General features: G+C 42.2%; 3 protein-coding genes and 1 pseudogene across 11 annotated transcripts in view; 2 read left to right on the top strand and 2 right to left on the bottom strand.

The window, feature by feature from the left end:
* The first annotated feature begins 3,451 nt into the window (after positions 1-3,451).
* DYRK1B (dual specificity tyrosine phosphorylation regulated kinase 1B) lies at positions 3,452-44,501 on the top strand. Of its 5 annotated transcripts, none has more exons than XM_078380231.1 (11): positions 3,452-3,589; positions 37,386-37,531; positions 38,437-38,556; positions 38,751-38,939; positions 39,696-39,843; positions 40,290-40,576; positions 40,855-41,001; positions 41,679-41,819; positions 42,719-43,022; positions 43,234-43,340; positions 43,501-44,501. In XM_078380231.1, the coding sequence occupies exons 2-11, from the start codon at positions 37,469-37,471 to the stop codon at positions 43,894-43,896; spliced, it is 1,902 nt and encodes a 633-aa protein (XP_078236357.1). In that variant the 5' UTR covers positions 3,452-3,589; positions 37,386-37,468; the 3' UTR covers positions 43,897-44,501. The 5 variants fall into 5 exon arrangements, with proteins under 5 accessions (XP_078236357.1, XP_072836170.1, XP_072836171.1 ...); XM_072980069.2 differs by having other exon boundaries at positions 38,434-38,556; XM_072980070.2 differs by lacking the exon at positions 3,452-3,589 and adding an exon at positions 4,100-4,368 and having other exon boundaries at positions 38,434-38,556.
* Positions 44,502-51,765: 7,264 nt separating this feature from the next.
* On the bottom strand, positions 51,766-74,058 carry LOC110089672 (beta-1,4-galactosyltransferase 3). Of its 5 annotated transcripts, none has more exons than XM_072980072.2 (8): positions 73,957-74,058; positions 65,362-65,484; positions 58,086-58,427; positions 57,083-57,318; positions 54,588-54,775; positions 53,968-54,090; positions 53,513-53,617; positions 51,766-52,310 (listed from the first exon to the last, which is right to left on the bottom strand). In XM_072980072.2, exons 3-8 carry the CDS (start codon positions 58,345-58,347, stop codon positions 52,160-52,162), a joined length of 1,065 nt encoding a protein of 354 aa, XP_072836173.2. In that variant the 5' UTR covers positions 58,348-58,427; positions 65,362-65,484; positions 73,957-74,058; the 3' UTR covers positions 51,766-52,159. The 5 variants fall into 5 exon arrangements, with proteins under 5 accessions (XP_072836173.2, XP_020668579.2, XP_020668581.2 ...); XM_020812920.3 differs by lacking the exon at positions 73,957-74,058 and adding an exon at positions 73,763-73,900; XM_020812922.3 differs by lacking the exon at positions 73,957-74,058 and adding an exon at positions 73,763-73,900 and having other exon boundaries at positions 58,086-58,389.
* Positions 74,059-90,194: 16,136 nt separating this feature from the next.
* On the top strand, positions 90,195-92,478 carry LOC140702046 (cytoplasmic tRNA 2-thiolation protein 1-like; annotated as a pseudogene).
* A 6,184-nt stretch (positions 92,479-98,662) lies between these two features.
* LOC110089676 (trypsin) overlaps positions 98,663-105,004 on the bottom strand; it is a 12,018-nt gene continuing 5,676 nt past the window's right edge. Inside the window, exons 2-5 of the mRNA XM_020812929.3 lie at positions 104,799-104,955; positions 102,735-102,988; positions 101,401-101,537; positions 98,663-100,162 (exon numbers count right to left, since the gene is read on the bottom strand). Coding sequence (XP_020668588.3) covers positions 100,010-100,162; positions 101,401-101,537; positions 102,735-102,988; positions 104,799-104,955 — 701 coding nt within the window. The 3' untranslated portion in view covers positions 98,663-100,009. The remainder of the gene's footprint in view (positions 100,163-101,400; positions 101,538-102,734; positions 102,989-104,798; positions 104,956-105,004) is intronic.

The raw sequence follows: 105,004 nt of genomic DNA, 5'->3' as shown, positions 1-105,004 counted from the left end.
AAGGATTTTGTCATCTGCTGCACTATTGGTCTTCAGATGATGGCTTGAGAGTCACAGGCAGTAGACAGTCTTAAAAGGAACCACATTTGTGACAGCATAAATGTGTGTCGTTGTGGGAAGAAAAGCAAACTGTAGAAAATAGAAGCTATAATGGGTATGGCTGGGGTAAAAGGAATAGATGTTTTGTTGGTTTCCGTAAAGTATTCATATCCCCATGAGAAAGAATCAAACAAAAAGACGTGGAATTTCTCTGGAAGAATGCAATATAAAAGCTTTGTGAAACAGGAAGTGTTTCAGAGCATACCTAAAATCTCTCTCTCTCCCTCTCACACACACACACACTCACACACACAATGGGCCTTGTGTCCCACAATTGTGTTGTCAGCACTGACAGTGCCCCAATTTAAAAAAAAAATTAAAAAGTTAAAGAAGTTTAATGGTGGGGGAGGCTAAGAGAAGCAGTTCCTGTAATTAGTCTTTGCAGATTTAAAACCTGTATTTTATACTGAGCCCGGAAACCAGTTATAATCCAACATACCAGGAAGGTGATGAATTGGAGGCGGCAATAAGGGTGGCAGGTGTTCAGTTCCTTTATGTGCTAGTTTGGTGCATTCTGGAGTCTTTCCATATTACTGGACTTCTGCCATTATGAACTAGTATAGGTATACCATAAATAGCACCCCTGACAGGGCTGTCACGGAATGGATGTGAAGCACCTGGAACACCTGTGAGTTGACCATGCTGAGCCTTTTTTTCACCCATATCTCTTCATTTTCCTTATGCTTCCCCAGCACACAATTTTTACTCCTATACTGTATTTGCAGTTCCGGGCAATTCATAAGCAGTGCCATTAGCACCTATGGTGCAGTATGTCCAAGCAACAAATGTACAGCATTGGTGTTTTATGTTGCTGTTTTAACCATCAGATTATAGGTTGTTTATGGGTTTTTAAAACAATTCTATTTTAATTTTTATTACATTTCAATTGTAAGTTACTTGAGAACTTTTTAGTTCTAAAAGACATGAAATCTCTTGAAACAAGTAAAATATATGTTCATCATGAAAAAATGTTATGCTTTCAGATGCCAGAAACAGGGTATATCTGCAATTTAATCCCCCCTATTGAATTTTATGGTGCTTCCTCATTTATCAGTATTTCCCCAAAGCAGATTTTTTTTAAAAAAAATTATAAAGCCTTCAGTTTATTGATTGTCCTTATGTTCTTTAGTACTGTTTATTTGACAGAGCTGTGTGCATGCACAGAGAAGGGCGATTTACCTATAGTTTAAAATTCTGTTGCTTAGCATAGTAAACTGCACTGGCCTGGACCCATTTACATCAGTGGAATTTACAGAGGACTTGATTCCTTAATTTTAATTTAGGCATCCTTCAGTCTCAAGAGACGATGGTAACATGCTCTGAATAGAGGTCTTGGAACAGCGTCTCGTGTGGCTGAGAAGGCCAATTCAAGAGTGACAATCCCTTCCACTCTGAAGACAAATACAATCTGTCCCCTGCCCAGCTACCTAATTTTGCTGGTTTCGGGACTGCCTCTTTGCCTCGGCCTGCTGGACAAGGGTCTCTTCAAATTGGGAGAGGCTGTGATGCACCGCCTGCCTCCAGGTTGAACACTCAGATGTTAAGGTTTCCTATCTGTTGAGGTCCATTCCCAAGGCCTTCAGATCCCACTTGCAGATATCCTTGTATCACAGCTGTGGTCTCCCTCTGGGGCGATTTCCCTGCACTAATTCTCCATACAGGAGATCTTTTGGAATCCGACCATCAGCCATTCTCATGACATGCCTGAGCCAACATAGACGTCGCTGTTTCAGCAATGTATACATGCTAAAAATTCCATCTTGTTCTAGGACTACTGCATTTGGAACTTTGTTCTGCCAGGTGATACTAAAAATGTGTTGGAGACAATGCATATGGAACGTGTTCAGCTTCTGCCGTGCACAAAGGGTCTAAGACTCACTGCAGTACAGGAGTGTGCTCAGGACACAGGCTCTATAGCAGGAGTGGGCAATTAATTTCTATTGGGGGGCCACATGAAAAATCAACTGTGTGGGGGGGCCGAACCAACTTTACTTAAAAATAAAATGAAACAGTGATGTTATGATTGTTTTTATTTCAAATGTGTTAATCTTCACAAATACTAAAGAGTTTTTTGTGGTATGTTAAAGATAAGCAACTGATCAAGTTTAGACAAAAAGCTATAAATGGTTTTGATGTTCAAAACTGTCCGCGGGCTGGACAGGAGTGGCTTGCGGGCCACATGTGGCCCTTGGGCCGCACTTTGCCGAGGTCTGCTCTATAGACTGGAATCTTGGTATACACCGTCAGCTTCTTATTAAGCCATACTCTATTGGTGAGTCTAGAGAACATGGTAGCTGCTTTGCCGATGCGTTTATCCAGGTCAACATCTAGAGAGTGTTTGTCAGAGATCGTTGAGCCAAGGTACACGAAATCATGAACAACCTCTAATTCTTGCATGGAGATGGTAATAGAGGGAGGTGAGTCCAGGCCCTGGCCCATGACTTGTGTTTTCTTCAGGCTGATTGTTAATCCAAAATCTTGGCAGGCCTTGCTAAAACGATTCATGAGTTGTTGGAGGTCTTCAGCAGAGTGGGCAACAACGGCTGCATCATCAGCGAACAGGAAGTCTCGCATGCATTTCAGCTGGGATTTCCTTAGCTCCCTATTGATTCAATGGGCCTACGGTAGAGTGCTTTACTATACCTAGGCAACAGGATTTTGGCTATGCTATTGTTTGTATTCACCAGAGGATTTTAGGTCCTGAAAAGGTAGTACAAAAATCTATAAATATATGTAAAACTAGAGTGCAAAATTAATTCAATTAAATGCTTTCAGCCCCTTTGCGACAGAGATGCCAGGGTGTGAACACAAGGTGGTTTTTTTTTCCAGTTTTGCATTGAAAAGCAAATGGTTTGCCACAGTACTGCCTTGCATCGCTACAAAGCGCACGTACAAATTCATCAAGCAGATGAAAGTACAGCATCCGAGTTCGCCAGTCGTCGAATACTCTGCATACGCGGATCCAAGGAAAGCCCCTCCGAGACATCGTGCTACAGCCCAGAATGCCACCTTCTCCCATGTCACGTACAAAGAACAGCTCCAACCTACGGAGAGGCGCTTCTGCAATGGGGAGGGGTGGAAAGGACGGAGCGGGGGGGGGGGAAGAGACGTACGGCGCGAAACCTGCAGGCTGGGGCGCATGCGCAGACCGCTCCCAGCGCTGCGAAGGCCAGAGGCACGCGTTCTTGCGAGAAGGGTACGAGTCCATTTCACCCCCCCCACCAACACCACCTCCCGCTCTCCGCTGCCTCACGTGGCCACGCCGGGCGAGGCGCATGCGCTCGGCGGCGGCCGCGGAGGCGGTTTGTTGTGGTCGCCATTTTTTGTTGCATTACTGGGAAATCCCGGCGCCGGAGCAGCCGCCCGGAGTACGCCCCTTGCGCTGGGGGTGGGGGCGCAACCCACCCGCCTGCCGCGCCCCGCCCCCAGCGCGCTTCTCCTCCTCAGCCTCAGCTTTGAAACACGCCGCGGGCCGCAGCCGCCTCCTCAGGTAAGAGACCCGCCCGACTGCCTGCCTGCCTGCCGCTCCCCATCGGAACGAGTCCCCGCCCGCCTCAGGGCCCTTCCCAGAATGAGGAGGAAAAGCGGCGGCGGCGGCCGATGCGGCGGCTGAGGGGGGGGAGAGAGGCAGGCGGCGAGAAAGGCGAGCGCGGTGGCGCCTTTTCCCCTCACGCCCCATCCTTCCCGCCTTTCTCTCCCGCTTATCTCGGCTGCTGGGGAGGGCAGAATTTGCCCAGGGAGCCGGACTCTCTCTCTCTCTCTCCGCCAGGCCCCGCCCCTGGCCGGCTCTTGGGCTTCGCCTCGGGCGCGGGACCCCGCTCGCTCCCTCGCCCTCCCGTCCGCGCCGCCCCGCCTCGCCTCCGCCCTTCTCCCCTCCCCGGCGCCCGACCCCACCCTGAGGTGTCTCCTCCGCCAGCGCCTTTTCTCCCTTTCTCTCCCCCCCACCCCAAAAAAAACTTCTGCCCTCCGCAGCAGCAGCAGCATCTGAGCACAGCCGCCCATCCATCTCATGCTTCGCCTCCTTAATATAGGCCTGGTCGGAGCTCGCCTCCTCCTCCTCCTCCTCTCCCTCATTGATGCTGCTGGTGCACGGATGGATCGTCTCTCTCTCTCCCCCCCCCGCTCTTCGCTCCCCGCCCTACACGTCCTTTTTTTCTTGCAACCGTGACAGTCTGTTACGGCCGAATAAATAAATAAATATGTAAAATCTCGGCCTTGTGGTACCGGAGACGACTAGATGAGTGGTGGCATCCGCCGTTTCTTCCAAAGGTGGTTCACAAATAATCCTCCATTAATATTTTTATCTCTTTGACGTTAAGTAGGCATTCTGATTTTAGATTAACAGATATCATAGTCTTTAAGGTACTATTGAACCGGAGTGGGGGGGGGGGAGGTTGCAGGCCTTTACGATATTTCTCTTGCAGCCCCTTCGATATGTAGGATGTGCAGATGTCTCTGATTGAAGGGATGGCCCTGCTTTGCGTTCTGCTAATCTCAGTTACATGTCTCTTCAGTGAGGATTCCTTAAGAGTCTCTATGTAGCTCTGTGACTGGTTCTTGTACATTTAGCATGGCTAAAGAAATAATTAATCCTCCTGATTTTGTATCAGGTACGATCTACAGCCCCCTTCCCCCCATTCCCCAGAATCAGTAAGTGAATGGTGCCTCACTGCATCATTTGTAGGAGATGGTTTGAATGAGGATATGTTGTGTAGATTGGAACCTTTAAAATATTAATTTTCACCTCTCATTTAGCATGGAGTATGATTTGATTCATCTGGGGTTTATCTCCCTGGAAGTGAATTTATTTATCTTCTATTTGATCATGTTTTGACTATTTAGATATTGTTAATAGGAATATGCCTGAATCTCCTTCATCTTCTTTTCTGGAGAAAGGGCTATTTGAAATGTATAACCTTCATAAATTGTCCTTGCTCTAGTTCGAATATGAGCCATAACTTAATTCTCCTTCATCCATGTGAGGCCAAATTAATCCACAGTAACAGCCACTTTTCAGTTAGCACTATTTATTTTAATATAATGTATTTCCTTATATTTTCTTTTTTAAAATCCCATCTTGTTTCTCTTTTTATAATAAACCTGTAAATAGCATCATAAATAATTTCAATGATAAGTTGAATTTTATCATTTGTTGCAGCTATGAATTGTGATTGTGGGTAGTAGAAAGGCCATTTGTTGTAAACTAGATTAGAGATTGTCTGCAAAACCCTTGCCTCACAATGGTACTTTAGTCAAGACTTTAGTAGCATCTGTAAAGGAAAGAAAGCATTGAAAACTTAGTAAAGTTTGCTTAGATATAAGTCACTGCATCCAATGAGCTATCCTGCTTAGCATCAGTGTCCTGCAGACTTTGGTGGAAGCTCTACTGAACCCCAGGGGTCTTAATTGTATATAATGCTGTATTAATAATAATGCTAGATAAATACCGTTTCTCCAGTTACCCTATTCTTTGTGATGGCATGTGTTTAATTTTCTAACCTAACTATTAGTTGCTTCTACAAGGCCTGTCTTTTATAATACAAATGCTTCAAGAGGTAGTGTGTCCACCAACTTGGTTCCTGACAGTCTTAAACTTCAGTGTAGTCTGAGATTCCATTTGATGTCCTGGATCAGTTTTGCAGTTGCCTGTGTGTAGTGTTGATTTCAGTTGCTATTTGCAAATGAGTACATCCTTTTAAAAGGGAAATGGTATTTAAAATATTTTTAGCTATTCTGAAAACTCTGGAATGGGTCTGTAGAACTTTAACAACAGATACAGATGTTTGTCATTTCAGAAATTGTAGTTATTGATGGCAATGATGAGTTGAATTTTTGGCATAACCCATTGTGCCTGACTAGGATATGATAATGTTTTGTGTTAAGTTGGATTGGGATAACCATATGCACATTTCTTTGCAGCTCTTGCCGTTCTCTATTAGTCTCTAATTTTGAAAATAGTTTTTTCCTGTCCTCCAGTTTTTCTACATGTTCTTTGTTTTTACAGGTAATGTTTGTTCCTGACTGTGTTGCTGTTTTTATATTTTTTTTAAAAAGTTTACTGCCCAGTTTAGTCAGTAAACACTTCTTTTGAACAAAAAATATGCCTAAGTACTTTTGAACAAAGTGTTGGTCCAGATTATTGAAAACTTGTACTGATAACAACTCACAATCTTGAGTTTATTATTTCCCTGTATAAAATGTATGATGAGGATTGCTCCAGGTTCCCAGTGCACCACTGATCAATCAGCAAAAGAGCAGCTGTTTTGTTTTTTACTACAGAGGTAATGAAATTATGGCAGGAGCTACAATTACTTAAAATTGAGCAGGCTTTTAAGTGGCTCCACTTGTCTACATTTATTCTGCTTGCCTACTGTTGGACAACATAAAGAAGGCCTCAGTATTTACGTAGGACTTAAGCGCAGTCTGTGTCTCATTTTTCTACTGCTGTTTTGAAGACATGAACATCTTCTCATAGCACACATTATAAGGGAGCATCATGAAATTTGTGAATTATGTTTTGCAAAATAAGTTAAGACCAGGAAAATCTGTGGCAGTCATTTGCAGAGGACAAGAGGCTCAAAAGTAGTACTCTATGGCAGTGGTCCCCAGCCTTGGGCCTCCAGATGTTCTTGGATTTCAACTCCCAGAAGCCTTCACCACCACCTCTGCTGGCCGGGATTTCTGGGAGTTGAAGTCCAAGAACATCTGGAAGCCCAAGGTTGGAGACCACTGCTCTACGGTCTTACTAGATCATTGGGAAGTTCAGTTCCCTGTTAGGATGCAGCATCAGTGGAGGAATAAATTTATTAGAGGAGGATGAGAGGATGGGTCTTTGCTCTCATTTGTCCAGAATGTCCACAAACAGGATTTCTCCAATACAGTATAGCATTTGTACATGTATTCTATGTAGTTATGGAGTCTTTTGTACTTTTGTTAAAAGTTCAGGAAACATTTGCACACTGAGAAGAGTGACACTGCCACAAGGAGCATGCAATGGGTACTATATTACAGGCATTTTCTGTAGCTGCAGAGTGATGATATTTGCTGATAATATATTGATAAACATGTCACTATAGATAAGTATGAGGAGTTGTTTTGTGATGGAATTGGATGATTTCATAATTCTGAGGAGATTACATGTTTTGGAACTGAAGGATCAAAAGGCCACCTCATTCCTCCATCACCAGATGGGGTAATATGTATACCAATGCAAGATCAGTCCATGCAGGCAGGATCACAGCATGTCACAAGCTGAGAGCAGGTGCACCACAGAAAATGCCCATAGGTATAATTAATCCAAGTGATTAAAACAAGCCTGTCAAGTCACATGCTGCAAATTATATTGATTCTGTGGCTTGCTTGAAATGAACCTATTGCAGTATGAAGTATTTACTTCTATTGAATAATCATTTATTATATTTATTTTTTAAATTTAGATACCGATTTCATCTGATGCAGCTTTGTTCAAGAATTCTGACACTTTTGCTGCAGCATGCAAATACGGTTCTTCTAGAAAGTAGAGCAAATACATAAAGTGAACTAAATCATGGTAGGTAGTCATAGTTGCACAGTGTGGCCATCAAAACACAGTTTCTTCCAAACCCATATGGAATAAAACTGAGTGTAGCCACCCATGTTGCTGTAACTAAATACAGGTTAGCTTATCACTATATAAGAATACAGATAACTTAGATGAGTAAAATGGGGTTGTCTGTGCCAAACATTTTTCATTTCAAGAGAGAAAGTGAAGTATAGTAGATCACATACACAAATAAACTCTTAAGTTTGGCCTCCTAAAGTTGTGTCTGACAGAAAGCCTGTCCATTTAATAAATTGTTGCAGAGATATAAACAGTATCATTATGATCTTGTATCAGCTCACACAGGAAGCTGTGGCTTGCCAGAAAGGAAATTTCCTGAAGATCATAAGACACTGGAAAATTTCTTTAAAAATTAGATAGAGACTGTACATCAAGAAATTGTTAAAGTGCTTTACTTTTTCTAAATGCTTATAAAACACAGGATTATTAAATGAGTAGCTTTGATCCTAATGTCATAAGGCTTATATTAGACCATCAAGTCTGACCTGACTTACAGAGACTTTAATACAATTATCAAAGAAAATGGGATATTTAAAGACTAGCTTTATTGTGAATTGAGGAGGGGGTTGGACTCGATGGCCTTATAGGCCCTTCCGATTCAGTTATTCTGTTAACCAATGATTCTATCACTTCCACCAGTATGCTACTGAATTTCCATAGGCAAGCAATGATTTGAGCCCCAATCTACTGAGTCCTAGTATGTTACACTCTCCACTATACCACACAGGGTAGCCATGCTTTTTTTTTTTTGTTAGTTTCACAAAAATGGTTGCAGAAAATACATAAAGGAGGAAAGCTGTGATATTATTGCTGTTTCTGTACATTTTTAAACTAAGTCAGTGTTATAGTACCTAAATTATATCATTGTGAATGCCATGACATAACTCATTTGGGACTTGACAGACTAGGAAGCATATTCATCTTTCTCTGGAGTGGAAGATGGAAATAGCAACAACAACAACAAAAACCCAGTAAAGAGAATAAGCATTATAGTTGGGATTATCCCATTTTATTCTTGCTTCTGGCTCTGTGAAGCAAGAGTCTACAAGATATTTGGGGAGCTCTGCCAATATTGAGGACATTGATATATAATCCGAATCACATCTGATCACTGTAATTAAAAATTTTGATTGGATTGTGTTAGGCTTTTAGGTTAAGATTTGGTGATTGTACTGGCAGTGAACCTCAAGGGCCAAATTATTATTTGGTGAATGGAATTGTTATTTGGTGAATGAGTTAATTAATGAAATCAAAAGGCTAGAATAGCATGATCCAAGCTTGTACATTGCACTCTTAGGTATTTTAGTGATCCTACAAGCATCTGCGTCATGTTAAAACTTTGACGAAATCATATTCTGAGCTGTTTCACAAATAATTCAAGCCATTAGAACTGGTTCTGAACTGCAAGAACTTCACTTTCATACCATTGTCACTATCCTGAAACATGTATAAGGAGAAGATTATTTTTTTCTTGTACTTGGAAAGCTGAGTGACATTAAATGGAATGTTGTTGGCACAGAGCTAGTGTAAGGACCTGGAAAAACATTATTAGCCTTCTTCAGAAATATGCTAGACCATATCACTCAGGTGTTAATCACGTTATGAAATGTTATCTCCCTTAATCAGTCCTCCTGGATAAGTCACTGCAGTTGTTATAGAATTGCCCAGTCTTCTGAACCAATTCAGATTTTCTGTCTCTCACACATCTAGTGTTTAATCCCAGTACTTTGCTTATGTTCTTGTATAATCTTTTCTTTATCTTTTGATTAAATTTTTCCTTCTGGTCATTTTCTTAAACTTGGAGTCATTTTAGAGTTGAGTGTTAAGAGGGCAAAAAAACCCAGGATGAGAACATTCACTTTCGTTGTGAGAAGAGTACATTTGTTAGTGGAGAGGGTAAAGGTCCTGTTTGGCTTGTTTTCATGGACACCAACACTTGAGTGGTTTGAGAACACAATCCCAGTCAATTGGGTTTTTTGTTGTTTGGCCTTCTTCATAATTATTCAGATCTTACATCCCAAACCAGAGGTAGATAGCTGTTAAATGGCTTTGACCATGATAGCATATGTGATTTCAGCACTGACCCAGAGGACAGAGAAAAATGAATATCCTAATATAGGAAGAGAATGAATGTAGTGTTATACAGTTCATTTTCTAAGCTTTAGAAGCCTAGTATAATCTTTGTGATCCACAATAATAAAATAACTCAATAAAATCCTTGTAGCTTAAAATTAATTTTACAATATTTTAGGTACAGGATATAGAAAATATGCAACTTAACTTCATATTAAAGAGGAAGCATTGAAACTTTGTAGTTTAGGTTCCCATTGCATACCATTTCCAGTCATTAGGCAGCATACACAGCAGAATCATGTTTTTGTTGTCCTTTTGCTTGTTATTTTGTTTATCTTGAATGAAGTAAAGGAACTGGGAAAGACCTGAAGGACATCCCTGAATGTGTCAACTGTACTTCTGTAACTGACAGGCGAACAGAAAACTAACAACTTCAGGAACAACTAGTAAAGATTTTTTTTAAAGTACAGTGCTCTCAGTATAACAGATATACCAGCAGCTTGAGTACCCTGTGCAGCCACGTCTCCATGTAAAATGGTATATGTATGGAGCATCTTTTATATGAGCAAAGGCTAAAAAGATTACAGTCTCCTGGTTAGGAAAAAGTTAGCAACAAGATTAGAAATGTGCCTAGAGAATGAGATATGTCTCTTCACATGATACGAACATCAAAAAAGATGGTTTCAACCATGAACTTATTTTGCCACAGCACTCAGTTGCAACAAATGTAGAAAAGGTCATTAGTACAACCAAATTTAAAAAGTGAACAAAGTGGTAAGTCAGATCATGACTAGTTTAACTGCTAAAGACTGCAGGAGTATTGCAAGGAATATAATAATTCATTATACTCCCAGGCTATTAAAATATATTGGCTGCATTTGGATGTTTATGATAAACTGTGGTTTATTGTGACCGAATCAAAGCTGTGTGTCCTCAGACTCATTCATGTCCTCTGGTGCATCTGGGAGGAGTTCGAATTCTTTGCTTTTATTTTAGATTGGACAGAGCTTATTAAATTAATAAGTTAGCAAAGTACTTAATCTTAATTGTGTTTTATTTAAAAGAATCCAACTTCAAATTATGTGAAGCTGGCTTGTTTCAACAACACATAATTCAGACTAACTATAGTTTAGAACTCAGAAATAATGCCACACTGTAATCAATCAATCAATCAGAAGCCTCTGATGTTGTATTTTCAGGTGAAAGGGGAGTAGCTAATTTGTGCTCTATGGGATTTGGTCCTTTAATAAGAAAACATGGTTTATCATGATGTTTGAATGCCAGCCAGTGTGATTTCAAAATCTGCTTGCTGTTGGAAACAGGGTCCCTGGCTAATAGATCTTCATTTTGACCCTGAGTGGTTTGTCTTCTCAAGATCTGTGCACTCAAAGTATCTTTCACACCAAACATGACCAGTAAGTTAATCCATGTCATCCTTATTATTACAGTCAAGTCTATTACATACTCTTTTGCCATAGTCTGATGCACATGATATGAGGGCTTTTCATATACATCATTCAGCAGGAAATCTAGCAATAATTACTTAAGTATTTTCATTTACTGTGGTTTTGGTGCCATATGATATTCCCCCATCCAGAAATGCAACATGTATCTTGATCCACAGAAAAACATGTATTCGGTTTTTGAACATAAGCCAGATCCTGAAGTCCATGATGATCATTTTACTCAGCAGTGTGTGTGACAGTGTCCTGAATCATCTTTGTATATTCTGTATTTTACTTTTACTTGGAAATGCATCTCCTAGACTTCCTGGAATCATGCTTCAAAGTAAGTGTGCTTAAGATAACATTAAGCCGTCTTGTCTTACTACTTTGTAGGTTCTTTCCAATAAAGCCTTGTTTTCTTTACCTTCGTCCTTCCATGTTGCTGTTCTGGCCATAATGTGATGCTGTCATGTGCTGGATTTTAAATATATTTCACTTTTCCTTCTGCCTCTCATGACTGATGTGTTATTTAGATTCCATGTGTTTTCATGACAGTGTCAATTTCTTATCAATATTGTTCTATAAATTTAAATATGAGGCCTCTGTGTTTGCTTTGTTAGCATGACTTTAGATTTATTTCAGTTTGAGTGATTATAAACTTAAAAGTTTTTTTTTTTTTAAAAAAAAAGCTGTAACAATGCTGGATGGAATTGGCTTGGATGTTGTAAAGTTATGACTATTGTCTCCTCTGATTGCCAGGTCTGATTTATCTTTCTAAGTTGTGTTGTAAGGCATGAAATAATTCTCTCCTTAAAGAAAATGTATCTTTTCCCTGTCAAAATATTTCTCAGTGTTCAATATGTAAAGTGAACATACAGTCTCAAAGCTAACAGGCTGGTAACAACGTATGTGGCATTTTAAATCATAATTTAGATTATTGGATTTTTGGCTATTTAAATCAAAAAATCAATTTGATTTAAATCAATTTGATTTTTAAAAATAATTAATTTTTATCTTGGATCATATACTTGGTCTTTCTTGACAGGCAGGCAAGTATTTGGCATTCTTTCATGTGAGATCATATGCATTTAGAATTTTCCATAGGGTATTGTGTGTTACCTTAAATTTTCTGATATTTCTGAGAAATGTGGTTAAGATTGCATTTATCTGACCTCCTTTGGTGTTTTCACACCTCTTTTGAGTTGGAAGACCAACATTTTTTTAGCCAAAATGCTTCTTTTACATCTATGAAAGCTTCTTGAATTGAATCTCTGGTTCAGCAGAACTGTGGCATTCCGTGTCTGCAGAAAAGGGTCCTGGATGTCTTTTAGCTGGCGCAAGAGAAGGGGGTGCACCTACGGTATTGTGGCTAAGCCAGGCAGCCTTTTTATGTTAGTCTTGCCGATTACACTGAAGGATGGTGGTGACAGATATGAAATGCAATTCAGGCACCTCTTGGGATTCTGGACAGGGGAAGAATTTTGTACCCAGCTGGCTCTGAGAGTCACCGAGCAGGAGAGATCACGGCTGCGGTGAGTGGCTGTGGCATTGTGCCAACACCATGAGCTCTGTTGTTGCTGGGTCTCCCTTTGCAGGTTATTTCTAGCCCCTGTTCCTGGAAGGAGAGCCAGTTCTTTACCGAGGTATATTTTTGGAGACTCTCGCCTTCTCCTCTTTCTTGCTTTGTTTGGGCATAATCAGCCCATTGCATCCCGGAGAACCTAGCAACACGACCTGGCTTCCCATTGGCTCCCTGGCAGCTCTAGTTCTCCAATGAGAAGCTTGTTGCCATGGCAGAAGAAGCACTGCACAGAAGCAAGTGAAGAGGCGGGGATTGAATTTGCTGCCTGGTGGAAATCTGCAGGGCAGAACAGGGACCAAGCAGAGGGTTAATGTGTAGCCTGTGGCCTGGAAGCGGAGTGCAGGCTTGGCCCTGTGCCAGTGACGTACAATGCCAGAGTGGTCTGGCAGAATGAAACTCCCCTAGGTAGCCCTGCATGCTTGGAAAATACAGCTTCTTGGCTAATTTCTTCTTTGCTGAGAAGATAACCAGTAACATGCTTCTCTTTCCCACACCGACCCTACCCCAACTCCCCACCCCTAGCCACTGCTGCCACCACACAGCAAGAAACTGCTTTGGCAGGAGACACATGCAGTCTCAAAAAGCGTGTTGTGCGTTCTCCTTGGATAGGGACCAGGTGGTGGTTACTGTACAGTTCCGTCGGAATCCATTGTAGCAGCAGAGTTGGCAATGCTAATGTTCAGAAATCATGGGGCAGCCCATGGAAGTCTGAAATTGTAAGCTGGCGGGTTATTTATTTATTTATGTATGCATGCTTTACTGGTTAGCATGCATTGCAATCATTTAGCTTATTTTGGCATCCACTCTTTGTTTCCTCAGGCCACTGTCTTGTGCTGCTGTTTTGTTTCTGCTTTTTTTTAAAGTAATCATTCTTTGAGTAATTTTTTATGGTTACTGATGATTGGAAGTACTGTAATTGCATTGATTACTAGCAGATTCCAAATGTTGTATCAGTGAATCCATGTCCTTTCCCTTGTTCACCATTGGAAGGCCTAGTTGAGAGACAAGGTTATAGCACATATAACAAACTGATCAGCTTCAAATTGCTTCATAGAATCTTCTCATGTCAGTCAGCAAGCCATAAGCTCTTCTGCTCATTCTCTTTCTTGAATTGCAGCAGATGGAACATCAACACAATATAGCATAGAAGGAGAATTTAATTGCCACCTGCCCATTGTGCTTCAATCTTAAGAGATACATGGCAGGGCATCAGCATGGGAATAAATCCTGGCCAGGGCTGCAAAGATGGGTGCCTGCCTGCCATAGCAACAGGCACCAGGATCCTACGTCATCTGATATGCAGTTAACAAGAATTATCCATCTGGGGTTAGTGGTCCTTGAAGGAGAAGATCAGCAAACCTGGGGTGTGGCAGGGACTTCTCCCCTCCTGTGTCTCGCTTTTGGGCTAAATCTAATTTTATCATTAAGTAGACTTAATGATATCAGTGGTACTTGAAATATTGTTAACTAATAAGTCCTTGTCATTCAGTGTATCTTTCTAGTTGGACAAAAATTGGATTTTGCCCTCTGTCTCTGGCAAGAAAAGGTGGCAACATTTTTATTCCTACTAAAGGAATGCAGATACCTTCTCTGTTGTAGCTGTTGAGTGCATAAGTCAGGGGAAAGGTACCACAACAAGAAAGTTCCCCCCCCCCCGCAAGAGAACACAGGACCGCAGCCTTTCACTGGCATTTCTTGTTTTTCCTGCAGCTTTGCACCACTTGCTTGAATCGTCTTGAACTTTTGAAGGTTTTCTCTACATTATACCAAATGTTGAAGGGAACTTGCACTTTGAAGAAGGAGAAATCAAACGAGAGTATTCAGCACTGATAGATGTAGCTGTTATGAGTGAAATATAATATTTTATTCTGCATTGAATATGATGGGAATTGGGAAGATTGTGTGTCCTCTGCATAAACTCTTTCTTGTCTGGGACACCACAGGGCCAGCTGAAATTGAGTTGCAGTAAGATAGGTCTGGAATGCTTCTTAAGGAGAACCAGCCCTTTCTGGTATCTTTTCGACCAATATCAGAATGGTATTTGATCTGGTGGCTCAAGAAATAAATTGCCATCCATGGAGATCTTGTCTTCCCTGAAAGGTTTTGCTTTGCTATCTACCAAGAGGCAGGGATGGACAAATATGTTTTTCTTCCTTCCAAGTCTGATTTTCAAAAAAACAAAACAAAAAAACACCTGATATAAAGAAAGTTATGAATTTAAAAAGTTATCACTAAAACTTAACAGAACAAATTTCTCAACCATCTGCTCTAACCAAATTTAGTAACTAAAACTATTCCTAGTATGGAAAAGCCAAAAGAACAGGAGCCTGTTGGAGAAAGTGGCAAGTATAATTCAGTAACGGAAGCTGCATAGAGTGGTATTGGCAGAGCAGAGTTTTAAGGGCCAGGCACTCAAAACGTCTTCCTAGAATGGATGAAATTGACATTTTTTTTAAAAAAAAATCACGTTATTTTTATCTTGGCTATAAAGGAATGTAAACATTTTGACAAGCTAATATAAAAAGATGAACTAAACAAACATCCCTCCCCCCACTATTTGAAACCCTCCTCAATATGATACAAAAAGTACTATATTCCCTCTGTAATATGACAGTGAATGTTTATGACTTGGAAACACTTCCCCTAAATGATATTGGGAGATTTGGCGAATATTCAGGCTGCTTTTGCAAAGGCACAGGTAGGGTGAATTTTTTGTGGATGATGGAGAAAATAGTTTCCCTGTCTAAAGGACTAAGAGGTCTATGAGATCTTTTAAGAAAGTTAAAACAGCAAAACAAAGATGAAGAAAGGCAGAAAATGAGAAGTTCTCTTTACTAAATCTTTCAGGTATGCTGTCCTGACCTTTCAAAGCCTTCTAGACTGACTTTTCTCTCAGATGGAGGAATGGCACTTCAGAAAGTTTTGAGGTGCATTGAGGTTAAACTGTTAGAAATATTTGACTTTATTTTGGTCTCTGAGAATGCTTTAGACTGAGCATTAATTAATACTGATGTAATCCAGCATCTCTGGTTTATTGGAGAAAAGTAAGGTTGTGCCAGCAAGGATAGCAGGCACCTGCATTGTATCAGGAATTAGCTGTATGATTTTCCTCAGTACTGATAAGATGTTATTCATGCAATTGTGCTCCAGCATCTTAGATTTTTTTAAAAAAGGTCGAACACACTCAAATTCACAGGGGGCTAGTAATGTGTGGAACAGTCAAAGTAATAAGAATATGTGCTATGGGTAGGGAAAGGTAGGAAGCTAAGGGACACACAAGTTTTTAAAGATGCTAGGAGGAAAACTGCAATACTTACTGGTAATTGGGTAAAAAGAACATTGAATTAAATTTAACAGAGTAAGGTGAGGAATGAAGTCTGACTATAAGTAAACTTTAGTACTGAAATAATCTTTCTGGAGAAACTATTTTGTTAGAAGTTTCTAAAAGAAAGGGCAAAGTGGTCATCTTCCTGGGATGATTGTGGTGTAGATCATCTTGCCATAAGCAGGAAATTCAGTTAGTGATCTCAGTGAATCCTATCCATGTCTGGTCCCCTTGGTTTTGTAATCATGACCAGTGCTCCTTTTGGACAGATCTTTCCCACCCACCTAACTTACTTATTTGCCTCAGCTGAATTTGTGGCAATGGTGATAATAGTTGTATGCACCATTTCTCTCTTTCACATGTGTGCCATGCCTGCTGTCTGATACCAGAATATAGTAGTATATGTATGCTTCCCATCTCTCAATGGGCCCTGCCCTGGAAAACCCTCTCAATTGAAAGCCCTACTTATTCTCCTCCTGATGGCTTTTCTTACAGACTTATCCTATAGGAACAGTGATGGGGCTGGATTAATTGCAGGATGAGACCAACTTAACAAGAGATGGGTTAGTAGAAAAAGGTATGGGAATATGCCTCAGCACTTGATTGTCCTGATGCATAACCTGAATTGTGGACAAGAAGCTACTGTTAGGACAGAATATGGATTGATAGAATGGTTTCCTATAGGCAAAGGTGTCAGATAAGAGTGCATTATATCTCCTTATCTGTTCAGTTTCTCTATAGAACATATCATATGGAAACCAAACTAGATTCGTATGAAAGAGGAATGAAAACTGGTGAAAGAAACATGAACAATTAAGATATGCAGATCACACCCTCTTACTGGCATAAAGTGGGAATGACTTGAAATCACTTTTACAGTACTGTGCTTTCCTGAAAATAAGACAGGGTCTTATATCAATTTTTGCTCCAGAAACACAATAGGACTTATTTTCAGGGGATGTTTTATGTTTTTCATGTACAACAATATACATTTATTTAAATACAGTTATGTCACCTTCTTCTGGTTGCTGAACAATGGTGGAGGGCGGGGTTTCACTGAGCTGGGGCTTATTTTGGGGGTAGGGCTTATATTATGAGCATCCTGAAAAATAATAGGGCTTATTTTCAGGTTATGTCTTATTTTTGGGGAAATGGTAGTGAAATTATTTGTGCTAATGCAGGACTGCAGTTGAACATGGAGAAGAAGAAAAAACATGACTACAGAACAGCTACACAACTTTAATGTTGAGAATGAAGAAATTGAAACAAGGAGAAATTCTGTATATCTTGGTTTAATCCAAATGGAGGCTGTGGCCAAGAAATCAGAAGAATGAGACTCAGAAGGGCAGCAGTGAAGGAACTAGAAAAGATCACCAAGTGTAAGGATATGTCACAAGAAGACCAAGATAATCTACATTGTTGTTTTATTGATCACCATGTATAGGTGTGAAAGTTGGACAGTAAAGAAAGCTGACAGGAAAAAAATTGAGTCTTTTGAAATATAGTGCTGGAGGAAAGCTTTCGGATACCCTGGACTGCCAGAAAGACAAACAAGTGGGTACTGGAGCAAATCTAGCCTGAACTACCTCTTGAGACCAAATGATGAAACTTTGAGTACATTATGAGATGACAGGATTCTCTGTAAAGGCTATAAAGCTGGGACAGGTTGAAGGCAGGAGTAGAAGAGGAAGACCAAATATGCGATGGATTGACTCCCCAAAGCACTGGTTCCCATCCCAACCTCTGAGTCATGATCCCTAAGGGGGTCACAGAGTGTTTTCTGGGGGGCTGCCACATCTCTGGCCATACAGTCCAACATGGCAAGGTGCAAGGTACGAGCGAAACCAAATGGTGTCACTCTGGAGGAGAGGGCATGGGGCTGGAGCCTTATGAGCTGGCTTAAAGGAGAACAGCCAGCATTTCTCCAAAGGGCCAATAATGACCTTCTCTGCTTTCTTATTCAAGTCTTCTTTTCCAGTCATACAACAAAAATAAATGTTTACGAATTTCCAAAATTTCAAATACTTCATCAAAACATTTAGCATTAAAAGACAATTTAAAATCTAATAACTGATTACTGTAGAATTTCTGAGACCTGAGTATCGCCATACAGAATCTGGCAAAGAAACTGAAGATCAGAGCTGTTTGTGGCTTACCCGTCTTAAACACTACCCAGGGCAGTAAAGTAATTCCTTGACCTGTCATCAGAGAGGTGGTGGTGGCAGCAGCCGTAGCAGTAACAGTCAGTTTGCTCTAAGAGGGCAGGTGGTACTAACTGCTACTGGAGAAGTCAGACTTGCAGGGATGGTCCCAAATTATTTGTATAAGGAGATGTGCCAAATCTACCAGAAAAAAACAACCAATGGTGGGATGGGGATGGGTTGTAGTGGAAGCACAGGTTACTTGGTAATTATAAAAAAGGGGCCCCAACTTGAAAGAGACTGGGAAACATTGCCCTAAAGGAAGCCGAAGGTCATTTACAAGAGCTGAGCAAGGCTGTTGAGGACAGGGCATGTTGGAGATCTCTCATCCATAAAGTCGGAAGTGACTTGATGGCACATAATAATACCAACAGGCAGTTATGGAAGGAAAGACTAGTTGATCTTTAGATTTGCCTTTGTCATTTCTTAATCTAAAGGTGTAAGGTACATTTAAGATGGCAATAGCTTTCTCTTTGCAAGCTGAACTGCAGTTTGTCATACAGTATACCCCAAGCTCTTGTACTGGATTCCCCTCTGTACATTTTGGTTGTTTATCAAGTTATGTTTGTACCTCAACTCCCTTTATATAAACTATTTTGAAAAAGGGTCCAGTAGTCCCTAGTATGGTATGGCACAGCCAGCCGACAAGGTTTGAAGGCAGACCTTGTGTTCTGAGCCAGAAAACATTATATGTGCAAGCAAAATATTTTAATTGCTGACTATGACAATTTTGAGGTCCACCAAGTCAGATTTCAGAACTTGTTGAGGCACAGCTTCAACCAAATTGACTGTTTACTGGATTGTTCTTCAAAAGTTATGGTATACATAATTTTGTAAGACTAGGATAACTCAGTGGGCTGGAGCACCTGACTGGAGTCAGAGGTTGGGAGTTTGATTGCCCATTATGCCTTGTAGAAGAAGAGCCAGTAGTGTGGCCTTGGGCAAGCTGCAGATTCCCAGGGTGTCCCCAGAAGAGAACAGTAAACAAATTCTGAGTACTTGATTCCTAGAAAACCCTGCAAGAGGTTGCTGCAAGTCATAATTACTTGATGGGATGTAATTATTAAATCATTAGTTAAGCTAGTAGCTATGTTTGTGGCCATATTTTGTCGGGCAGCTCACATGAAGGTTTTGCATAGTACTCTTAACAGATTGATCATATGTTAAAATTTAGAACTGGGAAAATAGAATCACTGTCTCACTGTGTTCCCAGAATTGTCTTTATGAAATAGAAAAGGAATATCTGTAATGACCAATGTATTATATATTGGCAGTTGCTTGAAATGTGTACTGCTATCTCTGGGTTTTGTTAATCTTCACATATAGCCAAAGCACAGTTTACTAAGTTGGGTATAATATCAAAATAATTTGTGGCAGAAAGGAAAGCATAGAAGGGTACAAAAAAGGGAGCTTACTCATTTAAAATCAACTATAGGTAAGTGATGTGTTTCACCTGGTCTTGTGAGACAAGCTCTTTATTGATCATGTAAGATGAGGCAGAAAATAGAAGTAGTCATAGAAGTTATATAATTACTTTTAAGGAAAGGTATACTCAAATGCAATTTGCATAGGCAAGCAGAAGATCTTGTTAGGTTTCAGTTAGGACCTTCATGTAGCTCTATTTGTAATTAGTCTCTCTTCCTCATGGCACAGCATTATCATTGAATAATGGAGTTGGAAGGCCATTGAGTTCAACCCTGTGCTCAATGCAGAAATCAGAATCAAAGTGCAGTGGTGCCCTGCTAGACGATTGCCTCGTGGGACCAAAAAACTGCAAGACGATTGGTTTTTGTGATCAGTATGATGCCTCGCAATATGTTTTTTTCTATGACCATGCTTCACAAGACTTTTTTTGGAGACCGATGCTTCGCAAGACTTTTTTTTAGACGGATGCTTCGCAAGACTTTGTTTTTTTGAGACCAATGCATAGGGAACCTCGCAAGACGATTTTTTCACAAGACGACGATCTTCGCGGAATGAATTAAAATTGTCTTGCGAGGCACCACTGTATTACCCACAGTATCTGGCTAAACTACCCAGGATCCCATAGAATGGAGCTACAGCAGTTAGTAAGATCAAACTGCTAATAACAGTATAATATAGAAACACTCTTAGTTAAAATACAAGTGACAGGAACCTATCTGAGCCTTTCCTTTTTATATATATCAGAGCATTGCACAATTTAAAATTATGAACTTATATGAAGTCCAAACAAATTTAAAATGTTAAAATGATTAGACTGTTTTTTACCAGAAGCAGGCTACTTCAGTAGTGTTATCTCAGCCATTTACTAGAACTTCTTTAGTACAGATGGTGGAATTGAGACCTAAAAGCTAGCATTCCCCCTCTGCCTCCCTATATAAAACCAAGTCAGTGCTCAAATGCTAAGTACCCTGAGGGCAGCTTACAGGATAAATATTTAGAGAGTGCAGCATCCAATCCAGCTAATCACTCCTGTTAAAACTTCAAGCAGCAATTCAAGATCAGATACATGCAACCATTGCAGAAGAAGGTTTCTCATAAGTACAGAAAATAAACCTGGGCTGCCAGGGTAGTCATATTCTTCCTGCAGAGGACGGAAGACTCAAATACATGGTTGAAGAAAACCCAAATGCTTGCTTCTGTAAAATGGTGAAGTTGCAAAGAAGTCAGCTATGGTGCCAGTAGACCAAGGGAGAGGTAGATTTCTAAAGCTGCATTAAGTAAAATGAATATGAGAGGGAGAGACAGTCCACCATGGTTGTTCTGGGTTTTTTGGGCTCTTTGGCCATGTTCTGAAGGTTGTTCTTCCTAACGTTTTGCCAGTCTCTGTGGCCAGCATCTTCAGAGGCCAGCAACCTCTGCTCTGGGTTTTGGATGATGTCCACCATCCTTGATATTCCTGTGCTGCATCACCTTTATTTGATAATGTAGGAAAGACAGAATGTAGGAAAGTTGGAAGGGGCTTAGAACAGAGGTCTCCAACCCCTGGTTCCCACCTGGTAGTGGTCCGCAACCTATCCAGGACCGGGCCGCAGACACAGATCTCCTACATCCTCCCATGAGCGCCCCTGTGAGCATGCTGTGTGCATGCGCTTGAGTGCCCCCAAGTGTGATGTATGCATGCGCGTGCATGAACTCCACCCCCTCGCAGGCATGCCCCCTGCAAATGGTCTATAGTTGGGAAAACGGTTGAGGACCACTGCTAGAAGACCGTTGAGTCCATCTCCCTGCTCAGTGCAGTAATACAAATCTAAGGATATCTGCCAGGTGTTTTGTCAGATTCCTCTTGAATGCCTCCAGAGTTTGGAGCACTCACCACCTCTTGAAGTAATTGCTTCCATTGCTGTAATGCTCTAACAGTTAGGATTTTTCCCCCCTGATATTCAGCTGAAATCTGGCTTCCTGTAACTTGAGCCCATTGTTGCATGTCCTGCACTCTGGGTTGATCAAGAACTGATCCTGTCCCTATTCTGTATGACAGCCTTTCAAGTACTGAAAAGTGCTATCTTATCTCCCTTCAGTCGTCTTTTCTCAAGACTAAACATGCCCAGTTCTTTCAGTCTTTCCTCAGAGGGCTTGGTTTCCAGCCCCTGATCATCCTTGTTGCTCTCCTCTGAACTTGTTCCAATTTGTCAAAATCCTTCTTGAAGTGCAGTGTCCAGAACTGGACACAATACTCAAGGTAAGGCCTAACAAGTGCCAAATAGAAGGGAACAAAGTACCTTGCAGGGTTTGGAGACTATATTTCTACTAATGCAGCCCAAAATAGCATTTGCCTTTTTTGTAGCCACATCACACTGTTGGCTCATATTCAGCTTGTGATCTACAATGATTCCATGATTCTCACTTATAGTATTGCTGAGCCATATATCCCTCATCTTGTAACTGTAGACCAATACTTTTCCTGGGTGCAGTATTTTGCATTTATCCCTGTTGACTTTCATTCTGTTATTTCTAGCCTTGTGCTCAAGCCTATCTAGATCAGTTTGAATTTTGTTTCTGTCTTTGAGATTACTAGCTATTCCACCCAGTTTTGTGTCATCCATATTTGATTAGCATTCCCTGCACCCCCTGATCCAGGTAATTAATAAAAATGTTAAAGAGCACTGGGCCCAGTGGTTAAAACGCTGTACTGCAGCTAAAAAAAACTGTGCTCACGACCTGGGGTTCAAATCCCAGGTAGCCGGCTCAAGGTTGACTCAGCCTTCCATCCTTCCGAGGTCGGTAAAATGAGTACCCAGCTTGCTGGGGGGGCAATGTGTAGCCTGTATAATTAAAAATTGTAAACCGCCCGGAGAGTGCTTGTAGCGCTATGGGGCGGTATATAAGTCCAATAAATAAATAAATAAAATAAAAATATCTGCAAAAGCCAGGTTTGCACCCCTCATATGGCCAGAGTTACAGCACTAGAAACACAGGAAGTTGCTTTATGTCAAGTCAGACCATCAAACCTTTATTGTCAGTTATACATAGTTGCTGCTGTCCAATGCATCCGGCAGGAACTTCTTTGCTTCTGAAGATGTGAAGCAGGCTTGTCCAACCTGTGGCCCGAGGGCCGCATGCGGCCCAGGTGAAGTCGTAATGCGGCCCAGTGTAATTTTTTTATTTTTAAAGAAATTCCAAAGTTTCAAGTTACACTGCCGGCGCTTGCGGCCAGAATGTGGCCGGGGCATGTCACAACAGTAAAGGGAGAGAGAGGGAAGGAAGGAAGGAGTGGGAGGGGAGGGGAGGGGACAGGGGGCTGCGTAACTGCATAGCACCGTCCCCGTCAATAGGCGGACCCCCTCCCAGCCCCATAAAGCCGCCGGAGTCGAAGCTGGCAGCCTCTGCTGTCTAAGTTCGCAGCTGCCGGTAAGCGCGCTTGGAGCGGGGCTGCGGAGGAAGGCTAGGGCTGCCCCCCCCATGTAGCCCAAACCAAATGTATGTGCAGCCCAAACCAAATTTTCATCTTCTAATGTGGCCCAGGGAAGGTGAAAGGTTGGACACCCCTGATGTGAAGGGTTGAGATTGCAACTTTTTGCATGTGGGCTAAAGCCAGACACAGATACATACAGTGGGGTCTCTACTTAAGAACGTCTCTACTTAAGAACAATCCAACTTAAGAACAGCTCCATTTGCTAAATTTTGCTTCTACTTGAGAACAGAAATCCAAGATAAGAACAGGAAAAAAAAACCTTTCCTGCTCTTTTTTTAACCTTAGGTCATCTTAGGTTAAAAAAAAATTCTCCCCCTAGTGGTAGAGTACATATTAACCAGCTTTGCATTAGTTCCTATGGGAACTAATGCTTCAATGTACGAACGCACCTCTACATAACAAAAAAACAGCCAGAACGGATTAATTGGTTTTCAGTCCATTCCTATGGGAAATTTTGCTTCAACTTAAGAACGTTTCAACTTAAGAACACCATTCCAAAATGGATTAAGTTCTTAAGTAGAGGTTCCACTGTAGTTTCTATGGACAGAAAAGAGCAGATACGGATTAAATGGTTTTCAATGCATTCCTATGGGAAATGCAGATTCAACATAAGAACTTTTCAACTTGAGAACCACCTTCCAATACGGATTAAGTTCTTAAGTAGAGACCCCATTGTACTTGGATCCTGCAACAAAATGTTGCACTGTGCTCCCACTTCCAAATTGAAGTGTTCTCCATCAGGGATTGTAACCAGCCCGGAGCAGGAAGCCTTGGAGTTCTGCTCAGGTAAATCTGATCTTTTTTGCCCTAAACCCAATTGCCATTTCCACTGAGTTAACTGCAGAATAAGTCAGTGCCTAAGTCAATCCCCGTCCATGGGGTCAGACACAACTTAACGACTGAACAACAAGTCAATCCCATTGATTTAGTGGATCTACACAAGTCAGAACTGGCAATTTTATTTAGACCATTATAGGTGGAAGTGAAGTGGATTTTCCTAGGAACAATATATTGTTAGAAACTCTTTGTAATACAAATTATTAATCCTTAGTGGGCAATTAAGAGCCATTTGCTTTACAAAATACATCCTCACATATTTCAGTGAACAGTTACAGTGGTACCTCTATTTACGAACGTAATCTGTATTGGAACGGTGTTCATACGTCGAAAAGTTCGTAAGTCGAGGCAAGATTTCCCATAGGAATGCATTGAAAACCATTTAATCTGTTCAGGCTATTTTTCGTTCGTACGTCGAGGTGCTGTTTGTAAGGTAATGCAAAGCTGGATATTTCGTACTCTTCCACTAGGGGGAGAATTCTTTATTTTTTTCTTCTTTTGACCTAAGATGAACTTAGGTCAAAAAAAGGGCAGGAAAGGGTTTTTTGTTCGTAAGTTGAGGCTCCGTTCACAAGTCAAAGCAACATTTTGCAAACGGAGCTGTTCGTAACTCGAAACATTCACAAGTGGAGACGTTCGTTAGTCGAGGTACCACTGTACTGCTGGTTGCAATTTTAACTCTCTTAAGGTGCCTCTGGCTAGAAGCCTTAAAAAGAAATCTCTCATTGGTTTTTAGTATTAGAGGATGAGTGCAAATTAACAGATTTCTTCATATGGGACAAGGGGCTCATTGTGTAAAACAGTTCTGAGCTTTTCACATAGGATGGGCTAGAGACAGAAATGACCCAAAAATAACTATGATATTATTAGTTCAGTTATATAATCTATGTACAGTTTCACACAATTCTAAGTTAAGCTTTTTAACCATCCCGAGTTTCAGTAGAAGATCACAGGCATGCCTCAGCCATTAACCATGTCCTTCATATTTCTACAAATCTTCCTTTACGTGTTCAAAGTATTTCTGTGTGACTGACAACCAGAAAGACAGGACCCCTGTTGATGGCCTGTTGCACCTCTCCCTGCGACGTGAAAATGCACAACCTCAAGCTCACTTGTTGATTGCAGCGAATCTCTTAATTGTTTGGGAGGAAATTACAGAAGACGGAGAAAAATGGGAAGGATACAGAGTGGGGGGGGGAGGAGAGAGCCAAAGGCAGCCCTTAGAGGAAGAAAGTCTGGGGAAGGATATAAAAGAGGAGGAAAAGGCGGGGAAAGGGTCAGAAAGGCTTGTTACGACGTGCAAATGTTGCCAGTGCTAAAAATCTTGGTTTCCCCCCTCTAAGTTAAAATAAGCAGCTCCCTGTGTGTTCAAATGAAACGTCAGCCACAGTTATTTAAATGAGTCTTCTTTTAGGGCGACCAGAACATATCATTTCCCTGGCTCATGCAGGGGACCTGTCCCTGTCCAAATGAGCCAGTCCTGCCTTTGTTCTGTTGCATCCTGGAATACCTGGCATTCCATCTTGATGTGTTAGCCCAAGAAATCCTGGCATGCCTGGAAAGCCTGATAGACCTGATGGTCATCTAATTCCTTTGAGTCAGAATAGAATCAGTTTCTTTTATGAAATAAATTCATTTGGCCCTAGCCATATGTTATGAGCAAACTACTAGTTGAGATTCTCTATTATGGGGGAAACTCTTAAAAGACAAAAATGTTCAAGAATTACGTTTATTTTTCCAGTTTTGCTTATAAATGTCTGGATTGTTTTCAGTTACTTGAATAAGTGTAAGTGTCTGTAGTAGTTTTTTTTTCTTTCTTGAGCTGCGCTCTGTTCCAGAAAGTGTGCAAAATAAACAGTAGACCTAAGGCTTTTATGAGCTTTGCTGTCAAGACTTAGTTTAGGACAACTCTATGAAAGGTTATACAGTATCTGTGAGGATTCTCAATAATCCATGTGAATTTATCTGGAAGTTGAGTCATGGCAACTGGACTTCTTTCTTTTTAGGCTGAAACGTTTCGCTACTCATCCAAGTAGCTTCTTGAGAATGAGGAGAGTCGGTAGGAGACCCCTGATATATCTTCCATGCTGGTTTCACCTTTCCCTGGTCTCCTTAGATGGACAAAGGAGGGGTGTGTGAAAATCCCACTTCTGCAGTCCTTCTCCGCCCATTGTTATGGGTCATTAACAGCAATTAGCAGTGGTCTTTCTGGTGGGGATAGATGAAAGGGCAGCATGATAAATAGGAGCCAGATTGTATCTATGAAAGGTTGTGACAAAGACATCCTCGTAATAGAGGCTCTTGATGAAGACCTGATATTAGGCTCCTAGTAAGAAAATGATATTTGCGTGTCTCCAAGGATCCATCAAAACACAGTTCACCCCATACTTTGACTGACATGTTCCCTGGTAATACTTTATATGCTTGAATTTTAATGGTGTTGGGAAGAGCGTGTGACCTATAAGGCAGCAGTCCCCAACGTTTTTGGGACCGCGGACTGGCTGAGCCTCTGAGGAAGGCGCCCCCACCCGCAGGTGCATGCGCGCTCTTGGGTGCATGCGCGAAGCAGTGGGGGAGACCCCGCCTACCAGCACCGGCGTGAGCGCTCCCCCACCCCTTTGCGCATGTGCAGGGGCACCTGCACGCCCGCCTGTGCGCCCACCCACCCCTTCACTCAGGCGCTCGGGCGCATGTGTGAAGGGGTGGGGGAGCGCTCACGCTGGCGCTGGCACGTGCGCAAAGCAGCTGTAGGGAGGGGAGTGCGTGCGGGGGGCAGGAAGTCTGTCTTTGTGGCCCAGTCCGTCTCAGGCCACGTACTGGCACTGGGCCGCAAAACGGAGGTTGATTACCTCTGCTATAAGGGACTAAAAGGATTGGGGTTGGATAATGCCTCTCAGTGGACGGGACAGTAGCTTGCATTGACTTGTGAAGGGTTTTGCCCCAAAATTGAATATTACTTCATTTAGGTATTTCACAATATTGATGCAAAATGCGATTTCTGCATACAGGTAGTATGCTTAATTTTTTCATCTGTGAGGTTATTTGTGATTCCCTTCCCCACCAAATTGAAACTCCCATTATTCCATCAGTGATTGCAAGATTCTTATCATTAGGAAAACAAAATGTAGAATTTTGTGCTCTCCTGAAAAGTGCTACCCAGATAAATTGGGTGCCTATTCATAAATATACTGAAAGTGTATGCTTTATTTTGACAGAAAGAAAAAATAGTAATTACTGCTGTAAACATTTCAGGACCTTTTCTAAACTTCTCTTGTCTCTTAGTGGTTTAACATAAAGAGTTCATTAAGAGACCATTCATATTTTTGGAACCCAGCATCAGTGTGTTTAATACCTGGCCTAGAGGTAGTACAGTATGAGAAAATGAGTTGGAAATTGGCACATTTCAGCCTTTTTTCTTAGTGTTTCTTTGGCCTGTGTTTTTTAGAAACTTTTCTCAGCTGTTCCTCTGATCACTTTCCACTTGGCCGTGGCATGTAAGCAGCACTTTGCTTTGATCCAGCCAAGAGAGCATTCCATGCCTGCTGACCTTCCATAGCCCCTGCAATGACAGCTGTGTAGCACTGCATTTTGGTTAGCTCACTGTGGCTTCAAGACTTGCTCTCTCAGGAACATAACGTGGGTGCATATCATCTAAGAAGTCTGGCTCTGGACTTGAGTGGATTGTGTGTGGTTGGATAGGAGTGGCCTTTTCCTGTGTTGATCTCTAGCACTGCAACCTGTCTTATACAATGCTGCTGACATTGCAGACACATTGGGCCCGGGAGGAGCCTTCATCCTTTTTGCCCTCAACCTGCTACAACAGAAAAATGGTCACAGGTAAGGGCTGCTATGATAAAGGGGAGAGTACTGCTTAGATATTGAATAAGATATTTGTCCTAAACTGTGGGACTCGGGTGGTGAAGAACAACAGTTTGTGGGAACTCTGAGAAACATGTTTTCGTCTTTGATCATGTAAAGGAGGAAGACTATTAACACAGGGGAAGTTATTTTTCTTTAGCATTATAATATATGGAGGAGAGACTATGATGTGAAGACACTCTCTGAGGTGTGTGTGTTTATTTAATCCTTTAATTTATATTCTGCCCCATTCTGGACGGTATACAAAGGTTTAAAACAAAGCTTCATGACAAAACAGTAAAATATTATACAAATGGCGGTACTGTGACAAGAACATTAGGAAAAACAGAAAAATCAGTGGCACCAACAAATTATCACAGAAAAGCAGAACTGGAGGTGAAATGTTCAACCAGGGTCAGATTGAAAAGCCTCCCTGAAAAGAAGTGTTTTAAACTGTCTCCTAAAAGAATATGGGGGGGCAGGGGGGGGCTTCTCCAGGATTTAGTTTCATAGCCTTGGTGCCACTGTGTTAAGAGGGATCATGGTGGAATCTGAAAGTATCCTGAGTAAGAAAGCCAAGAAGTCAAGAGTTTTACTTAAGATATGATTTTGGTTGAAGAAGATGAAGAATCCTAAGGATAGTTTGGCTTCATTAATAGGTGAGTAAGAACTGAATCGGGAGAGTCAGAGTTATATGAACAATTTGCCTGAATTGGGCATAAAATGGCTGATTTCTAATGGTACATATACTGTACACACTAACCTGTCACTGGTGCATCAGAAGAATCATGCTTTAATTATCAACATGGGGATTGTGTTTGGAGAGATTTGTGTTCTATTTATATACTTCTGGGAGAATTTTTAACCTATTTCCTTATGATTGCAGAACTGATTTTAGATTCTATGGACCCAGCAATTATCTTTGTGAATTAGAGAGTTGCACAGTACTAGATGATTTTTTGCTATGTACCGGTTAGCTGGTAAAAACAGATTTCTAGCATTTGTCTTGTTAAGATGACTTGAAGTACTGTACTTTTTAACTCACGTGGGTATCCAAAATAAACTGTTATATGAATCAGACCTTCTGAGATGCTAACTATGGGTGGAGGAACTTGTGTTTAAATGCATAGGCTCACTGTATCTATCTTTCTAAGTTAAGACACTTTGTTTTGCTGAAATAAAATGGCTTTAGATTGTGATAGACTATATTCCTTTTCTTAAAGGGGTATACTAGGCAAAAGCAGAATTGTGGCTAAAATCCTGTTGCTTTGCATAGTAAGTTGCAGTAGATAGTAAGTTGCAGTAGACTAGGTCCGCATGATCAGTGGCACAAATGGTGAGTGTACTTGTAATTGTGACTTAACTACACTAAAGAAAGTCTCAACTAGAGTAGACCAATTTGAATCAGTGGACCTTATGGAGGAATTGACTCACCAAATCCCATTAATTTGACAGGCCTACTCTAATGTGGCTTACTGTGCTAAGAAACAGGATTTCAGTTAATCAGTTGAGTATGAAACATGAAGTGAAAAAAAGTATTTTGTGATGGAAGACTTCTCATACTGGGCATTAAAATATAATGTGCCCTGGTCTAATTGTGTATGTTTTTGTTAACTTTATGTATAAGCACTTCACCCTCAATACAACAATTTGGCCAGAATTGTATTTATACTGAAGTAAAGGAAACAGTGTAAATCTTGGCAAGAAATTGCTTCTAATTTAACTCAGTGCTGGTTGTGGTCCTGGACATGTGCTCAGTTACACAGACATTTGTAGGAGTGTAACCAGCAGCTTATTAATGAGTGGCAATTTGGCTGCAAATCTTACAAGATTTTCTTTATGCTAGAATAAACCAACAGTGTAATTCTGGCCTGTCACATTTGTTCAGAATCAAATGTACAAGTGTTTGCATCATTCTGTTTGCAGGGCTTTCAGAAATATTTTTGTTTGTGTTTTTGTGTGCCTGTTTGTTTGCTCTTTTTTGTTTGCTTTGTTGTTGATGATAAAGTTTGATAAATGTTAAGTCTCGGGAATGGGACCAGTGGCTTTGGTGCGCATGAGAAGATAGATTATGTGACAAGGAAAGGGCTAATTTGTTGACAGAGTTTGCAGTAAAATGCTTATTGGAGTATCATGTTGGCAATTAAGATTTGGTTTTGGCTACAGTATTGTGCAAACAATTGACCCCAGGACCAAGTTGTCACTTGGCAAAATTGTTTAAGGCAGAGCACTGTTTTTTCTTTGTTATAATGTTTAATGGATACTGCCTGCATACTTTGAAGCATTATTCCATATCTATATTAGCAATTATTTGCCATCAAGTTGGTTTTGACTTACAGTGACCTTTTGCAGGACTATCTAGGTATGGCATATTCGGAACTGGTTCCTTCTTCTGGAATAGCCTAGGACGATGTAGTTTGCTCAGCACCACATAGGCTGACTCTTATCCTACAAGGCACAATGGGGAATTACAACTCTCAACCCCAACTGGTGTTCTGACTCACCAAGTTATCAGAATTTTAAAAATCTGTTTCTAAAGAATTCCACATTCAGCAACTTTGTACAGCAAACTGACATATATATGGATTGTGCCTAGTCTTTTTATTAATTAAGAGATGTTGATCCTAAAAACACAAGAGGTAGTTTAAAGACAGATCATGCAGTTCATTTTGATAAGAAGCTTATGATTAACCCTTAATTCAGGCGGAATTGCAAAGGATTTTTTATAACTTCCTTTTGAGTGAATTCTTACACTGTTATACTTTTCAGTCATATGGTATTGGTACACTTTTCCAGGTGAGAAGATAGAGAGCGAACTCTCTTTAATCCTTATTTAAACAAACTTACAAAAGATTACTTTCATCAGCCTTGCCCTACTCGGCCAGAAGCATGTACTCAACTAGTTTGTTTGTACAGAGCAGTACGACTTCAGAATCCTTTCATTAATTGACTGCTGCTGCTAACAAGTGCACAGGTGCAGCCAAGTTGGTACTGGAGAGATCCTGTACTGTCAGGAACTGGATGAGTAGTAGGAGTTCAAGCAGGTGTTCTTCCTGCCAAGTTGGGGCTGGGTTTTGTTCCTCAGTGTAGCAGGGCTAGGAATAGAAACAGTTAGCTCTTTCAGCATGTCTGCTGTTGTATCTCATTCCAGCCACACTTAACACGTCCTTTCCATATCTAAGAATAGCATTTAGTAGTTCAGATAATTGCTGAGACACTAGCAGTAATAATAAAATTATATTTTATGTCTAAAATCAGCACTAGCTAGGACAGCAATATCTATTTTTCTTAAAAGGCAAAATTTCCACTAGTGGAAAACAGTCAGAAACACAAGTAAGAGGGGGAAAGTAAGAATACAGCTGGTAACACCAATTTTGGAGGTTCCAAAGAGTCCCATTCTGAGTATTCTTGGCAAAAGTGCTTAAGATGAAAGCTTTTTTTGCGAGGTGGTGGTGGTGGTCTACGGTCTCTCCAAGTGTGGCGTGATGTGAAAGACCTGTGCAGTTTGATGATTAGATTGCTTGGTTGGCATGGGAACATGTGACTTGGGTCTGTTCAACCCTGGAGTTTATTTAAGATGGGGACCGGTCTCTGGCAAGGCAGTCTCTTTAGTTTAACCTGTTTCACAGATTTTGGCATGAGGATGAAAATATGATAGGTTTTCAGCACTTGATGATATGGCCGGTTATAACTTAAATAATATAAATTGGTTTTAAAATTTAATCTCAGGTCACTGCTATCTTCCAGCCAAAATACTGTAATCAGAATGGCAACCTGTTGGCGAGGGCTAAGTTCTTCATCTTTTTGCCCTGTTTGTAGTATGCTCTGAATCAATTACATCTGACTACCTAAATGGAAGTAATGATAGCAGTTCAGAGTAGTGCTGGAGTTGGCTTGAAACAGTGTGGGTGAGCAAAAAACCCTATTTTACCTGTATGTCAATAAAGAGGCTCTGGAAGATAGGAGCCTTCAAAATTAATTCTAAGCGAAATAGCAGGAATGAGGATTACAAACTGTGTTCCATATATACAGTGGGGTCTTGACTTGAGAACTTAATCCGTATTGGAAGGCGGTTCTCAAGTCAAAAAGTTCTCAAGTCAAATCTGCATTTCCCATAGGAATGCATTGAAAACCATTTGATCCTTATCTGCTCTTTTCCGTCCATAGAAACTAATGGGAAGCTGCTATTCCGCCTTCAACCACTAGAGGGGGATATTTTTTTTTTCCTTAGGTCAAGAAAGGTTCAGGGAAGGCAGGGAAAATACAGACCAGGCAGTACAGTACCAGGCAGTCTGAAGACTGTCGCCCAATCCACTCTCTAAACGCTGGGAGGAGTGAGGAAGCAGACAGGCACCCTTTTCACTGGCCAACAGTTAACTGAAAGTTCACATTTTGCACTTTCCCTGCCTCCCATGTGGTTATTTTTCAGTTCTTAACTCAAATCTAAGTACTTAAGTCAAGTCAATATTTTCCTATGAGAGCGGTTCTTAAGTCAAAATGTTCTTAACTCAAGCCGTTCTTAAGTCAAGACCCCACTGTATTGCTTAAAGCTGTTCCTAAAGGGCAGCAAATAAGATACAACATGTCATAAGGTACAGTCTTTTTTTATACATGGTGTGGAAAGCTGTATACACTTGAATAATAAATATGTAATTAAATGTCATCATAGCTCATTGCTCCACTACTCCACTATACTGTATGTAGAATCTTTACATGCTTTATAAGTATTTGAGCTATCCCCATCCATAATTCCAACTGCTGACCACTGTGACAGGGGTTGGCTTACTCTGCATGTTGGTATGTTTACAAAAAGGAATTTTCAGGCTGCAGTTTAAACTGGTATGTGTGTATTTTACATCCTACTATGGGAAACAGCAGTATAATTAGTGTAGACGTACATGGTCTAGGTATTCGTCTGATGCTAAAGCTAAGAAGGCACAAACCTGATCAGTTCCTTCAGTAGCAGACCATTGGGAAGGCCCATATAGGAGTGGAGCTGGATGTGCACACATTTAAATACTTTTACTGCTGCTACTTATCATTTGTTTGGCATTTTTATTTGAAAGCATTTTGTAATATATATGAGTGAAATTTCTTTTAGGATGGGCAACACATTGTGGGGATAGGAAGCTATATATTGTAGTGGTATCTAAGGTGTGCACTGGCCCTTTGTATACATCACAAGTCCTAATGGGATTGTTATCACTGGAAGCCTAGGGATGGAGAAATGCAAGGTTTCACTTTTCCATCATAAAATAGCCAGGAGCCATCACTCAGTGACACCTCACTTGCTATACATACCACACTCACAGGTTTGGTTTCAGGATTTTCCAGACAGCGTTGGGCAAACCCCTCTACTTGTGGCCTGGGAGAACTCTTGCCTGTTTGAGTAGACAGTAGAAGGTTAAAGGTGCTAACAGCTTCATGTGTGCAAACCTACATATGGGAAAGTGAGACTAATGAGGCTGGTAGTGCTCCAGGCCCCCAGTCAACACAGTGTCTGGGGCAGCTTCTGTCCCTCTCAACTGTGTTCTGTGTTGCAGTCTGTTTTCTTTGTCGTATGGAACACGCTGAGAGTTTTGAGAATCAATTCTCACCCAGAATTTATCATCTCTGCTGGGCAACCACTAGACATGAAGAACATCGGTGTGTGCGTATGGGGAGAGGAACATGCATATTGCAAAGATTTTTATAGCTGTATTAGTATGTGCTTTTATCTGTTAGAGAGAGGCTATGCAATAGGATTGATTTTTACAGAATTCTTAGCAATGCTATATATGTATTGGTGTCTGCAGAAAATTTTGTGCTTTGAAGCAAGTTTGTAGTCCTTATAGAGAAGTGCTTAAAATGAAAGGGTGACATTTCCAAAGTCGATGTTTCATTGTGAGCAGTCACAAATTTTTGCTTCTGCATCTTATCCTATCTCTTCCCATGCCTAGTAGAAGCAGAAGAAATTATATAAAGATGAATGGAGTTGTTGAAATCACAAGATTCAACTTTTATTGGTACACAGTTGGCTTACCATATTAGAGAATATTGAATTGTTTATTATAATCATACTGTACAGTATGTAACGTCCAGCTCATGAGTGGTAATATTAGAACTTTAGTTAGCAACTTTTTTGTGCTGGAGGGACACTTCAGAGAGAGAGAGAGAGTAGATTATTGTAGGCCACAGATTAAAATGATTTACTGCGAAATCCTTTTCTTACAAAAGTTTTTTATCCTTCTACCTCTAGGATTAGAAATTGTGTAGGCACTAATACACTTCAGTGGCAACTGATCTCTGTAATAGGAGGTAAAGTTTGTTTTTAATGGACATGAGTTCTACACAGTAATACCATGGACTTTGTTTTTAATATAACAATTTATTCTGATAGATACATAGGTACATATTCTGGGCAAAAGTTTCCATACAGTTAAAAATACACCCTGGAAGCTTAAAAGAGAGTTTTAAAGATCATTGACATGTATATACTTCACATTACTAGGCTTCTCTGTGCTTGAACAGTATTGGACTCTTATATATCACCTGTTCCTTTTAGTAGGGCCTGTCTTGTAGACAGAATTTGCAATGGTGTAGACATGCAGTTTATAATATGAATCTGTAAACAGCCAGGGCTGCTTCAGTGCATATAATCCCCTTCATTCAGATGTGGTGTTACCCTGCTACTCTAAATGGCTGACACAGATTAAATTTGGACTGACCACACAGCACAGTTTACAGTGAACATTGTGGAGCCGGCAAAGACAGAAACAGTTGTCTCTTTTCTTGTTAATGTCCTGCACTGGCCAACTTTGATTGCAATTGTGTGGGGTCAGTGAGGCCTAATGCTTGTTTCACTTTCCAGGAATTGGCTTAGCCTCTGCTGCTTAAAAATGTGCCAGCTTTGAAGGCTACATAACCATGGAGCAAGAAATAACACTCAGCCCTTTCCAGTTCTGCCAGGAAATAATGTTAAAATACTGCACATACACTGGAGCACCAGTCTACTGTAATTTGTGGGCCCAGGGCTATAAAAAGAGAGCATAAACAGCTATCCTGGACTGAGAGTTCAGGATTAGGTGCAGAAACATGTACCTGTGAGAAGGCCATATAAAATGAGACACTATCCCACAGCTCGTTAGAGGTTTTTGGTATGTATAATGACTGCTTGCTCAACCTGAATACAGCAGCTTTTCACCAGGTACATGTTTTGTAGTTTGGGAAGGAGCACTTCAGAGTCCTGTTGCGAGTATACCTCTGGGACCCATTGCAGTTTATCCAAGCTGTATACTGGAGGTTGGAATTAGGAATAGCACAGGAGAAGGAGAGATTCAATACTGCCAGACAGTCAGGTGAATCTGTACCTTTGTGTTGCTCCTCTGACCACACATCTCTAGTCCCCTTTATGCTTCCCCTCTTGCTCCAACATACTACCAACCTGGTCTTGCATGGGAAACCTTAATAATCTTATCAGCAGTTCTAGTTGGAATTTTCCACTAATAATTGTGCAGTGTGAGTAGTACTTTCTTAGAACATTGGTTTTCATGTGCCTGTAGTTAGTATCACCAGTAGAGACTTGTTTCTCGGGGGCAGAAGGCCTATTCCAGCCGTCTCAAGGTATGTCAGAAACAAGGGAAACATTAGATCACCAGACTAGCTCTATTAAAGAAAGTAGTCAAGTATGTCTGCCAAATAAGATTCCTGCTTCCTAGCTATACCTTGCCTAGCTTTTCCTTCAGTTTTGACAATCCTAGTCCCCTGTAGTGTTTCACATGTATACTTCTGCCTGTTTCCCGCTAGTTGCTTCCCATTACTCTCCTCCTGTCTTAAAGCTTCTCCCAACCCTAGTCTCTCCTTCTGCTGCTATTCCTTGCCCTTCTAGTTTTTGTCTTCAAAAATACTATTCACGAAGGGGATACATATAAAATAGGCATTTATTTATTTAAAATATTTTATTCCACCTTTCTGCATAAAAGGATCCATCATTAAAAGAGAGAGAGAAAACAATAAATTATTCAAATATTTAAAAAGAATTAAATATACATTATATTAAAAATGCTAAAGGGAACTATTATTAAAACAGCTTAAAATAACAAAAAACCCTAATCATCCTGATTTTAAAACCCCACTTAGACAACCAATTACTAAGGAAAAGCCTGCCTGAAGATCGGCAGCCAGAGGAGCTCCTGTAACAGGGAGTTTATTTGATCCCATAACCAGCCCATTAACAATCTGGCCACAGTGTTTTGGACTTCCTCAGATTTCCAAACACTTTCCCATAGCAGTCCCAAGTAGAGCATGTTACAATAATCCAGCCGAGATGTAACTAAGGTATGTGTCACCATGGCAGATCAAACATCTCAATGTATTCTTGCTCACACAAAATACAGTGATAATCCTTATACCTTCAAGTATCTGTGATTATGTTTTTATTCTGCTATTCTTCTATGGAGCTCAGGGTTGCGTATGGGTTCCCTCATGATATCCTCTGAGCAGTGCTGAGAGGTAGAACACATTGAGAGATAGTTGTTAGCCTGAGGTCGCTCTGTGATCATCAGGGTTAAGTAGGAATTTGAACTCACTTGAATCAATGAATGGTTTATCTGGTCCACATCCAAATACTCTTTTCTGCAGTACCACAGTGTTTAAAACTTGAGAGCCACACTTTTGATGTTATTGATTGAGGACTGATAAAATGGAGTGAGCCATTATACTGCCCCTTCTTCCTTGTCTTTTATGAACAACAGATTCCTAACTAGTTTTTGTCCTCCTTTCAAGTTTCATTCAGTGAAAACTGTAAGTTCCTTTATAAGTATTAAGTCCAGAGAAGATTATAAAAAACATTACACTTGTTTCCTAGCTGTGGAACTTTCTGACTATAGAATGAAATTTAGTCGACTATTGTTTAGCATATTGGAAGAATGAAAGCAAGTTAGAAGTAGTATAAAGAGCCAGTTGTGCTGCTTGAACTTTGTGATGTTGCAAATATGAGTCTGTTTGATAATTCTGTAAAGTGGAAACAGGTTCTGATTGTTTAAATTTGTATCACTGGTTTTGTTTTGTTTTTGTTTCATTTTGTTTTTTGTTCCAGTTGAGTAGATGAAGTTCTCTTTCCTGGCTTGTTTCAGGAAACTGGATCTGCTGTCATCCTCTATTCCCTCCCCCTCTCTTGAAAAGCTAGGAATAGAACTAGAATCTTGGCTGCATCTCATCCCTTCTGTATTTGAGATTCCTTACTCCCTTCTTGAAGTGAAGTGCATTCTGTGGTCAAATCAAGAAGCTGTTTGGGGGAAATGCTATTATCTATAGATAAAATATATTCAGTCTTATGTCTGGGGAAGTGGACCTGATCTACAGAAGCTCATATTATAGCAGTTAGTCTTTAATGTGCCACACTATTTTATCTCCTTTTAAATTTTTTGGTTTATTCTGTTTTGTTTCTTATCTGATGATGTTCACCAAAAATGTTTTTGCGTCCTCTAGGTGGCAGCAGCACCCCACAATGCCAGCTGCCGCCTTGCAGCCAGGTTGCCTCTCTTGGCTGCAATCTTCCTATTGAGACAATCATGTCGAGCCAGCACAGCCATGCACCCTTCTCCAGCATCCAGCCCATGGCTGAGCATCAGCAGGTAATTCCCATGGAATGTCTCCTCCCCTCTGGTTTAGCTGTCTTCTTTATGGAGTGCTTGCTTATAAATGCATGTAGCTCTGCTTTGCTCCATTCAAGGCTCTTAACCAGTGGCTATTCCAAGCATAATCTACGTGAGACTTAAAGCACTTAAACTATGTTTTTTTAGTTCACATTAGAAATTTTTGCTGTTAAAGCCAAGGCCACAAATTCAGTCTGCAGCCAGGGCATGTTGACAGAAACATCGTGGAATGAGGTAAATGCCTAGTGTAATTATCCCTAGAAATAGCCATGATAAATGGTGAGAACCACTTTGCATGAGTCCAAAGCAGATGGAAGCCTCTTTGGTACAACAGAAGGCGACAGGATTTGGGAAGCAGGCTGTATATACTGAGTTTAAAGATACCGTATTTTTCCGTGTATAAGACATAACTTTTATCTAAAATCTTTAGATTTAAAATTGAGGGTCGTCTTATACACGGAAGTAAGGGGAAGGCATCAAAGTGCTGCAGGATCGCAGCCCTTTGATCATGCAGCCCTTCCACGGCTGCTTTACCCCTCCATTTCCTAAACCCTGAATGGAGGGGGAAAGCATCGATAAAATTTTCTTATTTGGGGATGGAAAAGTGGGGGTTGTCTTATACATTAGGTCATCTTATGCATGGAAAAATACAGTGCACACTCTATACGTCACCCCAGGAGTTTTTGTTCTGCAGAGTGTCTCTTCCCTGCAAAGAAAGTGATATAAGAAAGAAAACAGATTTGCAATCGAACAGCATATAGGTTTCATGTATGTCTTCTGCCCATTGGCTGCTGCTCTGTATTCTTGTACCTTTAGAGACCAAGTTAAAATCAGAGTCCTCCTTTTCACTCTCCAGTGTGTGTCTTTTTCTTTTTGTCCAGCAGATCATGCCAGACCTGGCCATTCTGCAGAGAAGGATCCCGCTCACTTTCCGGGATTCTGCCACGGCCCCACTACGCAAGCTGTCTGTGGACCTTATTAAAACATACAAACATATCAATGAGGTAAGAGGACCCTCTTCATGGTGGCAGCAGTGAAAGCAGTGAGAATTCTGATGTTTTTAATGTAGTCACATTGTTTCTTTCCTTTATGTTGCACTAAGAAATTTAATTTTCTTCCTCTTGCTACCATGTCATCACCAGTTTTTAAATAAGGGGTTTATTTTATGGTGTACTTTGATACTGCTTTTCATTGTCAGGTCTATTATGCCAAGAAGAAGCGCCGAGCCCTGCAGGTGGCACCGGAAGACACCAGCACCAAGAAGGAGCGGAAGGTGCACAATGAGGGCTATGATGATGACAACTATGATTACATTGTCCGCAATGGCGAGCGCTGGCTGGAACGCTATGAAATAGACTCACTCATTGGCAAGGGATCTTTTGGACAGGTCAGAGAACAGATCTGAAGACAGGGGAGGGCAGATATACAGGCACTCCTCACTTAACAACCAAGTTCCATTCCTACAACTTGGTCGTTAAGCGAATTGCGCGATAAGCAATACAGGAGTAATAAGTCACATGCCTTTGAGAAAGGGCATAGCAGAGACACAAGCACACATTTATGAGGGGTTGAGATGGGTAAGTCCGAGCAGTCGTTAAACAGGTAGGTTGTTAAGTGAGGAATGCCTGTATTCTATATCTGTTTTTGTAATCACACAGCAAGTTGCACCCTGTCCTGTTGTCAACCTTGGTTGAAATGTTGCTTGTTGTCCATCTCAAGCAGATGTGTCTGTGATATAGCCAAAAAAGGAACAGCCATAACTCCCTGGTAGATGCCATGGTTCTTACTCTAAAAGGCGCCAGCTTCAGTCCATACATCTGTAGTTAAAAAGCAATTATGAAAGATCCCAGTGTGAAATTCTGAAGCTTTCTTCCAAACATTATAGCCAATACTGAGCTACAAGAGCTAGTAGTCTGATTCAGTAAAAACCAGTTACTTCTTTAGGTAGTTGTTTGAAGAGGATTTGAATGTTAATGCCATCCTAATCCAGGCATCTCTTTTGGATGACTAGCATGTGTGTATTCACTTGGCTTTTCCCCCTACCTCACACTGTTTTGGACTTGATAGTCCTTCCCAGTATGAGCTCATCAACATGGTGATAATAAGATGACCTTGATCTGACCTTTCTTCTTCTTCTTGCCAGGTGGTGAAGGCCTATGACCAACAGGCCCAGGAGTGGGTGGCCATTAAGATAATCAAGAACAAGAAGGCATTTCTGAGCCAGGCTCAGATTGAATTGCGGTTGCTGGAGCTCATGAACCAGCATGACACTGAGATGAAATACTATATAGGTGAGAGTTTGGCAGGAAGGGTATCTTTGATATGGGGGAGAGTTGATTTTTGGAATTAATTTGGAAGCTTGTGGGTAAGAGACCGCGGTGTAGAAATACCCTTGAAATGGAAGTCCCAGGGACTCCAGATGGATGTGCACTTTGCTCTTTGTGATACAGGGAGACTCGTTAAAAAGGTTGGCCCACTCGTTAAAAAGGTTGGAGCACAGATTAGAGTCAGGGTTTAGATTTTCACTCTAGAAACCTAAGACAAATATTTGTCTGTAGCTTGATATGTGTGCACCTAATGATTTATGGTCCAAGGCTATGGGGAAATTGTCATACTGGATGCCCTGAGATCTTAACTGCACGTTAAAGAGACTCAGAAGGGATTCTATCAGAGCATTAAGAGGGATTTGGAATGGGGATAGCTCTGCCAACATAATACATTTTCTGTTCTCCCTCAGTGCACTTGAAGCGGCATTTCATGTTCCGGAGCCATCTGTGCCTGGTGTTTGAGTTGCTGTCCTACAACCTCTATGACCTGCTTCGTAACACCAACTTCCGTGGTGTGTCTCTCAACCTCACACGCAAGTTTGCCCAGCAGCTGTGCACTGCACTGCTCTTCCTGGCAACACCTGAGCTCAGTATCATCCACTGTGACCTTAAGCCAGAGAATATCCTGCTCTGCAACCCCAAGCGCAGTGCCATCAAGATTGTGGACTTCGGCAGCTCCTGCCAGCTGGGCCAACGGGTGAGTGGTCCCTAGCCTGAACCTCTGGAGCTGTAAACAATTTCCCAGTGGCGGAACTGACACCCTCTCAGTAGTCAAGAGTACCATTAGAACCAGTTTTAGCAGCGTTGCTCATTTTCAGGAAATCTTCAGTTTCACCTTGCCTAGTGTAGAGCTTGAATTGCATTGGACCAGCAACTTGCCCCAGGCAGTATTTGACACAATCCATCTGAAACAAGTCTGTGCCTTCCGATTCTCTTGGATACCACTTGATGGTATCTTGCCTGTTGTCCCCACAGATCTACCAGTATATCCAGAGCCGATTTTACCGCTCACCTGAAGTGCTGCTAGGCATGCCTTATGATCTGGCAATTGACATGTGGTCTCTAGGTTGTATCCTGGTGGAGATGCACACAGGGGAGCCTCTCTTCAGTGGTGCCAATGAGGTAAGTGGAGAGGAGACTGGTACCAGGCTACTAAGCTCCAGAGTTGTTGTTTAGTCATGTCCGACTCTTCATGACCCCATGGACCAGAACACGCCAGGGCCCTCCTGTCTTCCACTACCTCCTGGAGAGTTAGCTCCAGAGAGTTAGTTGTAAAAATTGATATTTAATCAGGACAGCTGTTTGGCTTGATTTAAGGCTGGGAAACCTGTGGTCTGGTGAGATTTTTTTCCCATGTGCCATTCCATTTGAGATAGTAAACAGTATACAAGGGGATTTCCATTGTTCTCTCCAGTCACTAATCAAGATAACAGTGTAGAGGGCCGAGCAGCACATTAAGGGGAATTCCCATTCTCTCTGATCGATGTTAGGATTTGGCTAACTCTTGGTGCAAGACCTGGATTGTGCCAGCTAAATCCTTTTCTTTGGACAAAGAGAGGGAAAATAGGCATTTTGGGGGGGCCTTCCTGATAATGTCAGAATGCTACTACAGATGAGGGGGAAATGTCTCTTCAGTATAAGAAGTGGCTCTCTCTATATATATATAAGTTGCTTGAGTAGAGTTGTGATTGGGGGTGCTGTGGATGCAAGAAGCCTCAATGAAGGAAATAAAGAGTTTAGGCACGGGGAGCTCTGTGAACTAACCTTGGTACCCTTCATTCTGTGTCTTTCCTCTGCAGGCAGACCAGATGAGCCGGATTGTGGAAGTGCTGGGTCTGCCACCCCCTCACATGTTGGAGCAGGCTCCCAAGGCTCGAAAGTACTTTGAAAAGCTGCCTGAGGGGGGCTGGGTCCTCCGGCGGGGCAAAGACGGCAGGAAGGTAACACTTAGCCCAGTTTTCTGATGTCCATATAGTTCTCACACCATCCTATCACATTCTCTCTCTTTTGTTCAAAAAGCTTTAAAGCGGTGTTCTAGAAGCTAATTAGCCTTGCCAGTGCTCTTTGAATTTACCTAATAATGGTATTTGTAAGGCTGCTCAAGGTGATGTTACGCTACAACATTGTGAATAGTTGGTTCAGAGAGAGTTGTGTATCACTTTTAAAAACTAACATGTTTTATTAGCATGTTAATCTATACAACTTGTTAGGCTTTAAGTGTCACGACATTCCTTATGGAAGAGTAGGTGATACCTTTATCAATTTTAATTGGGTACTAACAAGTCAATTCTGACTTATAGCAATCCCTTTCAGGGTCTTCCAGGTAGAGAATACTCAGAAATGGTTTGCCATTCCCTTCTTCTGGGGACATCTTGGGACTGTACAGCTTGCCCATGACTACCTAGGCTGGCTCCCCTCCCTGGAGACACAGTGGAGAATCAAATTCACAACCTCTGGCTCTGCAGCCAGATACCTAAACCACTGAGCTATCCAGCCAGCTATTAAACCACTAAAATTGAGCAAACAATAAGCTTTTGTCAGTCAAGTAAATTTCACCCGACCATGTTGACTACATGAAGAAAGCAGTGGCAGAAGGAGTGAGGCTCAGTGTTCCCCTCTTAAGCTTGTTGAAGAAACAGGATTCCCTAACACCTGAAAATGTCTGTTGTTTTTGTTTGTCCAGTGCAAAACCACACTCTCTTCTTAGCACAGCTGATAGCCCTTCTGTTGACTACTTCAGGAGTAGTGCAACAATGCAACAATCTTGGTGATGCAAAGCTTTCTCCATCTTGCTGTAAGCAAAATCCAGCTAATTAGACTACTACTTGGTGTCTTTTAGGACTACAAGGTTCCAGGGACACGGCGGCTGCATGAAGTGCTGGGGGTTGAAAGTGGGGGCCCAGGCGGGCGCCGTGCAGGAGAACAGGGCCATTCACCTTCTGACTACCTGAAGTTCAAGGACTTGGTGTTACGCATGTTGGACTACGAACCCCGTAGCCGCATCACCCCCTTCTATGCCCTGCAGCACAACTTCTTCAAGAAAACTGCTGATGAGGGCACCAACACAAGCGCCAGCACCTCACCCAGCCTGGGCACAGAGCACAGCCACTCCACCAGCACCACCAGTTCTGTGTCCAGTTCTGGTATGTCCCTGTCATCCACTTTCCATTATCAGCTTCATCTTTAGCCATCACTTTTATGTACTGGAAGCTCCTCTTGCTGCTCCCAGAGGGAAGAGCACCTAACTATTCCTTTCCTCCATAGTCAACTTGGACCTTTGAAACTATGCTATACAGCAAATCTTCTTTTGGTTCTAGTCTGTTTCAGTGACTGTTCAATATTTTCTCCTGACAGGTGGTTCCAGTGGTTCTTCCAATGACAACCGTGGTTACCGTTACAGTAATCGTTACTACGGCAGCATGGGCACTGTGCATGCAGACTGCGAGATGCAAAGTCCCCAAGTATGTTGGCTTTTAGGTTCTAACCAATATGGTTTCTGTGTCATTTCTGTAAAAATCCAGTCTTCCCACTAACATTCTCCACGCATTGTTCCTTCTTAGTGTGTCTGTCCTACTACGAGTCTGCCACATGTGTCACGTTCTCCCCTTACTGTTCTTGCAGGCTCCCCCTCAGCAGCAGATGCGTCTCTGGGCCAGCGGTGACAACGAGAGTATTCCTCACATCTTACCTCATAAGCCCACACCAAGCCAGGCCATGCCATGTTTTCCCCCAAGTGGGCACCCTCCATACCAGCGCCCTCCGCTCCCATTGTCTCCCCCGCTCCCAGAGGCCATGGAGGTATCTCTGGGCCCTCGCCATCTGGACTGCAACCCTACTGTGCTGGGCTCATCAAACTTGCACTTGGGAGCCTCAGCTTTCCGGACTAGGACTGCAGGCGGCTCACGCCCTGAAGGACTTGGCCTCAATTATCCTCTCCGTGGGCGTGGGCACCGAGACACTGATGAGACTGCACTGATGGGTGTCTGTGTGCCCCAGGGCACAGCTGCCAGCTCCTGATGATGGACTGGCCCGGCAGGCTAGGAACCAGTGCCCAGCAAGAGCACTCCCTTGTTGCACCAGAGCCTGGACGGGCCAGGACTGACTGTAGGGCAGGGAATCAGTGCCCACAGAGCACTTCTCCATATGTGAGAATCTGAGTGGGCCAGGACTTGCGGTGGGATGGGGTCAGGTTGCCTGGCTGTGGCCAGTCTAGAGACCAGGTCCTGTTGTTATCCAGGACCCAGCTGCAAGTGGTAAGCATTGTTTGGGGGGAGAAGTGGGAGGGGAGGGGAGGGGAGGGGGAATAGGACAGGGGGAAGCATGTGGAGCCAGCATCCTATTGCCCTTGCAGCCTGGATGCCGTCTTCCCCCTATGGGTCAGTGCTTTTTCTGACTTGTGTGGTCCTACCTGGCCATGGCCCCTCATGAATCACTCAGCAGCATGTGGCCTGCCAGCCATTCCCTTCCCTGGTGCGAGATATTTCAACATTTTGTGCTTGGATGGACAGACTCCTGTGCACTACGTGGACTAATGGGCTTGGTGGCCTGTGTGGTCCCATGGGAATTGCTGCTAAAACTTCCCCCTGCTTGGAAATAAAGGGTTGCCCCAACCAGCGAATGTTTATGCCGACTCATATGCAGCCATCTTGGACCTGCCTCTTGTTATATGTGTACATGAGGGAAGACAGTGCCTAGGTCTCTGTTCTGGAATCAGCAGGAATAGAATCACACATGCCACACAATATTGTGAGAATGTGGCAGAGTGGGACCTGAGCTGGACCATGGCTGTGAACTTTTTAACTCTGCCTTATGTGAGCTCATGCACCTTTGCACAGGATTCAGTTGTCTGAGCTCAGGCTGTTTCCTTCAGATTCTGCTTTCTTAATTAGAAGTGTGGAAGCTGTGCAGAGAGTGAGGGTTGTGGCCTGTATCACTGTTCCTTGTCACTTGGGATTGGCCATTGAGACACAAACATGCATCAGTGTCAGTTTCATGTAACTGTTTTTGAAAAAGCTGTTGAATAGGCAAAACACCTACAGCTCCACAGCCAAACCCAAGTCTCCCATTCCACTTGCTGCTTGTTATTTTTTAGGTGCTTTATGGTGCCTGCCATACAGTCAGAGATGGGGGGCTTAGTAACTGACCAAGGGTAGCCAAGTTTGTATGTTAGTTTGTAGTCTAATTTTATCATTTTTCCTGTTGAGCAGTTCTGGCAGCATACTGTTCGTTCAGCAGTATGAGCGTTGGCTCGGCTTTACAAAAGGAGCCCTCGGAAAAAGACAACTGTTCACTACTTAGAGGCACTGCACCTTTGAGCTTGAGATAGGGACAACATTTAGGACAGATGAAGGCATGTTGCTCTGGAACAGTCTGGCCAATCACGCTACAACAGGGGACCTAAGTTCCAGGCCCAGCTGCTGTCAGGCAAAATGCAATAGCCCTATGGAAATGTTAAGTGGTTAGACGTGGCATGCTTTGGTGGTGCTAAGCCTTTTTTAAAGTCCAGTAATTTGTTCCACCATATGCTAGCTATGTGCTTAACCATCTTGTATACACGTAACTACACTCAAGCCTAAGCCTACTGTAAAATAGCATGGCAGTTAATACTGGGATTTATTACCCTAAGAATCTGCTGGGTTGGTTTTTTTTTAAAGAACATGTTGTATTTTCTTGGCTATAAAGTCCAGTTTTTAAAAGTGCAGGTAATTTCCACAAGTCATTGAGGAGGTTGCAGTTCTTAGTAATGCCCATTGTCCCATTCTCTCCCTCTTCTCTCTCAACAGTAGTGGGAAACACATTTGCAGTAACTTTATTGTAGATTACAAAATACTTCTCTCAATGCAGGTTTTTGTTCTTCATAACAGAACACGTGCAGTGTTGTATATGATAGTACCACTAAAAAGGTGAGTGGATGGGTTGAGATGATTGCTGTTTGGGCTAGTACATTGATGTCCAGCTAGGAGTCATACGTTATACAGACCATTGTGGTTGTACAGGGACTGCCCAAAAAGGGGGCCCTGAAACTGTGCTTAAGAGCAAACTTAGTAGTGGATGGAAAATTAAATGGAAAGTCAGGCTTATAAGAAAGAACTTCCTGCTGGACACAAAGAATCCTCAACCATGGCCACTTACAGCACACAAGTATCACAAAAGTTGCAAGCTCTGCAAATTTTGGTTGCTGCTATCTTTAATTAAAATAGTCTGTTATAGTTCATCCAAACAAGCATTTACAGCCAGCTGCTTAACTTGGGAATGTATCCGTTAGTTTTCTATCCCCATTTAAATGATAAATGTTTAGAAGTAATCATCAGAGGGTTCTGTGTCCTTGCTTCCCTAGTTACCTGTCCCACCACTACCACTGGCACATGGGATTCACATTTCCACATAACTGTCATTCATCCATATCCTTCAGAAACTGTTCACAGAGTGAAAATGAAAGATTCCTTTATCACCTCCAGCTTGTCTCCGATATGTTAAGTAATTGCCTGAATTGGTAAGGACGACTAAGCTTCAATAGCAGCTTGAACATAGTGCAAACAGTACCTGTGGTTATGACAGTAGTCATTATCTGATTATTTCACTCTGTATTTGAAATTACTTGATACAGACTTTTAAATCTTGAAATCAAATCTATAATGTACTAGTATGGAGTTCTGCAAGTGAACAAAAGAAGAAAAATCTCTGGTACTATGTTCAGTCATCGTCATCCTTAGAACCAGTTGTTCTCTCCAAAAGGGACGTGTCTACTCCTTTTGACTGCAGAGACAGTGCTGATTAATTTCAGCCTAATTGAAAGCCTTGAAACTACAGGCAGTTCTGATTTTTTGTCCCACTGCCACTAATGCTTACAACTTGCTTTTAATTGGTTGAAGGCCAAAGTGTTTCCCTACCTATGTACTAACTAGAGGACCTCACAAATAGGTAGGTTATAATTTGTAAAATATCCAAGGGAAGGGATGTAAGGGCATTGCAGAAATACGTAAAGTCAGCAAGACCAGCCAGAGTACATTTTGTAGTAGAAGGAAGCAGAAATGGCAACAGAGTTGCACAGCAGTGGGTTGAAAGAAAGTTGTTAATAACATTTTTTGTCTAGATAGTAGGTACAAAAAAAAGCTACCCATGCATACATCACTTTTGTGGAGCAAATAACAAAAAGCTATACTTTAATAACTACTGCTGGCTAAGAAGCCCACCTAAAGTGTCTAGATGCCCTTCGCTGGCAGCGTCTAGCATGAGAGAAAAAAAGGGACAGTATGTAAAATTTGCATAGCTTGTATAGGTCACAAACTCAACTTCTAAAGAAAGTATAACTAGTTTGGTGAGAATTACTACTTAATGTCTAACTTGTTAACCCCTTTATTTTATATCCACTATGTTGACTAGGGAATGGGTTACATCTCAGGTACTTCAGGCTTTGTGTTTTAGCCACCCTCCTGCTGGGGCCTGTACAGTTGAAATACAGAATACTGTATATCAGACTCTACTTCTATTAGGTAGTGACTGTAAGGTGTTTTTTTTTTTAAGTTTATGTGACATGCTGGAAGGGGGGAAGGACTTCACAGTTCAGTTACACTCAGGTTCTCTGGGGGTGGGGCAAATTAAATCTTAATGGATATAAAACACCATATTCATCCCCAAACCTTTATCAGGTTTTGTTGTCTTTCACCTATACATTATTTGAACTAGGATCTCTTTTGGCTCTGCAGGTCTATCATAAAAGTGATAACCTCCCCACCTATGTCTATTCTCCATTGCATAGATCATACACACAAAGCTACTGCTTTCATACCTGCCTTATGAGCTTATCAGGATGCACTGGGTTGGTCGCTGGAGAGCAGACCTTGGTTGAGTCATCAGCGTTCTTGCAGTCTGTTCATGTATCTAATACTACGCCTATATGCAAGTTTGAGGCTCACTCTTGTTCTGCAGTAAATCTAACGTGTATGTGTTGATGCAGAATAAAACTGAACAAACACTGAAGTCAAGGACACTTGTGAGCAGCACCAAAGATATATGAAATATGTGGAGGAAAACAGCCTGTTGCAGCAGGCCTGTTTGAGAACACTGTAGTTGTGTATGCTGCCATATCCCATTATTTCCAGCTCCTGCTGAAACTTTGGCATACTTTTCATATACATTTTTGGCCACCTCTGGCATGATTTTCTGTATGCAATTACTGATGATGGGAGATGCCTGGTCATATGTAGGCTCCATTAAGTGAACAAGCAACCTGATTTTCCAGTATTCCTCACATACGGTATGAGATGTGGACAGAGACCTCTCCTTTTCCAGCTCCATATACAGGACAAAGAAAACTGACCATGGAAAAAAGCAAGAATGCCTCAAATATTAACATGAATAAAGCAGGTACATTACTGTTCCAGTAGGACCCCAGTAAGCAAGTCATTAATCCAAAGGCATGCAACAACCCTTCTCCCGTTGCACATCTTGCTGGGCTTTTCTTAGGACCATCCTAAACACCCTTGCAGCAGTTGTAAAGACTTTCACAAACCAGAAACCAACTAAGCAGGGCTACAAATACGGTTTCAGGAAACAGGATTACCATATTCTGCCATGGAATATTGCACAGCAATGCAGATAGGAAGGCACAAGACCATAGCTGCTGTGGTTTTAATACTTTGCAGACCTTGGGACAATCATGTTCCTCTTACTCCCCAGCAAAAAGCTGAGGCAGCTAGTGGTAAGAAATTGTTTGCACTAAAGATTGCATGAAGTCTACCAGTTTTCTTTCTAGCCCAACTATATTGTAGTAGGAGGAAAGTGGTTTAAAATAAAATTGTCAGTGTAATCAAACTTTTACACAAATCTGTGTTGTGGTTAAGATGATCAAAATATGACACCTTACAATAAAGGAGTGCTGCTAGATCTGAGCAGGAAGTCCATATAGTTTTGCATGCTGTTTCCCACAGTGGCCATATGGGTGTCTGAAAAGCAGAAATGCAGACTTATGAAGGCCATAACCTTCCCCACCCTATGGCAACTTGCACCAAGAGGTGGTTTTACATAGTTGTTGTGATTAGTAACCACTGGTATTCTTATCCTGAATGAATGTGTTTAATTTCTTGTCATTCAGTGTCACTGCCTGATACCAAATTAAGATATGGTGAGGGCAAAAGAAACTGTTCCAGTCAGGTCTTCAAAACCATACTTTAATTTTTCCAACTTCTGCTAATTCTACAGACCATGCCAGTTTCTTTATTAAAAACAAAAACCTGGAAGCTGCTTTGTATTGATTGATAGTAATTCATCTAGTTCAGTACTAACTGACAGTGGCACTCCCAAGATTCCCAATATGCCTGCAGCGTCAATATATGTGAAGGTATTTCACCACTGGCAGTTTTATTTTCAATCCCTTTCCTTATCCCTACCTGGAAGTCATTTATCATCAGTGGGTGTGTGTGTGTGTCATAATTTCATATATCCACAAAAAGCCTAAGATTTCTAGTTGAATAGCAACGCATATGTGAAATCATTGTTTTCCTGACAGAGAATGAATCCATACTTTTAGTTGAACCTCATTTGCCACTCTGGAAAGAACTCTTCAAAACACTATAGTTTGCTTAGGTTATGATTATCCAGAACTTGATAATCCCTCATCAATTTTGGTTATGAAGGGATTAAAAACCATCCATCCTAGGAGAAATCCTGTGGGAATCCATTCCATGCTGACCTCTGTGGATGTAGTTCCCAACCTTAGGTAGCCCAGGTGTTCTGGGATGGCATCTCCCAGAAACCTTGACCATCACAGCTGGTGGTGAAAGCTTTTGGGAACTGCAGTCTAAGAACATCTGGGTTACCCAAGTTTGGGAACCAGTGCTCTGTGGTGAAATGTGTACACCTGCTTCTCCTTTCTGATGTTAAGAAAAGTCACTAATTCATTATACATGCCAATCAACACTTAGGAACGTTTCAAAAGAGATTTGGCAATCAGTAGAGACAGTGTGGAATAATCGACTGTCATGCCATCCACACATGCTATGCTACAAGAACTTCCAAAAAGCTGGGAAGCTAAAACCTTTTCCCAAGGAAGCCATGCTGATTCTTCTTAAGCAACTCTTTAAAGTTAATTGAAAAACATGACCTTAATTTCAATGTTGGAGTGGGTATCATCTGAATCTAGAGATTTCTTAAAAATTAATATGTATTCCAGTGTCACTTCATCAGTATTTGTCTAATTTTCCAAGATATTTCCCTGAATGTTCTGTTCAGAAATAGCAGTATATTTAATGCCCTCCCTTCATTCAGCTCTTTCTAATCTCCCTGTCTTCATTAATGCATCTTCTATTCAGTTGTCATTTAACATCTCTACTGTCTCTTGGATTACGTCTTTACAGAAGGTAGCAGTTACTCATAATGTTTCAGCAACCTACTGAATGTCTTCTCATTATCTCTTAGAAGAAAGCATTCTTGGCTTTATTGCTTCCTTGATTATGGTCATTAACCACACTGGTATTCCCTTCAACTTCCTAATGTGCAAATTTCCTAGACAAATTTCTATTGTGTTTTTAAGCCTCTATCCTGAAAGCTTGGGTTTGATGCCCTCAATGATCCCTCTCCAGCTTTCTTTTAACTAGTCCCTTCATTTTTTAAAAAAATCTTAAAACAGAATGCCAACTCTTGGGCTTTCTTGGCAGCTTGCTATGTCCGCATATGCTGAATTGGATAGCACTCTAGTAGAACTACTACGGAGTTCAGACTGCTGCTGTGGACTAACGACCATGCTGCTCCTTCAACCAGGGTGAGTCAGTTAATGCCACTTTTATCTTGTCATAGTGCCACTTATTTGCCCCCCACATTGCAGTTTCCTGGCTAGCTTTTGGAAGCAGAATACTTAATTAAATGGACCTTCAGTTTGTTCCAGCAGAGCTCTTAACAAGCTCCTAACATCTCAAACATTTCAATACAATTCTTCATATTATGTTTTCTGCCCCCGTTATCCACATTTCTGAGGAATGTTTAAAATACTTCTATTTACAAAAAGTACAGCTGCATCAAACAGTTGCACAACAGATCCCTTTAGTTGTTGGAGGAATTTGGAAGTTTAGTGAAGACTGACAGGGCATCCACTGAACAGCAAAAGACTTTATGACAGCTATCTTCACCTATTTTCTGATCAGTGCTAACTGGTTGACCCTTCTGGCTTCCAAGAATGACAGGGCTAATTTCCAAACGCAGAAACAAATCATGTGAGTTTATACATTATTTTTGTTTTACAAGTGCTTTCAGATAATTTCAACTTGAAATATCTATTACACCTGCTTCACCGTTTGTGATCGTTGCACATCCCACAGCATTACAGAAATCGGGCTGCATGGAAACATGGTTAGAGCAGCAATGAGGGACTTGTTCCTGGAGAAAACAGATATTGTTGTGGAAAGGATCGCTACATTTGCCTACTCAGATAACCAGCTGAACCCCCACAGGTCAAGAAGCAAACGACCTTAAAATTTATCCAAGGGCAAAAATCTCATCAGAATCCTTTTTTGCAGCAAGATTTCAACAGAATGGAAAGGGGGCTCTTCAAAGCAAATGCCCTTGCAAGATGGAAGAAGCAGAACATAGTCTGCCATTCCACCATGTCTTCCTAGAAACTCCTAACAATATGCATACAAGCCCACAATATCCTCCCATCATGATTTATTTCCTTGCTGAGACAAAACCATCCTGGTGCTACTGTGTTGACTTGCCAATCAGTGATAGAGAGACTGCACAGTCAGTGTTGACTCTCACCCAGCCTCTCGCTTTTCAGCCAAGCAGGTCCCGGCTCTTCTGTCCTGGCAAAAAGTGCAGCTTTAGCCAGAACTGGCCTCCAACAACTTCCTCTTAAGCTCTGGTGCAAGAAGAGAAACCGCCACTTAGCCAGGATTTTTAAAATAAATTGCACTTTAATAAGAAAGACAAACCATGGCACAGCAGCTGTGGAGATTCAGACTGCAAAGGACAGTCCTGCTCCTCTGGTCATGCTACTTTGCCACTTCTTCAACCAAGATATGAAAGGCATCCCACTAGCTGAGTCCCAAAAGAGCTGAACCCACCCACACCCCAAAATTAAAAACTGGGCAAGTGGGAGGGAATCTTGCGGTGAGTCTCTACTCTGTCTCCAGAACACACACCTAGCACCTTGCTGGACCCTACAGTCCGCACATGGCAGCCACACTGCTCGGGGCTGTATATCCCGCTGTGGATTCTTTGGTTTCCTCAGTCCTGGATCAGTGACAAGGTGAGATTCCTGTCTCCATGGCACTCTGTGACAAGTACATCACGTTGAACGGCGCATTCCCTTCTCAGTGCCAATGAAGACAGTGATGTTCGTGTAAAGGGGATGTAACTCTTTGGAGATCAGGAAATACTCCAGTGTATTCATGCCATCCTGTTTCCATGTTCTCCTTGTCTTAGCCAGCAAGTTAAATCTGTAGAAGAAAGCCATGGGGAAGATTTGATTCAGGAACTCACACTCTTTTGCAACCAAGAATAGCATAGCTTCCAGTATTCGTAGTTTAGGAGACAGGTATTACATTCTTTAGATTAAATTCTTTTAAAAATTGTGGGTTTTTATGGGGGAGGTGGGTTTGCAACACAACACTGTAAGCAAGAGAACAGTCATGTTTTTAGTAAAAGAAAATTTTAAAAATCCACATCTAAATCACCCCCAAATAATCAAAAAAAAAAAAAAACTACCAATAACAGATTGGGTACTCTGAACAAATTCATAAGATCAGGAGGGGACACAAAGGGAGGGCACACAAAGAAAAGTGTTGTTGATTAAGATATTGTGGCTTGAAGAAATTGCTTTGAGGTTAACAATATGTACAAGGACAGAGTTGAAGGAATGAGCTAGGAAGACCAGGGCAGGACTACCATTCTTCCTTCAGACAAGAGATAGGCATTAACAAAAAAAAACAATGGCCTGGACACTCTGGAGCAAGGTGATGCAAAGGAAAGCTTGGTCAGAGATTTCGACAATGTGGCTTATACTCTAATTATAGTTGAATGACATGGTGAGGACCAAGCAGCACTGGGTGATGCTGCAGGCTATTTCACTTAATAGGTTGAACTAGCCAGCCAAGCTTTCTGTGACAACTTCTAGCCCAAGTTATTTTGCACTGCAACTACAGTGCACTAGCAAAATCTGGCACCCCAGAGATGCACGAGGATCAGGGAAGGATCTCAATAGAAAAGCAAAGGGGCCTATCTAGCTCTAACTGCCCTGGACCCCCCATTCTTCCGTTTCTCTATATCTAAGGGCTTCTTTCAATATCTCAACATGTTTTAGATTGGGAATTTTCCCTTTCTTCCCAGAAGCTGAACTGCAGCTGGTTGAGCAACCTAACCTTAACTGCCATCACATCAGCTCAGTTAATGTTAGAGACTTCATTTACCACCACAAGCACAGACTGAAGGTTGTAACTCCTTATGTGCCACTCATTTGTAGTGCCATCTTCAATGGGTGTGCAACCTGTCCCAAAGGGTTCTGTTAATGCAGATGCAAGGGATAAATTATTTGGTGTTCTACAGATAAAACTGCATTTGGCCATCTAGTCTTACACAGAAGTGTGCTTATCTGATAAGCTCAGCCAGTTTTCCTCCCCAAATAGTCCTCTCTAGTACTCACCTCTTCGGATTCTGTTCATTTCCTTTGTCGTGTCCATGCTTGATCATACGATAGCGGCCATACTGAATAGATGGGCGAGAGATAACCATTCCACTCAGTGCTACCCTATAGGAAATGGGATAGATATGACAACATCAGTAGGGTCCAGCAAGCACATAGAAGTACCTTAGCAGTCATGCTAGTCCAATATAATGCATTGTTTCAGCACCACCAAACAATTACATTTTTGCCCAACAGCAAGAACAGAATACAATCTAATGTCCCTCTCAATGTTTCCCATGCTCTGAGACAAATTTTGGAGAAACAGAGAAATTCCAGAGGCCAGGACTCGAGGTTACATCCACTATCAACTCTGCACTGAAAGTTGACTGACCTCCATCTGAATGACAGGGTGCTGCATGTCTGAAAACTGATCTTCAAGCACCAAGGTCTACCTTTACCAGGAAGATCCTTACCGAACTGCAATGTCGTCATCTTCACCACCCCAGCCCCAGTAATTGTTAGGAAAGCCGTTCATCTTCATATATTGCTCTGGACTGAGTGCTGAAACACCTCCAAAGTAAGTCTTATAGGGAAGCCTGCCAAAATACGTAAGGACAGTAATATTTAGGGAAGCCTTGCAGGTAGCCCTGTGTTCATAGGATTTCCCAGATGTATAGAATCTCAGTTGGAAGATATACATGAATCTAAAATTTCCCATACAGAATTCATACAAGAAACCCTGCTTCAATAATCATGCCATTTAATGAACACAATACAAAAGAACAAAAGGGGAGGAAGAGGAAAATAAGATGATTCAGGTGCCAATTTGTACACAACCAAATGGAATAAGACTAGTGAAGACAATTATGAGAAAGAAAGAATTAATGAAAGTTGGTCTTGGAGAATTGGAATTTTAAGAATTAAAGAACCTACAGTCTCATAATTTAGTGGGAAAATCCCCAGCCGAATTATGGGGCTGGGAGTCCTCAAACTGGCAGGAGGTAGAGTAGCCCTCTTGCCTCCATGTCATTCACCTTTGTGAATCACAAGGAATTATTTGATGGAGCTCATTCCCCCATCACAATTAGCTTACTTGTAGCTAAACTTGTCCATGGCCACTGCCACATGCTTAGGAAATCGGTCACAGGTATACAAATTGCGATCATCCTCGGGGATAAGGTCCACATCATGGAAGAATATACAGTCCCAGTCCTCATCTTTCATAGCTTCCTTGAAGCCCACATTCAAGAGTTTGGCTCGGTTAAAAGTGTAGTTCTCAGCCTGCGATGGGCAACACTTACATTAGAGAAATACAGACATGTATTCATACATCCTATATTAAGTTTCCCTACAGAGCTTCTCTCTCATAGTCAGCCCTGTGGCACCTTTAACAAGATTGAGATGTGGGACGGAGGGGGGATGTTGTTCTAACTTTCATACATTGTGGCCTGCTTCTTTAGATGCACAGTGCGTAACTTCAGTCTCAGGTGAAAGCCATTGTAAGTAATTAACAGAGTGATGAACTAGGATTCGGGAGACCCAGGTTCAAATCCCCACTCAGCTATGGAAACTTTCCAAGGGCTGGCTCTGATGAAACCATCCCTTGAATATCTCACATACCTTGAAAACCCCATTAGGGTTGCTATAAGCTGGAGTCACATAAAGCTTAAAGTCACATAAAAACAACAGCTTCAGAGGACAAACATTTCTAGAATAATGGGGAAGGTAGACTCATGAAATATAATGGAAACCCAATAGGTCCAACATAGTCATGGTTAGTCAATAGCTATGCCATGCTGGACGTCTTCCATTTCATTCTCCTGCCCTCCCCATTACTCTATAAATTATCTGTCTGTTGAAGCTGTATGCTATTCATCTGACGAAGTGAGCTATGGTCTATGAAAGCTCAAGCTAAATGAAACTTGTTAGTCCTAAAGGTGCCACAGGACTCTGTTGTTTTCTCTGTAACAGCCTAACACAGCTATGTCTTTGACATTTCTCTCATACAGTGGTCATTCTGGCTAAAAGTTGCCAGTACAATACCCGAATCTAAAACCTAACAGTCAAATCTTAAATCCAACTGCATTTTGCAGCTATGATGATCAGCAGCATGATGGATATTCACATCTGGGGTAGCCAATACTAAGCAAAATAGCACCCCTTCTCCTATGCTACTCCTTTTTCATTCTTCTTTCTATCCTGTTCATCATGGGCTCTTCAGCTCAGTAAGTTCCAGGAGTAAGAAATTATTCTTCAACAACCAAGATTCCCCAGCTTATATCCTGCTAGTTAAGTACAGTGGTGCCTCACTTAACGATTGCTTCGTTTAACGAAAAATTCGCTTAACGATGGCTTTTTCGGAGCGATCTTGTGCTCCGTTTAATGATTTTCCCTATGGGCGATTTTCGCTTAGCGATTTTGGGACCATGTTTCACTTAACGTTTTTGGTTTTAGGTCCCCCGTTTCGCTTAACTTTTTTTTGACAGCCCCATTTTTTGCTATTTTAAAAATATTCTAAAATGTTTACAAAATGTTTTAAATGCTTGGAATCGTTAGTGCACCTAATAAAACCTTCGTTAAATTAATTTGGCTTTGTTCTGAGTCTTTTTAAATTTTTTGTGAATTTTTTTTCACCATTGAAATACATTGAATAGGTTTGAATGCATTTCAATTGGGGAACCATGTTCCGCTTAAAGATGTTTCCTATGGCGATTTTCACTTAAGGACGGCAATCCGTTCCCATTGGAACGGATTATCCAGTTTTCAATGCATCTGTATGGGAAAACGTGTTTCGCTTAACAATGTTTTCCCATAGCGATTTTTTTTAACCAATTAAAATCGTTAAGCGAGGCACCACTGTATTTTGTGCCAATGAATGCTGGTCACTCAGTCACTTCCAATATCCAATCCCATCTCTCCTTCTGCAGCACAATTGCTGGGATCTTTTGCCTTGCAGCCAGCTCTTCACCACCTCCCTAGAGCTGATGGCACAAAAAAGGTACAACTCACTGAAACACTTGGATGGAACAACTGCTCTGTGTCTGTTACTGTAGCAATTGAAGAACTACAACTGCCCTCTTTTGTTGTTGAACACACACACACACAGACAGAGAGAGAGAGAGAGAGAGAGAGAGAGAGAGAGAGAGAGAGAGAGAGAGACTTGCTTGGCCACATGCTACTAGTTTTCATTTCCAATACCTAAGTGGGTCTGTTAATAAGAGGACTCTTTGGAGGTCATTAAGTCACAGGATTTTTACAACTTGGAAAAGACTTAAGGGCACATAAGAACTACCAATAAATAAAGCTGAGTGCTGGGACTATTGCCTCTGCACCTTGCTCTCCTAAAAGAATTAAAATCACACACACATGAATGTAGAGGCTGAGAGAGAGTACTATGAACACTACCATAAACTCTCACAGAAAACCGTGGCTGGGCCATCTGCACTCTTTTCCTCTTGTCCCTAAAAAGAAGCAGCAGTCCCAGGTTTAATGTCACTATCTGACTCCTTCCTAGGATTGTGCTGGCAATACAGGAGGTACTCCCAGTTGCTCAAGATTCCTGCCTCATAAAGTGTTAGGGAAATGTACCTGGTGGATGATATAGATGCCATAGCTGAGTTGCTGCCGCTGCAGGAAAGGGTGAAGGTAGTACAGCAGGTACTTGAGGTGCTGCTCCCGGTTGCGGTGAGGAATAATGACAGCTGTTTTGTGGAGGGCATCACAATCAGGGGGACGGTAACGCCCCCCTTTGCTCACATAGGGATTCTTTCGGCTAATATCTTCCAGGGACAAGCCTGGGGGGAAGGTCACTCGAATGGGGCCTCCTGTAAATAAGTGAAGATGGTCTATCAACCTTTTTTTTTAACCAGGGTGTGTCAGCACAACTGGGGGTGATCCTCACAGTGCACCAAAATTCTAATGAACAACTCAAAACATTTTCATTGTAGACTAAAATAAGCTTTTACAATTAATTTCCTTATCTTTTCCAGTATTCTTTCCTTATTTGCTCTACCTCTCTTTTTTTCTGGTCATAGTCTCAAGCTTTTACGTGTCAAAACATTTTCAATAATTGTGCTAGGAAAAACTGAGGCAAAGCACAGAGAACCATCTGTGTCAGTTCACAAACTACTTAGTACTGTATTTTAATCAAGCTCATTTTCAGGATAAGTCCAGATCCCAAATATGTTTCCCATTATTATCTACACTTCTACTCACTAAGCAGAGCTCTTGTGATAAAAGCTGCAGCAACACACGATTCTGGGTCTCTTTGATCAGACTAGCCAGAAATGTAAAGCTGGTGCAAGCTCTCCAGTTCTATCAAACCCCAATCGAAGGATAGCAAATTATTAAGAAATAGAATAACTCCAAAAGCTTGTTCAGAGTTTACTCCACCTTCTCATGCTTACCTTCTCCCACAAAGTTAACTGATAATGCTTGGGTCACCTTCTACATACACCACTGACTGATTAAAGAGAAGGGTACCTTATGAATTCTGTTTTTCTACTCCTGAAGTCCTGCACCAACCAACACTACTGAAGTATTGAAACAAATGCCAGCAGGGCTGAAAATACACGAGACATGGCTCTCTTACCAAGGAAAGGAGAGATGTCTGGACAGTATGGAAGATTCTCCGGGGGCACTGGGGGGTGGGCAATCAGGCTGAGGTTGGCATAGACATCCCCTGCCAGTGAGGCATTGTGTAGGCTGGCCAGCATTGTCAATGTGCTCCCTTTGTAGAAAATGCCTAGGAAATAGGCAACACGCTTCCGGTAGCCCTCGCAGTACAGCAGTGCCATCACCACCAGCTGCACTCCCAGGAAGAGCAGCAGGTAGCGGCCACGCACCTGCAGCATGGCGGGGGCAAGGCCAAGATCATCTATCCATGGTGCTGCTGCCTGAAAAGGTGGCAACAAGGGAAGGAGGAAACAGTGACCTATTGGGAACAGAAGAGATTAGAAATACATCTGTAATGCTTAGTTGCTCACATTAATTGGTTAAAAGAAAGAGATGTATTTTGATCAATCCAAAGAAGCTCCATTAGTCACTCTACTTTTAAAAACTATATATTTAAAACAAGCATTTATAAAAACAGAAGCATTCTAACATCATTCCCCTTTCTTTCTCCATAGGCCTACATGATGCTGACTGCAACATATGTATAAATTCCATGCAAAAATTGTTTTATTCTAAGCAGTTATGGAAATTTGACTGATTCATAAATTACCTTTTTTTATGAGGAAGCAAGGATGCCTCTAATTTTCTGCTAGTGTGAGGTGGGGCCTCATGCATGCGGTGTTCTGGCTGCAACTAGAAGCAAATGGGTGGCAACTCTGGCTTGCCTATGCAACCCTGATCCAGCTCTGCATGGAAACTAGCAGCATAAATTCTACAATAAATCATAGGTTTCTCTCGTGTGTAGATACACAGGCTCAGATTCCCATAAACTTACCTTTGTAATAGCTTGTCTAGAGCTTGACCTACCCATTTGTTAAACACAAACGAAAATCTGATCACCACAAGCTCAGCCACGTAAACATGCATATGGCCAAATAAAGCATAATCTCAGCATCCTCCTGCTTTTCCAACTGCAAAGTAAGTTCCATTTGAGTAAACAAATGGAGGCTCAAAAATGCAAAGTGCTGACAGAAGAGAATAGGGAGATCAGTGTGGGAGAGGATGACATCACAGAACACATCTCCAAGGAAAAGGGGAATCACCGTAAACATGATGCATGAGAAAAGGGGGGGGGAGAGAAAGAGATAGCAATATGCATATTCATCACAAACTTCCAACCCAACTTCATGCCTACAACATTAAGAAATATGAAAGGATTGGGTTTTGTCAACCACCAAGTAGGAAAAAATGACAAATTTTGTTCTGAGAAAGAGTTTTGTTTCAATACCAGCTTTTCCTATGTAAACCAGTAATAATAATAATTGTGTGCCATCAAATCGATTTTGATTTAATGGCAACCCTTTTCAGTTTTCTACGTAAAGAGTACTCAGAAGTGGTTTACCACTTTTCTGTTCTTTGGGGTGGGGGGTGCTTACACTGTGCAGCTTGCCCAAGGACACACAGGCTGGCTCTTCTCCCTGGAGTCATAGTGAGGCATTGAACAACCAACCTCTGTCTCTGCAGCCAAGTACCTGAGCTATCCCACCAAATATAGCATAAAAGATTTCTCTTATCCTCACAACTGTTTTGGGAAGTAGGCTGGATTGAAGATAATTCTGCTCCAAACTTAGCTACTCATGTGTGAACTGGGATTTATATGCAGATCTCTTCAGTATCAGTACCAAATGCTCAATATTCTTTTTTTAAAAAAATGTGTCTACGACCATCTCTCCCTCTAAGTTCTCTTATTTCACATATGTCATATCAACATGATTTTTATGTACCACAACTAATTTTACCTGTAGTTCTGGAGAGAAAGAGGGGTGGTGACAGACCACAGGTCCCATGGTCACAGCTCTGTCTCTCTTATATCCTTGCTACAGCAAACACATAGTCTTTTCCCCCATGGTTGCAACTGAGAGTAAAGGCACCTAATAGTACTCCTGAGAAGACCACTAGCACTGAAGCCTTTGCATACAGGGAGCACTGTGCTCACAGCATTTTTAGCTAAGTTCTACTGGATTTCCTTTTAGGTAATGAGGGTTTGACTTTGCCCATTAGTGATTGAGTTTGGGGCCCAAACTGTCATTCAGTGAATCAAACTCTACTTTGACAAATGGGTCAAACAACAAAATAGCAGCATGGCACCTGACATAGAAAAGGTTGAGGATCCTTGTCTGTCTAGTTCCTGGATTTCAAATGACACAATAGGAAAAGCCTCTGCCCAGGGGCTTGATGGACTGCACATAAAGGGTAAATTCCATAGCCATACGTAAGGACAGTTGCAAACTCTTTCCTATCCTGTTCCCACGGCAACAGTGACAGCCAGACATTATGACAACCCACACCCTACAAGTGCAGCATATGTCTCAGAACAGTGACAATGTGCAACCAGTAAGGACAAACAAGGAAATGACCCAAGAAATTTCAGCACAAGATGCCCCAACTGATATAGAGTGGAAGAGAGGGCATTTTCAGTGTCACATCCTGTACTGGACAAAGTATTTGCTATATAAAACACACACACACACATTCGTGAATGTCATGGTAGCCACTTAGTATGAGTCATGGATATCGAAAGAAACTGCACAAAGGATCCTGAACTTTCAAACCTATAGTCTTAAAGAGTCACTTGTCTATTGAATTATAACATGCTAGCCTGGTCAGAAAAATAATTTATGTCAGAAGCTTTATGTGGAATTTATGTGGAAGCTTCCCCATCCCTTGGGGGGGAGGGGGGACTACTGTCTTCCATTCCTCACTACAGTTCCAGCCATGGGAGGTTATACTATAAACACCCTTTGGCTGCCCAGGTCTGAGTTACCCCTCTGCTATTTGAGACAGAGCTAGCTGTCTTTATAGCACCTGCTGTCAAGGGCTCCCCAGTATGTTATGGCACCCACAGATTTCCTTTATATATTTGATCATGCTGCCTCCCTATCAACTATCGATACAAAAAGCCTTCTAAGGCTTAAGTGGCTTTCTGTCTTCATGAAGTCTCAAAGAACGTAGCCTTGTTGTCATCTTCACCACCCCAGCCGCGCCATTACCAGTGGTTTCTGAGCGGCATACAACAATATTAAAACTTTAGAAAAGAATTAAATCCATTAAAAATATCAAATATTATAATAAGACCCTATATTAAAACAGTCAGTTTATCATTAATAAATCCTGCCACTCATACAGCCAGCTAAAGGGTACTATTTAATTAAAATGCTGGCTAAACAGAAAGGTCTTTTGCCTGGTGCCAAAAAAACCCCAAAAGTGTTGGAGCCAGGCAGATCTCTAAAGGCAGGGCATTCCAAAGTTGGGGGCAACCGCCAAGAAGGCCCTATTTTGACATGCTACCCCTCTCACCTCTTTCTGGGATGGCACCTTCAGAAGGGCCTCCTGGCCTGATCTTAGTGGATGGGCAGGCTCATATGGAAGAAGGTGGTCCTTTAGGTAACCAGGTCCTAAGCTGTTTAGGGCATTACACGTCAAAGTAAGCACTTTGAATTTGGCCCAAGCAGCAACCGGCAGCCAGTGTAAATTTTTCAGAGCCAGCATGATATGAGTCTGCACAGCGGCACCACTTACCAGCCGCGCAGCCTGGTTCTGTGCCAGTTGCAGTTGTTGGACTGTCTTCAAAGGCTGCCCCACGTATAGGGCATTGCAATAGTCCAGTCTGGTTGTTACCAATGCATGTGTGACTGTTGCCAGGCTCCACTCATCCAAGTAAGGGTGAAGTTGATATATTCTCCGCAGCAGTAAGAAGGCACCCCTGGACACAGTCCACCTGGGCTTCCAGTGTCAGACCTGGGTCAAGGAGCACCCCCAAGCTGCAGACCCTGCCCTTTTGGGGGGTGTAACCCCATCTAGGGCAGGAAAATGGCCCTTTAACCTATTTGATGGAGCACCTACCAGCCGCACTTCTGACTTGTCTGGACTGAGCCTCAGTTTATTGACCCTCATCCAGTCCATTATCGAATCCAGGCACGAGTTCAGAACAGTGACTGCCACACCTGGATTGGTACAAAATGAGAGGTAGAGCTGGGTGTCATCAGCATATTGCTGATTCCTCAGCCCAAACCTCCTAATGAACTCCCCCAGCGGTTTCACGTAGATATTGAATAGCATGGGGGACAATATAGAACCCTGAGGAACCCCATGATGCAACCACCATGGATCAGAGCTACTGTCCCCCAGCACCACCTAAATCTAATTTAAGCTTTCCCTGATGGTTTGTGCTGTCCTACAGCTCATCACATACACAAGAGACTTGGTCAAGAGTGTCAAGTGCTTTTTGGAGCGGTAGAGGACATTCGCCTAAGAATTTGTGTAAAATCCAGAGGTTTAGACTCTGAGTTGTTGAGAGTATTTGGACAGAGGCATAAGGCTGGCAACACAACTGGTGCCACAACAAGTAGTTCAGAAAATAATTGACAAATTCTAATGCAATGGCATTCTCCAACCAAGTTGGGAATTTATTTCTACTGCAATGAGCTTGATTCTACTACTTTTTTAAAAAAAATAGCAATGCTGCCTCAAAAGGAGATTTTTGGGAAGTCTCACATTTAAGATGCCGCATACTGTACATGCTTAAACCATGGCTTTCTAAAACCAATCAAACAAGAAGCCTATGTGACATTCACACAGCGGAAAAGCACAGCAAAGGCACCAGTTTCTGCACAATATCAAAGTGGCTCAAAGCCAATATGCAAGCAGATATAGTACTTATGGTAAACAAGGACTTATATTTATTTTACACAATAGCTCTTGCAAATAGGCACCATAATCTAAAGTCAGCAAACAGCAGCTTTTTATTTGATAGGATCTTTTGGGGAAAAACATTACCTATTAACTGTGAATCAACTTTAGGCGTACCTCTGAATTTAAATGGCATGTCATTCAAGATGAATAAAGCTGTTAATTACTGCAAAATAAATATAGGACAAGGAATATATTGAAACTTCCGCAGGCATCGTTCTTAGAACACCTCATATCATGACAACGGCCTGTTTCTGTTTTGCACCCATTCAGAAAGATTCAAACAAATAGAAAGCAATTAGCTTTTCTAATTTGATCTTGAAGGCAATATAACGTATTTCCCCCTCAGATGAAAAAGAATCCCAGAGGTGTAGTTTTCTGATTCTCATCAATTCCAGTCTAGTACAGAAAGCAGCCCCATGTCCTGCCTCATCTCATCATACTAGAAGACTGTTGTTTTCTTCAGAAACTAACAGTCAGTAGAGGCTAGACTTACCATTCCAGGGTTCCAGTCACTGTGCTACTATAAATTCACTGGGAAACCTTGACTGTTTCCCCATCTGTCAGGTAGGTATCTGGCTGCAGAGTTAAGAGATTGAGTTCAAATACCCACCATGCAGCCCAGAAGAACCAGCCTCGGTGGCCTTGGGCAAGCTTGCACACTCCCAGGATGCCCCCAGAAGGGAATGGTAAACAATTTCTGAGTACCCTCTGCCTAGAAAACCCTGAAAAGGATCAAAATTATGTGGTGCTACACAGTCAAACAAAAAAAGCACTATATTGGGGTAGACTTGTTTTCTGGTTTGTATCAGTGCCTCTGTCTTTTTTTTTGTTTTGTTTTGTTTTGTTTTTGTTTTTTTGTCTTTTACTGCACAGACACCCAGACCTCAGGACTCTTTTTGCCCAGTTACTTCACTTACTCCCTCTTTCCATACCCTCTCAAAACCCTGCTGGTACCTCTTTAGATACAGTGTATACAAACTATATCCTCAACAGAAGAGCTTCCCCTGGCCAGCTCAAATTACGAGCCAACTCAACTAAAACTTTCACAAGAGAAGACAATTAGCATGAGAAAGGGATATTTCTTATGTTTGGACTTAAATTCTGATCTTCTGCACATGAGGTAATCCCATATCTCTAATGGAATAAAGGCAGATTCAAAAGTCTCTATTTAGAATAGAGACAACCCTATTTCTTTAAGGAAAATAATGACTAAAGTACATACTGAACTGGTCAACTGTCCCAAAGCCAAATGAATCTGATAAAGAGGGACTCAGATGGTGCCATTAACATTTACAAGGGTATATCTCCAGTTTACTTAGATCAGGAGACAGGAGGATGGGATAAGGGAAGGGGGGGAGGAAGAGGGGCGGGAGAGACTCTAAAGTAGTAAAACCAAAATAACTGGCAAAACACTCCCACCCATCCTTTCAATGTTCTTCAAACACTGTGGAATGTAAACATTCCTGCCACGGAAGATTCGTCCCCCATTCCAGACTTAGAACTTAAGTTCCTCACTCTCCCATCTCCAGGACTACTACTAGAGAAACCAGTTCTGAAATATCCTTCCCTTAAAGGTGCTGCCAAGGTAAGAGGGTACATTTCCTGTAACATTCTTAGTGATTGTGTTCTATCAACACTGTGCAGCACATTTCTGGTTAGAATAGTTTGAATAGTTGTACTACCTGGGAGGCTGCTAATCACCACAGGAATGGACCAAGATGTTAATCTTATAACATTTTAATAATACAATGGTATTTCCATTCTGCCATTTCCAAAACGGAGGGGGAAGGGGAGCCAGATCAGCCATATTGACTATTTTTTTTAACTTGGTGCACTCTCTAGAGGTAAACTGTTATTTAAAAAAGTAGTTGAAGGTGGAAGCAGGGTACTAGAGGACCCTTAAAGCAGGCAAAACTGTTGTTATGCCCCTTTAAGGGCACAAGAGTGCTTTCTAAGTAAAAAACAGTGTTTTCTCAAATGTATTTGGGAATGGTTCAAGACCTGTACTTGGCACCTTGGGAAGTTGCATGCTAGCCAAGGGCCACGTGTTGCATACCCCTCTTGCACTGTAGCATGTTAGTCAGGCCCTCTTGTACATTTCAGACTTGAACACATAAGGACACCAATTTCTGACATACATAGATGCCTTTTGTAATGTGAGAAGAGACTTCTTGGTACATGCACTTAAGATTTTTTTAACATGCACAAATCACATTAGAACAATTGGAATGAAATGTGGCCCTATAAGCTCCTACCCGTCACTCAAAGCACAATTACTCTCAGGTGGAGATTTCAATCTTTTAAGTGTTTCTCCAGGTTATTCCAAAAAAAAAAAAAGCAAATGCTTCACAATAAAGACCAGAGGCATAAAGCACCACACAGAAATTAAGTCATATAGAAGTCCCATCTTCAAAAGGAAGTTTGCTACCTGTTCAATTATCCAAACACTGAGATCCTAGAAAAATGGCCAACTATATAAACAACAATGTAAGGATACCCACCTTAGATTGGGCACACTTGTTTGCTTAATAGGGTTAAGGAAGTTCTTAGTCCTTGAAGCCCAACATTTCCATTGAGTTTCTGCATTAACTCAGAGAAGATGGAAAGAGATTGTGACTCAGAACCTGTGTGGGCAGAGAAAACAGCCAAAACATAAGGGATGGAAGCAGAACCTACAATTGTAACAAGCAATGTGAAAGTCACTTCAAGCCAAAAGTGTGCAGCCAATTTAAACAGGAAGTGGAAAGCTTCTAGTGCAAAGCGGGATGAGGAAAGGGGGGGAAGTTAGAATGGGGTCAGGAATGTGCAACGTACACAGAACTAGGATAGGAATTAATCACTACCAGCCTGTCAGTACTTCAGCAGCTCTCTCTACTAACCCATGCAATTTTCCAATCATTCTAGATTTGTCCTTTAAAGATTAATGCCTTATAGTCCATGCAGGGACATTGAGACTAAACGGCTAAATGATACATAATAACCCAATTCCACTCACAATACAGTATAAAACTGCTTCCCAAAACAGTAATGGTGTCTCTGAAGACTCCCACCATTGCACAGGCCTTTTAACCTTCTTATCCAAGCAGCAAGTCAATTCTTCACTGCTTTGTTTACTCACTATCCCACAGAGAGAAATACAGACCGCTTACTGTAGGTTAAGCAGTGGTAGATTCACTGAGGTTCTGCTCCACATTTCCCTAGTGAAAGACAGACTTAGCATCTGTTGCTTTGACAACCCACAGGTTTCCAAGATACAATGCTAGTGCCTAATTATTCTTCAAGGGTTAAATATTTTGGATTAAGGACTCATTAAGGAAAGCAAGCCCTGAAACTCTGGCTCAGCCTCCTACCTATCAGTGTGCAACTAACTCTTACATCTTTAGTTTAAAAGCATTTTTATGCTACACCTATAGTCTTTTTTTCTGAAGTAGTAGAACAGCTACTCAGGAGTTTGAACATCAATTGCAACAGGAACAAAATTCAACAGTATACTGGCTGTCTACACAATCCTAATCTCACAGAATTAGAAGTGGCTTCACAGCGAGATAAATAACACATTATTAAGTTAGAGTTAAGTTGTACAATTTCCATAGTTTAGATTCTCTCCAACAATTATTTGCTAAAGCAAAATTCATGGAGAAGCTACATATGCACTACTCATTAAGAACAATACCACTGGAACTGTAAATACATAAAAAACCACCATAAACCCTTAAGAAAACAACACAGGCTATGAGAAATGTCCATGTGTTTAAGGTGAGAATCTATTGTAGTTTCCCATGATTTTTTCCAGGAGTAACATATTCTTAGCATTCTTCTACAGCAGACTTTCAATTAATTATACTGTATATTGTGCCAGGGCAACAGTTGGGTGACTGTTGTGATTACATCTTATATTTAGGAGTCACATGAGGAATGCCCCTGTTGTTAATTCAAGAAGTGAAATAAGATGGTAGAGAGATACTGTAATTAGGCTTGTCATCTGTTAAGTTTCATTTGTAAGATAAATACATTTAATTTACTTGACATTCATTACACCACCTCTAACCCTTTAGACTCAGATTAAGACTTCAAATGTATCTTGAGATAATCCAAAACAACCTCTCAGAAAGAAAGCTCTTGGATACAGAATACAACTGCAACATCCCTGACAAGTGGCTACCTGGTCTCAGTTTAAACAACTTGAGGGAATAAAAGTTTATTTCATCATCAAGTCATTCATCTCATTATGATTTTTCTCCAAACATTTAGCTATAAACCACTTTCCTGAAATTTTCACTCACTGGTTTTAAGTCTGTCCCTTCACACAACTGGGAACAAATCTTATTCGACACTGTGAGACTGCCAGGCCCTGGAAGGTAAGCATCTCTCTCTCTCTCTCTCTCTCTCTCTCTCTCTCTCTCTCTCTCTCTCTCTCTGTGCGTGTGTGTGTGTGCGTGTGTGTGTGTCATCCTGCAAACAATGGAGACAGCCCTACATCTATTTTATTTATGATGGGATATTGTGATTGGGTTCATTAAAGATCTGAAGCAGTTCCTCCTTTTTTTGGTGGGAAATGACAACTGAGTCTCTTTTTGAACAGAATTAGTTTAACATTAGGTGAGTCTACAACAACTTCTATTGGTTCAAAACAACTAAGATCTGGTAACTGTCCAAATTGTGGGGACGATAATTCTGTCTGGAAATAAGACAAGGTTCATTGAGGGGCTGGCCCAAAACTTTCCCGATTGGTGGGCTTCCTCAGCAGAGCACTCCGGACCGCACATATTGTCCCACAACAAGGGTGTTCCTTAAATCTCCCTCCGGTGGTGGGTGGTTGAAGGAAGGGTCCAGCCGAATCACCTTCCTTGAGTGACCTTGCCCCCGCGGAAAGACCACGACCGTCCATTCTAGAGCTTCTGCGGATGTCCCCTTTTCTTTAGACTTGTCCAGGTCAGATAGCAACCTTCCTACCTTCAAATTAGGGAAGTCCTCCAACAACCCGCACATTCTATCATATTTGCATTCTCTTTTCTCACCCCTCTTTTCCTCCCCTTCCTTCTTTTTCTCCCTCTTTGGTACACTGAACTGTCTCCTCCCACTTTGCTCTCCTATATCCTCCTCCCACACGGGCAAAATTAAATCCTCCTCCTCTTCTCTCTCTCCCACTAGACAGATTTTCATCTTCTCCTCTTTCCCCTTTGATTCCCTTCTTTTCCCTTCCTCCACATTCAATTCCTCACTTTCCATTGTCTTCCCTACTTCTAAATCTCTCCCCCACTCAGATGTCTCTAGCTGAGGGGACGGCTCACTCTGTTCTTTCTCCTTTGGGTCTACTGCTCCTTCAGAGATATATCTGTGTGCTTATAATTTCATCTCAGCTGTATATGTAGGAAAGGTAACCAAAACAACCAAGTGGCTGAAATAACACAAAAACAGAACCAAACATTTTAGCTGTTCCCAGGACTTACAAAGAGGAGAATCAAAAACTTCCACCTTTTCATATATCTTTTTTGGGTTTTTTGGGGGGGGATAAAATATTGTCAAACTTTTTAGCCTTTCCCTGCAGGAACTATAGGCTGAAATATTTGATGACTTTTTATTTTTTAAAAAACCAAGAGGAAGTATCATACCACATATAACTGTGCATGATGTGAAAAAAAAGCTAGATAACTTTTTCTTCTGTCTTGCATAACACTAGCACTGAGGGCCAATCAGTTAAATTAGTTGGCAGTAGTTTGACAGACAAAAGTTCTTCACAGAATTCACTGCTACCAGTTATGGTGCTGGCCAAAGGCACAGATGATTATACAAGGGAATTAAGACAAATTCATGTAGAAAAAAATTAACTGTAGTCACTGGTGATCATAACTACACATGACCCTCTATATTCAGAGCTGCTGGAGAGGGACAGTAGGACATGTCTACTGTCTTCATGCCCTGCCTATGGGCCTTCCAGAGGAAGCAAGTCACTGAACCTAGGCCTTTAGTCTGATGCATTAGGACTTGACTTTTCCATACTATGTCAAAAAGGCAGAAAGAGTGTGTTAACTATTGCACTACCTTCTCAGAATGCAACGCACAATCTTTTTCCCTCTGTCAGTGTTCTGTATGTTGAATTTCCCTGAAAGGTGTGCAACAATTCTCCTTTCTCTTCTGAGATAGATTGAAATAGGTTAAAACCCCTATTAGATCAGACAAAGGATTTACCAAGTCTGACATTCTAAGTCATAATTATATTTTGTTTATAAAGCTTCTAATAATACAGTGCAGTGTACAATAGATTTGAGGATTCTTTTGCTTGCATGCACACAATCTGTAATTATCCAACACCATTCCTGGCTATAAAGGAACAGAACTAAAAAGAGGAAGAAATGAAATGGAAGGGTCTACTCTCCCCATTTGAAAGAGATAACTCTCAATGCCTTTAAACTAATCTTCAAAAAATATTCTACTCATAAACATTACTATATTTGCAAAAATATCTTCAGTGAGAAGACAAACACAAGCAAACATATCACCATTTTGAAATGAACCTTGGTTGCCATTGTCTGTCTATGAATGTTAAACAGACCAGCAACTGGAAGCAACAAGACAAAACAAACCTTTCTTTGAAGGTTGAAGGCCATATATCTCATCATTTACACACACATACACACACAAACATACATCCAGAATCAAAAATAAAAAAATAAGATTGATAGTAATTATTTTGGATCCTAAGAAACATAAATATTAACACCAATACATACAGAAGTTTTTGGTGCTACCTATCCTCACTAAAGGGGACGTGGTGGCGCTGTGGGCTAAACCGCAGAAGCCTGTGCTGCAGGGTCAGAAGACCAAGCAGTCGTAAGATCGAATCCGGAGTGAGCGCCCGTCGCTTGTCCCAGCTCCTGCCAACCTAGCGGTTCGAAAGCATGTAAATGCGAGTAGATAAATAGGGACCACCTCGGTGGGAAGGTAACAGTGTTCCGTGTCTAAGTCGCACTGGCCATGTGACCACGGAAGATTGTCTTCGGACAAAACGCTGGCTCTATGGCTTGGAAACGGGGATGAGCACCGCCCCCTAGAGTCGAACACAACTGGACAAAAATTGTCAAGGGGAACCTTTACCTTTACCTTTTTATCCTCACTAAATCTGAGGCAGGATCACACCCACTTTGGGAAACAGTAGAGGATAATTTCTCTGCTCATAGGTCAAATATTTACAACAATATAGCAAAAGAAACAAAAAATACAAGGACGTTCCCACCTTTCAAGGCAAGGCAACATCTTTCACCAGATTAACTTCTGGTAGTTCGGGGGAGGGGGGGGAAGCAAACTCACAAATCTCCAGTTGACAGAAAATAACATTTAGGTAGAACATATACAACTGAAGAAAACTTAAGGCTTTCTTTAAAAGCCTTCTCATGAACCGCTGATACTGAAGCAGAAAATTCTTTAACTATCAGGGTATTGGAAACAATTCAGGAATATCAAGAGTGCTGGGTAGAAACTCTAAAAATATTACCAGTTTTTAGCATACACTGTATACATACACCCCCTTCAACACATCTAGTCATTACAGCAGCCAAACATCTGGCATTTAAATAAAAAAATGGGCCTCTGTTCTAACCTTCAGCCCTGTGTCTTCCTATAGACAAGCAGCTGTGACGCTTGACACCATCCCTGAATGCTGTCAGTTTGAATTTTCCATCCAAACAGCCACCTCTGATTGTAAACTGATCAGCTCAGCCTCATAGGACTTGTACACCAAGCCACAAAACTGTAATAGAGTAAACAGGCTTGAGACAGGAACAAAACTTCAAGAGACTTCTCTATGAAATTGAAAACATGTTCCAAATATATATTTTTCACTACCACAAGGTATATTTTTGGGGAGAAAGCAAAGCCAACTCCATACATATTACTGGAACAAGCCTCACATACAGACACCTCAAAACTTCAAATAACTCTTTTAAAAATAAACTAGACAACATCCTTTGAAATAATTCTTGAACCTTTAAGGCTGTAGTTTTGGGAGATGTAACTGTCCTAGCTTGTGCAAGCATATCAGGCAAAATCCAAAGAAACAAAACAAAACAAAAAGACAAAAACATTGGCAATTTAAAGATTAACTGATATTTCAATCAGCATTTCATTCGGTTTCCGTATGTCTGATGAAGTGGACACGTCCACAAAAGCTTACATTAAAATATAATAATTAGTCTTTAAAATGCCACATGTTTTTGTCTTGTTTTGTTTCTTTGGATTTTGCCTGATATTTTAAAGGCTATTGTAGTTTAACACTGGTAGAGATGCCCTGGCGGCAAACAGCAATGATAAACAAACATTATCTTGCTCACACAAGAAACAAAGAGCAGGAAACAAAAACAGAAGCACAAAACAGTGTATCACACTGTAGCACAATCAGGCCCATGCTCCAATTAAGCATCCAGTTTCTGCTTAGAAGTTCCTTCAACAAAGAACAGAGGAAAACAGACTGAAAAGAAAATGTAAATAACTTTTGGCTAAAAGTAAAAGTAGCATCTCAGAACAAGTTTTCTCAAATTTAGAGTTGGGGAGGCCTGAAAAATCGAGAAAAAAACTTTTTTTTTCTTTTTTCCCCCCCCAAATTTTTTTCTGGAAAAACGTAAAAAAAAATAGTGTGTGGAATATATTCTTTTACAAATATGAAAAATATGTCTACGACATGGTATTCAAACTATATAACATGAAAGCCTTGATGGTTAAAACGCTGTACTGCAAGCTAAAACTGTGTTCACGACCTGGGGTTCAAATCCCAGGTAGCCGGCTCAAGGTTGACTCAGCCTTCCATCTGAGTAAAATGAGTACCCAGCTTGCTGGGGGGGGGGGCAATGTGTAGCCTGCATAATTAAAAAGTGCTTGTAGCACTATGGGGCAGTATATAAGTCCAATAAATAAATAAATAAATAAATAAATAAATATATAAATAAATAAATAAATAAATAAGTTCACTGAGAGTCAAATTTAATAAAATCAAATCTTCATTCTAATATAAGTAGGTATTCTGTGCAAAGGCATAAAGAAACTAACTAATTTAGCTGACGTTAACAGCTTGGTCTCTCTTCTCTGAATTATTCTGCTTACTTGTCAACAGGCCATCTTTAAATACAAACACACACTTGTATCCAGAGATTTACAATTTCTGAAAATGTTCATTTTTTTGGGGGGGGGGATGTTTTTTCCCTGTTTTTTTTCTGGGGAAAATGGAATTTTTCCAAAATTTTGCATCTCTACTTGTATCTGCTGTCTTCTTCCACTATCACCCCCACTATCAGTTCTAACACCATTTAATCTCCATTATAAGAGAACTGGATTGGAGACAGACTAGAGATTTGTATGTGCTCTTAAATTATCTGTCTGTAAAGTACAGTATGTTGGAAATTAATTCCTGGTAAATTGAAAAGATCAGGAGTATGGGAGTGTAGTGAATGCAAATTCAAGTACTTAGCATTTGGGAAAGACCAACCTGTCTGTCAGGGACTGAGAGCACATTGGATTCAGTGAATGACAAGCCTAGGTTCCTGGGTCTGGAAGTAAAGGCTTTTTACATACAAATTTCAGAGGGAGGTTTTTTTATTCTTTGTTCAAAAATATTTTACTCCACCTTTCTCCTTATAAAGGACCCAAGGTGGCGTACATAGTCAAAAACACCATATTGAAAAATAAAAACAGTAAACAATAATTAATTACATCATATTAAAACTTCAGTTTATACCCTTTTTTTCCTCACTTGCTTCAGAATCTTTTCTAAATACAACACATGAAAAAAGGATTCTATAAAGTTGCTCCCCATATACACCTCAACATTTCCTCAGCCTCTCCTACATTACTGGGAAAACCAATGTTTGATGCTTCACCTTGGCTCAAGCAAACACCCGATCATGTTACAGATACAGTATGTAACAAAAGGCTACATCCCCCCTCATCTTTGCTCAGGCCTGGTGTCTGTTTTCTGTCTCCTACATGGATGTTTACAACAGTACCCTAAAACAATATAGGCCATAAACTACTTCATGTAGATATACCAAGCGTCCAAGAGCCAATGATTATTAAGAATTTTCTACTTGTAAAACTGATACTTCATTCAATATTTCATTCTGTTTCCATATGTCTGAAGAAGTGGATGTGTCCATAAACACTTACATTAAAATATAATAGCCTTTAAAGTGCCACATGTTTTTGTCTTGTTTTGTTTTGTTTCTTTGGATTTTGCCTGAAAACCAGCCAAGTTTGTCCCTGTTCTGAAGTTAATCAGATTGCACCACCAGTTTATTTGCTTTAAAAGCGGGGAAATACAAACAGCTTCTTTATGCAAGCACGCACCCCTAAATGCACACAACACACACCCCCACTAGTGTGGTCCCCATCCGTGAATCCTAGTCTGGACTTTCTCCATTTTAAAAGGACACCCTTTTCCTTCCCAGTGGGCAGCCTTTTCTACACCAGGGGCTCCTCTTGTCCCAAGCAGAGTTCTCCCTGGGTCAAAGGTTTGAATTCTTACTTTTAGTCGGTAAATAAGACCTCGGTGAGAGAGGGAGTCAAAAATTAAGGCAGTGTTGGAAAGTAAATTATAAAGGGGGGGGGAGAGAGAGAGGTCTGCCTTCTCTTCCTCCTTTCCCTGCCGCCGCCCCCCTTCCTCCTCCTAAACCCCACGAAAGGGGAATCAGACACGACGATGCACACAAGAGAAGGCAACGAAATGGGGCGGCCACACACCCGAGACCACCACCCGCCTCAGCCAAAGAGTAACTGAGGAGACTTGCGAAGCCTTGCTCGCACTTACCGAGGGAGGGGGTTCCTTCTGAGTAAAATCCCCTCAGCCTCAAAGTCAGTCAGCCCAGCCAGCCAACAACTAGCCCCCTTTCCCTCCCTCCCGCCCCGCTTGTACTCTACCTCCCCACTGAGGTGAGCTCGAGAGAGAGGGGGAGAGAGCTCGCTGCCCCTGCCGGGTTCTTCCACGCTCCCCCGACCAGTCCGGTCTTTGGGTGTCGCCGCCGAACAGGGCCGCCCGGCAGAGTCCCGCCAGCCCCCCGAAAGAGGGAGGGAGGGAAGAGGAGGGCGAGGGGGCAGAAAAAGCGGCCGCCCACGTCACGCAGCCCCTTCTTCTCCTTCTCCTTCTTCTTCACTCCCGGGCGCCCAAGTCCCAGAGTTGAAATCCGGGCCAATCGCGTGCTGGCCCAGGAGGTGAGGTGGGGGCGGGGCGGGGACACAATGGATTGGCAGCAGTTGCGGGCAAAGCCCACCATACACAGAAAGCGCGCTCGCTACGTCACCGGCGAAGCGCCGTCGTTCATTGGTGGCCGGTTAACAAAAAGAAGGAGGGGAAAAGGGGGCAGGGCTCTTGTCGGTAGGATCAAAGCTAGAAAGGCGGAATGAGGGGGGGAGGGAGAGTCTGAGGGAAGGTGTCGTTAAAAAAGGAAGGGGAACCAGTCAGGCGAGGTTGTCCCCATAACACCAACAAACAAGGCGTTATAGGGCCGTCAAAGGGCAGGGTGTATTTACTGGTTCTGCTTATCCCCCGGCTTTTCTCCACAGAGCTGGGCGCGGAGTCCTTGGCAGACTTCCTTCGCTTCACTTTGCCCTGACAACAGTCCTGCGAGGCAAAGCAGGTTCAGAGATAGGGAAAGTTACAATTTGGAACAACAGTTCCCTGAACCAGGGAATGTTAACTTCTTCAAGCTCTGAAAGTTGGATTTAGATCACCGGCTCCCAAACCTTTCACTATCACACGGTTCTCCAATAAGCCCTCAGCCTTCTCACCTCTCCATTCACTACCCACCCCGTTTTAACAAAAAAAAAAGTTGTAACTTAAAATGAAAAACACAAAGGATGCGTAAAACATTGTTCAAAATAAATAAGCACCACTGTTACATGTCACAAAAAGTGAATACAAATTGGATTTACCTTAAGAACAGGAGCAAAATATCTGAGTGGTTTGGCAAAGGATTTCTGACTGCTAATTATTTAATACTGTAATAAAAACGATAACATACTCCTTACCTCTCCCCACCCTAACAAATGCAGCTCAAGGTAGGAATAGATTTCTATATGGGAGTAACACACAAAGTGGGAACTCAAAACGACTTCCTTGCATGAAAAGTTCTTAATTATCCACGTATTTCCTTTGCTCCTGGTTGGTAGATTTTGTGAAAAAAAATATTCATAGAAGCCTGATGCTTCCCTACACGTGTTCAATGAATGATATTGCAGCACTGACCTGAGAATGGAACAGAAATGGCGTATGTATCATTTGTTTGTGTCGTAGTTTAAATCAGTGAACAAACAGGTAAAACTGGCTCATTCAAGTTGTACAATTATGTTTACAGTTTTTATACATAAACTTACTTGGAAGTAAGATCTGCTGAATTTGGAGGAACTTTATCTCAAGTAGATGTTCTTGACTGTCCTGAACCCTTCCCTTCCCTTGATGAGGTCTCTCAGAGCTTTGTCATGCTCACGTCAAGCTGGTTTATTTATTTATTTATTAGATTTTTATCCTGCCCTTCTAGACAATGTCTACTCAGGGCAGCTTACAATAAAAATATTCATAAAACAGTTAAAACAATTTGCCTTCATAACCCCCTTTTGTGAAAGTATTGAATTTTCATGGGTGCAGTTATAAGTCTCACAGAAAGAGAAGGTCAGTGGCAATGCGATACACATTCCTGCCAAAGTGACCAGGCAAAAATCTACAGCTGCAGTCTTTAAGTGTAGACTTACGCCTGCCATATTCTCAGTACTATTATTACCTCATATCAACCAGAACTACGCAAGGGTTTGTGAACTTTTATATTATATTGTAATATATAACTTTCTGCATAACATGTCCACTCATTGAGGTTGACAATACCTTAAAATAAAACAAGAAGACTGTGATTGGGTTTATCAAAGATCTGAAGCAGTTCCTCCTTTTTGGCGGCAAATGACAACAGAGTCTCTTTTTGAACATTAACAGGTTTATTGGTTTTAACATTAGGTGAATCAACAATCACCTCTACTGGCTCAAACAATCTAATATCAGGTAACTGTCCATACTGTGGGGACAACAGCTCTATCTTCAAACTGACAGGATTCATTGAGGGGCTGGCCCAAAACGTTTGCGATGGGTGGGTTTCCTCATTGGAGTATTTCTGAACCACGCAGGTTGTCCCACAACAGGGGTGTCTGGCCCAATCTCCCGCCGGTGGTGGATTGTTGAAAGAAGTGTCTGGTCGGATCACATTCTTAGAGCTACCTTGTCCTCGCGGATATACTACTACTGTCCATTCTAAAGAATCTACTGGTGTCTCTTTTCTTTGGATGTGTTCGGATTAGGCCAGTGGTCCCCAACCTTGGGCCTCCAGATGTTCTTGAACTACAGCTCCCAGAAGCCTTCACCACCACCTCTGCTGGCCAGAATTTCTGGGAGTTGGAAGTCCAAGAACATCTGGAGGCCCAAAGTTGGGGACCACTGGATTAGGCAATAATCCTCCTATCTTCAGATTAGGAAAATCCTCCAACAATCCTCTCATTCTATTATATTCTGATTCTTTTTTCTTCTCTATCTCCTTTTCCTCCTCCTTCCTTTCTCTTATCCCTGTACTCTGAATTGTCTCCTCCCACTTTTTCCTCCTATCTCCTCCCACATGGGTAAAATTAACTCCTCCCCTCCACCTCTTTCTCCCTCTTCCACCAAACAGATCTCAATCTTTTCCTCTTTTTCCTTTGATTCCCTCCTTTTCTCTTCCACTACATTCAACTCCTTGCTTTCTAATATCTCTCTCGCTCTTACAACTCTGTCTTGCTCAGGTGGCTTTAGTTGACTGGACGGCTAACTCTGGATTTTCTCCTTTTTCTTTACAGCTCCTTCACAGAGAAGAAATGAGTTGAGATATAATAAAACACTAAATCAAGAACAAAGTGCTTACTGGCAGTTTTATACCCTATAAAACCACTATAAACTTACATCTTTTGAGTTCTGACGTAGACAGAGACCATAGTAAAATTTATGTATCGTATGAATGGTTGATGGTGTGTAGCATGACACAATGCAGCAGAGGGAAACACACAGATGCCCTCACACATTGGGAAAACCCCCTAGTCAGCTAAATGTAGTGTTACCTTTAGGATCATGTGCCACACAGATGACTAGCCCTTCCTCCCACAGCTGAGGGGCTACTACTATGTGGATACACAAATAGCTTTTATAGTTTAGCTTCCCTGCATTGATACTGTCAGGGAGGAGTGGAGGACAATAGTCACCCCGCTCTTGCAAGGATGGGGAAAATGCAAATCACTGAGTGGCACACCTTCTCTGACCAGTTCAGCTTGTTAGTTCATTAACAAAAGCTAATCTTTAAAAAATAGGTTTGTTCTACCGGATGTAATGGTGTGGTTTCTTTATGTGCTTAAGGTTCCCACAAAGCTGGTTATAGCTGGTTATGAAATAGTGTACAATGTGGTTTTATAGATTTACCACCCTGTGCAAACAATAAAAAAATAACACAAAAAGGGGAGCAAAAATTTTATATAAAAGACAGATATATTTCTCTATAATTTTGGTCCTCTATTTCTCCTGTTTTAAGTTTTATTAGAACTGCTTTTCTCACTGCCTTTCTCATTTCCAATACAAAAACTCAAAATGGCTAACTGAAAGAAAACAATTGCCAAAACATCACTTCTATTTCTTTACCAGTCTTAGACTAATAACAGACACTAGCAACAGATCCTAGCAGGCAGGTACCAGAGTCTTCATTGAATAATATAGATATCCCTTATAAAGAAGCGGCATATATATTAAATAGTTAGGAAGAGAGGGTAAGAACAAACATTACTCATCATACAAAGAAGTTACTGTCCTGTCTTAGAAGTAGAGATCTGTCATTAGAGTCCCGGAATTGGCGGTAAGTATCACGGATGAGACGTTTCAGTTCACGACACCCCTTGTCTGCCCAGGGAAAACTATAAGACGTTCTTAGGTTCCTTTGAGATCTTGGGCTCTGGATCAAGGAATCAACTATGTGGGAAAGTATAGCCTCGTATCTTTTAATAAATTCGGGGGGGTCGTCAGATGAAGTACAGTGTAGCCGGAGTTCTATCTACTTCTAAGATACTTTGACCTTAAAAAACAACTCCAACAACTTATTCAGAAAAAGAAAGAAGACCTTTCATTCTCCCAGTGGGAACAGCTATATCAAGCCACAATCTATAATAAACCTAAACTCTTCTGGTCTATAATATCTGGGTCTTCTCACAAAGCTGATCCAGAGGCTTCCACAGTTTCATCACTGGAGTGGCTTCGACACTTCTCAGCTCTGTTCTATGAAAGACAAACTGATGTTCCAAACTTTTTAGATCCCCCATTGACCGCCTTACCCAACTGGCCCTTGACCACACCCGACGAAGTCCGTGAGTTAATTTCTCAACTCAAAAATGGAAAAGCCCCTGGCCCCGATGTCATCTCAGCTGAAATGCTAAAGCATGACTCGGACTTTTGGGCCCCCCTCCTTGCTTCCACCTTTTCAATGGCTGACCAAACTGGCTTAATGCCAGAAGCATGGACGAATGCCATTATAACTCCCATCTTCAAGAAGGGAGACCGTTCACTCCCCTCCAACTATAGGCCAATTAGTCTCTTGTCCATCATCGGGAAACTCTATGCAAAGCATCTAATGGCCAAACTTGCCTCCTGGATGGCACAGTCCAAAATCCCTGGGCCTGAACAAATCGGGTTCACTAAAGGGAAGTCAACTACAGACCACTGTCTAGTTCTCTATCATCTGGCCAGCAAATATTCACAGAAGCCCAATTGCAAACTCTACACTGCTTTCCTGGATCTGAAGGGAGCTTTTGATTCTATTGACAGAGATCTTCTCTGGACCAAACTAAACAAACTGAACATTGATCAAAGGCTGCTCTTCCTCATGAAAAGACTGCATACTTCTACAACATGCCAAGTCAAGTGCTCCCCCACTGGAATACTAACATTAAAGATCCCGGTTAATAAAGGCGTCAAACAGGGCTGCATCCTAGCGCCCGCTTTATTTAACCTGTTCCTCAATGATATGGCTCCTTTCTTGGCTGAAATAGATGCTCATTCTCCTAAAATCGGCTCCCTACAAGTCCCTCTGCTCCTTTACGCGGATGATGCCGTTCTAATTTCCCGCACCCGTGTGGGTTTGAAACGCCTACTTACCAGGTGCCTCGAATATCTCAACCAAAACAAGCTTCTACTAAACTGCGAAAAATCAAAAATTCTTGTTTTCTCCAAATCCTGGCGACCCTTAAAATGGGTAATCAATGGTAACATAATAGAACAGGTTAAGCATTACAAATACCTTGGTATCAACTTTCAATATAACTTATTTTGGACACAACACCGTAATTCTGTTACAAATCTAGCCACTTCCAGCGCCTTTGCAGTCTCCCGGTTTTTCTACAATACTGGCAACCAACTCATCCCTGCAGCCATAAAGGTCTTTAACGCTAAAGTTCAGGCCCAAATTTTATATGGTTGCCCTATATGGATTAGCTCATTCGACCATTCTATTGAGTGTATCCAGTCAAAATTTCTTCGCAAAATATTAGGGCTGCCTAATTGCGTTCCTTACGCTGCTCTTTGCCTGGAAACTGGACAGACTTCTATCGAATCCAGAGCCTGGTTGATTACCTTCAAATACTGGCTGAGACTTCATAACGACCCTGATCCAAATAGTCTCATTTTTCAATTACTTCAAGATTTGTCCCCCTCCAACTGGCTTGCCATCATCGAGAAAAAAATTAGTGCTTTGGGTCTATGCTTGGACTCTTTTTATATGCTGTCTGCCTCTGAAACGTTCCAAATAATTAAACGAAGAGTCCTGGATATTGAGCAACAAAATCTTTATAATGCGGCTAACAAGACTTGTTCACCAGCGAAATTGTCTCTCCCTTGCAAATTTGGACATATAGCTTCATATCTTTCTGCATTAAGTAACCCCCAGCACCGGAGGGCGTTCTCATTGGCCCGGTTTAATGTGATGCCATCTGCAGTCCTGACTGGCAGATTTTTAAGGACCCCCCACGCAGATAGGCTTTGTTCATGTAAACAAAATTGTATCGATTCAATTTCCCATATCCTATTAGGGTGTCCCAAGTATACTGCCCCTCGTATCCAACTTTTAGAACCAATTTTAAAAAACAAATCAGGCCTCTCTGAAGCTGATAAAGTTTATTTTATGTTGAGTGACTCTCTACAGGATGTATCTGCGAGCGTAGCATCCTTTCTACACTATGTTACAATCCTGTGCAACAAAGACCAGCAAACTGCACTCCTCTTTTAATTTTCCTTTTATACGTTGTCTTGTCTATGCCAATAAAGGTCTGATTGATTAAAAAAAAAAAAATACTGTCCTGTCATTACATTATTTACAAAGGAATGTTACTATGCCCTGGTTAACCCTGCCTCAAAAATAATTGTACTTAGACCACATTCCTTCTACTTTCTGTACAATCCTATCATTGGTCATGCTAGGTGGGTTAATTAGAGTTGTAGTCCAGAAAATGCAAAGATCCAATGGTCCTCTGCCTTTTAAAGAGTAGTATGGTAAGATAAACTTAGTCATATCTAAAGTGACCATGTGTCATACTTTACAGGGATTAGTACTGAGTGTGGAGGTATTTCTCTCTGACCTAGCAAGGAAGGTTGCATTTTGTTTGGTTTAAGTTTGCCACAAAAGGTTTAGAGCAGGGACCTTGAAATTTCCCATTTGCAACTGGTAGTGGGAAAACAGTGTGAAAAAGACACCCACAGACTGAAATCGAGTAGTAACTTGCAACTAGAGTAGGCCCATTGAATCAATTGAACTTACAAAATATTTAATTTACAAAAAAAACATAATTTACTACTGTAAATGGGCCTATACTAGCTGCAACTTGCTACTCAATTTCAGTTACTGTTGTCGTTGTTTAGTCGTTTAGTCGTGTCCGACTCTTCGTGACCCCATGGACCAGAGCATGCCAGGCCCTCCTGTCTTCCACTGCCTCCCAGAGTTGGGTCAAATTCATGTTGGTTGCTTCGATGACACTGTCCAACCATCTCATCCTTTGTTGTCTCCTTCTCCTCTTGCCTTCACACTTTCCTAACATCAGGGTCTTTTACAGGGAGTCTTCTCATGAGATGGCCAAAGTATTGGAGCCTCAGCTTCAGGATCTGTCCTTCCAGTGAGCACTCAGGTTTGATTTCCTTTGGAATGGATAAGTTTGTTTTCTCAAGAGCCTCCTCCAGCACCACAATTCAAAAGCATCAAATCTTTGGCGGTCAGCTTTCTTTATGGTCCAGCTCTCACTTCCGTACATCACTACAGGAAAAACCATAGCTTTGACTATTCGGACTTTTGTTGGCAAGGTGATGTCTCTGCTTTTTAAGATGCTGTTGAGGTTTGTCATCACTTTCCTCCCAAGAAGCAGGTGTCTTTTAATTTCGTGGCTGCTGTCTCCATCTGCAGTGATCATGGAGCCCAAGAAAGTAAAATCTGTCACTGCCTCCATATCTTCCCCTTCTATTTGCCAGGAGGTGATGGGGCCAGTGGCCATGATCTTAGTTTTTTTGATGTTGAGCTTCAGGCCATTTTCTGCACTCTCCTCTTTCACCCTCATTACAAGGTTCCTTAATTCCTCCTCACTTTCTGCCATCAGCGTAGTATCATCTGCATATCAGACGTTGTTGATATTTCTTCCGGCAATCTTAATTCCAGCTTGGGATTCCTCCAGTCCAGCCTTTCGCATGATGTGTTCTGCATATAAGTTAAATAAGCAGGGTGACAATATAAAGCCTTGTCATACTTATTTCCCAATTTTGAACCAATCAGTTGTTCCATATCCAGTTCTAACTGTTGCTTCCTGTCCCACATATAGGTTTCTCAGGAGATAGATAAGGTGGTCAGGCACTCCCATTTCTTTAAGGACTGGCCATAGTTTGCTGTGGTCCACAAGTCAAAGGCTTTTGCATAGTCAATGAAGCAGAAGTAGATGTTTTTCTGGAACTCTCTGGCTTTCTCCATAATCCAGCATATGTTAGCAATTTGGTCTCTAGTTCCTCTGCCCCTTCGAAATCCAGCTTGTACTTCTGGGAGTTTTCGGTCCACATACTGCTGAAGCCTACCTTGTAGGATTTTGAGCATAACCTTGCTATAATGTGTGAAATGAGTGCAATTGTACGGTAGTTGGAGCATTCTTTGGCACTTCCCTTCTTTGGGACTGGGATGTAGACTGATCTTTTCCAGTCCTCTGGCCACTGTTGGGTTTTCCAAATTTGCTGGCATATTGAATGTAGCACTTTAATAGAGTCATCTTTTAAGATTTTAAATAGTTCCACTGGAATGCCATCACCTCCACTGACCTTGTTGTTAGACAAGCTTTCTAAGGCCTAGTTAACTTCACTCTCCAGGATATCTGGCTCAAGGTCTGCAACCACATTATCTGGGTTGTCTGGGATATCCAAATCTTTCTGGTATAATTCCTCTGTGTATTCTTGCCACCTCTTCTTGATGTCTTCTGCTCCTGTGAGGTCCCTACCCTTTTTGTCCTTTATCATGTTCATCTTTGCTCAAAATGTTCCATTTATATCTCCAGTTTTCTTGAACAGATACCTGGTTTTTCCTTTTCTATTATTTTCCTCTATTTCTTTGCATTGTTCATTTAAGAAGGCCCTCTTGTCTCTCCTTGCTATTCTTTGGAAGTCTACGTTCAGTTTTTTGTAACTTTCCCTATCTCCCTTGCATTTTGTTTCCCTTCTCTTCTCTGCTATTTGTAAGGCCTCGTTGGACAGCCACTTTGCTTTCTTGCATTTCCTTTTCTTTGAGATTGTTTTTGTTGCTGCCTCCTGGACAATGTTACGAGCCTCTATCCAAAGTTCTTCAGGCACTCTGTCCACCAAATCGAGTTCCTTAAATCTGTTCTTCACTTCCACTGTGTATTCATAAGGGATGTGGTTTAGATTATACCTGAGTGGCCCAGTGCTTTTTCCTACTCTCTTCAGTTTAAGCTTGAATTTTGCTATGAGAAGCTGATGATCAGAGCCACAATCAGCTTCAGGTCTTGTTTTTGCTGACTGTATAAAGCTCCATCTTTGGCTGCAGAGAATATAATCAATCTGATTTCGATGTTGCCCATCTGGTGATTTCCATGTGTAGAGTACCTCTTGTGTTGTTGGAAAAGAGTGTTTGTGATGACCAGCTTGTTCTCTTGACAAAACTCTATTAGCCTTTGCCCTGCTTCATTTTGAACTCCAAGGCCAAACTTCCCTGTTGTTCCTTTTATCTCTTGACTCCCTACTTTAGCATTCCAATCCCCTATAATGAGAAGAACATCTTTCTTTGGTGTCAGTTCTAGAAGGAACTGTAGGTGTTCATAGAAATGGTCAATTTCAGTCTCCTCAGCATTGGTGGTTGGTGCATAAAATTGGATTATTTTGATGTTGAAAGGTCTGCCTTGGATTCTTATTGAAATCATTCTATCATTTTTGAGATTATCCCATTACAGCTTTTCCTACTCTTTTGTTGATTATGAGGGATACTCCATTCCTTCTGCGGGCTTCTTGCCCACAATAGTAGATATGGTAATCATCTGAATTGAATTCGCCCATTCCTGTCCATTTTAGTTCACTGACGCCTAGGATGTCAATGTTTATTCTTGCCATCTCCTGTTTGACCACATCCAGTTTACCAAGGTTCATTGATCTTACATTACAGGTTCCTATGTATGTATGTATGTATGTATGTATGTATGTATGTATGTATGTATGTATGTATGTATGTATGTATGTATGTATGTATGTATGTATGTATTTATTTATTTATTTATTTATTTATTTATTTATTTATTTATTTATTTATTGCATTTATATCCCGCCTATCTGGTCGTATCAGGACCACTTTAGGCGGCTAACAACATTAAAAAACATACAATGAATATGCACATAAAAACAATTTTTCATAACGAAAATAGTGAACAAAATAACTAAAGAAGAGGTAAAAGAAAAGGGAAAAGGGGGTGTCAGGAATTATCTGATGGGAAGGCCTGCCTAAACATCCATGTTTTTAATTGGTTCTTGAAAATACCCAGCGAGGGAGCCGCGCGAATCTCTGGAGGTAGTTTGTTCCAGAGGCAAGGAGCCACCGCCGAGAAGGCCCGATTTCTTGTCTTCTCCTTCCGGGCCTCCCTCGGCGTTAGGCTCCTCAGCCTCATCTCCTGGCTCGCGTGAGTGACACGGGAAGTTCTTGGCGGGAGAAGACGTTCCGCCAAGTATCGAGGTCCTAAACTGTTTAGGGCTTTATATGTAAGCATTTTTCTTTGCAGCATTGGACTTTCCTTTCACTTCCAGGCATGTCCACAGCTGAGCGTCCTTTCAGCTTTGGCCCAACCACTTCATTAGCTCTGGAGCTACTTGTACTTGTCCTCCGCTCTTCCTCAGTAGAATGTTGGATGCCTTCCAACCTGAAGGTCCCATCTTCCAGCGTCCCATCTTTTAGCTTTTTGTTTCTGGTCATGGGGTTTTCTTGGCATAGATACTGGAGTGGCTTGCCAAAGCCTGCTCCACATGGATCACTTTTAGTCAGAAATCTCCACTATGACCTGTCCATCTTGGGTGGCCCTGCAAGGCATAACCCATAGCTTCTCTGAGTTACTCAAGCCTCTTTGCCATGACAAGGCAGCAATCTATGAAGGGGCCAGTTACTGTAGTTCTTTTTAAATTATACTACTAAGTTCAGTATTTAGTACATGCAAATTTTATGCAAACTTGCATTCTCTTATATCCTCTTTCTTTGGCATTACTTAAATGACTACCCAAGTGGCATGAATTATTGGGCCTGAGGAGACAACATAACAGGACAGAGTCAGCCGTGTTTGCAAGATAAACTAAGGCCACAGTCAAACCAGGAAAGTGTTCTCTACTTATGCCCCAGTGAGATACTATCTTAAATTTGTGGTCACATGTTGCACGGCCATTAGCTAATCATTTTACCTGGCCAGTCTTCCCAGCAAGATTATTTCCAATGCATGTGGCCATATTGTGCTATATTACTGACTCTGTGGCCCAAATTCCAGCTAGAGTTTGCCAGCTAGCAGGATGCCACAGAAGCTGGCTTTGTTTCCTCCTTTGTTTTCCCCACATAGGAAAGGGAAGGAGAAGCGAAACTAGCTGTGGAGATCCCTGGCTCCCTCCTGACCAGCTCCCTTCTGACTTCCCTTCCCTTTAAGGCCATGAATACTACCCTTTAAAAATGCCACCAAAGTAGAAATTCAGCCTTGAGAAATAAATGGTTATTAACTCTCTACTCTTCACACGTCACCCAATCAGGACGTGGGAACAAAGAAAAGGGATTATAAAAGTTGACAAGGAAGCCATTCATTGGATAAACTGGTTCTTCAAGCCTGTAATTCTATGTATACAACAGGAAATAGACTCCTTTGAGGTCAGCTGAGATTAATTTCTGAGTCAATATGTTTATGTTCGGGGTGTAAAAGTGGCAAGCTTCCCACCTGTAATATTCTTCTGCACACAAATGACTCTGCCCTTCTTGCTGTCTAAATAAAGTTTACAAGGAGTGAAGCCTTGAAAATGTCATCTTTCGTGGCTAGTCTCTTTGGTCTAATTCACTGAAGGGGAACCTCTGGCCTGTGAGATGAATCAGGCCTGCAAGGTGTCTTTATTAAGCCCCTTGTTTCCTTTACCTGAAGACGGCTTGCAGCAGCTGCTCACTCTGTCTGTCTGTGTATGGACAGGTGTGTCAGCTTGTGCATGAGTTGAGTGGTGTGTGCGTAAGAGACATAGAATAAGGCAGTTGTGACACATCTGCCTCTCTCAAATCTATCAAACATCAGCCAGAAAGAGTTGATTGGTCAGAAAATCTCTTGCTGAACCAATCACAGCTCATCGAGTGATAGAAGAAGGGTTGTGTGAAGGAGAGCAAGAGGGTTAAGAGGGAGAGCTAAGAGAGGAGAAGGGAAGAAGGAGGTTCTTACTTTGTACTTAAGACAACAGTGTGGGTTTCAAAGGGAATTACCGTAGTTATTGTAGTTACAACTTGTTATAGCTGGAATTAAAACACATGAAACAGCAAGTCTAACAATTCTGCCATATAACCATTACACTTTATAAATAAACTACTTTACTATTTGTTTTAAAAATTAAAACAACTTGGATCTTGTGATTTGGGCTTAAGGCTAGCCCAGAAAAAAGGAAAAGGAAGTTCAAAAGTGATTAGCCAGGTTAGGCTAGTCACAGCAGCTGTCTATTTGGGACCTGGCTGTGCCCACTTTGGGCTCCAGCTGTAAATAAATAAATAAATAAATAAATAAATAAATAAATAAATAAATAAATAAATAAATTCATTCATTCATTCATTCATTCATTCATTCATTCATTCATTCATTGCTGGCAAACCATTGCCAAGAGTTTCATTAAGTGGCCATTGGCCATCATGTGAAAAACATTCCCTATCGCTATAACAGTGGTTTCCAACTTTGGGGCCCCAGATATGATTGGACTGCAAATCCCAGAAATCCTGGGCAATACAGCTAGTGGCAAAGGCTTCTGGGAGTTTTAGTCCACAAATATCTGGGTCCCAAAAACTCGAATGAGTACTGTATAACAATTCCAAATGCATAGTGTTTTGAATGCTGGCTGGCGGATTTCTTGCGTTGTAGTCCCCTAAAAGCTAACTTTTACAAGCTCTGCTTTTCCTAGGCCTAACCAGACCTGTTTACAGATGCAGCTGTGGAAAGGGCAGGAAATTAAATTCTGACCCCAGGCAGAAGATGAATAACAGGAAACAGGTTTTGAAAGATGCCCCCTCTCTTTCCTCCCCCCCCCCCACTGCTTCTACATGATGCATTTTTGTGAGCACGGCCATAAAAAGGGGAAACACATGACTGAAAATTGGATCCATTAAAAAATCCATCAGAGTCCAGCAAATTGAAATCCCATCCTCCATTCCAGTCGGAAAAAGTCCCTACAATTTACGTGTATCTTCCACACCTTGTCCTCCAGGTGTGTTGTATCCAGCCAACGTGGTTGGGCAACACATTTGAGCAACACATTTCCTCTGAGGGGTGATGAGTTGTTGGAGGCTGACTAAATACCTTATTTAGCGTCATCTCTCTCTCTCTCTCTCTCTCTCTCTCTCTCTCTCTGTTTGTGTGTGTGTTTGTGTGTGTGTGTGTGTGTGTGTGTCTTGAAGGTGAGTCTATCTTCTCAGGAAACTCTCTGTATCTCCTCAAGGTCCAGAAATAAGTAATATGCTAATGTTGCCCCCTAGTGGCAGAATCATGTTCTCCATCATCACCAGCTTTGGGCAGAGATAAAGATTTACGGATGGGACATCTTCAAGCTTCCTTTAATACAGTGGTCTCCAACCTTGGGCCACCAGATGTTCTTGGACTACAACTCCCAGAAACCTTCACTACCACCTCTACTGGCCAGGATTTCTGGGAGTTGAAGTCCAAGAACATCTGGAGGCCCAAGGTTGGGGAACACTGCTTTAATAGACGCATCACATATCTTCTACTTGCTTGTAATGGTGATGGTGGAGGTGGATGAGGAAGCCATCATGACTGCCTATGACAACTAAGGAAAATCTGTATGTTTTTAAAGCAGGACACTAGAGCCATGGAGGGATTCTGAGGACTGTAGTCCAAAGAAGTAATTGTTTCAAGCCGTGGCTTAACAATAACAACAAAATCACCAATAATGCCACAAGATGGGGGATGTGCAGTTGAATATAAGTTTTTGTTAGTTTTGCTAAGAAACCAGAAATAAACACGGCATAAAGCAACACCATACTTGCAGGCAACCACAAAGTATGTGGGGAAGCAGATTTTGGCTAACCATTATGGGAAGCCTCCTAACTACATATGAGAGATGGTGCTAGTGTAAAATAGAGTGCCTTGAAACATGATGAGCTTTCCTTTGCTGGGAGTATTAAAATGTTGTTATGTGTCATCAAGTCACCTCTGACTTATGACAACCCTATGAATAAGCAACCTCCAAAATGCCTTGTCCCCAACTGCCTGCTTAGCTCTTGTAAACTCAAGCCTGTTGCTTCCCTTAGTGAGTCAGTTCATCTCTTATCTGGTCTTCCTCTTTTCCTGCTGCTTTCCACCTTTCCCAGCATGATTGTCTTTTTCAGAAAATCCTGCCTGTGATAAGCTTGGTTATGAAAGTTCATAAAATGATTTATTGATGGGATTGGACAGTATTTATTGATGCCACGCTGGACAGTACAGAGGTACAACTAGGAATCAACTTTGGAAATTTCCACTCTCCACTCACACACAGAAACCAAGATGAATTCATTCTGGCTAACTTTGTGATTACAAATCCCATCAATAAATCATTTTATGAACGTTCATAACCAAGCTTATCGCACTGCCCTCTCATGATGTGCCCAAAGTAGGACCGCCTCAGTTTCAACATTTTTGACCTAGGACCCACTTCTTTGTCTTTCTGCAATGAAAACATAGTATTGGAGTTATGACCTGCATTGCAGAACTTGCAATGACCACAGGGGTGGACTTAATGACTACCAATTCCTATATGGGTACCCAGTGTGGTGTAGTGAATAGAGTCATGGACTAGGACTCTGGAGACCACAGTTCAAATCCCCATTCAGCCATGGAAACGAAAGCCCTGTTAGGGTCAGTATACATCAGTTCCGACTTGATGGCATATAACTAACTAACTAACATCTATTTATTTAATGGTTACCTTTATATTCTATTTTTCCTTTACTGAGCTTAAGACTCTCCTGCTTTCCACTTTATCCTCACGACCCTGCGAGGGAGGTGGGGTTGAGACGGAACAATGGGCCAAAGGACACTCAGTTAGGACTGAGAGTTCCCAAGCCCCCATGTCACGCTTCATCCCTTTCAGTTTTAGAGGAGCAGCTGTTTCTCTGTAGCAGCAAAAGCCACCAGGAGCCTCCTGGCCCCTGACAACCCAACGTCTGACAATGCAAGAGAAGAAGAGATAGGCTGCAGTCCCCCAAAAGGTGTGCCAAACAAAACGGATTAGTCTTCAAGGTGCCACAAGACTCCTTGTGACTAATTCCAATCCTGGGATTCCAAGATTTGGTAGCAAAACTCAGGAGGAAAGAGATGAAAGTGATGGCAAAAGATTGTGGCACTTTAAACATTTAGGTTGTTATTATGTGCCCTCAAGTCAAAACCAACGGATAGCCACCCTCACAAGGCTTTCAAGGTAAGTGAGATATTCAAGGAGTGGTTTTACCAGTTCCTTGTCCTTAGTGAGTTTCCATGGCTGATCAGGCATTCAAACCCAGGCCTCCCGAGCCCTAGCCTGTCATTTTACCCACTACCCCACACTGGGTATTTCTATCACTTGCATAAACTATGCTGTTGTTACCCTAATGACTGATAGCTGAAATTATTCACAGCCTGGCAGCCTATTCTGCTACTAACACTGTCACTTCGGCCATTGTTTTGTATCCCTGGGGCTGTGTATATATTAAGTAAGACAATCGTATAGTCTCACTATTATGTTTGAGGAAGTGGGCTTGATTAACGTCAGCTGGCATTAAAATATTGAAGTTAGCTTTTCAGATGCCACATGTTTGTTTTTGTTTTGTCTTATATGCTTGCACCAGGGACGTGGTGGCACTGTGGGTTAAACCGCAGAAGCCTTTGTGCTGCAAGGTGAGAAGATCTGCAGTCATTAGATCAAATCCACGTGATGGAGTGAGCCCCCGTCGCTTGTCCCAGCTCCCGCCAACCTAGCCGTTTGAAAGCATGCAAATGCAAGTACTGTAGATAAATAGGTACCACCATGGTGGGAAGGTAATGGCATTCTGTGTCTAGTCGCACTGGCCATGTGACCACGGAGGATTGTCTTCAGACAAAATGCTAGCTCTATGGGTTGGAAAAGGAGATGAGCACCGCCCCCTAGAGTCGGACATGACTGGAAAAAATTGTCAAGGGGAATCTTTACCTTTACCTATATGCTTGCACAGACTCACGGCTACTCTCTTAAAAACTACATTTATGTCACTTTGAGCAAAAGCCACCTCTTTAGACACAAGGAGTGCAAATACACATCCTTGATATTTGTACGTAGAGCCATGGTACTGACACTCTCAAACTGGCTCCCTTCACACTGGAACCACAAGGAACATCAGCGGCTGCCCAGGATGTTGCATGCTGTGGGAACTCCAGCCTTCATTTCTCTCTTCTTCCTCGACCACCTTTGGGGTCTGCTGGACTCACAGAGCAGTGGCTGAGGCCCTTTCCGAGGTAAGCCTTGAAGGGAAGCTGCAAGCAAGTGGGTTCGCTTCCTCCCCATCCTCCAGGAATGCCTGTGCCTGTGTTTTGCTCCAGCTGTGGAACTCGGTGCGCCACCCTTCGCCGCCCCAAGATGGGCCAAGCACTGTGCCAGGAGTGTGACATGGCTCTTCCGGCCATTGGGGCTTCAGGCAGCAAGGACTCCACAGTGCCGGCTCATATACTGCAGCTGCTGAACAAGCAGCCCGGTTATGGCTTGTACCTCCTGTTGTTTTCCGTGGATGAGGGCATCGCTGGCTACCAGGAGGGCTTGCTGGCAGCAGTTTGCTGCAACCAGGGCTGGATGGACCTACAACGCACATTGTCTCCTATCGGGAGCTGTACGGGTGGAGCCTGGACCACCTTGCCTGCCACATCGGACCCAAGAACAACTGCACTTTTTGCAGTGTCTTCCAATGACAGGTGCTTGACTGAGGCACTTCTTTGGTTGGAGCAGACAAGATCACCACAGGTGGGCTCAAATATGTGAGAGTCAGAGACAACATCACTCTTCCAGGAAAATGTGTGGAAAATCCAATTACCATTCCTAGGGAGTGTGTGAAGCAAAACAACAGTCTCTGAGCATGTGCTGAGGGCAAACATACCATATTTTTCCGTGTATAAGACTATACTTTTGTCTAAAATCTTTAAACTAAAAATTGAGGGTCATCTTGTACACTGAAGTAAGCTGAGGAGAGAACAAAAACAAGTGGAGGGCTTTGATCCCTGCTTTCCCCTCCACTTGCTAAGCCCACTTAGATTTCTTAATTTTGGGTTAGAAAAGTGGGGGGCGTCTTATACATGGAAAAATATGGCGTGTAGTGCTTTTCATTTAGACTTTTAAGACCATCTGGCCTTGAAGAGCGAGAACTCATGCAGCAGTGATTTCCTGAAACCTCAAAAAGGCAAATATATAATTAATTACAATTGATGTTTTTATGTGCAAAGTGACCCAAGAAGGAATACGGACCTTGTCCCTTTAGATGTTTTTCAGCACAAACCCCACCAAGACTTACCCAGCATGGCCAATAAAGGGGAGTATGGGATTTATAGTTTCAAATATTTGAATTGCTGAAGTTTTCTCATCCCTGGTCTAAGTCTGATTTAGGGGAAAATCTATAGGCAGTGGTGACCGACAAAGGCTTTTGGGAGTCAGTGATGGAGAGAAACACTAAAATATCATAAACAGATGCTAGCTTTCAACCCCACACAGGTTTTCATCAGGCCAGGAGTTTCAGATCTGAGGGTGGTGTAAAATAAATATTCCAAAATCCATAGCCAGATGTGCAAGCCAAGTCTGTAATGCAGACTTCTGGGGAGTTGAAAGTAAGGCGGACTTGATTTAAATGAAATTGACTTAAATCATGATTTAAATTTAAGAAATTGGATTTTTGACAATTTAATTAAAAATTGATTTTTAAAATTTGAATCATGACTTAAATAAATAATTGGATTTCAAAAAATCATTGATTTTTGTTCACTCTGATTGAAAGCTCGTTTCTGCTGATAAAACTAGCATCTACTTTTGCCTCTGGATTGTGTGGGAGGACCACGCGTTTCCCCCATCTTTCTTAGTGATAGGAAATACTTTTCAGAAGCCCCAAATATACAAACATTTCTATGGCTCTGTAGTAGATTCCAGTCCAAATGCAGAGCTTAGAAAACTGGCTATGATGGCAGGGGGATTGTGGAAGTTTGGTAACTTCACTAAGCTCTGCCCTCATGTAAAGTTTGGATTTCCTGCCTGTGCATACTTGGAGGAAACAAAAAGAGTTTACTCTCTGGTTTGATTTGTCTGTTGCTTTTTATGACCTTTCCCCTGTCAAAATGCAGATGTTGTCGCTGAGACAGTGCTGATGATTTTCTTGCATGGGGATGCAGGGTGGCTTTGACACCGTGCAGAGATCCTGACCGGTAGTGAGGGGGCATTGCCACACTGCCAGCCACTCAAGTATGCCTCCAAAAAGCAGATTGTGCTGTAAGCTGATGTCCAAGGCTTAGACTCCTTCATCACTACCAGGGCCATGTCTTGCTCAAAGACCTTGAAGTTACACAGTCCAGCATAGTAACCGACCTGGTACACCCTGGTAAGCAGCTGGTAGTGTGTGAGGACATCTGCATGTTCACACAGGGCACTTGCCAGTGTTGCAGCTACCTCTCTCAGTAAAGCATGCTTGCTGCTTGAAGGGCTTCATCGTGGTCTCCTGACCTTGGACATTGACAAGCCCAGCCACCTGAAGAAGGCTTTGCTGAATGGGGAAAAGCCAGAGGACAGCCAGCGAGGACAGGAAGATTCTTGGCAGGCAAGCCAGTAACTCAGGACTATAGATTTCTCATCCGCCCCATTTCCCCAGCTCCCTTTTCTGCGATGCTTCTGTTGTCTCAGATCATTCAAGGTCACCAGTGTTATGCTTTTAACAACAATCTGTGTGGATTGGGGTGGGGAATGTTGGGCCTTCCAGATAAAGCAGGACTCTCCAATTCCCACCAGGGTTAGCTAGGATTGCCAGCGGTGTGAATTTGTGGAAATTGTAGTCCAACAGCATCATGAGTAGAGGTGGGCAAAGTGCAGCCACATGCAGCTCCACAGAGATCCCCCTGAAGGCCCCCAAGTCTCTGCAGAGCACTTCAGACGTGCAAATATTCGGTTTATGCCCCTCCGTGGAAATTACCCCCTGAGATGCTTCTGAGGCCACAATCTCCTCTCTCAACCTAATTTCACCCTCAATTTGTGTTAGATTTTAAAGCCTTTTTAAAAGAAATCACGAGTACATTTTGGGGGTAGAATGTTTGGGGGTAGCCATCCAAAGTCCATGTTAGGGCAAATATGGGCCCACAGACCCAGGGAAACTGCCGACCTGAATATAGAGGGATACAGGTGTTACATACAGCACTGATGTTACCTGTCTGTCATGGGTTTGGAGGGAAAGTTCCATCCTATGGGGAGTGGAAGGCGGGACATCAGGAGGAGGGGCTGTACTATATATATATGTGAAGCCTGTGTGAAGTTTAGGAGAGCTGAGGGAGAAAAGCTGGAAGAGAAGAAGCAGCAGCTGGGAAGAAGAAGCTGGTGTGGGAGTCTGTGTGTCAGACAGGGTACTACTGTGTGTCAGTCAGTACCAACCTGATAGGTTCAGGTGTCTGTATGGTTAGCCAGAACTGATAGGTTCAGGGTCTGTGCTTCAAGTTAAGTGTTCTGTGTGAACCAAACTGTGTGCATGTATGAATGAGACTAAGCCACGTTACTATATCTTATTCACCTGATCATTTTATTTTCCCTGTGTGTTGTATTTAAATAAACCTTATTCTTTTATTTGTTGAAAATCCATCCCTGGTCTGTGTGACTTCTTATAGGGAATGGTTGGTGGCAGCTTAGTGAAACTGTGGCATATCCCAGTAGGTCTGGGTTTGTCACATTGATTGGTGTCCAGCGTGTGGGATACGACTGGTCCAGTTGTCCAGTGGTCCAGCAAAGCCTTGGCAAGTGTGCCCAGAGCAAGGGGGGTCTAGTCAGGGACAATCTGAGAGCGCGTAGGTAATCTTCTAGGTGTGCCTCACGGGGAGGTGCACTAGTAGAAGAACGTGTAACCTCAGATTGGGGGCTAGATTAGGGAGCTCTGAGGCATTCTGTTTTGGCGGGAAAAAAGCTGAGGCAAAATTGTAAAGTAGAAGTGATTTAGCCTGCCTGCTGAGAGGCCCAGCAGAGGGGGGTAGACTCTGGCTCGCAACTGTTGCAAGTTAGTGCTGAAGGACAGCAGCAATCTATAGAGAAAGCTGGTTCTGAGGCAAAAGAAAAAAAAAGTGGTCGCTTTATTTTGAGGCTTGACTTTTGAAAGCAGCCTGTTCTGGGGGGGGGATTATGCCCTTGACTCGAAGCCAAATGGCAGAAATGGGTGAAGTGAAAGACCCCCAGGTAGACCAAGGTTCTGAGGATGAATTTGGCTCAGTGCAGGGTGACAGCACGGGAGAACAGAACCCAGAACTCAGAAAATTGCTCATAGCCCAACAGCATGAACTGAGGGTGAGGGAAATGGAGGAAAGATTAGAGAGAGAGAGAATGGAAAAGGAGGAAAGGGAAAGAGAGAAACAACGGCAATTTGAATTAGAGAGAGAGAGAGAGAGAATGGAAAAAGAAGAAAGATTAGAGAGACAGAGAATTGAATTGGAATTGCAGAGAGAGAAAATGGCGTTTGAATTAAGAAAATTGGAACTGATGAATCAGGACAATAATAACAATAGGGATTCTGAGGGAGGCCAATTGACTAAAGCTGACCTGAAGAAATTCCCTGTGTACCACAAGGGAGATTGTCCTGAGGTGTTCTTTTCCTTAGTGGAAAGAGCGTTTGTGGACTTCTCAGTGAGGGAAACTGAGAAGATGACCATCATGCGATCTTTAATCAGTGGCAGCCTTGCTGAAGTTTATTCAGAGATGCCACAGGAACTGATGAAAGATTTTGCAGAGTTTAAAAAACTGGTGTTTGCCAGACATGGGATAAATGCGGAACAGCTGAGGCAAAGATTCAGGTCAATCACCAAGAAACCAGAGCAGACTTTTACCCAAGTGGGGGCCCAATTGGTGAGGCTGCTAGAGAAATGGCTATCTCAGGAGGGGACAGAGACCTTTCAGCAGCTCAAAGACTTGATAGCGCTGGAACAGTTCTATTCAGTCCTGCATGGGGAACTGAAATTCCAGGTGAGGGAAAGGAAACCTAGATCTGTGGCCGAAGCGGCAGAGATCGCAGATTTTATTTATCAAATAAGAAAACCCTTAGGTGCTGAGTGGAAATCTGTAGATAAACCCAAAGAAACCTACAGCAAGTACTCTCAGGGACCAGGGAAAAGCCAGCAAGGGGGAGGGGCCCATGGTGAAGGGAAGCCCTCAGACATGAAACCAAGACCTCAGATTTTGGAGGGAAAACCAAAACAAGATGAGAAAGACTCAAAATATAGCAGAAAATGTTATTTCTGTCAGGGAAAGGGCCATCTAATCTCAGAGTGTGAGAAATTAAAGCAGCTAAAAGGAATTGTGCCTCAGGATTCGAGTGGAACCAAGCCAAAAGCTGTGTTCTGTGTCCAGAAAGAGCAAGGCTCATTGTCACTGAGGGAGCCTGTTGCCATGGCTACTCAATCTGGAACAGTTACATCTGCTGATCAGGCTGAGGAAAATGGTCCTCTTGTAGAGGTCAGGCGCTGCCTACTGGTGAGAACAGATTCTCAGTTGTTTGAAACAGCAGGGGTGGACGTAGGAATACTTGGCCATCAGTATCGGGGGCTGCGGGACACTTGTTCTCAGGTGACCCTGTGCCATCCAGATATTATTCCTAGGGAGCATATAATCCCAAATGAGAGCATGAAGGTGGCAGGGATTGAGGGGCAGGTAATCTCACTGCCAGTAGCGGAGGTACCTGTGAACTTTCAAGGCTGGAGGGGAGTTTGGCGGCTAGCGATTTCATCGACTCTGCCAGCAGCCGTGCTCGTGGGAAATGACCTGGCTGAACATGTGAAACGGGTGCTAGTGATTACACGCTCACAAGCCACCACGGGGACAGTTCAGGGGGGTAATGATGAGCCAGAGACGGAAGCAGAGGGGAGTTCCGAAGCTGTGGTGGAAACCTTAACCACAGACAGCAGATTTGGACAAGAGCAAAAGGCAGACGCCACTCTCCAAAAGTGTTTTGAACAGGTGACTGACGCCCAGCTAACACCTGAAACCCCAGTGAGATTTCTAGAGAAAAAGGGGATTTTGTATAGAGAGGCCCTGAGGAATATCTCAAAAGGGGGAGATGGGATCAGAAGTCAGCTAGTGGTACCTGAAAAGTATCGCCCCATGATCTTACAAAGGGGGCACTCTGACATGTTTGCTGCGCACTTAGGGGTGAACAAAACACAGCAGAGAATCACACAGAATTTTTACTGGCCTGACATAGGGAAGCAGATCAGGGAGTTCTGTAAACAATGTGATGTGTGTCAAAGGCAGGGGAATAGCCGCGACAGGACCAAAGCAAAGTTGTGCCCTTTGCCTGTGATTGACACTCCGTTCAAATGTATAGGGGTGGATATTGTGGGACCTTTGCCCAAGGCCACAAAGAGGGGGAACAGGTTCATTCTCACCATTGTGGACCATGCCACGAGGTACCCTGAAGCCATACCCTTGACTAACATCGAGACTAACACAGTGGCAGATGCCTTGGTGGGGTATATGTCCAGGATGGGATTTGCCTCAGAAATAATCACAGATTTGGGCGCATCGTTCACATCGAAGCTCATGAAACGCTTATGGCAAATCTGTGGAATTAAGCACAAGGAAACCACTGCCTATCACCCTGAAAGTAATGGGTTAACTGAGAAGTTCAATGGGACTCTAATGCGCATGATTAGGGCTTACTTGGCAGAGAATCCAAACAATTGGGACCAGAAGCTGCAATCCCTTTTGTTTGCTTATCGATCAGTGCCACAAGCCAGTACCGGGTTCAGTCCATTTGAACTTTTATTTGGGAGAAGGGTGAAAGGGCCCCTTGATTTGATCAAACAAAATTGGGAGCAGATCACCCAGGATGACCCACAAGACGTTGTGACATACATAGACTCTTTAAGGATTGACCTAAAGAGAAACCTAGAGCTAGCAGCAGAGACCCTGCAAGCTCAAAAGGTCAGAAAGAAAGCTTGGGATGACCAGGAAGGCAGGGAGAGGCGCTTTAATCCAGGGGAGGAAGTGCTTGGGCCTAGGCTCTGCAAAGAGAACAAACTGCAGCTGGGTAGCCCAGAAAGAAAATACTTGGGTCACATGGTAGGGGGAGGAGTGATAAAACCCCTGGAGGCCAAAATAGAAGCTGTTCGTGATTGGCCCAGACCCAACACCAAGAAAAAAGTCAAATCATTTCTTGGGTTGGTGGGCTACTACAGAAAGTTCATCCCGAGGTTTAGCGAGATTGCGGCTCCGCTGACCGATCTGACGAGGAAGAAGGCTGATGACCGCATCCCGTGGACCAGCGACTGTGAGGAGGCGTTCCAGAGGTTGAAGCAGGCGCTCATCAACTATCCAGTGCTGCGTGCTCCAGACTTCGACCGGGAGTTCATCATCTACACCGATGCGTCTAACAGCGGGGTAGGAGCAGTTCTTTGCCAGGAGGATGAGAATGGTGACCAGCATCCAGTGTCCTACCTGAGTAGGAAACTCCAGAAAGGTGAGAGACATTTGGCAACCGTGGAGAAAGAGTGTCTGGCCATAGTCTACGCGATCCAGAAGGCCAAGCCTTACATCTGGGGAAGACATTTTACTCTGTGCACTGACCATTCACCACTGCAATGGTTAAAGACAATGAAAACCCACAATAGTAAACTTATGAGGTGGGCTTTAAATCTGCAGGACTATGACTTTGAAGTGAAGGTGGTCAGAGGGTCAGTGAACTGTGTTGCTGACGCCTTGTCAAGAAGACCTGAAGAATGAAGACGGCGAAAGAAACATGGACTATGTATATATATTGATGACAAAAAGTTAAATGTACCTGTTTTTTGAATTTGGTTTGTATGAATAAAGGTAACTTGATGTAATGTATATGGTAAATGTTTAAATGCCTAATTGATATGGTTAACTTAGAATGTAAGTATAAGTAAGTATGGTATTGTATGTATAACTGTTGTTGTGTGTTTTATCCAGGTTGTTTTTTTGGGAAAAAGCACGTTAGCTTTCCCCCTACAAAACAACTTATAAAGAGGGGAGGTGTTACATACAGCACTGATGTTACCTGTCTGTCATGGGTTTGGAGGGAAAGTTCCATCCTATGGGGAGTGGAAGGCGGGACATCAGGAGGAGGGGCTGTACTATATATATATGTGAAGCCTGTGTGAAGTTTAGGAGAGCTGAGGGAGAAAAGCTGGAAGAGAAGAAGCAGCAGCTGGGAAGAAGAAGCTGGTGTGGGAGTCTGTGTGTCAGACAGGGTACTACTGTGTGTCAGTCAGTACCAACCTGATAGGTTCAGGTGTCTGTATGGTTAGCCAGAACTGATAGGTTCAGGGTCTGTGCTTCAAGTTAAGTGTTCTGTGTGAACCAAACTGTGTGCATGTATGAATGAGACTAAGCCACGTTACTATATCTTATTCACCTGATCATTTTATTTTCCCTGTGTGTTGTATTTAAATAAACCTTATTCTTTTATTTGTTGAAAATCCATCCCTGGTCTGTGTGACTTCTTATAGGGAATGGTTGGTGGCAGCTTAGTGAAACTGTGGCATATCCCAGTAGGTCTGGGTTTGTCACAACAGGTTTCTTATTCCTCATGTAGACATTGCTTTTTTGGCTTTTCTGACTCACGATGATGGGAGTTATGGCCCAACAACATCTGGAAGATAATCTGCCCCTAATCCCTACTCTGTTCTTTAGTCATTGTCAGGTATGGATACAAATACAACAGGATGGAAGGTGGGTGTTGTTGCAATAGCTGTTCTCCATGACAGAAGGAGTGATTCGGAGCAATCGCTTCCAACATAACCATTTTTAATTATAATAAATCTGACTTTTGATCATCATCCAGTGTTTGTCCGTTCTAATCTGGAATTTTCAATATGTGGGGAAAAGAGGACACTCAGTGGTATCAGTATAGATTATTTGTCAGTCTGATTCAGTATTGTCTACAGTGTCTATCAGTGATGCTCCAGATTTTCCAGAAGAGAGGTGGGAAATGTTGCAGTCATCCAGATGTTGTTGGACTCCAGATCCCATTAACATGAGCAGTGGCAGGGATCAAAATTTGTACTCTAGCAACATCCAGCAGAACAAAGGTTCTCTGTCCTTGTCAATGAGGCATGGATAGCCTATGACCTTCCAGATGTTAGACTACAAGTCCCATCAGTCCCATTCTACCTCAAAGCAGTTGGTTTTGCTGGCTAGAATTTATTGGAGAACAAGATGTGGAGAGCTGCCTGTTCCTGACTTAAGAAATAATAAAACAAGCTATAGTCATGGTGTTTGAGCAACTTGCTCTGTGTTTCCCCATCTAATTCCAGTAGCTCCTTCTAAATAAGGAGAGATTCCATGATTGAAAAGAAGTTACCTGTAAACCACTGTGAAGTCATACACCTTAAGAATTAAAACAGTGTTCCTCTAGCTTAGTGGTCCCCAATCTTGGGCCTCCAGATGTTTTTGGACTACAACTCCCAGAAGCCTTTGCCACCACCTCTGCTGACCAGGATTTCTGGGAGTTGTAGTCCAAGAACATCTGGAAACCCAAGGTTGAGGACAACTGCTCTAGCTGTTCTGAACTGCAGCTCTGAGGACCTTCGGCCATTTGCCAAGGGAAGTGGGGCTCCTGGGAGCTGAAGTCCCAGCCCATCTGGAGGGCCAACAGTTGAGAACCACTGTGTTAAAAGAAATCTTAAAAGGTTACCTTGCCCAGCACCCTCTCAATGCTGAGTCTACACCGCAGGAAGGCAGCTACAGCATCCCTTACAGATGGCTATCCTTAAATATCACCCGCAAAGGATAGCCCACCACCTCCTGTTGGGACACAGTTTTACCACCAAACAGTTTTTACTACTAAGAAAATTCTTCTATGTTTAGCTGAAATCTGCCTTCTGGACAAGTTGGACAAGCTAAAACTCCTTTTTGCAGGTTGCTCGAAAAGCTGTAATGATATATGTGACCTTTCCAACAGTCTTATTCCACTTGGTTCTTCAAGACAATTGAAATCACCCAGAAATGGGAGTGACTTTCTACAGCCACAGGTTGAAAGGGGCTCCTAGCTTTCTCTGCCATGTGAGCAAATAAGGCTCGAAACAAGGACCAGATACCACAGTGGCTCCATTCATTTATTATGGGACATCTGCCTTGAAGTCATGCGTACTTGTGAGTCAACGTGTAGCTATGGTCTCTTCGATCCAGTCTCTATATTTGCAGATCTCTGTGTAAATGGCAGGACTGTTCTTGGCTCCACATGTCTGAGGTCCCCATGACACTAAACCATGCAGGAGCCCATTGCAAACCAGGGGGCTTCCAGAATCACCCTGTAGATTCAGCAAAGCAGAATGTTAAAAGTCCAAATTGGGAAGTCTAATTAAATGCAAGGTTTTAAAAAGGAAGCAGTCTTAGGAGATCTCAGATTAAAACAGACCTACATTTCTATAGGAAAACAAAGCAAATAAAAACATTACTTTTGGATATAGGTTTCCTATTTCTCATGTAGAAATTGCTCTTTTGTAATTAGGAGGCAGGTACAGCTCCATGTCAAGAATGGGGAATATGTTGCTGTCCAGAAGCTGGACAGTGAGCCATACAATTCCTCACTGGATGATGGGTGTCAAGGTCAAACAACATCTGGAAGACTGTATGTCCCCAATTCCTACTCTGCCTTTGCAATGGCTTCTCAAGCCATGGATCCCTGTGCGGTGGGTCTTTCATTAACATAGCTTGGTTCTCACTTGCAAGTTGTAATTCTATTAATCCTTTATGGTCTTCTCCTATCATCTGATGAAACAGAATGTGCTCCCATGGAAATAGGTGGGAAGTTTGACTGTTTGACCCATACAGAGATTCTTGAGCTTGACAAGCCTGTACCTGCCCATGCTCCATGGCAAATAAAGATACTCTGCACATGCCTTTGCAAGATGGCACTGGTGTTTCGACAGGAGAATTCAGATTTTCCAGTTTAAATCCTCAAGATCACAGCCCACTATTCCAAAGAATATGTTGATACTGGGTTTACCCAGCTGTTAAAGGGAGTGATTTTCCCTTTTGCATTGAGTTCTGTTTTAAGCATTTTTTTCCACTTTATAAAGTGATTGCTGTTGTTGACCTATAACTCCCAGAATATTCCAGCTTGCATGACCATGTAGCTTCATGGAGTCAGGCTGCCATCTATTTCAGAGGGGGCAGCCTCTTATTTGTTCAAACCAAAGCCCCCTTTTCTTTAAGAGGCTACATGTCTTGGACCCTTACCCAAGATGGAATAAGTTCCTTTTTTGGACTAGAACTGTCAGAATAGCCTAGCTGGCTGAGGAATTATGGGAGTTAGAGTCAAAAAACAATCTTGATCCCTTTGAACCAATGGGGATGAGACAGAGGTTGGAACTACCACATAATTTTCTCTAGGGTTGGAGGGGAGGGGAGGGGAAAGACTAAAGTAGTGTGGATGTTGGGAACACAGGTCCCCAGTGACCCCCAATTAGTATTGCTTTGCTCACTGTCTTTACTTGGGTTGGTAGCTGTTTGTGCAACCTGTATCCATTCTGTTTTTGTCACTCACCCGGCATGAATCTATGCCCCCTTCCAGTGCTCCTGCACAGATCTGTTTTTCTGTAAAGTAGTTTCCATATGCAGATTGGCAGAGTTCTTTCCTCAAGACGCTGATCTTCGCACATTGCAGGGTATTGGTGTAATTTACTGCAAGATGAATGCGCTTGAATGAATGACTAAATCATGGGCTGTTTGAAGCTTGGTCCTACCGGTACTGCACTTTAATTTCTGGATGCTTCCTCACAAACTCTGCTCCCTTCTTATATCTGGAAACAACATGTGCAGATGAAGTTACTTCATGTCCCAAAATTGGAAACTGGTGGCACTCAAGATGCTGCTGCTGGATTCCAAATTCTGTCATTCCAGATCATTGTGAGTCAAGGGGGTGTAATGGTTAGTGACACAAGTGAGCCTTGTGAAATAAATCCAGACTGTAATCTCCCCTTGATTTACCTCTTAGAGATGTTGTGAAGAGAAAGCATGTATGCAATCTGAACTCATTGGAAAAAGCATGGGATATAAATGCATCTCATCTCATACAATATAATGCAATATAATATAACGCAATATAATGCAATATATTCCATTGGCTGAAAATCTGCTGTTTGATGTAAGAAAATTAGGAACTTTCACTCCTTTCCTAGCCAGCATATAAACTTGCCCTGCTGTGATGATCAAGGAGGCACACGTCCCATCCAAGAATCACAGCAGGGACTTTTTATTTGCTGGTTTCGAACATCTTAAAAGTTTTAAATTTTCTTACTCTTACCAACAAAATTCCACCAAATTAATAGAATATCTATTCTCAATCATCCCGGAGTGCAATGCACTCAAATTACAGGAAGCCAGATTGAGATTGAATATCAGGAAAAACTTCCTAACTGTTAGAGCAGTATGACAGAAGAGCCTATTAGCTCGAGAGGTGGTGAGTGCTCCAATGCTGGAGGCATTCAAGAGAAACCTAGACAAGCAACTGGCAGATATCCTTTGCTTTGTGTTCCTGCATCAAGCAGAGGGTTGGACTTAATGGCCTTATAGGCCCCTTCCAACTTCATTATTCTATGATTCTAATATAATACGTAAGTACCTTCTGGTGGCTCAGTCCAGGAGGGGTTTATTTTTATTATATGTTCATGCATTACATGTATATATTGTCATATATGTCACGCATGGGCAATTTATGTCAAGCACAGGGGAATTCTGGGAGTGCCAATGTTCCCAAGACCTTGCTTTTGAATGAGTAGGAACAGGATTGTAGGACTGCTTCACAGCCTCTCACACCCCTAGTTTCTGCCTCAAATTCTTCCCAAAAGTTAACAAGGAACTCCCAGCTTTTATCCTTACCATCAGGGAAACTTGTGGTGCCCCAGCCAGACACCACACACATGGTTCCAACGGGTGCACATTCTTTAGGCACAGGGATGACCTTAACTGTGTCCCCCAGCTGGGCAGGCTGGTACATCCGCAGAAGCATGAGGTCATTTTTCAGGGTCATTTTTTCAAACTCGGGGTGCACGATGGCCTTGGTTACGTTGGAAACATGTTCTCCCTCCTCATGCTTTTGTAGGTCGTGCTTCCCGATAAGGATGGTGAGATTGCTGTAAGAAAATAGCCAAGTCCCAGAACTGATGACAATTCTAATGAACGGCAGGCTTTTCCTAGACCCTAAGTGAGGAAAGTGAGGAAAGATAACATTTCTCCCAGTGGAGTCCGGTCCTTAAGGGTGAAGAGGACATTGGGTGATGTCGGTCTCAGGCTACCCTCAGTCAAAAATGTTAGGGACCTTCCTCATTCAGGACCAATTTTTGTTTGTTTTCAACAAAGCTGTGGAGGAAATGAATGGGACAGAGGAGAAGCAGTGTCTCTATGTGTACATGTGAAAATTGTTTGATCACCTGCCAAAATGTGTACAAATATGCACTTTTGCATGAGCGCTACGGACCACACTTGCTGCTGTGCTTTCCACCCCACCAACCACAATGGATGCTGCTGGTACAGATGTTTTCTGCCTCTGAAAAGCTAACTTGTCAGTAGGGATGGCTCTATTATTTGAGAGAGAAAACATGTCTTGGTAGATGCTGAGAAGGAAACAATAATTCCATAAATTATTTGTCCTGAGTCCCCTGGCCATTCTCTTATTTAGGGCAGTGGTTCTTAACCTTTTTGAAAAAAACGCCCCCTTGAGCCATTGAGGAAGTTATCATCGCCCCCTCTTATTTCTTATTATATCTTATTTATTTATTTATTTATTTATTTATTTATTTATTTATTTATTTATTTATTTATTTATTTGTTTGTTTGTTTGTTTGTTTGTTTGTTTGTTTGTTTGTTTGTTTGTTTGTTTGTTTGTTTGTTTGTTTGTTTAAGACACTTAAATCCAATGACCCCTGAAAACAAAATTCAATTCCAAGAAAATGAAATGCCCCCAAAAAGTAACATTTAATGATTTAGTTGCAAGCAAATTTTAAGACTCAAAAAGAAATATAAAAAGGGCATAAAATGCAGGAACTAAAAATTTCAAGACGAAAACTCCGAAACTAAATTAAGATAGGAGGAAAATATATATTCATGCACATAGTAAAAAGGCTGCAGCCATCTTCACAGGTTTGGCTTGCTCCAGCGCCCCCTACCGCCCCCCTTCTGCTCCAGCGCCCCCACGCCGCCCCTTTTCATTCTACTGCCCCCCTGAAAAATGAAATCGCCCCCTGGGGAGCATTATCGCCCAGGTTAAGAACCACTGATTTAGAGCACTGATCCCCAACCTTGGGCCTCCAGATGTTCTTGGACTTCAACTCCCAGAAATCCTGGCCAGCAGAGATGGTGGTGAAGGCTTCTGGGAGCTGTAGTTCAAGAACATCTGGAGGCCCAAGGTTGAGGATCACTGATTTAGAGGACAGAGCTGTTATATAACCTATCCTGCATCACCAAAGCTAACCTTCTGCTTTCAGGAAGGTGTAGGACACTATTCCATGGTCAGGGTTAGAAGAAGCTTCAGTTGCTGGACCCATCTGCTTCTGCCTGTATTTGGCACATGGACTCAGGTCATCGTCTTGTCCTTCATATCAGGAAGATACTTTCTCCAGGCAGGAGTGGTTTCAGACTAGGCTTAGATACCTGTTCTTAACCCGAAGACACTTTCAAACAGGTGAGCTATTCCCCTATCAGTCTGACATAAAAGTCCAGGAAGGGCTTATCACATTCTGAGGGCGTGGAGCTAGTTTTCAGCCCTTAGGATTCACTGTGCCCTACACCAGGCCAAAAATGTCAAGGAAAACAAAGTTGGAGATAGCTAAAGTTCTGTTCCGGGCAGATCATCAGAAGTTCTGGAGAAATTGCTGCTCCTGTATTACACCCGTACTACTTCATGCTTACTCCCCCACCCACCGCAAAATGGTCCCACAGACTTGCCTTCCTTGACAATGCCCAGCTGTAATCACCCAATGCTCGTTGATCAAAGCTCCTCCACACCTGGTTTTTTCAGAATTAGAAAGGAAGATTAGCCAGGGCTGAGAATGCGCCACACATTCAGATCCTCCGATGATGCGCGAACCAGTCTGAGATGACACTGAGACACAAATACTACCGTCAGTGGTGTTGTGGGAAGTGTGGAAACG

The sequence above is a fragment of the Pogona vitticeps genome, chromosome 9, assembly GCF_051106095.1.
Source record: "Pogona vitticeps strain Pit_001003342236 chromosome 9, PviZW2.1, whole genome shotgun sequence".
Lineage (NCBI taxonomy): Eukaryota > Metazoa > Chordata > Lepidosauria > Squamata > Agamidae > Pogona > Pogona vitticeps.
This window is presented reverse-complemented; position numbering and strand designations above follow the sequence as displayed.

Bases quoted from the DNA above. Each gene is read 5' to 3' on its own strand.
- LOC110089672 (XM_072980072.2), bottom strand. From the start codon at position 58,347: ATGCTGCAGGTGCGTGGCCGCTACCTGCTGCTCTTCCTGGGAGTGCAG. The intron at 57,319-58,085 runs GTAAGAGAGCCA...ACTTATTTACAG, and splicing joins AGACATCTCTCCTTTCCTTG to GAGGCCCCATTCGAGTGACC. The intron at 54,776-57,082 runs GTACATTTCCCT...TGCCCATCGCAG, and splicing joins GCATCTATATCATCCACCAG to GCTGAGAACTACACTTTTAA.
- DYRK1B (XM_020812914.3), top strand. From the start codon at position 27,809: ATGCTGCTGACATTGCAGACACATTGGGCCCGGGAGGAGCCTTCATCC. The intron at 27,897-37,385 runs GTAAGGGCTGCT...TGCGTCCTCTAG, and splicing joins CAACAGAAAAATGGTCACAG to GTGGCAGCAGCACCCCACAA. The intron at 41,002-41,678 runs GTAAGTGGAGAG...TTTCCTCTGCAG, and splicing joins TCTTCAGTGGTGCCAATGAG to GCAGACCAGATGAGCCGGAT.